Source organism: Clavelina lepadiformis, chromosome 1, assembly GCF_947623445.1.
Source record: "Clavelina lepadiformis chromosome 1, kaClaLepa1.1, whole genome shotgun sequence".
In the NCBI taxonomy this organism is placed as follows: Eukaryota; Metazoa; Chordata; class Ascidiacea; order Aplousobranchia; family Clavelinidae; genus Clavelina; species Clavelina lepadiformis.
In genome coordinates, this window is record NC_135240.1 from 18,795,111 (window position 1) to 18,914,313 (window position 119,203).

At 35.8% G+C, this 119,203-nt stretch overlaps 7 protein-coding genes and 2 long non-coding RNA genes across 12 annotated transcripts; 6 read left to right on the forward strand and 3 right to left on the reverse strand.

The window, feature by feature from the left end:
• Positions 1-243: 243 nt before the first annotated feature.
• Positions 244-4,545, reverse strand: LOC143459992 (large ribosomal subunit protein uL30-like). 2 transcript variants are annotated; one of them, XM_076957333.1, is made up of 6 exons: positions 4,487-4,545; positions 4,128-4,227; positions 3,231-3,397; positions 1,627-1,764; positions 1,171-1,280; positions 244-472 (listed from the first exon to the last, which is right to left on the reverse strand). In XM_076957333.1, the coding sequence occupies exons 1-6, from the start codon at positions 4,495-4,497 to the stop codon at positions 264-266; spliced, it is 735 nt and encodes a 244-aa protein (XP_076813448.1). In that variant the 5' UTR covers positions 4,498-4,545; the 3' UTR covers positions 244-263. The 2 variants fall into 2 exon arrangements, with proteins under 2 accessions (XP_076813448.1, XP_076813457.1); XM_076957342.1 differs by lacking the exon at positions 4,487-4,545 and adding an exon at positions 4,351-4,376.
• A 4,560-nt stretch (positions 4,546-9,105) lies between these two features.
• LOC143444296 (protein phosphatase 1D-like) lies at positions 9,106-20,850 on the forward strand. The gene is made up of 7 exons (XM_076943485.1): positions 9,106-9,480; positions 14,278-14,509; positions 18,075-18,240; positions 18,562-18,711; positions 19,434-19,603; positions 19,723-19,778; positions 20,011-20,850. The coding sequence occupies exons 1-7, from the start codon at positions 9,174-9,176 to the stop codon at positions 20,358-20,360; spliced, it is 1,431 nt and encodes a 476-aa protein (XP_076799600.1). The 5' UTR covers positions 9,106-9,173; the 3' UTR covers positions 20,361-20,850.
• A 55-nt stretch (positions 20,851-20,905) lies between these two features.
• On the reverse strand, positions 20,906-29,909 carry LOC143444297 (tyrosine 3-monooxygenase-like). The gene is made up of 11 exons (XM_076943487.1): positions 29,761-29,909; positions 27,619-27,707; positions 25,735-25,804; positions 25,511-25,642; positions 25,290-25,452; positions 24,029-24,225; positions 23,801-23,936; positions 23,563-23,689; positions 22,869-22,964; positions 21,205-21,338; positions 20,906-21,044 (listed from the first exon to the last, which is right to left on the reverse strand). Exons 1-11 carry the CDS (start codon positions 29,810-29,812, stop codon positions 20,954-20,956), a joined length of 1,287 nt encoding a protein of 428 aa, XP_076799602.1. The 5' UTR covers positions 29,813-29,909; the 3' UTR covers positions 20,906-20,953.
• Positions 29,910-38,131: 8,222 nt separating this feature from the next.
• Positions 38,132-45,009, forward strand: LOC143444299 (uncharacterized). Of its 2 annotated transcripts, XR_013113706.1 has the most exons (3): positions 38,132-39,991; positions 40,313-40,536; positions 41,413-45,009. It is a non-coding gene; the product is annotated as an uncharacterized LOC143444299 (long non-coding RNA). The 2 variants fall into 2 exon arrangements; XR_013113705.1 differs by having other exon boundaries at positions 40,313-45,009.
• Positions 45,010-50,297: 5,288 nt separating this feature from the next.
• LOC143444298 (uncharacterized) lies at positions 50,298-51,335 on the forward strand. The gene has a single exon (XM_076943488.1). The coding sequence runs from the start codon at positions 50,973-50,975 to the stop codon at positions 51,324-51,326; it is 354 nt and encodes a 117-aa protein (XP_076799603.1). The 5' UTR covers positions 50,298-50,972; the 3' UTR covers positions 51,327-51,335.
• Positions 51,336-51,425: 90 nt separating this feature from the next.
• Positions 51,426-54,839, forward strand: LOC143444197 (uncharacterized). The gene is made up of 3 exons (XM_076943351.1): positions 51,426-51,665; positions 51,782-53,812; positions 53,855-54,839. Exons 1-3 carry the CDS (start codon positions 51,426-51,428, stop codon positions 54,206-54,208), a joined length of 2,625 nt encoding a protein of 874 aa, XP_076799466.1. The 3' UTR covers positions 54,209-54,839.
• An 8,038-nt stretch (positions 54,840-62,877) lies between these two features.
• Positions 62,878-64,600, forward strand: LOC143444301 (uncharacterized). The gene is made up of 2 exons (XR_013113707.1): positions 62,878-63,274; positions 63,483-64,600. It is a non-coding gene; the product is annotated as an uncharacterized LOC143444301 (long non-coding RNA).
• A 9,520-nt stretch (positions 64,601-74,120) lies between these two features.
• On the reverse strand, positions 74,121-95,762 carry LOC143444300 (uncharacterized). The gene is made up of 34 exons (XM_076943489.1): positions 95,508-95,762; positions 95,122-95,294; positions 94,802-94,946; positions 94,120-94,205; positions 93,683-93,810; positions 93,237-93,384; positions 92,570-92,632; positions 87,868-87,927; positions 87,553-87,615; positions 87,445-87,462; positions 87,208-87,243; positions 86,910-86,945; positions 85,622-85,702; positions 85,476-85,529; positions 85,361-85,396; positions 84,859-84,909; positions 84,666-84,737; positions 84,492-84,545; positions 84,349-84,393; positions 84,133-84,186; positions 83,662-83,742; positions 83,491-83,574; positions 83,232-83,303; positions 83,039-83,132; positions 82,558-82,563; positions 81,607-82,200; positions 81,174-81,200; positions 78,273-78,518; positions 76,528-76,753; positions 76,292-76,445; positions 74,978-75,050; positions 74,724-74,897; positions 74,593-74,640; positions 74,121-74,447 (listed from the first exon to the last, which is right to left on the reverse strand). The coding sequence occupies exons 1-34, from the start codon at positions 95,713-95,715 to the stop codon at positions 74,371-74,373; spliced, it is 3,567 nt and encodes a 1,188-aa protein (XP_076799604.1). The 5' UTR covers positions 95,716-95,762; the 3' UTR covers positions 74,121-74,370.
• Positions 95,763-102,828: 7,066 nt separating this feature from the next.
• Positions 102,829-115,203, forward strand: LOC143459166 (uncharacterized). 2 transcript variants are annotated; one of them, XM_076956192.1, is made up of 33 exons: positions 102,829-102,958; positions 103,063-103,177; positions 103,366-103,479; positions 103,739-103,888; positions 104,040-104,211; positions 104,325-104,457; positions 104,555-104,681; positions 104,828-104,934; positions 106,752-106,869; positions 107,498-107,632; positions 108,182-108,273; positions 108,484-108,632; positions 108,715-108,889; positions 109,374-109,510; positions 109,644-109,763; positions 109,873-110,053; positions 110,279-110,466; positions 110,623-110,741; positions 110,809-110,937; positions 111,021-111,222; positions 111,335-111,522; positions 111,623-111,698; positions 111,881-112,093; positions 112,323-112,446; positions 112,730-112,849; positions 112,932-113,105; positions 113,208-113,342; positions 113,469-113,609; positions 113,780-113,933; positions 114,041-114,173; positions 114,375-114,485; positions 114,574-114,753; positions 114,936-115,203. In XM_076956192.1, exons 1-33 carry the CDS (start codon positions 102,919-102,921, stop codon positions 115,107-115,109), a joined length of 4,626 nt encoding a protein of 1,541 aa, XP_076812307.1. In that variant the 5' UTR covers positions 102,829-102,918; the 3' UTR covers positions 115,110-115,203. The 2 variants fall into 2 exon arrangements, with proteins under 2 accessions (XP_076812307.1, XP_076812313.1); XM_076956198.1 differs by having other exon boundaries at positions 112,733-112,849.
• The last annotated feature ends 4,000 nt before the right edge of the window (positions 115,204-119,203 follow it).

The window sequence follows — 119,203 nt, forward strand, 5'->3', positions numbered from 1 at the left end:
GGTAACTATGACGGAAAGAAATTCACGCAATTGATTAAAAAAATTTGTTCTTTTGCAGTACTTACTGCTTTCCGGTCTACTTCGAAGTAGGGCAATGATCTTAACTCTTATTTATGATCGAGGTTATCACCATTTAAAAAACATGTAAACGTATTCCTCAACCTTTTCAATCCTCAATCCTACTCAAATTAAGCATTATCGCATTACAACTGGCTAGCTTACAAACTTGCATTACAAGCAATATTGGTGGAAAGTTGATCATTTTAATTCATCTGTCGCACTAATGCATTGATTTTGTCTTCCCGATTGCCATGATCTCCACCTTCAACAAAATGGTTGGTCACTTTCTGGAAACCACCTCTGGGTGAAGAAAGCTTGAATGGCCACAGAAATGCTGCAGCTTCCCTGAAGTTCGGACCAACAGTGAATATCTCATGGATTAAATCTTCCACGCAGATTATTCCAGATTTTCCTAAACAAGGAAAACATTGTTAATCATACAACAATCATGGGCACCAAATTTAGAATGGGCTACAACGTTTTCCCATATAGCACTTTCCACTATTCCGAAAGTGTGGTAACTAAACGAGAAAAAAAACAACACAAGAAAATCTGAATTAATAAAATCGTTTTTTTTTTGACAGCAAACCGGAAGATAGTAGTCCCGTGCACAATACTAAACACCTGTTACGTTTATTTTTAGTAGCTTGGGATTTTACTTATTTAAACTCGCTTAAGGTTTGTAAGTTTTTAGAATTTATTATAATCAGGATTCCGTTCAAATCAGGTTGAAATTAGCCGAAACGGAAGTGATATGTGGTTTTAGATGAGTTTCACAGTATATTAAAATAGAGTTCTTGTACTGAAAATGCCGTTTTGACAATCCGTGGTCTTTATTACCTATGTAAGTGCATAGGTAATAATGATACTGTCTACAATCTAAAACTTTCATTTTTTATTGAATGTTGGAGCAAATTGTTGATAAAAGTTTCAGGAAGTCACATTTTGAAAACTAAATTTCTGCAGAATAGCTGGTAACATATCTTAAATTATCATTACCGCTTATTGTAAGCATGTAACTGTGGTGTTGAATATTTATTACCAATGTTTAACTTTCCTTATACAAAATATACATCCTAACATACGTTAAAAAAATGAGTTACATTATACCTAGAGATTCTTCAATGATGTTGTTGTCGGTGATAGCAATACGGCGTTTGTTTACTCTGCCATGTCCCCTTTTGTAAATGAGATCTTTTACAGTCTTTAAATTGGGATACCTGAAATAGATAAAGCAAAACTTCTTTAAAAGGTTTTCATTACCTAGGTGATATGAGCATGATACAGCAAACTTGTTGCTGCTTAACACTGATTACGGACTGCGGTCCCCATACTGAATCTTTGGATCCACCAAGATAATAAAACACAGCTTTAAAGGTATTCGTACGAACTAGGCAGCACTGACTAAGTGTCATGATAGTTTAATAAAGAAACTTTGCTAGACTATGTTTAAAAAATAACAATAGAACTTTGTGTAATATCCTGTGTGTATGTATGTAAAAACACGGTTTCATTGGACTGATTCACATTCACAACAATAACACAGATGTGACAAGTGACACTTACCCCCATGCTATATATGGTTCAGCAATGCGAAGCATTTGTAAAGTTGCCTTGTTAAGCTTGATAAAAACACCATTGTGAATCTGTCTCAAGCGCAGGAGTTGCAACACTTTCTTCACTTTCGGGCTTACCTGGTTAATACTAAACAAACAAGATTTATAGTAATACTAAGAATAAGAGTGGAGTATGTGCTAACGTAACATTGACTAAATTTTACTACTAGAAATTACTGAAAAGTTAAGGGCCTGGCCAGTTGGCCACCATCTGGGAAGCAAATCAGCTTTTTACCCTAGATTATATCTCAATTTTGTGGCATTGCAAATAATTAAGTCTACAAATACTATGCAATACGGGTACAAATCTGATCTGTTTCTTTACCCTTTTCACTTAAAAACATTGTTAATGGCATTTATGATAGCAATAGCGTGTATACATCACGTTAGAAATTTTTAATAGCACAGACAAATATGAATATTCTGCATGTTGTTCATTATCATGCACATTGGCTGAAATGAAAAAAAAAAAGGTTAACCTAACCACATGTGTTGCCCACTTCAGTTTATTGCAATGGCGTAGGAATGGGTATTGGGAAAAAGGGTTCCCAATACCGATTGAAACATCAATGACTTTGTGCCTATATTTAACCAATGAAGACATAACGCACAGTTAGACGTTGTGCCAAATTAATTCAGTAATTGTCCAACAAAGCCATGCTCCCTGGAATTTAGTTTGTTGTAAGAAACTAGGCTAACAGTGTTGGAGTAAGTCTAATGCTGGAAGACAAAATGGCTACTTACTTAACCGGCAAGTATTAGCCTTTAACTCACTTTCCCAGCACAAAATCTAGTCGTGTCCGACAACCATAAAAGTTGAGAATTGCTATTAGACACATAGTTTTCTCTCAAACGCGATAACCGCTTTGCTTCATAGCAAATATGAAAACAACTTGCTCAGGACGTGTCTAACTGTTTAATATTAATTTTGTGTTGCTAGTATAGCCCAATAAACCACACAAACAAAGAGACGAGACATTTAAGTGGTAGTTCTTTAACATTAGCACTGGGCCAATCCTGCATATGTTTCGGTTGACAAAAACAAATATACTTTCTAATGAGTAATGTTATCCAAAATCTGTTAATCAAGTGTAGGCCACACTAAGCAGATCAACTAATTCGCGATGGCACACACAAAGTATCAATTAAAATGATATCCATCCAAATTCTGTAATCGTGTGGCAAAACTTGATGTCTGGCCTAAAAGTCCTCCCCTGTTTCCTAAGGCGGCTTATTCACAGTGTGATAAATCTTCTGACAAATCCCTGGTAAAACTTCCCTAAAATATTTCCCATGTCCCTCAACTGGTTATGGGTTCAATTTTGGTATCATATGAGGTATATATATATATAGCGATTTAAATATTAAACTATTATTCATTATACAGATTTCAAACTCATTAAATGCACATTCTTTGACCAATACTAGTATACATAATTAATTAAATATGTATAAAATAGTTCATTTATAATGAGCAGAATTCAGAAACAGCAAATAGGATTCATAATATGACTAGGCAGTTATGGATTAGACCAATGAAGCATTGCTACCTACCCACGGATTCTAATTACAAAGGCAAGCTTTGGTTCTTCAGGAACATAGTAGTTATCATGCTTCCGTGCCTGTCTTGCAAGCCTTATTCCATCCCGCTCCTTTTGCCGGTACTCACGTATATACTGTTCAGCTCTCTTGAAAATTAATTTTCGTTTCTCTGTGTTCCTCTAAACAAAATAAACAGTTTTAAACATATAACTACACACTTGAAAGCCTGACTAAGTATAATAATTTTAAACAATAAATAAAGCGGGCAAAGAAAAATATTTTGAGGGGATGGGATGCATTGAAACCTTAATTGTTTACTTATTATAAGTTGGTGTTCAAGCAGCCAATTTTTTCTCCATTTGTATACCAGCCTAAACATAAGTTTGGCGTGCATATGAATGAGTCTTGTGATGAATGCAGCACATTTTAATTCATTCATTTATTTTTTTTCACCCTCAATGCAGGGAATGAAACATTGTGCTGACGCAGATAGTTGTAAACATATTAGCAGCTATGATAATAAATTCCATAAATTATACCCGTGGGCAAAAATGTGCATTAAGGACTAATATGGGAATGTGAAAAAGTCACGATCAGCACTTGACAACAGTAGGCTACAACCTATGTAGGCACACAATATTTTTTAAAAGCCAGCATTCTATGTACTTAGAAAAGCTAGTCCATAATCAATCTGTCTATTTTAGTGCAGGTAGTCGATGATTTATTGAAATGCAGAGCAGACAATCCAAACTGGGGTCTAGTACAGAAGTCCACAACCAAGCGACCTCAAAATTTGGCCAACAGCACCTGGGTCTTGCGTACACATGCATCACGCGGTTGTACACTTCGGCATTACACCCCAAAACTGGCTTTGAAAACCACATATCATACAAAAAACCATCAACTTGCTTTTTTGTTAAGGAGTGCCGCTTTAGCTTGGTTTGCTTTCAAAGCTTGATACTCCTTACGTCTCTTCAGAAGGGACTCAGGAACTCGAGGTAGTGATTTGCTGTGAAGAAATATATAGTTAGGAAATGGTATAGTCACGATTTATCATAAAGGCAAATGTTTTCATTAGAACATTGACAATGTCAGCAAATAAGGCTTATGCATTCTATTTCCCTTCACTTACGGCTTATCCATATTAGATTATAAAAAATATCAGGAAAAACCATAAACTGTTAACTTAATATTATGGAAAATAAAAAAATCGTAAACAGCAACTCCTTAAGTTAAACGATGAAAGAAGATTATAAACTCAAACTAACCCCGCCACCATCTCTAGGCTCAGATAGAAAAGGATGTATCACGGTTTACAATGCTTTTCTACACATTGCCACGTTGAGGCGCTCTTCCCAAAGATAATACAGAACTTTCAAGGGGGTTTATATTAACTTTGGCTTTACCCTAAAACAAGTGCGGAAAATTAGAAACTTAAAATAAATCTTAATTGCACTTAATTCAGTAAACTTTGATAAAACAAAACGAAAGGATTGCAATAACAAAATGTACAGAGATCGTTATTCTACCTGATATGGTTTTGGTATATCCAGGTTTATATACTGCATTTATGGTATGATAATTTTTATCCTCGGACTAAGGAAAGTCTTCGCATGACTTAAACCCGGGGATGATTCTTCACGCTCGGACCCCGGTTAGCGAAATAGCTTTTGTGTAAGTACCGATTGTCACATACTCGTTTTAGTTGTTTGTTTTTTAGGTTTAGTGTATTACACTACAAAATAAAATAAAACGTCTATCTTCGTCAATTCATTTTTGTGAGGACGTGAAGTGTGATTATGTGCAGTGGTGGTCAGTGACGAATAAGTTTTACTTAAGTAGTCTACATAAGTAGATTTCTTCTATCTTGGCATTTTACTTAAAGTGAGGGGCTAGTCCACGAACAAGTTGATCTTATATTAAAGAACACTACTCACTGAATATTCTAGTAAAATAGTTTTGGAAAGTAATAGACTCTTTCCGAATTACTGTATTGCTGACAAAATTTTTTCGATCGCCTATATTTAACAATGGAAAATGACGACCCACTTTGATTCTTTTTAAATTACAAACTTCTGGCCATTGGATTGTAAAGACTTCGCTCAGGTAAGTTGCATATGAATTCTTTTACGCGGAAAAAAGAAACTTTGAAAATATGCTGGTTAGTTCTTACTAGACAGTGTTAGAATCCTACACACTTGACTAGTTCGATACGAAGTCACGTTACGTGGTCAGCGTAACAAGCGATGTAAAATGCGTAAGAGTTTGCGTGGTATCTGCGGCGCGTTTGAATTTAATAATTCCGTTTGTATATACTGTACTTCTAGTTGATTATTTTGAACTTTACTTGACATGCCAAACAAAATTAGCCGGAGTAATGCGCCACAAATTTCACGTAAACTCTTACGCATTTTAGGTCACATTCTTCGCTAACCACGTATCTAGACATCATATCGGACAAGTCCAGTGCGTAGGATTTAAACCATTGTAAAATAAGAACTAGGCAACATATTTTCAAACTTTCTTTTTATCGCGTAAGGGAATTCATACGCCACTCACCTGAGCGAAATCTTTACAATCCAATGCCCAGGACGCTTGCATTTTAAAAAATAATTTAACCAATCAACTGACAATAATTTAACCGTCAAATTTTCTTGCGTGTTTTAAGCTTTATCATTATTTCCCCCGCACTGCATGCTATAAAGTATAAACAACCGTTGTTACATAGTAGTGATTCTAAATAACTTAACTTAATAATAATGATAATAACAACGCATATAACCAATCAACATGTTTGGGCAAACCAGCCCCCAGAGAAGCTTTGTTTCATGATACATTCTTACGAGAACATTCTTTTTGAGAACAACATACAGATTTGTGCAAAATAAAAAATAATTTGTTATTTTTGTTTTGGTGTAAGCAGCCCGCAGTGTCCATTGCAGTTGCACCGGCCTATAGCCGCCCTGACTAGCAGTAAGCGTGCAAATTTTTACTTTAATGAGTAGGACACTGTTTTTGTTTGCTATTGAATTAACATCATTGCAAACATTGTGATGATATGATAAGATTACCTGCAAATCGAATGCCGCATAGAATACTTGTTTACGGAAATCGGCAAAGTAAAGCATTGGGTTACGTAATCGATTACTCTCTGCTTATCGTATTAAGTCGTGACAAAAATGTCGTGCATGCCTGCATTGCATGTGTTGTTATTCATAGTTGTTCAATGCGTTACAGTCTACTAAGTTAACCCTAGAAAGTGGTCGACTTTATTATGTAGCTGTCCCAATGTTTTAACTTGATGTATTCGTTCAATGAAGCTTCAAATATAATCAGAACATACAGTTGTCATTGTTGTGTAACCTTTGTAGTGAAGTGGGTAAACCTTACAGGTTAAGGTACCATATACCACTTTTCATTACAACATAATAACTTTGAACAAATTGCTGCCTTACCAACCACTAGCCTCAGCGCACGTCATTGAAAACAAAGCAGGCATTAGCAGTAAGCAGGCTACTGCATAGAGAAGAAGAAACATTAAGTAGCTTTGTAAGTTATATCTCGCTGAATAGCGAATATAATCTTTACGTTTGTGGTGCATGTTAGAGTTGTAGCAGCAATTAGCGAGTCGCTACAGTAGTCTATACTCTATAACTTATAGCAATCCCACCTCTTAAATTAATCTATTTTGCAAATTGAAGTGAGTCATATTTAGCAGTAACTTTGCTAAATAAGGAAATTACAGGTCCTGCTTCATATTAACGAAAACACTTGTAACAAATTAGCTGGTAGGATACACTGCTAAGATATTCGTAGAATTTACTGAAAATTTGTGGGTAAAACTTTTATGAACAAATATGTAACTAAAAAATACAATCAGATGCCCTTAATAAACCTTTGCACTCTAAAATCGTTTGAATTAAGATGTTGATCACGTGACACTTTTTAATGACAATCGACTGTTTCGGCTAGTTTTTACAATGCAGACTTATTTTTTGTTGGCGTTTTCTACGTTAAGGAAGAGTAAACTTTTTAAGTTTGTTTATGTTTTGGATATATATATCATGTTCATACAATTTCTCCACAAGAATTCTAACTTAAAGAAACACTCGCATAGTGTATCACTGTGTACTGGTAAAACTCCTTCTACCGAACCTTACCATTTTGAGTTAATTTCAAGCCAAAAATAGACCTACTTGAATTAAACTTCCTTTTAGAAGTTTAACCAGGTTATTCTCGTTCAGCACCTTTTAACTTCGTCTCATAATATACGAAAAAATAATCACATGGTTCATTTGTTTGTTGTACGCCTATTCCTCCAGTAATCGTTATGGTTAACCACACAAGACTTGTTCATTCAACGTCACTTGCTTTAGCTCACAGATCTTGCAACTAGAAACTTCTCGCGTATGTTTAGACTAAAAAAAATTTGAACCTGACAGCATTCGCAAAAAATATTTCATTGGAGCATTCCGCCAAGTTACTCTATGCGTTTTACGTCATGATGAAAATTTGTGCTGACGCAGGTAGTCGCAAACATATTAGCAGTTGTGATAGTAATTTCCACTAATTAGACAAATGTGGCAAGGCCTCGAGGGCGAAAATATGCATTACGGATTAATATGGGAATGTAAAACAGTTACTAACGTTAGCACGGCCAGCAAGCCCAAATAACAAAAAAAACATAATTTAAACAGATTTATAGAAAGCAAAAGTTAAGCTGATATTTTGACAGGATATAAGCGTTGTGTCCAATGTTCCCTCTAAGCTGCGCGCGTGCGCAAATGCGCACTGTTGACACGGTCTTCGCGCACAGAAAATCTGTGCTGCGCACAAGAAAAAATTCCAACATGAATTGAAAATAAAATAAACGCATAATAATGGCCACAGTGCGCACGTCTGATGTTGCTCACATTGGTCCAAGGGACCGCTCAGGGAGTTAGTGTGTTTGCTCAGACTCGTGAAAAATTAGAGGGAACATTGGTTGTGTCATCGTTAAGATGGAACCGACCTATGTGTCTGGATGAAAGAAGAAAATCTCCCTAAAATGAGCTCCATCCAAAGGACCGCAGTCCCGGTCCAGGTGGCCTGTGTAGAGTACACCGTGAGAATCTTTTACACAGCTCGGTTTGGAAGGGAAGTAGAAGATGGCCAACTACGTCCCACTGTGCATTTATTTTAAAAACAAAATCTTACTTCCTTCAAAAAGATTTTTAATAGTTAAAACAAAAATTTTTGGAGACCTGACCTACATTGTACGAACAACGCCACTGATTTCGTTTGTAGGTAAAATGATAAAATTTATACAGCAAGATTTATCGTTTTTCATAACTTTTCGTTTTTGAAGAGGGTCCGTTTCGTAGCGTCCTCTTGTGGTTAGCGAACTTCAAAATTCATAAACTCTTTCTTCTTACCTGTTCAGTTGCTCTGTACACTTGGCGGTGGAACTCCTTTTCACCATCAAGCAGTAGCCTAGCTTAAATTAGCCTAGCCTAGCTGTGGCCCGGTCTTGGGCTATTAGATTACTCAGAAATTGACGGATTCGATCTATTTGTGAACTAAATATTGAGTGCGCAGTTCTAACTGAATTCTGTTCCAGTCATGAAGTGCAAAAACACGCACCTAAAATGCCTGCACTGCAGAGTATGGTAAGCCTAGGCTAGTTTTCACCGAGATCTCGGGTAATTTATTGTTATTGATGAAATCCAAAATCAAACCTTGCAAATCAGTCTTAATGCAAATTGAAAACAGGACTGGATGGGTAATATCATGCAAGTCAATAGGCTATAATACATATACACAATAGATTTAATCAGGAAATATTATATAAATAACATATATAGTATATGTGTATATATATACTGTATTTGTGAAATTTAACAGGTTTAGATTTTAAAATGCATTAATTTGGTATACATTATTTCAATATGGTTAATTAAGACATAAGTGGACAATATGTCACCAACAAATTGCTGGAATTTACGGGTCACTGCAGAAGTTAATCAAGGTGGCCGGAAGTACATGGAAGATGTAACTTCTGTGCAGTTTGAGCGTGTCAAATCTGGCAAAGTGGTTGTTGAGTATGCTGCCTTTGCCATATTTGATGGCCATGGTGGAAAAGATGCTGCCTATTTTGCAAGAGATCATCTGTTAGAAAATATTAAAATGCAGAAAGGTTTTTTTTCAAATGATGTTGAAGTGGTTAAGAAAGCTATTTCTGATGCGTTTGTGTCTACTCATTTGTCAATGTGGAACAAACTTCGTAAGTTTTGGTTTGAATGTTTTTTTGTTTTATTTTTATGTCATTTATTTTTTTGTTATATAATTAAAAGTTAATACCTCCTATGTGGCAGGATTATTCTGGTATAAATGTATGTCTGGTTTCCCTAGTTTGGAGTAGCCAAGATATTTATTGCTACTAAGTCTATCGAAGACCATAGATTTTTGCTGTACACCTGAAGAAACAAGCTTATTTATGGTTGTGAAAGCCCATGTAGAAAAACATAAAGTTAACCTTCAGAATGCCAAACTATATCCTTTTTTTATTTTACTTTACAGTCCATAGAGTAAGCTGTCCTTCTTTATTGCTTATACAGTCGAAATCGGTTAATCGCATAGTCAATTTGCCAAGCTTTTTTATGCGATTAACCAATGTATGCGTTTCCTACATTTTCTCCGCTATTCTCTTTTTTAAACACCGGCGCACGCATTCTTGCTCCTCCGCCGATTTTTGGAATGACACAATGCATTATGACGCAACAAGTGAGCTTCCTTCTTTTCGATTTCGACACGTGGTTTGCGCTTTGCGACGTAACAATCCTTAAATAAAAATTAGTCTTGTTGTTCTATTGTGATGCAACGATCCGTAACAATCCTTAAATGAAACGTAGTTTTGTGGTTCATAATCACTGTAGAGAAGGCCTTTTTTCGTGAAGTTTTACTTTATTGTTCAAATCATTTACGTGCTACTGTCTCTATAGCCTTCAGCCTTGCGGTGAATTTAATCACAGCTGTCTTTAATTCACAACTGCTGTCTTCAGTGTCTTGCCGTGTATTTAATCGCTGCGGGTTATGGGAGATCATGCGATGATTTTTGTTTATTGGTGAAGATAATCTTCAGCAACTTAACACTTCATCAAAGGAAATATGCGTTTAAGTGATACAAGTCTACAAATCAATCAAGAATTCCTATTCGATTAACCGATTTATACGATTAACCCTTATGCGATTAACCGTTGAATTTTCTTCGCAAGTGAATGGGAATGGTTTGGGATTATGCAATGCTATGCGATTAACCGATGTATGCGATTAACCGATATGCGATTAACCGATTTCGACTGTATTAGATAAGCTACTTGTATTATTCTAGTCTTAAAAGTCTCAAGTCGCTGTTGCCCACAGTATGCTTTGCCTGGTACTTTGACAACATTTAGGTGTCATGTGTCGACATGTGAAAATGCCCAACTATTGACCTCGCTTTGCTAACTATGTCTTGCACCATGCACTGACCACCCTTAACGACTGCTCGACAACCAAGTTTAGTGTGTGAGCGAAGCATGGAATATGCAGATAATTTGATACCTCCTGCTCCTTCACGATGTTGCTTGCATTGTCTGGCACTATGACAAACAACTTTAAATTCCACACGCTGTCTTGCTCGCAAATTTTTTCCAAAATATTTTGAGCGGTATGAGCTTCCTTCAGATGAGAACACGCTAAAACTGTAGAAAATTGTTGCAAGTCACTGTTGTTCTGACATATTGTGGTGCAAGTTCCTCCATCAAGCGCCGAAACCCTATGTTGTCCATGATTGATAAGTGTTGATAGTCCAGCACAATCATTTCTGCAATTGTTTTTGTTATTCTTTGAGCAACTGGATACGAGAGATCGTAGCAAGTCCTCTTCTCCATTACTTGGAACAACGTAGACTGTTTTGATTTGCTCGATATTGCTGGATGTCTTTTGCTCTGTTGTCCTTCTTTGATGTCGATTTCATGTTGTGCCAAAGGATGTTTTAGCATAGAGGAGGTCATAAATAACCTTGGATTATCAGGTTTTCCTCTGTTTAATTCAGTGTTGCAGATGTTGCAAAAGCAACACTTGCATCGCAATTTCTTATTTCTTACTTCTCACACTCTTGATTTTTTGTAACTGCTTCATTCTGCAATTGCTTCGCTTTACAAGAATAACGAAAATCAACCACAACTATGTTCATCTGGAATACTAAACTACTGCATACTTGCCATATATGGATTATGCTTTGCAGTTTAAAATTATTCCATAATTTCCAATGGGGTCTGCGACGTAATAATGATGCCGAAAGACTACATAACCGCTAGTAATCTTGAACGAGTGTGGTGCAATCCTTAGCTATCCTGTCATCATTTCATTGGCAAATCTGTTTCTTTAAAGCTGTTATAACGGTTGCCGGTTTTAACTTCTAATCTAAATCTAACTTTATTTAACTTCAATCTTTTGGGGTGTTATAAGTTATACTATGTATTTGACATTTTAGTACTTTGATAGTATGTTTCAAGATGTGTTTCATACCATATAGCCTATGTAACTTTGCCAACTATGAGGCCAATTTCCTCAGCCTCGGCAAGATAAAAAGTAGGCCAACATCCGGCCGAATCCTTGTCCTTGGATTCAACTTGTCCCATCCTTAGTCAATTTAAAATATAGTTTGCCCTTACGCAAAACCAGTTCTGTTGACATAAGTAGTTACATTACCTGCATATTTTGGCCCAATACCATTACCATACAACGCAAAAATGCCGTAGAAGACAGTGTGAACTGTGAATAGTGGTCAAATACGCAGACCTCAGTTGGGTTATGTCATTTTAATTCAGACGATTTTTGAAAATCTTGTCAAAACTCCCAAATTTGAGGATTAAATTTTTAGCAGCCACCAATCTTGAAAATTCTATAATAAACTAGAAATTTCTGACTGAATATTTTTCATTGACTTTTGTTTTTTACTTTTTGTTTTATTTTTGTTTTGTTTTACACATGAACATTATCTTGTCATCATGTGAAACAGTGTGAAAAACATTTTTGTTCAAGTAGCTTACTTGGGATTGTTATCTTGCTGGATGATGGAATTAACAGAATAAATGTGATTAAGACAGTACTATCGTGCTCCACTAATAATATTCAATTGTGATTTCCTGCATAAGTTACAACACTTGAGACGTTAGTTCCAGTTCGGCTTTTAGGCTAGTCCTGGTGGTAGTTGTAGGCTAGATAACCACCAAAGAAGATCTCATTTTCTTGAACTTCAATATATATTTGATTGAAACTTGTTGTTGTTGATTGAGAATATGTTTGAAGCAAAAGCCAACTGTTGTGTATGCTTAGCTTTTCCAACCCGGGTTTTTGCAAATCCGAAACCACAGCCAAGATTCGTGTAAAAACACCGCATAAGCCAATTGCACGATTTGTGAAGCAATTGTTGGCCCCCTTCCAAACTATCCAAAACTTTATTGCTCCATGTAAAAATTTTTTAACATAAATTTTTGTCTAAAAGTCATCATTTCTTTGTCTTGCAGGTCTGTCTATTTACTTCAATAGCTTGATTCTTTCAAATTTTACTTGCCGTTTTTACTGTATCGTAAGCTGCTGCTAATGAAGTAGTCTTTAAATATCAAATTGAAATATCATCTAAAGTTTAGTGATATTGTCGTGTTATAGAGAGTACTATATATTGCAGAAGCTAACTGTTCCTGATGTAACCTGATTATGATATTATCATAGAGATTGGAAAGTGATTTGCAGAGATTTACATGTGTTTCAGTGCAGCTTCCTATATCATTAAATGCGGCTTAAAATTAATTTTTTCCCTGTCGCATGTGGCTTTCAATTGACGGTAGTTTACAATCAAGTAATGCAGTCTACAAGTACAGCCAATGACACGAATGTTAGTGAAATGGAAATCATATTTAATAAAACATGACTTTATCCAAAAAAGGATCTCTACGAAACAGCAAACAGTGACATTTGATAATCGAAATGTTTAATCAAAATCGATAATTTTTTGTACGATTATATATAATGAATTTGTTCCTCGGATTATGTACCAGGCTGTTGCATGTATAGATAGGAGATAGTCACACCAAAAAGCAAAACTGTATTTGCACAAATAAGTTGAGCACTTGCATGTTGTGCTTTCAAAATTGCAGAGAAAAGTGAAGCTTTGAGCTGAAGTCAACAAATCAATTTGAAATGAACAATAACAAATTTTCATGCAGACACAAACTTAAACTTACTGGTACTATTTGTAACATGATTTGTCACCATATTTATATAGGCAACAACATTTATACATATGTTTACTTAAAACAAAGTTATTAAAATATAGCTGTGATAATCATGGTTGAAAATAAAGGTTTTATGGTGTACAAATGGATATTTTATTGAATTTGTGATGAAATTGGATTTGAATGTTTGAAATGTTTTATTACTTTTGTCAATCTTGTAATTGTGCTGTACGGTAGTGCATCACCTTTGGCTGTGCAATGAATATCAGTAGCATAAACGATAAATCACTTTTTCACATGACAGTAGTTTTCATCATAGTGCAGTGTAGCTGTAAAGTTCTGCTGGACCTTATCCTTATTAAATTATTTGTCAATTATTTTTTTGTCATTTTATTTTGCATATAAAATAATTTGGCTTATTATTTAACATAATTCAGAGACATTTGTCTCTTTCATACAGTCAGTTCCATAAAGTTCATAAAGAAGTTCTCCATAACAATACTAGGCTGACTAGTAGAATTTTGGCAAAATTTGTATGTCACTTGAAAGATTTCGTTATTCTGTCACCCTACTGACAAAAAACATTACCTACCATATTCATTTGTACCAAAAAGCCTGGTGTGAGACTTAGACATGAGCGTATGGGTTGTGCGACAAGTTCAAAGCTACTACACATCACATTTGATGCTTTTATAATTATGGTCGAAAAAGTTCGTACCATTTGTTGAGACAAAGTTTTAAAATGTGCAACTTATACATAACTTAATAAATAATATTAAGTATAATCATACGTTTTGCAGATGAATGGCCTAAAACTTCCTTGGGTCATCCAAGTACTGCAGGAACAACAGCTAGCCTTGTTATCATTCGAGGAAATCGAATGTATGTTGCAAATGTTGGCGATTCAATGATTGTTATGGGAAGCAGAGATGAGAATGATACTTCACAGTTATTTGCAGCCACCGATCTCACTATTGATCATAAACCTGAACTACTAAAAGAAAGAAAAAGAATTGAACAATGTGGAGGATGGTATGTCATCGGTAGTTATAATACCACTGGAGGTTCTGCCGTTTTGTGGTGGGCAGAACCTCTAGTTGTCTCTGTTAATCTATTGATTTGTTCACTTAGTAATTTGAAATTGGTTGGATGTCTTCAGGCCTAGGAAATTGTCTCATTTCTCTGGTAAACTTTGACATTATAATTTCAAACTTGGTAACATCCTCATCAAAAATATGTCAAAGTTTTGATTATCTTTGAAGAAAATTTTTTAATTTATTGGACAAAAGTTGATGTAGAATAGATGATCAAACAATATCTCATATTGAACAACCTAACACAGCTCTCCTTTCTCAAAAGCTTTAGCTCAAAAAATGTAAAAGTGTTCACAGTAACGATTGTTTTGTCACAATTTGATTGTTACAACTAAATGCTCAAATAGTGTGACTTGTGATAATGTTTGCTCTGGTGCAGGGCTTAAACTTTTTGTTGTGCAAGCCCTTTTTAGAAAAGAAATTTCTATGCGACCCCTTGATGGGTAACCTACTCATTGATGGTATTAAGACAATAAACGTCCTATCACAAATCTCAAGTGATATTTTTGTCTGTGGCGAAATTACACAAGTGCACACAATCCACGAAAGTAACTGTACAGTAATAAAAGAATGTGTAATGAAAACAGTAAAGCAAATAAAAATTACAATAAAGCAGTTAATAAACGTTAATAAAAGTTGAATTTGTTTCATAAATTTGGGATTGCGACCCATAGTTTGAGAAGCCCTGCTCTAGTGCAATACATTTGGTTGGATTTCTATTTGTAAAAATTAGACTTACAGTATAGGGGCGGATTTAGAAAATTTTTGAAGGGGTGTTGCGTTCATCGCAAGTTTTGAAAATTCGGATTCCCAAAGAAAGGGGTCTTTGCCAAATTTATTTTGCACTAGTTTATTGTTTATCTCCATCCATAGTGTATTGGTTAGTGAGCTAAAACATTTGCACTTTTTTTGAAAAGACCTAAATCGAAAAGACAACCTTACTCCACTGTTTGCTTTCCTTGTTAACTTATAATTAGGCCGATTATTTTTTGACCTAAAAATTGAAACTTTTGACAACTTTTAACATTAAAAAACTTTTTTTTGACAAATTTTGACGTATGAAGAACTCAAGTAGTTAAATTACGCATTATTGTACAAAAAGTTAAAATTTATTGTAGTAAAGAAGGGCAAAAATCTGAACACAGACCTAGCCTATTCTGAAAAGGGAAACGAGCTAATTACAGATCACTGCCAAAAAACTGCAGCTAAGACACAACAAAAACTGTTCAATACATTTGTCTAAAGTAAAGATACATGAAGTATCTTAAGCAAAACCGAAGCAAGATCTGCACCTAACCTACAGCTGCCGCAAAATGACTTTGCACCAAAAATTTTACACGTTTTTAGGTGTGTTGAGCATCACCTAATTATTCCACTTAATGGTTTATGATTCACAATAAGTAGACAATGGGCCATTTACAACAGTATAAAGTAGGCTACATGATGTAAAATGAAAAGTTCACTGACAGTGCAACCTCTACGACACCATGACAATGCTGTTTGTAAACAATTTTGACAATTTTTGACCTAACGCTGTAAATTTGACCAATTTTTGACTTTTTTTGACAAGTCAAAAAATAATCGCCCTACTTATAATTAAGTAATTGAATAAATATTCAAAGTATTCAAACACTACATGCAAATCTGTAAGGGTTGTTGGTTACCGGGGGTAAGTTCGGCCATTAATACTTCTGGAAAAAATGAAATGGGTTCGTTAGCAATGCCTGGAAAATGTTATTTGAAAAGTCACAACTCACACAATGCTCTAGTGCACACGGACACATGCAAGTGCAAGGTTATATTTGTATTGCATCATGGCATTCGATACGAAGATTTCCCTTTTTTGCTAATGGTTAATAAACACAAAAAGATAGAAACTTTTGGTACCATCAAGCAAGGTTTTCATTAGAGAAAAACAATGAACTTTTGAGCAAGTGTGCATCCCCACCATCTGTCAATCAATTGTGAGCAGCGGGCCAGATATGCAAGTTAAGCAAATTACTCGGGCACATGTAGCATCAAAATTAAAATGACAACACCAAAATGATGTAATTGTAATCACGAGTGCAGCAATGGATGTAGGTATTAATTGATAATCTGAATGGGATGAGATAACCACGATGATTACTACTAACCAGATAATCAAACGGCAAAATAGGACCTATGGACTGTCGTATTTGATTCTATTTCGTTTGTTTTCCTTCCCTCTTAATGGCGTGGTAATTTAGCGCAGATGCAGACCTTCATGTAACACAGTGTTGTTGCCCAAGTCTGACAGATGTCCATGTTACAAATGTGTGGAGCCTTCCATTACCGCTATGTATTCATTGCATTGTGTTCAGTGCAGTGCATTGTGTTTATCGTTTTTCCGGAAAAATATTTCCGAAGCAAAGCGAAATGATGATGCAACATCTAGAAGCCTACCAGAGCCACTTACACGTTATGTGCGGGAAAATTTTAATTGCATTTCCTCCAAGGCATTGTTGATAGTAGCAATGTTGTTTCAATTTCTGCTGCACCGTGTTCAAACCAGATGCGAGTTTTTAAAAGAGTAAGTAGTAAGTGAAAAAATTGGGCAATGGGAAGAGAGAAAGGCGAGAAACGGGGTAGAGGAGAAAAAATTGCATGCCTCATGTCATGAAAGCATTTTAGAAAATGCGTTTTGTTGCATGTTTGCCTTGAAATCAAGTAGTGGTTATTTTTAACCAGCACAATAAACTGTAAGTGGTACGCGCTAAAATTATTGCGCGAAGTGCTGAGGGTGCTGTCGCAACATCTCAACACCCCCCTGTTGAAGCTCACCCGCATGGTTTTGCGAAACGCTGATTCATTAAAGAATTCAATCACCAGTTGTGCATCTTTTGTTTTTGCAGAAAGTTGCATATGTTGTGTTTCATCATAAGAGTACAAAATTGTTTTTTCAGGTAGAAAGATGAATGTTTTACCATGTTAAAACTGTAATCAATAACCACTAGATGCTTATACAATTCTGTATCGCCTACTCGCCTCATTTGTAGTTCAGAATTTTAAGTGTTTATTTTATTTAAATTGCAAAATTTTCCAAAATATTCTTTGCAACCATCCAATATTGTGCAGAAGCTGGTGAAAATGTGCTTATAGCCGCACTGGACTTCTATGTCATTGTCATTATTGAACAACGATCTAAGTTAGGGCTTTAAATATTTTTTTGGGATCACAAGCTGCATTTACAGTTGCCAGGTCAAAATAATTGACCAATAAAGAAGCTCTTTATATACCAATTTGCTAATTCTATTTAGTTATTTAGGCACTTTACTCAAAAAATATTCAATGGCTTTAAGGAGTAAAATGATTAACGAACAAAACAAAAAAATGATAGTAGGTAATTATTCTAACATTTTTTTACTGCTGTGCGATCGACTCGAAGTATTTTTGTGATCAATCATCGGTCATATTAAGCACTCCCTATCTAAATGTTATTGATTATTATTAATATCATATGTTAACTTGTGTAATTCTTGCAGTGTTATGAACAAGTCAGGAGTGAACAGAGTAGTTTGGTCTAGACCTAAGCTTAATCACTCTGGGCCTATACGACGAAGCACAAAACTGGACAAGATTCCATTTCTTGCTGTTGCACGGTCATTAGGAGATTTGTGGAGTTATAACTCTGAATTAGACAAGTTTGTGGTAAGTATTTTTTTCGCTCAGCTGTGTCTCGTGGTGTATCGCAGCATTTTTTTAGGTTCCTTATCCCAGCATTCCATATGGATGAAGGATCTCATACAACGCTAGATTACCCTGGGTCATGGCCCTTGGTACTTAAAGCATTTAGGGTTGTTTTTATATCGTTGCTCGTAAACAATTTTGCAAGGTATTGGAATAAACTTCATAAGTGGAGTCTTAGCCCAACTTAAACTTGGCAATTAACCTCAGTTGATTAATTAATTATTATTGATTTGCACAGTTTTTGCAGTAATTACAATGGTTGTTTGTGTTATCGATGTTCAGGTCTCTCCAGTACCAGATGTATATGTGTATGACTTACATAAGCATAAAGAACAATTTGTTGTACTTGCAAGCGACGGCTTATGGAACATGATTCGACCTCAAGAAGCAGTGTCTATTGTTGCTGCAGTAGAAGGGAAACAAAGCAGAGGAGTATGTTTTGTGTGTGCTTGTTTATTTCCATACAACAGCTGGCTACATATTGATATTTACAATTGATCAAACGTGTTTCTTGAAGTCCTCTACCTTGGTACATGCCTATTTCTTGAATAAGGCATGGTCCTATCCCAGGGGTTTCTAAAGATTTTACGTTTATTTTTGTTGTGTTTGGCAAGGTATCGGAGTCTTTTTCCATGGATTGCGCAAAGTCTTTGCTTGACTTTTACTCAGCAATGATTTCTCACTGCTCAAGCCCCGACTACCGAGCTTGTCCATGTGCAATTTCTATTTGTTGTATTTTTGTTTGGCATATTTAACTGTTTGTATTTCTGGCCTTAATTTGGAATTGTTTATCATGACCACTGAACAGGAGTAAGCGTCACGAATGCTTTGGCTAGGGGCATTACAGCAGTATCGTCGTCGGGTATCGGACAGAACAAGGCCAAGTCTAATCGAAGGCCCGCTGCGTATTTGCAGTATGATTAAATAATGTCACAAATTGTACTTGGTATTCGGCCAAGTCACAATTTAAATCACTCGGACACGTCTTGCTGCCTCGCTAGTTCACAAGTTAGGTTTAGTTTTAAACACCTTTTCTTTTTGTGCGTTAATTGATGATTACATGGATTCAAAGACGTTTTTGCCGTAATGTTTACTTAAAAAATATTTTAAACTGTACTCGTTTTTATGGCATTATATTCTTAATCTTCTTTTAGGAAACAACAAATAGTCCTGCGCACGAGTTGGTAAAAGTTGCACTTGATCGTTGGTGCATTAGAATGATGCGTGCAGACAATACCAGTGTTATTGTTGTAATCATTGAACGACGAAAGATTGAAACTTCTAAAAGAAAGGATACTTATTTTGAAAGCTGGACAAGTGCCAGGTTTTATACTGCCTTCAATAATTTTATTCTTTATATGAAATCTGGTAAGATTTTTAAATACATATAATATATTTATGGACCGAATCAAATGCCATCCTTGATTGTTTATTATGTTGCAGAGATGATAATTCCCCTACAAGATTTCGCGATTCTGAGAAAATGAACAACGAAACAGGTGAATGCCTTGCTGTGTTTACAAAAAGAGTAACAGAAAGGGTACTAAACAATAAACATAGTACCATATAAAGTTTATGTGTAAGGTGGTTCTGAATTTTCTCCAACTGACAATCTTGCAAGAACTGAAAAAATAACTGCTTGTCATGGTAATGGAAGTTCTTTACTATGTTTCTTTGTTTAATAATTTTGTATTAGCTTTTACACACAACATAAGGTTGTTTGAACTTCAGGTCCAACTTCTTCTTGTTCATTTGAACCACTGCAAGACTCAAGCATTTCATCATCAAGTGGCGATGGTGTAGATGAAGCAGCCTCGGATTTGTCAAAAGAAAGTAAGACTGCATTTGAGAACCAGCCACCTAGCAGCAGTGGTACTCTTGAAAAGAAGGTAACCAGATCCCACTCTGGCGAAATGAACAGGCGAAGAAAATCTGAAAGCACCCCGCCTGCAAATTCTATAAAAACCAGAAGGGTATCATGTGTAAAATCAGCAACAAGATCCAGATCTGAAGGACAAACAATGAAATTAAGATCAATCATACGTCCAAGAAGGTCTAGAAGAATAAAAAAAAGTTTATAACACTATTTATGTTGTATACGATCATGTGTTGCAAGAATTTGCCTGAATAATCCAAGAATAGAGTAATGCAATGCTCTCATCTGTGTGCTTATGTGAGGATACAGTGTTGAGCATCGCTTGATATGATGCACAACTTTGTTCTTGTTCATTCAGTGGTTTTAATGCAAAGGTTAAGGCAATTTTTAAAGCTTTTTTAAATGCTTTTAACTTTCTATTCCTCCCAAGAGTTTTCTTCCCCAAAGAAATGAAATATTTTCAATCATATGTTTAATATTTTCTGTATGGTGGTTTTAATCTTTTCCATACACTGTACACATGGTATTCAGCAATGCTATTGTCTAAGTATGTTTGATACTATATATTGAGAGTTTTTGTGATAGATTTTACCGGAATTTTAGCTACTGTTGGCTGTATATTTGTTCTATTGCCCTGTACTCATTGCCGCTATCTAGTTTACTGTGTGAGTATAACAAATAAATGCAAAACAGTACATTTTGGATGCAGTATTCGCATTTATTGTAATATTATACAGCATGTTAATAATACAGGCTTTATGGAAAGGGATGTCAGTTTGACGTTTTTTTAGCTTTGAATCACCAAAGCTCTGGTGTTGTTACCACACGTTGCCCGTGTTCATCATAACGCACATGAAAACTTCTTTGGATATGTTCCTTGTAAAATTTTCTACAAAAAATATTGTATGTCAACAAAAAGTTTTAATTTCTATGTGCACTGTTAATTGTTACCGTTCTGCATCGAAACTGCTAAATAGAAATATAGGTGCACGCATTTAACCCTGCAAAATGCTTCTGAGAACTACATTTTGTTGTTTTAAACCACTTACCGAAATTGAAGCAAAGCATTCTCAAAATTTTCTGCCACGAAGTAGACAGGTTGGTAATCTGAATCCTGGTAGGTTTGAACAGCTACTTGCTCTGCTACTAAAGGTAAATGTTCAGGGATATCGGACATAGCGTGCTGAAACAACAGTAAGACCAATGTAAAACAAGCTAGCATGCACCTTTTAAACTAACAATTGCATACTGCCTCAACAACGTAGACAAAATTCACCAATTCAAACGAAGGTAAAAAATTGCTCTCGAATTTTTTGTCCAGCATAATTTGCATTATTTTTTAATTAATATAACCTACTGCACATGATTGGTCAGGGTTAAAGTTCTTCATGAACTGCACGTAGAGTGTTTTGAAAACGTCATAAACTCGGTGTTGAAAGCAAACAAATAAGCATAGCCTATGCCAGTAGTGTGCAAACTGCGGCTCGCCGGCATGTTTTTTGTGGCTCCTCTAGTCGAATCGTGAAATTCCAAAAAAATTGTAAAGGCTACCAAGAGTACCGTTTATGAACGTTTCTCTCATTTTCTTTTCTTTATTAAGGCCAGCATTTCGTTTATGACGTGACACTAGACATAGAATCCGAAGAGTTAGTTAACAGCTTTAACAACATATCGTCCAAATTTTGAGATTAGCAAATCAAACAAAAGACTGATATTGATAAATATTGTGCGTGTTATTTTGTTATTACCGTTATTATTATTGTGTTAGTTATTACCGTTTTGTTATATTACAATTCTGTTATTATTGCTGAACTTGCATCATCGTATTTTCTTGAATAGAAACCGCGACTACTATTTTTTATTTTTGAACGTTTTGTGTGGCTTCTATTCGAAGGCGGCTTCTATTTTTATTACATGAAGTACCGGTAGTGTTGATTAGGTGACAATAAAATTCTGCGCTCTCTTTCGACAAAAAGGTTTTATTCTATTACTGTCCGATCACTACTGTAATGTGACAACTGCTGTTTTTCGCATGTGCAAGCTCTCAATGACAGCCTTTATATTACACCGAAGCGATTTCAGCATTGTCTTCTGCTGCTTCTATTCGAGGGCGGCTTCTATTGTTTATTTTTAATCAAATCGTGCGGTTTCTATTCAAGAAAATACGGTATTTACTGTTTTTGTATTGAAATAATTTTGAGGCTCTCTGGTACTTGTATTTTCTGCAAATGGCTCTTCAATTGAATACATTTGCTCACCCCTGGCCTATGCCTTGGCGTCATGGAGTAAAACTTTGGGCATCGAAGCTTCTTTGGTGAAAATTGTAGAAGCCAACATTAAAATTATTGTTATGGTATGGTGTCATATATAATTTCACCGACCAAGCCGCTGTAAGAGTTTAGATTGATACGCACATTTTTTTATTTGAATTTTATATAGCATTGCCCAAGTTTGGAGCTGTTCATCCAGACCTCTGTACAGGAGCAAGTGTCGTAAATACTTCGCTCAAAGACACTACAACGGTAGCGTCACTGAGTAAAATACCACCGAATTTTTAGGGGAATTTTTGGACTGTTGCCCCTATTAAAGGGTATTGCAAGCGTCCAAGACCGAGATAAAAAATTTGTATTTTCTTTGATGTGAGTAAAACGGCGTGATTTGTTTATTTGTACTCTAATTGCTTAGACTTTAGTATTCTAAACTAAAGGTCTACCTTTAATTCTCCAGATGCCGATAGTAGTCCAGCGCCGTAAGCCTTCAGATTTCCATTTTCTTTGCATAGACCGAATTCCACCGTAAACCAATATAGCTATAAATTATTTTTTATAAGAAAAGATTAGTGAAAATTAAGCGATTGGTTAACTGTACAGAAAACCACATAAATATTTATGGAGCAACTAGTAGGCTAGTAGCAGTTTCATTTGTTTGTGTGATATACGTTATTTTCGAAGGCATGTCACAATTTTTATGTTTGTGTACAAATACACTTATTTTATGAGAAACTTTGGTTTGGAACTTTTAGTAATTTGGTTTTTAATTTCCAAAGTGTGAACACACAGTTTAGGTCTCTGAATTTACCAAAACATGAACTTACAAAAGCACACGGGGTAAACGCCATTTGGCTATTTTCAGTTAAGAAAACCACAGAAGTGGTGTTAGGCTAATGCCCAATTTTAAACATAATGTTCATACAGATTTTTACATGCCGCATTTTTGACAAACACAACAAGCATTCGATAGTGCAAACTACAAATGAAAAGATTTTTAAACTTTGAGTTGGCTTTGTGCTTGGTCAAGTAGGCCTACCACAGTTTTTAGCTTTTCGGAAACATCTGACCTCTACAATTTCTTCTTAAAAGTTTCCTATACGAATTGAGTCTATGTATCTGTGTTGCTAGGCAGCATACCGTTGAAAGCTTTTCGATGTCATCATCACTTGCACCAAGAGAAGCAAGACCCACTTCCTGAGAAAATTTGGCAAAGTCAGGATCGCATAGCATGGGCACGTGACCAATCAGCTCGTGACAACAATCACTGAGAAAACGTTCCAAGAAAAAAAAGTTGTTGGGAGTTTATTTCGATTAAATTTCAATCCACTAGCACTAGCATAAATAGAGTATTAAAGTATCATATAACAAAACTTACGGTTCGGGTGTATGCAAGGGTGAAGATTCGTGCCGCACATACTGCGTGCATTGAAAAACCTTAAACGCCAAACTAGCTAGAAAATCTCGAGCCGACAGTAAGCCTCCTATTGGGCGTAATTGAAAGCCTGTTTGTTCTAAAATTAAACGGTTTTGAAATTATAGTTTTTATTTAATGACTTTTGTGTATATGTTTTGATTTTAATACAAAATACTCTAACTATCTTACCAAAAAGAAACTCGGAAACCTTCTGCAATTGTGGTATTTCTGATTGGGAATATCCGCACTGATTTTGCAAGAGTTCCATGCCCTTTAGGAACTTTGCGCAGGCAAATTTCTCCTGATCTTTCTTAAGAGAAGTATATACAGTCTTCCATGTTTTCAACTCGCTTTCCGTATACTTAACTTCCTCTATTTTTTGTCCACTTAAAAGCAATAATATTAGTTATTTACTTATTTAGGGATATTTTACAAAGGATATCCTCATATACGTTGTTATAAATTACACTATAATAAAAGTAAACCATACCTACAAACAAAAAATAAGCATATAAGCTATATACTAAAGAGTTATCACGTTTATCACTGCTCAAAAATAGATAAAATACGAGAGATAAAGTTTAGTAACATGGCGGCTATGCTTATTTCCCGTCGCATAAAACTCGTTTTCACCCCATTTAATAACTTAGTTGAAAGTTAGAACTGTAAATCAACTGACGTAGTGGCAACCTTCCGATTCTGGAAGTTGATGAGATAGCAACATGTTTAAAATGCGATGGATATAGTATGAAAGTCATATTGTCTTATTTATAGAAAGTATTATACGAGGAGGTGACTAAGGATGTACAATACAGAATAATTGACTATACTAGAATAATCTAGAATAGTTAATTCCCGGTGTACAGACACATAATCACTTGGACAGTTAATCACGCGACATTTAATCACACATTTACAGTATCGAAAACTGCAAGTCTACACAGTCTAGACCACCACCCGACATTGTGGACTGACCACCACATAACGGACGGTTTAATTAATGACTATTAATGCACCCATTGCACAGTATTGGAATGTGAAATATCAAAAGACAACAACATCTCCAGTACGTGCCAATGAAAACCTTCAATCATAAAATAAAGACCGGTCCCTAAGATTCACAAAAATACGAAAATTGGGTTCGTTATTCTAGAATGTGCATCCCTAGACGTGACACACTATTAGGCGTCAGCTAATATTCTTAAAATATTATTTGGACAAAGATAAGTATGACGTGTTGCCTTATGACAGATCATTTTACAATTTTTATAGATCTGATCGAACGCGTTGAAATTAGTTTGAGTATGATAAGTTTAACCTGTTTAACTATTTTGAGATCTTTATGGGACGTGTCGATATCTAGTTTGGTATTACGGGGTCGTAATGAATTAAGGGTCAAATCAATATCTTAATTACTTGTACTCTATCCAGCAAAGCTGTTTCAACTTACTGTCTATAGGCTAGAGCCAGTTTGCATATTTCTGTTCTTCTGCGTCTATAACTTTCGTCGCTATAGCCTGGATGAGATGCATCTTTGTTTGGATCAAAATTAAATTGCAAAGATTGACATTTGTCAAGGTCAGATATGTGCCTTGGAAACCAAACTTTTTTACCTAAAAATAATTGCTTCTTAAATCATTCATTTTTGTTTTAAGCTTTTCATTAACTTACCAGATGCCGGAGACGAAATTTCTTCAATGTCATAGTTTTTAAAACGAATTTTGCTTAATGCACTCTCCAAATTGTCCCTATCACTTCTACAACGTATGTAAAGATCGACGCTGTGTTGGGGTGATACATTTTCTACAACAAATTGCACAGTTTTTGGTAAAGTTAACTTGATACAAATGAAATAAGTTTGTGTCCAGTTTACAAAAACTAAATACAGATATTACCATCTGAAACACTAAGAAATCCTTTTTTTGCCTGGCGACTTTCCCACAGCAAAACGTCAACATTATCAGCCTGTAATATGTAGAACGGTAAGTTAATATCCTACGCAGAATACGAATATAGGGCAAACAAGTATTAAAAAACACATCACTAAATTTTGGAATAAAGCTATATACACCTAAGAACTTAAATTTAATAAGTTTTGAAAGTCTTCTGAGTTCAGAAATATTCAATTTCCCAACGGTACGTAATGAATCAAGTTGGAAAAATGCCTATCGTATAATTTCGTTTATTATTTTTTCTTTGAGTGTGGTTAGCAAAAAAAATAGTACCAACCTTGTTACAGCATATATCGTAAAACGAAAACAAGTTCACAAACATTCAATAAAGTAAAATGTGTGCCTAAGTCACGAAAGTTAAAACGTGCAAAACGTTTCTGTGGTGCGGAATGGTTAGCACGACCATCAAATCCGTTCCGAAGAAAAAATTGCAAAACCAGGATACTCAAAACACGAAAAATGTAAACTAACAAACGATAAAAAACATTGGTTATTTTCAAATTGGCTATATACGAAACAATAAAACAGAACTATTCCAATCAGAAAAATACAGGCGCTAAAAATTTAATACGGAAAATACTAAAACGGAGTTAACCGAAATGGCAACAATGGCAGTTAACCGAAAAAATAAACAACTAAAATTAACAACATACAATAGGCTAGAACTCGCCCATATATAGTGACACCTGAATTAAGAGACTTTTGAAACAGTGTCACGGTATGGGAACGTAGATCAAGTATGAAGTGTGGAACGGATAACACAAAACATTCTTATCAAATTTCACCACATTGTTAATCGAACTTTTAGAATATTTTTTTTTTGTTGGAGTGTGCTTGATTGAGATAATATTGGCGGGCTCAATTTTTATTTTAAACATTTAATTAAAAAAACGATTAAAGAATTTAATTTGTTGTCTCTTTGCTCTCTCACCTCCAGGACGTTTGAAACTATTTGACAGTGACCTATGAAAGTTATCGAAAAACTGCAGATTGTCATGATCGTAAAGCATAATTTAAAGTTCAAAAATGCGTGAGTGCAAGTGAACTTTTAGCAAATATCAATTAAAAAAATAATTCAAAAATTAGGTATAGGTTCACTGCAAAGGTTATAGCACTGAACTCAGCCTTTTTGTCTGCGCCGTGGGTTTTGGCGATGGCAGTATTCGTACGATTTCTCTTTCTGATACAGAAGCGGTATCTTTCACGTTAGGGAAGATGAATCTATTTGCAACGATTATTTTAGTTTTAATTTTCTACGAATTGTGTTAAGAACAACCATGTGATAGCACCAAAGAGAGAGTGCTGTCTCATTGGTCTCAAGCATAGGGCCTAAGCCTCCATTTTAAACAAACGACTAATAACTTTTGTTAAAGTTTAAATTAAGCTGGTATTGAGAGCTGAATATATTGGTCTGTGCTTACGTTTCTAAATGTAAATTACCACTACCTAAACATTAACCAATCTCAAAAAATATTAGTCTAGTTAAATTCACGTAAAATGTTTTACTTTAATAGGTTAAAATAATATTTTGTTGCATTTTTAAAACATTATTCAACTGCTCAACAAATCTGCATAGAAAAATTTAGTCATGGTGTTTCGGTACACATTTTCGCCTGGAAGCAGTACATTTATTTTTACAGTGTTAAAAGTTACGTTTACAGTATGTCTTTTCGGTTCCAGACTTACCCTACTTAACTTGAACCTATAATTATAAATTTTCAACATCAAAGACTTGATTTAGGCTAGCCTATTTTTTCTTGCTGATCCAAAGTTCAAACTCAAGTTTTTGTACTGTTTACATAATCGCGTTAACAACAAAGGTCTTACCTTCAATGAATCCACAAGTGTTGCTGGGCTGGTCACAGAAGAACCAGAGATAAGTATATCATGCACCGACTTGTTGCTGGAGTTCGCCTCTAAATAATGGTACCCGTGTTTACTTCATCAACCTCAATAGGAATCATAAGCTAATTTTACTAACCCACATAGTTTCCTGCCTCAGGGGGAGTATGCAGAAAGTCGTATTAACATAATACCGCATAAGGAGACCAACGTCAAAATTATATCACGTAAGTTGCTGCCGTCTAGTATAGTAGTTGGTCTACAGCAGAGTCTATTTTTTGGTTCTGCGACCCCATTTTAGAAGAGAAATTTTTATGCGACCCCTTGAGGGGAAGCCTACACGTTAATGACGTTAAAACAATAAATGTCCAATTGCAAATCTCAAGTGGTATTTTTGTCTCTGGAAAAAATCATACAAGTGCACACAATCCACCGAAGTACTGTAGCTGTAGCCAATAGTAATAAAAGAATCAAACCGCATAATGGAAACAGTAAAGCGAATAAAAAATTAACAAAAAACAATTCAATTTATAAACATTAAATTTGTTTCACGACACCAAAATTACATTTTGCGACCCCAAACGAGGTCATGACGCACAGTTTGAGAAGCCCTGGTCTACAGAACCATATAGGTAGCCTGCTGCTTGTATTTGTACACCGCCATTTAAGGTTAGGCAAGCGATGTACAGTATGAAGGCTGCAAGCCTTAAGTTATAAAAAAGCTCACTAAACTAAAAGGCTTTGAAATCATCTGCACCGATGAAACAACCTATCGGTAACGTGCGGGACTGTATACAGCACAGCAGTTTACAGTAGGATCTGGACACCAAAAATTCGTACGACCAAGCTCAATTTGGGATTAGGTTAATCCGCCTTCCTGCGTACCATCTCAGACCTACGTTTTCAAATAATTAAGGAACGCAAAAAGGTCATTTTATGATATCGGTATAGTTGTCTTCGAACTGAGTCTTTGCGAGCATTCGCGTACGCAAAAATTTTCATCTTTTCATTTTTTCATGGATGCACTCTTACACAAACTGTAGTTTTTAGGATCAGCTTGTTTTAGAATCTCTCCCTCGCTTTTAAACTGTCCCCCAATCCCGTCTCGTTGCAAGTTTACAACTCGTCCCACATTCAAATACAACGTTTAGCAAGTCCCTGACTACAGATTTCAATATCTATACAGAAATCCCATTGTTCCTGCACTGTAGTACAAACTCATCTCGTTTTAGCGCGGTGTCATTTCATCTAATCGCGAGGCGGGATTGTGATCCGACAGTTCTGTAGCAACCATCTCGTCCCTAAAGTTCCTACACAAATCGTAGAGAGTTGCTGGTAGCTTTAGACAAGGTTGTCATACAGTCCTTATTTCGAAGATTTGTCTTTATTTTGAGGATCTGTTTCTTAGAAAATACTTTTGTCCTTATTTTGACTGGCGTCCTTATATTTGTCTTACATTTAAGGCCTTGCTTGCCATATTAGGCATTTCGATATACCTTAGAGCGTTATTTAGAAACAAAGATAGGACAGTCAAGTCTATCCAGCAAAAAAAGTAGCCTACACTTAGACAACACGAAAAACTGCAAGGTTCCACGATATCGATTTACTTTTTAAAAAGTTTTGTTATAATTAGTTACAAACAGTGCAAGAAAAGCAACAAAACTATGCACTTTTTACACTCATCCTCTTTCCAACAAACTTAGACCGCGTGTCTGTCTGCAGTAGTTAAGCTGAAAATTATTGATTCTCGAGTTAGGGCAAAGTAGTTGCAATAGGCTATACTAAATTTTTTCCCATAAACGTCAAATTGATTTAATTACGGTTAAACATTAATTTACTGAAAAACGTCTCGAATTAGCCGTTGTCATTTGGGTGAATGACCAAAATTTAACTGAGTAGTCTTATGTAGGCTAAAAATACCATCATGTTGTGCCTGTCGCGTTTAAAAGCAGAACATTAGAAAACAGATCAGAAGTAGGCTATCAATGGAGAAATATTTCCTAAGCTTTACTTAACGCAATGATCATACTAAAATGTCTTAGTTTTCCACTATGGCGTTCGTAAACAAAAATAAGTGCACTATGTGCTATATCGTTGTTGCAGTTACTCTTGCTTACTAATTCTTACCGTTTTTTATAATGGGGTCTCTTGCATCGTCGATAAGACTTCGCCTCCTCATTTTCGTTTAGAAATGATTATAATCAACTCAGAATATCATTCAGATTTCAAAGTGTTTTTACTGACTACTACCAGAACAAAGCTTTTTATACCAAAAATAATAATCAATCCTAATGAAATACCTGGGAATGTATCGTAGATGCGGGATCTAAATTACTCACGAGCGCAGCTGCGATCGATAAACACGCTTGACGTCATTTGTAAATGTAAAGACGCCCATGTTTTTAGGTAAAGCTTGCATATACATAAAGCTAATCCAATATCTATGTTGCCCACAGATAGCAATTTTTCCTGTGTGTTTTCCAATATTTTAAGTAGCCTTATGTTTGGGGGCCCGTGGCGAGGTATGGCACAACTTAAGCTTGAGGCCCCCAAGATAACGGGATACGTAGAAATCTATCCTAGGGGGTTCAGGGGTATGCTCCCCGAAACATTTTGCATTTACATCGTCTAAAATGCATAAAGGTTTGCTTTTGTTTCAAAAAACAAATTGCTTGAACTTTGTTTGTGCATTTGTTTTCAGTTTAAGGCTCCCTAATTTTTGCTCTATGACCCCCAAGGTCTCACAGTCACAATCTTCATTTCTTTGTTGCAACCGAGCGATTAGTACCTTAGAGGCTTGTGAGCAGAGAACACAACCTTTTCTTCGTCTCGGCAAGATGTCTTAAATCTTTAGGGTGACCACCTCGCTCTCCTCACTCTAAAGCCACTACTAATCTTAACTCCACGGGAAAACGTCCATCGAAAAGTGAAGCTACTCCAGAATGATCAATGAAAAACGTGCTCCAGGAACACTGAGGATGATATGTACATGGAACAACATGTATCCAAAAATACGAACAGATCTGTTACGGATCGAACTGGCTCGTAAATCCAATCAACGTACAATTTGGAATTCAATTTTCAAAAGACACAGTAGATGCTTGAAACTAGGCCTGATTATAAGTAATCGAACCGGAGAAATAGATAACCCTTAATCAAACTTTGACTCTTAAGGCTTGGAAAGATGATTTAATCAAAGCCTGTTTTTAACAGGCTGTTAATAACAGCCTAGCTGTAGCAAATAGTAGTATATTATGCAATCTGCAAATTTGTACATGCTGATCACCTAAGAGATGTTCTTCAGTCCAACAAGGCCCGAAGGCCCTTCAACCTTAGCCCGGATACTAGAAATGCACACGATTTCTTTAAAATCTTATATTGAACGGTTTGAAAGTGATCAACGGATCACTGAAACAGAACAGCTACAAATGACAATAATGGACGTAGGTCGACTTCGTATGTGCATGCACAGTACGTGTGTTACGTCACGTGTGATTTCTATCGGTACAGAACCCAGGGTAATATTACTTATAATCTGAAAACACAAACCAGGACTAAGTAAGGGAAATGTTACTACCCTGTGAAGCAGCAAGCGATAGCAATAAATAATCGGCAATACCGGTAAACTAGGTCTCAAATACGTGACTAATAAATATAGACATTAAAACAAATTTACTGGCAACTAACCTATCACACTGCAGACAAACAATCAATTAAACAAGTCAGGCTAACAACCACAATACCTATATTAAATTGGCTGGGATTAAAGTTATTGTGCGACTAGATATAACACAAAAAAACTGGGCATTAACAAGCACACGGTAGCAAAGCAGTTCACAGCCAGATCTAAACAAACGGGAACATAAGTTTCTCACGTTTTTGTGCTTGTGCTTGCTGTGCAATACTAGCGGTGCGAAGGTTACTCCACACGCAGTAGTGAAATAAAAAGTGTTTTGCAATCAACAATCTACATTTTTTATTGATGAGCTGGGACCACGGATTTTGAGGGTCACTGTAAAGGGGCCACTAACCATGAAATGTTGAGAACCACTGCTTCATGTTATCAAAATATATTGCACAAAAACATCACACCATTCCTTGGGAAACCTGGCCACGGCTCCATTTTCCTTGCTGACATTTACAATAGCCTAATAATTTCATTTTCTTGAAAAATACGCATCATTCATAACACAAAAAACGTCATTTGACGTAAAACGTGCTCTGTAAACGTTGTTTAACGTTATTACTTCGCTTGACGCACGGGTGTCACACTATTACGTCGATAATATTTTTAGTAACTTACTTAGGGAATTTATCTAGCATATTGACAGCAAACGTTGACTCTATTGATGACGATACGAACGTTAAGGAAGTAAGACGCAGTAGAGGCTATGTACTAGTATACGTATAGCTTGCGCTTGTTAGCCTAAAAGGCGTTTATTTAAACATAATCGAATAAAGTAGCCTAACGCGGATCCTAGAATTTTCTCGTATTTAGTAATGGTCGGAGTTGCTCACAAAGAAAGAACTTAAGGATTAGTTTGATACGGATTCTTAAAAATTACTAAAAAAACTCATTTTTTACACAGAAACCATAATCCGACAAGTAAAGGACAAAAGTGTAATTCCACGGGTCGCAAGTGGAACACACATTTTAAAAACAATATGGCGCGGTCAAAAGTAGAGTTTTTGATCTGGAGTGGTTTATCTGCGCCTAATCACGAATCCAATACTATTTGAAAGATTTGACCTTCTAATGGTAGTAAAATCCGTCGATGGGAATACCGGAATATAGCTTTGAATGTGCGTTTGTCATTATTGCAGATGAATTTCTAAAACGTGAAATATTTAGATGTTTACAAGAATATTATATCTAAGGAGCTAATGGAGTTATAAACAAACGATATGGCTTCTGTAAAAAATATAAGTTTGGTAAAAGTATTTTAAAGGAAATCTTAAGTTTTATTATGTGTAAAGTTCCTGTGTTAGCTGATAAAGCTAACAAAGCAATAGATGTAGTGAAGCAAGATGCAAATCACACCTGCAAGAAGCTAGCAGAAGTTTCGGTTTCGGCTAAAGAAGTTTTAAAATTAATCGAAATTCAAAAAATAGTCTATAAAAGATACATAAGACTGATTTAACACCACCTCATCATTAACCTATTCAATCAAGTAGCCTAGTCTTTTACAAGTTTCGGGACGTTCAAATTCAATTGCTATTGAAGATCTTGTATGAAAAATAAATGGATCATGTATAAAAGTTTAAACAGTTATGGTGAAAAGAGAATAGAAATCAATACATAAAATGAATTTGGCGTTCTAATGAAAGTTATTTTTTTTAAATGAGAACTAACAAAACAAGACGACATTTATTATTATGCTGCTGATATTGTTTTACTTGCTAATAATAGTTTAATCTAACTTTTTAGTAGTATCCCTTATCGATAATTATCTAGACAAGAATCTGAATCTGTGTTTTGTCCAGGTCAAGCAACCACAATGTTAGGTCTTTTGAAATAACCTAATGGCTTTTTAAAATCACATAGTTTAAATCAAATATGGTCAAACGAAACATCTACAACTGTGGTCTTAAACAATATCTTTGACTTAAAGATTCGTCAACATCACATGATTCAAAAACCAACTGCGACTGCTGATAAGGGAGCATTCAGTTTTAGAGTTCATTTGAAACATATTTTCGAATCTTGTGACGACTACGATAAAATTGTCTATGGAGTGAAACATGAATTGACATTTGTAAGAAAATCAGTGTTGGTGCAATTCATATAGCAAACGAGGTCGATGCTAGTAACGTTGTAATAACTAAACTAGCTTAGTTTATGGCTCATTTACTTCGTAATGATTTGTTTGAATGTAAACTGAAGAACCAGTAACTTACAAAATGAGGCAATGCGATGCAAATACGATACTCCAGAAAAATACTTTTACTTGGCGTTTATCTCTTAAATTTTCTCCAGAAAATCCGAGATTGGTAATAATTGGTTTCCAAACGAACAAATATACCGTGACCAAGAAGAAAATTCAGCACTTTTTGATCACGTGAGTTTAAAAAATGGTTATATTGTGCTTAACTCTAGAAGATATCCTTTTGTTGACTATAATGTTGATTTTGCTCAAAGTCAATTTGCCCGAGTTTATGATGACGTTGCAGAATTTAGAAGGAAAGTTCATAAAATGAATAAACTTATAAAGCAATCCAAATATTAGCTTACACCAGCCGATTACCGTCGACCCATACATGAGGGGCAAGTCCAAAAACAAGTTGATCTTTTATGAAACAACACTAATCACTCATAAAATAGTTTTGAAAAATAATTCTTGGTTAGGTAATTATAAGCACAAGAAAATCGTAGAATTTCCTTAATTGTGACGTACATGAAGGCTCTTGTGATGCCATAGATAATCGCAGACAACATTCACAAATTCATAAATTTAGCAGTACCTACTGTATATCACGTATGTATCTGTGACAACTGTATAGATTGCTCTAACTTCCTATAGCTTGATAGGTGACAGCATATAGCCTAACCACGGCAACCACTACGTTACCAGTTAAATGGATAGCCTCTGCGGTACAAAGGATACTGTAATTTCACGGATGCAAATGATTGGGCTACCGGATTTTTGTTGTTGAAAACAATCGTAATTTATTCAATTACAATCAAGTTGATCATTTTTTCACATGACGCCTAATTGGACACCGGCTAAATTCTTATGACCCACATCTCTGACAACAGTTGACTACCGCGCAAGAAAGGCAACGGCAGCAGCATGTGGTCGAGCAACTTGACTAATACATAACAAGAGACCTGAACTACGCCATAACGAAGGCCAAAAACTGAGAATTTTTGCGATTTTCTTTGTCGATAACTATCTAACCACGAATTATTTTTCAAAAATATTTTACCAGAATGTTCAGTTAATAGTGTTATTTTATATGAAGTCAACTTGTTCTTGGACTTGCCTTTCACTTTAAAGCGGCTTTGAAATATCATAACATCAATGGATATTGACATTGGTCAATACCACAACATCAAAAACTGGTTGACATACTCGAAGAGAGAAGTGTGATAAAAAACAAGTAATCCTGAATATGGTTATTTCGACAGTAATTATAAATTTTTGAAAAAGTAGACCACCCAAAACATTAGGGAAAACAGTTTCGATTATATTGACTTAGATATATTTAAAAGATAAAAACGGAAAAATAATATTTAAATCTTTACATGAAGCTAGTAAATATTTTTACAAACCTGGAACTTTTATAAAGTATTTATACAGTGTAAAACCTTACAAAGATGATAATAAAAGATATGATACTGTAAGAAAAGACGAGCTAGAATTTATTACAATAACTTAGTAGAAAATAATTCAACAGACCAAGAAATTAAAATTTTTCTTTCATTGAAATATTTCGCTTAACTAATTTTATGTAATTAAGTTATATCAAAGCCTAAAAAAATGGAATCTCCAAAAAAATAACATAACATTAAAAGAACTTAGAAAAAATGCTTAGCAACTGATTGTAAAAAAGTATTGACATAAAAGTGAAGTGATGTTCAAAACCTTTTAAAGTTTCAGAAGCAAACTAAAATTAAAATAAAAATGAAATTAAGCTGTTTTATGATAAAGACTGATGTAACAACCGGGGAAGAAACATCTCAAATGGTAGGTGCTTAACTCGCGTGTTGAAGTGAAAGGTACTGGTTTAAACGTTTAAAAGTTGAAGGTACTATTTTAAACGAAATGTATAAAAAAATGATTGATAAAATCTTTGAACACGTGCCAAAGCTATCAGATAGATGGTAGTAGTTGGCGTTTTGGTAAAATCATTAACCTCCAAACGAATACTGTTGAATACAAACCAATATCTGGTTCATCACATATTAAACTTTAAAAGAATTAAAATCTATAAAAGCAATTATGAACATACAAATTAATGAAAATGTGGAATGTTTTAAGTGGTCTGTGACGAGAGCAAGAAATCTGGCTGATGCAAATTGTTGTCGTTTTACTAAATTATTAAAAGAGCTTTAGAAAAAATTACATTGGTTTGGTATACAATTTCTTGTTAAACTAATATAGGCATTACGTAAGAAACAAACTAATATTAGTGTAAACGTTTTCGGTGTTGGAAAAAGTTTTTGCATAACCTTCACGTATTTCAATTCAACAGCTGGAAACGCATGTTTAGTTGTTATTAAACAGTAAGTAAATAAAAAATCATTCTATTTAATTAGAAAAATGAGTCGACTTGCTGGAAACCAAGTTAATAAAAGCGATAAAAACACTTCTGCTTTAATTTTTTAAATCACTTTTATTCTGATCCTACGCGTAAACGCTTTATGATTTGGATTTTGATGCGGTAAAATATAGGGTAAAAAGAGATAGGGAGGAGAAAAGAGAACAGTAATCAGTTTCGATGCTTGACGAAGTCGCCTTCGAAATACAATAACATCCCGGTTATGTTGGCAACTTAAATCTAAGCAATTTGTGCGAACTAAGCAATTATGGCGAGAGCTTTCGGTTCAGTAAAGTCCTCGAGACTAGAGAGGCGTATAGTTGCCTATCGTATAACAAAGTTATTATAAAAGACTCTTAGTAAAACGGCTTTGATTTTCAAATGGCGCAAAAACTACAGATTTATACTTGCGTGCTAGTGTGCGTACCGCCACACGGTGGGTAAAAATGAAGTTAATAGAAAACATTAGTTGTGTGTACATTGTCTTTTCTATTAACTTAAGGTAAAAGGCTCTAGCTCAGTGTTTTTCAAGCTGTAAGACTGTACGCACTAGTGCGTATAAAAAAAAATATGGTGCGGATGACGAACGCGTTGCGGATGAAATTCGTCTCTCTGATTTTCGGTTATTCTTAATCAACGCTGATTGGTTGCAAGTTTTCACGCTTACCCTCAAGTCGGGCAATGGTCGAGGCAAGCTCATCCGTAATGTAAATTGCGCAGTTATCACAAAGCAAATCCATTGTTTTCAATGTACAGTACCGCCATGTAATGTACCAATGTACAAATAAGACCGCCATTAAAAAGAGCGTGACAGAATGTTGATGTGGCAAGAAAAAACAACTGCAAAGTAACGGAGCATGTTGGTAGCACATCATAAGAAGGCGATGGCTTATCTCATTTGCTTTATATTTAGTTGAAAAGCAGTCGGGTGCTGTTATGGACACAAGAATGTGTGCTTTTCTTGTATTGACATAGAATTGGAAATTATGAGTGAGTGAATTAAAATTAATGAGTGAAATCAAATTTGTTACAACATTTTTTCATTGGTTTTGCGCGATCCGACCATTAACTTTGTATAGGCTTGAAAACGATTTGTTTTAAGACGGTAGTATATTTATTATATATATATTTAATTTAACTTTACTGCCAACTGCCAACTTCCAGCTCTCGATGTTTCTTTTTTATGCACACATCGCTAAGGATATCTTAGAGACCGTTGTTACTGGTGCGATCGTTCGACCTGAAGTATCCTGTAGGGCAGGCTATACATTCGCGTACTCACACTGTTGTGAGGTGGATAATATATAAAAAAAATATGTATGCTAATATTTGTAATTGTATTGGCTGTATAGCCTAAGATTTTATTCGCTTGTTTATGGAGCATTGCACAAAACGCATAAAAGCGGCAAGGAAGCCTTTAACTAAGCAAGGCCTAACGTTGCCCGACCAAATAGTGTGGTATGGTCTCACAAACTTTATTCTCCGACTGAGGAAAGTCTTTGCAAAACTTAAACTCGGCGATGTTTCCTCACTGCTTGAGCCTCGGCTACCGATCTTGTCGTAGTGCAGTGCAAGTTGCGACAGATACATACAATTTTATATTTTATTTTTTGTATCACCTAAATTTGGAACTGTTCATCAAGACCATTGAATAAAAGTAAGCATAGTTCACACCTTGTTCAATGAAATTACAATGGAGGCGCAACTGGAAATCAATCCGGTTGTCGTTGTCGAATTCGAAGCGAATCCATTTAGCTTTTGGTAGTTTTAACCTGTGTGCTAAGGAAAGGAAAGGTAATATGTGCTAAGGAAAGTAAAACTCTCACGTAATTATTCAAGACTATGTTAATTGTGTTGTAACTTGTTTCCGTTCGGGTTGGATTGGGATTACAAATGCTGACACGTATACGGATTGTTTTATAAAATGTTTGGTTTCAATAAGTATAACTAAGAAAAAGTGAACGAATGACGAAATCGCCAGCCTGCAAAACGTTTTACAACTTGGATTGAATTGTAACGTAACTTTTCTCGTTCGTGAAGCCAGGCTCAACTTCACGTTTACGGTGAACCGCAATACCCTTAACTGCGAGTAACTATGTACTGTGTAGCGCTATCACGCTAATTAAACAAACCGATGGACTTTGAAAAGCCACATTTAATCGGTCACAGCCAGACACCGACTATACAAACCTCCTCCAAAAAGCGCACAACCTTTATATTTAAGGAGGGTGCCAAATCATGTGAATAAAATAGTTAAAAACAACACGCAAAAGGTGCCAAACACGATGATAAGCAACTACACAATACGTGAGGAACAAAGTTCGTAACAGATTCACATGCGGATGAGATTTTCGTGACACTAAAAAGTGCGAACCGTTATCAAAAAGGTGGAAAAGCAAGCTCTCCCTCTACCAGTCTACCTCATTTCAGCATGGAAACCCAATAGGTACTTTCCCGCTTGATTGGCGCAATCAGCAGCCCAGTTTTAACTTTTAACCACTTCAGCAAAGGCAAGGGCGGTAAGTAAGTATCAACTTCATTAACTTTTCCGAGAAACAAAGGTATCCTAACTGCAAGCAGATGGCGCAGATTACTTTTCGTGTCAAGTGCAGAAGTGCACAACCAAATGCCGTCACAATTTGAGTTGCTGAGGTATAGTATACAAATGGCAGCCTGGTTGTGCACTTCTGCAATACACTTGAACCTTTTTTCCCATCAACTGCATCAGAAACGGCAAAAGAGTCATTTGAAAACTAAGCTGTGGTATGAGAGGCCCAAATTTCTTTAACTTTGTTTCCTGTCAAGCGTTGTAGGCTAGTGCTTTTTAACACCTTTGGTTAAATAGGGCCAATCAGCAGGAACTTTTAAGGCAGGGTCTATTTAACTTATAGTGGCGGTTACTACTTGTTGACAGTAACTACCAAATTATACAAAATTAGTATACTGCAATCTGACTCTTATGACGATTAGAAAGTTGCGAATTCTGTCTAGAAACTCCTAAACTTCAGTTGAATAGTTTATATAAATTTTAAACACTGAGAATCTGATTAATATTGATTTTAATATTCTTCATTATTACTTCAAACAAAACTAAAAAATTACAATAATGTTATTATTATATAAGAAGAATTTTAAGAATTAATTAGCAATCAAAGCTCAACAGTCTACATTTCAGATTGATTAAGATAATGTTTACTGAGTCATTACGATCGATATCTATATTTCATTGAACTTTAAAAACTCTAAGCTGAATACTGAAGAACTATTACTAAACAAAACAAAACCAATCTAATCTAATCATAGCATGCAACGATACATTTATACCCTGAAGGAGATAATAAAGAAACAGAAATTGAACTTGAGGCGCAATGCGTTTATCAATAACAGGAAATGATTTGGACTTTAGACTTGATGTATTACAGGCAGGGTTGCCATCAGTCTCAACTCAAAAATAAGGACGACTAGAAAATGAATGAGGAGAAAGCAACCAATGTTCCTAAAAAAAAAAAAAAAAAAAAAAAAAGACACTATTTGCATGTTCATAATTTTGGTATCTCTTTGGTACAAAATGGTATCGTAAAGGTGACAAAATGCCCAAAATAAGGACAAAAGTGCCCGCCTCCGCCCTAAAAATAAGGACGAAAGTGAAAATAAGGACATTTCTTAGAAAAAAGGACAAACATATTTTCTAAGACACGGACCTTTAAAATAAGGACAAATCTTAGAAATAAGGACGGCATGGCAACCCTGATTACAGGTCAGGTGACAATTTCGATTACTAGTTTTCAATAAAGGAAACAATATGTCAATCAGCATTGTCTATTTTTATCTTAACAAAGCTGTTAATTACAAGGTCAATCGTGCAGATAAACATGTTTACCAATTAAGTTGTCAATCACATAGGTGTTATTTCGAAATCGGCAAGCTCATAATGCAATGTAATCAACATGTTTACATAATAGGATGACAAGATGGGGTTAGCAAAGGACAATAAGTTCAAAGGTGCAAGGCAGAAGACATGTTTACAGAACTGATTGTCAACCAACTATACTTTGATGAGTCTGCAATTATACCGTGAACTGAGATTGAACTTATGGTAAGTATGACGTTATGTAATAGCGCGGTAAATTGCAGAGTAAGCTACTTTGATAAATACTAGCCGGTTACGTAATAGAATTTTTTTACTTTCGTAAGCGACGACCGGTGAAGTAAACACTTATTTTACCAGCGTCGTTCAGCAAAGTAGGAAAATACGAATATGCTAAACAGCAATTCCGTTAGTCAATGAACTAATAGGTCCAAAGTGTAAATTGACCTAAACCTAATCCCCTCTTACCCAAACTCTCACTTCTCTTGAGTAAATAACTAAGCTGGCTTGCAAATTGAAATTAACGCTGTTTTTCAAAAAACATTGTAGTGTTCGTCGCGTCGCAGCAAGAATTGCACACAACAAGCTTTATTAATGCTCAAGGACTCCCTGCCCTTTCAACACGTGAGTAGTATACCTACTGTGAGTAGGTATACTACTCACTAGTACTAGTGCTCCGTCGGAGCGGACTCCTGAGGCGGCAGGACTATACTGACGGGTGAAGATAGAGTTCAGATGATTGATCACGTTTTCGGAGGTGCTGTTGAGTCCCAGTAAGGCTAATTCGATATACTGTATCCGGAAAAGTAATCTGTTATTAGCAAGTATTTACGGTAATCGAATTGAAATATATCACTTGCAACTTTTTTGCCAAGGGTATTTATAGGAAGTTCCGTACTAATCATCGGTTCTGTATCGGAACAACAATGTTTTGTGCAAACAGGGCAGTTTTTTACGAAAGCTTCCACTTCTTCATTTAGTCTAGGCCACAGTACATTGGATCTTGCAAGAGCCCGACATTTAATAAAGCCTTGATGAATCTTGGGAGAGTATCTCGTTGCGACAAACTGGCGTAATGTAAAGGCGATTGTCTCGTAATAGCAGTCCTTGTTCAATAGACAGCTCGCTCGAGATACGTTTAAACCGAACCAATTTATTGCAAACCTTCGGTGGCCATTCGGCTTTGCAAAACTTCATTGCTTGCTGAGGTATACCATCGGATTAAATTGCCTTTCGAATTGGCTCCAGTCGTTTGGCTGACGATGGTAGGGACTTGATTACAAAATTTACATGCAAGTCAATTTCTTGTGAAAGTCGTTGGTCTTCTGCCGTAGTTTCGAGAAGAGGGCTTCGGAATAATGTGTCAGGTATCACCAGATTCTTCCCTGCGACATGAATAACGTCATAATCATGCCACGCATACGAAACCTCTGAATCCTTAAAACCATTCATACAGGTTTTTGCTTCCCAGAAGACTAAGCAGTGGTTTGTGATCCGTCTTTAGCGAGAATGGTATGACAATAAGATAGTCACGAAATCTTGCACAGGCCCATGTTAATACTAGGGCTTCCTTCTCGATCTGAGCATAACGGTTCTCAGTGGCTAACATTTATGCAACTGGTAAAAGATTGTTCCTCATCTTTTGATAGAGAACAGCTCCTAGCCCCCAGGAAGAAGCGTTTGCTGAAACAACAATTTTCCGGTGCGGATCATAATGAATTAAGACTGGTACGTAATCCTTTTATTAACCCAAAGGCGTGGCCGTGTTCATTAGATCATTGCCATGACTGATCTGATCTGATCTGACAAAGAAGTAATGAATTTTTCAACTGCTTCGTGGGAAAGCTGTATTCGTCTATTAAAGATTCATCTGCATGTTCAAAGTTACGACGCAGATTAAACTTTTGATTGAAACGCTTTTTTACGACGTTGTATGAAACCAGGTCCTCTTTAGATAAGTAAAGCGAAGATAAAATATCGTCACCCTTGCTTCCCAGAAGTTTTTGCAAAAGGTTCACCTGTTTCTCTTCTGACTATTCGCAAAGCTTTGATGCTTGCCAGTACTTTTCGAATAGAAGAATCCACTTGTTCCATACGTCTGGTGCACTGAAATCGAAACCTTCAAGTGGTGAAATTTGTTTCTGAGCGGCGGAGTCCTACTTCTGACACCATGTAGTGTTTTTCGCATCGCACACATACGATGTTGTTGTTAGATTGCACCAATTGTGCAAAAATGTTTTTGACGTCATAAATCGTTTCCCTCTTGGGGGAAACCTGGAAGCAAAGGGGTTTGACAGAAGACAAAGTTTTGTGACCAGCCTATCTTTGGACGCAGGTGGTGTTAATATCGCTACTCTTGTGATATTATGGATTGATCTAAGTCGATATGACGTTCGGCAGAATCTCTTGTATTTTAGACAGCCATGAACATGAACGTAATACAGTACTCCACAATGGAATCACAATGCACAACCAAGAAAGCACGGGGCGGTAGCATGGTCAACATAGAGATCTTAACAAGTACTGTACTTAATATCTACCAACAGGCGGAAAGTTACCCTGTACCGTCAGTGCGAAATACTTTGCGATCAGGCAAAAGCGTAGGTTTGTAGCGGCCGTTGGATGTTTTGTTTGTTTTGTCACTAGTTGGCGCCCTCGCGATGCTCCGAGCACGTGTTGGTTTCAGCAATCAGCACTGCTCGTTCGTTTCACCACTCACCAGCCATTCCGTTTTGCACCGCTTGTGTACAGGACACAAGATTGAGTAAAGGTTGAACTCAGAACCCTATGTTAATTTATTTTAATATATGAGCGAAGGAGACAGTGAACAGAAATAGCAACCTTCTGAGTCAGGAGTCAACAACGCAGCAACGTACCAGCACGCAACAACAACACGACCTTCGCCATAGGTTTACGAAGAATAGAGTGTTTCTTTAGAAGTTATTTCACCACTAAACGAGTTAGGTTATGTTCTGATTGAAATATGACTATTAAGCAGAGCCAGATAGGGTACCGGTATGGATGTTAATGATTTGATTCCGGTACTGCAGCCTACGTTAGCCTAGCCTGCACTGACGGTACAGGATAACTTTCCGCCCGCCTCCAAAAATAGGCTAGTCACAAAAATTTGTCTTCTGTCAAATTGCTTTGCATCTAGGTTTCCGCCAGGAGAGAAACGATTTATGACGTCAAAAACATTTTTGCACACTTGGCGCACTCTAACAACGAACCGTGTACATTTGCTCAATCATGTACTTTTGGCAAATCATGTGTACAGTTGCCAAATCATGTACATTCGTTAAGTCATGTTATCGATTCATGTACATTTTTCAAATCATGCTTACATTCACCGAATCATGTACATTGACGCAAATCACGCATGCCTTTATCGAATCATGTACATTTAGCGTATGACAAAAAAATAGTTCGTTTGTGCACTACTCGTGTGAAATATTACACAACGAACTTGTCTGTCATAAAGATCGCGTATGCTGGCGGTTATTGTTAGAATATGAGCGAGGACGATTGATGATTGATAACTTGTTTTACTTCTGCTTCGATGGATGAGTTCTCATTTCTCAAATTTGCGTGACTATGCTGTTAGTTGCTTGATTCTGTCTATACAAATTACTAAATTATAAAGTTCCCATTATATTTATTATAACACAAAGGTTTTCACCTTCGGGCAAAGCTTACTGAATGTTACATAGCGCTGTAGTAACCAGTGAAATCGATCACACGAAAAAGGAAAGATTGAAAACATTACATCAGTATTTATATGTGACACACCAGTTCAAGCGAGGAAATTATCTGACGTCATTAAGGAAAACTCAAGTCTGGTAAACAACTAAATTACAAAATCCCAAATTAAATTCCAAACATCTCGTGAGTCGTGACGTAATTGTCACAAAGCCTTCCTTCTCAGAGTAAAGCTTGCCTGAAATGAAATTGAAGGCAACCTTTACTCGACAAAATTATGTCTTTGATTAAAATATTTATCACGGTCATTAAAACAAGAATTTAGTACAGTACAATGACAGAGCTCGGTAAATATAACAATATCGATACACCGTTTCACTTGAAATACAAAACATGAGACATAAGCTGACAGAAGTGTCGCATTCCCTTGCGTGTCGAAGGTTAAAAAAAATGAGCGATCACGTCTGCGTGTGTCGTTCTGCGGCTGTAGCAAGCCTTGTTCGCGGTAGAGAGATGCAGTTTGTTACGATGTCCAGTGGACTTTGTCTTGATGCGTAAAAAATATATACAATAGTTTGCTCATGCTCTTGGAGATGTATAACACGTTAGTTAGGCGATCAAAACTTCATCACATCAACCAGGCATCAATGTCATTAGTGCTGTTGTTTCCGAATTAGTCTGGTTGCTTTTATTGGAGATAGAATTTCTTGAAAACTTCCTCGTTGACTAGCGTTCGTAGTTGGCTGATCTTGCTGTTGAAACTTGATCATCAAAACTTCATAAATAGCTGGTAACAGTCTTTCTCGCTCAATGTGCAACTAACTCAGCAATTTCGAACTTATCAAGGCACCAATTTATGACAAAAAAAGGACGTTGATGGTTGAATTGATATCTTGTTTTTCTGCTCACTCGATGAGATGGTTGTCATTTCTCGAACGGTTTGCTTCTGCTGTTTGTTTAATTTCTGTCTATATATATTACTAACTGATAATGTTGCTATTTTATTTATTATAGGACACAAAGGCTTTTGCCTTTGGGCAAAGCTTACTGAATGTTACATAGCGCTGTAGTAACCAGTGGAATCGATCACACGAAAAAGGAAAGATTGAAAACATTACATCAGTATTTATATGTGATACACCAGTTCAAGCGAGGAAATTATCTGACGTCATTAAGGAAAACTCAAGTCTGGTCAACAACTGAATTACGAAATCCCAAATTAAATTCCAAACATCTCGTGAGTCGTGACGTAATCGTCACAAGCGAATCATGCACTTTTGACAAATCATCTATACATTTGACGATCCATGTATACTTGGCAATTGATAAAGACATTATGCGATTCATGCGTACTTTTGTAGAATCATTTAGTGTTTTAGGAATGATGTTGATTCAGCAATTTGTGTATGTTTATCTAATCACGCATGTATTTTGCAAACTAGTTTGCCCATTTTTAATTTACGAAGAATAATTTCCAATCATTTAGCCATTTTATAATTCATGGTATAAGTTACATAATTTAATAAACGGGAATTTAATTAACAAAACTTCAACCCGAATAAAGAAAACACCATTTGCCATTAGGCATTGTAACTAGGGTTAGTTCGGATATCAATAATTTTTACTATCCGGATAACGGATATATCCGTATATTTGGAATTTATCTAACCGGTTAACCGGATAATAACTACTAAGTGAGACAATCGATTTCACGAGGTTTGCATGAAAAATCGATTGTAAAATCGTTACACAGTTTTATTGTAGATCTACGTACACGCGCAGTACGAGCAAATACGAGAAAAATCACGCAAATTTAATGTTCACTGCTTCTGCAACGCCCTCCTTATAAAACACAATGCGTTTAAATTCCATCTCTTAAATTAGTCACTTCAAACTAGGTTGTAGTCAAAGCTTTTCAACTGACACTGCACAGACTTTACCTTGCCATGAGAATGCAGTCTTCTATTAAAAGAATCATTCATTATGCTTTCTTTGTGACGTGATAGTAAATTTCACTCGTGCATTTTACGAGTACCGTAGTTGAAAGTATAAGACAATAGAAGTGTGAACAAAGGTTTAATTGCGCTCAGCGGGAGTCAGCCTCTATGTAACAAAGAATGTTCAAACTTACTAAAAAGTGTAAAACGCATTGGCAACGATACTCTTTTAGCCGGTTAACCGGCAGAATTATATCCGGATATCAGATAGAAAAAAAAACTGCGGTTAATTGGTTAACCGTTATCCGGATACTCCAACCCTAATTGTAACTTGCCAACAACCAATTTGCATTGCAATTGTTATATCTGTCTTAAAATGTCATGGTTTGATCTAAAAATATCAAGTTTATTAAACTGTGGTGTAATTGTAAATGTTGCAAAACCATTTCAAAAATTGGCATATGAATCGTGCAACGGCAATCACAGAAAAGCTCGTTTAAATGCCGGTTTTAATGTTTGGCTTGTTGTTCCATGATTGGAATCTATCAAATTACGTTTGATAACCCTCCAATCAAAGTATGAAAACAAAACATAATTTGCAAAGTTGCGATACAATTTCACATTGCTATTTTTGCGGCGTTGGCGTTCCATAAGGAATGACTAAAATGTCTTGAATAAAGTATTTTGATGCATTTCAAATCATATTTATGCATTAGAAAGGGCTGTTTTAAAAGTTTAAGGTCAAAATTTAACATCGAAGTTTTCTTAGGGGCACCTGATGAGGGGCAAGTCCAAAAACAACTTGGTATTGAATCAAAAAGTAGTTGCCAGTAAGTATACTAGAGAAAGGATTTTTGTGATGTCACGATTTATACACAGACTGGGCGTAGTTGGATTGGTTGCCTGATGGCTTGAGACATACATCTGAACAGTCTGGTGTATTCCTGCAGTCAAGTCTATTGTTTGCGTTATATCACATTAACTTTTTTGTGTAGAAGTAAACATTCACTCATCGAGGTATTATACTGACTGTATAATTAACAATCAGCAAGACCAAGAATTTTTCAAATTTGTTTTGATTTTGGACAAAATAGTCTGATAAAAGGTTAAGGTACCATACAGCAGTAGATTTTGACTGAAAAGAGGGTATACAGTCGAAATCGGTTAATCGCATATCGGTTAATCACATAGCATTGCATAATCCCAAACCATTCCCATTCACTTGTGAAGAAAATTCAACGATTAATCGCATATGGGTTAATCGTATAAATAGGTTAATCGAATAGGAATTCTTGATTGATTCGTAGACTTGTATCACTTAACCGCATATTTTCTTTGATGAAGTGTTAAGTTGCTGAAGATTATCTTCACCAATAAACAAAAATTATCGCAAGATCTCCCATAACCCGCAGCGATTAAATACACGAGAAGATACTGAAGACAACAGTTGTGAATTAAAGACAGCTGTGATTAAATTCACCGCAAGGCTGAAGGCTATAGAGACAGTAGCACGTAAATGATTTGAACAATAAACAAATAAATAAAATAAAATAAACAATAATAAAAACTTCACGAAAAAAGGCCTTCTCTACAGTGATTATGAACCACAAAACTACGTTTCATTTAAGGATGGTTACGGATCGTTGCATCACAATAGAACAACAAGACTAATTTTTATTTAACGATTGTTACGTTGCAAAGCGCAAACCACGTGTCGAAATCGAAAAGAACAAGCTCACTTGTTGCGTCATAATGCATTGTGTCATTCCAAAAATCGGCGGAGGAGCAAGAATGCGTGCGCCGGTGTTTAAAAAAGAGAATAGCGAAGAAAATGTAGGAAACGCATACATCGGTTAATCGCATAAAAAAGCTTGGCAAATTGACTATGCGATTAACCGATTTCATCTGTATTAGCATACATTTATGTTTATGTAAAAATTTGTTTTGTTTTTTGTGACTTAGACATACTTATCTGTTGAAGTAGGAAAACTGCGGTAACTATTTGAATTTTAACATGGAAGAATTTAAATTGGCTATTGGAATGCGCGGCCATAAAAAATATCTTAATCATCTGGAGGGAATTTGTAACAAATATAAATCGTTGACAACTGATGGTATTTTAGCAACGGCTGATGGCACATTGAGTTTTGTTGGAGAAGTAGATGATTTTTTATCTTCACAAGGAGACCACGATTGTAATCAACTTAATGATAATATTTTAGATAAATCAGTTCCATCTTTTTCTAATCCAAGAAGGAAGTATGATATTGATAACAACAATAAAACAAACTGTTTTGATAAATATTTCTCATCTTTTTGTCATTCACTAAGTGAATCGTCATCTCCAATTGGCAAGCAGAAGAAAATTTGCGACGACCATCTAAATACACCACTTTCGCCTATTGACAGTGACGATAGCTTTTCTGGTTCCACTAAAAGCATTGTTTCAATTGCACGCAATATTGGAAATGGAGTATCGCCGAAATGTTCTACCAATGTTGAATTTGAAACTACTGTTGACCTGACATCTTCAAAGTCATTAAAACATGTAGATGAAGAATTTTGGAATAAACCAAACTCTGACGATGCTTTTTCTTTTAAATATCTCACACAGCACTATGAAGAAGAATATGATCCAATAGCTGAAGAGAGGTTTACTAGTTACAGTACAGTAACTTCCGATTCTTATTTCTCAAATGAAAGCCTATTTCCAGGTTCTAAGGTTTTGCCATCAAAACATAAGAACAATTCACCAACAAAGAAAGTGGCTTTGAAATCAAATTGCTCTGTTTCAGCTATTAAAATTTTACCGGCTAAGAAATCAAATTCCAGCAAAATGGGAACAGCAACAAACTTTGTGACATCAGTGTCTACTGCATTGTTACATAATGACAAAAATCAACAATTCAGTGCTACACCTTGGAACATGGACTGTCTTAAAATAGGTATTAAGCCTGTGAACGTTACTGAAAACCTTGGATGTAAAAAGACTCATAAGAACCTACCAAGCAGCCCAAATGGAACAGCTTCATTACCATTTCATTTACCAGAAAAAGCATTTCAGTCATCAAAAATCACTAAAAATAATGCAAAGCTCGAAGGTCATTTGCAGAAAGGTACTAAAAATACCAGATGGCCACTGAATGCATCAACACAATTTACAGATGTGAAGAAAACCAGATCGTACAAGCGATCTAGAGTTTCAAAATGTAGTAGCAAAGGCTCTGATTGTTGTAAAGCAAATGGACCACTGCTAAATTCTTTGGTGAAAGAGAACGATTATTATTTAAGAACAAAGAGACCAGATTTTCCAACTACAATTGTAAATGCTAAACGGATGTCCACAAAGAATAAAAGATGTGATATCACATACAAAACAAGAAAGCAGAACATCCTTACTAATAGTTCCAATATCAAACATAAAGAACCAATCACTTTGGTAGAAAGAGTTAAATTAGGTAATTGCTTCATTGACACTGACATCTTATTTTGTGATCACGCTTTGGATGTAACTGAAAAAAAACCTGATTTGACAAAAGTTAGTGGGGACAAAAATCTTGCATCGAGCATAGTACGAAAAAGTAGAGGTAAACAGAAAAGCAAGACATCTAAAGTTTTTGCAAAGCGTGTAAAAGCTTGCGCTCAACCAAAAAAGAGACATAATTTAATGGAATCATTATCAAGCAGTAACGAACCTGAACTGATTGCCATAAAGAATTCGCCCAGTTTTTCAAAAACTTCCATCAAACGTAGAACGTGCCACAGGTCACAGAGTAATTCAAATTATAAAAGTTGCTTGATGGTACTCAGATCCAGTCACATGACTCTTCGAAGTGGACCAGTAGTGAAAAGGCTTTAAAAGTGAGATGTCATTTTTGTGTGATATGATATGCACATTGTTAACTGTAAATGACAAGTAAGATATTTTGACATTCCTTTGTGTATCTGGAGTTTAATGTTTGTTTTGTTTTAAGTATACATGTTTTTAGACTTTTCTTATAAATATTAGCTATATTTCATTAGACTTTGGCTTCCATAATTTTGGATTAGTCTGTTGCTGCAAGTCAGATTGCATCATTCATACGAACCTAAAAGACAGTATATATATCCAAAATATAGTCTTAGGCTACCATGACCTAAAACTATTATTATTACTATATATATAAATATATTACATTAAATGATGTATGTGTAGTGTTCATTTACGACTTGCATGTTGTTTAAACTTTGTTTCAGTGTTTATTTGATTTATACATTGTTATTAGTTACAAAAAAGGTTAACAAGCGAGCATTTAGCGCACATGCATGAAACACTCAAATGTAAAAGAAAAGTATGCCATTGGATTCTTAACATAATAATGATGCGTGAATGCTAAGGTTGTTACGATATCAATTGTAACGTCCAAATTAGCAGTATTGTATGTTCAAATTATATGATTTGTGATAATGATTTATATGAACCAATGGCGTGTCTAGCCTCGTGTTTCTTTGCCTAGCCTCGTGTTTCTTTGTCTTGAATTCGTTTCATTAGAGCCGATGAGCTGTGACATATTTAGGATGTAGTGTATTGCAGTTGTTAGCCTAACTTGTTTAAGTGATTGTTGCATGCAGTACTATGAGTTAGTTGTCAGTAAACCTGTGTAATGCGTATATATTGTTAACCATGTGATTGAGATCTAATTTACCAATATTTCCGATTATTGCTATTGTGTACAGACTCACAGGATAGTGATCATTTCCTTGACTTGCTTGTACTTTCAGATGATAAGTAATATTACCCTGGGTTCTGTACTTATAGAAAGCACACACCACACACACCATGTACCGCACGTTGTTCATTAGCTGTTCTGTTCGTCTGTTCGAGTGATCATATCTTTCTACCCGTTCAATATAAGACTTTCAAGAAATCAGTGTGCATTTCTAATATCCAGGGTAGGGTTGAATTCAGGCCTTGCTGGCCAGAAGGATACCCCTTAGGTAATCGACATTTACAAATTTGCCGGTTACATAATTTCTATAATTTAAGAGCCCTTGCTGGTTTTACGTCATTTCTATCGAGAACTTTATGGGTAGAAGATCAGTTTGTGAAAGAACCCTTGCGGGTACCAAGTTAAGGAATTCTCCTGTTGATCGATCACTTGTGAAGCGTTGCTACCTTTGATGTTTGAAGCCGAAAGAACTTTCTGACTTTTCCAACTGCTTGTCTATATTGTGGATTTCTTTGTCAACTCTCTGTAGATGTGGTGAAACTCATCCGTTCTTTAATCTTGCCTGTTATCAGTTGTGCGTGTTCGCATACCCTGGATTGGAATCTTTACTGGCTTTGGTATTGTGTCCTCTTGTGCCGTGCACCTGTTGAGGTTACGTGTGACAATGAGCAATATCACGGAAGTGGAAGATGGCCAAGTGCCAGCGGTAGTGTATGAGCAGCAAGCTGATGATCCTGAAGGCTACCTCAGTGAGCAGCTAAATGTCACTGAAGCAAAGGAGGAGCGGACTGATTGGTGCAGTCACCAAATTACAGAACAAACTTAAAGCACTGATTAATTACCAGCAGTGCAACAACACATCCAATGGTTGCTGAAGCAAAGTATAATTTTGATGAGAAGTTGGCAAGCTGTCAACAAGCTTGCCAGGAATACTTCCAGAGAATCCCACAAGACACTGAGCATGATAAGCAGCGGACAGAAGCAATCGAGAAACTCCAGGAAATGAAAGAAAGGCAGCGGGAAGCTGACGAGCAGTATACTGTATACACCCAGCAATGCAACATGGATGCTTCAACTCAACGTTCTTATGTGTCAGCTCGGTCTTCCAAGGTTAGCACTTGCTCAAGCGGTAGAAGGAAGAGACTGCGACAAGCTCAAATCGACGCAGAACAAGCAAAATTGGAAGCAAAGCTGATTTTTGAGCAGGATATGATATAAGCAAAGGCTGAAGAAGAAAGACTTAAGGCTGAAGCTAAAAAACTTGAGGCTGAAGCTAAACAAAGGATCCAGAGGAAGGAACTCAACTTTAGACTTGCAATGTCTCGTGCTGAGGCAAGTGTACAAAGGGCAGCCCTGGAAGTTGAATCTGACGATGACCTGCTAGATACCTCAAGTATGGGAAGTGCCAAACCCATTACTGGAGCCAGGAAGTTTGCAAATGTTCCAGCAAGATTGGCGAAGCCTGGCACGACCTATGGAAACCCATATCAAGTTACTTCTAACAAACCGGCGACACATCAAGTCCTCCATGCAGAAGAAACACCGAGATCAGATGAAGTAAGTAGGATCTCAACTTTAAGACCAACTGCCAGCGACTTTACTACAACAAGATACAATGAATCAGATAAGAGAAATACCTCTGATATGCAAGACATACCTGGGCCCCAACAAAGATAGCCTCAGGCCAAAACGAACCGCAGGCTCGATCCAGATCACTTGAAGTGTTCAAGAGGACTATATCTCAGTCCGTACCATCTGACTATCAACGTGATATGATGATGTTAGTCGGCATGATCGAAGAAAATAGATTGAAGACGCAAAGATCTACCTTGCTGAGGAGGGAATTGGAGAAGTTCGATGGCAACCCCTTGCAATACTTCGTGTTCATGAAAGGTTTCAAGGAAACAATTCAAAGCCAAATTGCTGATCCTGCCCAACAGTTACGGTATCTTATTGACATGTGCGTCGGAGAGGCACATGAAACCATTAAGGGTTGCATTTGGGTTGACCCGCCTGAAGAAGGTTTGCGTCAGGCCTTTACAGTATTAGGAAACCAGTTTGGTAGACGGGAAGATGTTGTTGCGGCGCATCTCCAGTCATTGTTTCAAGGACCTCAGCTGAAGGGAAATGCGAAAGATCTTCGCAAACTGTTTAATGATATGTCCAATTGCAGAAGAGTGCTTGAAGCATGGGATCATGCTGCTGAACTTGATAGCCACTCCACATTGAAACAGATCTTCAAGCGGCTACCATATAGAATGCAGGGAAGCATCACCCATGATACAAACAAGCAAATAGAGATGGGTAAAAGACCAACCTTTGATCATTTGCTTGGACTCATTGAACAGGAAATACTCTCCTACAACAACATATACGGACAAACCATGTCCAGAGCCAAAGAGGAGGAAAAAACCGACCGTGTGCCCAAGACACGGAATTTGAAGACATCTAGGTCTTATACCTCTCAAGCAACTGTTGAGAGAAGTGAGAAGAGGATGGAGAACCTAGAAATCTCCACCAGAAGGTCAAACAAGGCTTGCATTGTTTGCCAGGGAGGACATTCCATTTGGAGGTGTGACCAGTTCCAGAAGAAGTCTGTTCAAGACAGACGTCGTTTTGTTAGAAATGGTGGACTCTGCTTCAACTGTCTTGGAGCAGGGCATCGCAGCACTGATTGTAAAATAGCGAAGAGATGCAAGACATGCAATAAGTTGCACCATTCATTACTGCATGTGGATATGCAGTCAACATCTGTAGAGGAGAAACCTAAAGAAGAAAAGGATTCAACTGATCCAGTTAAGTCAGCGGAATCCTTTGGAATCGACACCAACCATCATGGTGCAAACAACGTGAGGCTGAAAGTGGTCCCTGTCAGAGCATGGGGCCACAACATGCGTAAGCCTGTTGAGTGCTATGCATTCCTGGATGAAGGATCAGACACTTCATTCTGCAGCGATCGTCTTTTCAAGCAACTTGGGTTACAAGGACCCAAGGTTCAGTTGCATATCTCATGCATAAAAGGTGAGGAGTCACAACAAAGTAAGATGGTTTCACTTAGCATTCAGGGTCTGAGTGAAACGGCTGTCATTGATTTAGAAGAAGTCATGACACTTTCATGCTTGTCCAAACTAAAGGGAAGCATATCTACCAACAAGGACGTGACACGATATCCTTATCTTGAAGGCCTGCAATTTCCTGTCATACCTGCTGGTGGAGTGGAGTTGCTCATTGGGGCCGGTGTAAGGAAAGCACATGTCATTCATGCAGTCAGGGAAGGAGGTGCCAATCAGCCAACAGCAGTCAGAACTGGGTTGGGATGGACACTGGTTGGACCAGAACCTCCAACCGAAGACAGAGCCGTTTGCCAGGTCAACTACGCTCGTTGCGACAATCGCATCTTGCACGAACAAATGCAAAGGATGTTTGATCATGACTTTGTGGAGGATGAAGACTCAGAAGATCTTGCTTACTCCGTCAACGATATTCGCGCCATGCATAAACTGAAGTCATCAGTTCAGAAGAAAGATGGACGATACCAGTTGGGACTTCTATGGAAAACCGACAATGTCACCCTGCCATACAATCGTTTTCTGGCTGTGAAGCGATTGTCATATTTGAAACGCAAGCTTGAGAAGGACATGAGCTTGTTTGATCAGTACAAAAAGAAGATCAATGAACTGCTGCAATCTGGCTATGCCAAGAAAGTTCCAGAAGGACAGTCTTGCCATGCAAAGAGAACATGGTAGGCCTACATCCCTCATCACTGTTGCACTGGAGGGAAATTCAGAGTTGTTTACGATTGTGCTGCAAAGTACAAGGGCACATCACTCAACGAGAACCTGCTGCAAGGTCCAGATCAAACCAACAGCCTTGTAGGAGTATTGTTACGATTCCGCCAAGGAAAAATTGCATTCACTGCGGACATCAAGGGCATGTTCCATCAGGTGTTGATGGATCTTGAAGACCGCGATGCCCTGAGGTTCCTGTGGTGGCCAGATGATGACATGACAAAGCCACCCGCGGACTATCAGATGCTTGTTCACCCATTTGGAGTATGTACAAATGGCCTGATCTATTTTAATTCCATTGAGTCTTGTTAAAATTAGATTTTTGGTAAAATTAGGCAAACATGTACTTTGGGGTTGGATAGATCAGATGATTCAATCATATTTGAATCCTCTAATACAGTGGTTCTTAAACTGGGGGGCGTGTAACATTCATAAGGGGGGGTGCGAGAGATGACAAACTGTCTATTATTATATGAGCTATGTCTAAACATGCTTTCTTGACTTTCGCTATAGGTACATTTTTACTAAAATTTTAAAGTGTGTCACGATGGCAATTGTATTTCTGAAATTTGATTCTGAAATACGTCAATTGTTACGTCATAATATTTGGTGTCTCTCCGCGTTGAAGCGTATTGTTTTCCTTTACTCGTTCATGCAATCCTAGCTCGACTAACTGTTCTCTTTTAGCGCGACCTGTTTTTCTAACAACGGGGGCGGTGTAACAAGTAAAACTTTTACAAATGTATCACTTGTAGAAATATTTAATTTACACTAAATGCATTTTCTTTAGTTTTACAATAATGATGTATACAGGAAACCAGATGTTTTTGCTACTAACCTGTAAATATCCGATCAGTTTACGACGTATAATTTTCGAGTCATTAACGATTGAAAACTTGTGTGCAGTGTCGGCCACACATAATAAAAATAGTAATGTCGCGCACCCGGTTTAAATACGGTAAAACCGACGTCAGCCAATATTAAAACCGTAAAATGAAGTAAAACTTAAATTTAGTATTGATTTAATAACCAGATATTTTAGTAATTAAACTAATTGTATTGAGTGGAAAAAAGAGAAAGTATGACCAAAATTATCTGATGTATGGCTGTATAGATACCATAGTGAACGAAAAAGTCGTTCCGCAATGCGTGATATGCTTAGAAAAGCTAAGCAACGACGTTTTGAGACCAAATCGTTTGCAGCGTCATCTTCATGAATATAAAGAGAAAACCTAGGAACAAACTTGACTGTGCTGCCGACCAAAAATGTGCATTATCTTCTACAAAGCCTCGAATTAAACGTTTGGTTTCCCAAAAACAACTACATGCTTCTCATTAATGAAAGTTAATTGAAAATAAATTGCTGTTTTGTTTAATACTTTTTTATTTTGCAATGAGGGGGGCGCGAAATTTTTAGGTACCGTCAAGAGGGGCGTGCGCCAAAAAGTTTAAGAACCCCTGCTCTAATAATTGCTAGCTATGTGGGAAATATTTTCTAAACAGTGAAGGGCATGGTACTAAATTTTAACGTGTGGACTCACGAATTATGTACAAATCATGAGAAATTTGTTTCCACTTACTGTAACCAGGATAAAAAAGTTTTGTGGTATGTTTAACTGTCTGAGGCGTGTCTTGTCTGTATAAGCCAAGGTCACCAAACTATGGCCCGCAAGATTAATTTGTCCGGCCCACCTCACTGAATCACAAATGAGTTCATTGTATGTTAGCATATTGAACAAAGTGGGAATTTGGCCCGCGATGGTCAGTTTTCATGATTATCTGGCGCTTTGTGAAAAAAGTTTGGTGACGCCTGGTATAATCTATTCAAATTTTGTATGAAATAAAACATTACTTTCGCAATCTGTGTACATAGTCATTCAAAACAAACCCTGTAATAGAACTATTTTTATAGGAAGAATGTTTCCGATAATAAAGCTGATTCAACCAAGTCGGTGGTTAACAGAAATAAGCTTGTTAGAAAATACATGTACTATAATTCTTTTAATATAATACAGTACTGCTAAGAAGTTGCTTTTTACGGTTACCTACAGAGGTTTAGTCACCATTTGCCAAATTTTTACCGAAAGTGGTCAACCATTGTGGTCGCAAAAGAAAATATCGTTCAAAATATGTATGTAGGCCTACTTACGTATGTACAATCCTTCTGCTGCCGAACAAATCTTGCCGAGCAATTCCTCGCGGATTTGGGTTATGGAAGCATTGTTGTTTACGGAAAGAATGTATCTATCCGTTGGCTGGGATGCTATTTCCCTTAATTCTACATATTCTGCTTCACCAACTCCAACCGCGAAAAGAGATACACCTATAAATGTTGGTGAACAGTTTGGTGATAAAAGTTCTGAATTCTTCATTGTAACAAACTTTGTTCTTTTCTCAACTCACCGTCTTCTCTTAACTGTTCTGACGGACCGGTAACATCATCTTGGCTACTTCCATCCGTAATAACCACTCCGACCTAAACACAATAATACACACGAAATTGTTTAACCAGTTTTATTGAGGTTATAACTCGCGTGTTGAAATGAAAGGTACTGGTTTAAACGTTTAAAAGTTGAAGTTACTAGTTTTAACGAAATGTATAAAAAAATGATTGATAAAATCTTTGAACACGTGCCAAAGCTCTAAGATAAATGGTAGTGGTTGGCGTTTTGGAAAATCATTAACCTCCAAACGAATAACTGTTGAATACAAACCAATATTTGGTTCATCATACATTAAACTTTAAAAGAATTAAAATCTATAAAAGCAATTATGAACATACAAAATACTGAAAATGTGGAATGTTTTAAGTGGTCTGTGACGAGAGCAAGAAATCCGGCTGATACAAATTGTTGTCGTTTTACTAAATTATTAAAAGAGCTTTAGAAAAAATTACATTGGTTTGGTATACAATTTCTTGTTAAATTAATAGGCATTACGTAAGAAACAACATAATATTAGTGTAAAGGTTTTCGGTGTTGGAAAAAGTTTTTGCATAACCTTCACGTATTTCAAATCAACAGCTGGAAACGCATGTTTAGTTATTATTAAACAGCAAGTAAATAAAAAATCATTCTATTCAATTAGAAAAATGAGTCGACTTACATTACCAAGTTAATAAAAGGATAAACCAAGTTAATAAAAGCGATAAAAAAACAGTTCTGCTTTAATTTTTTAAATCACTTTCATTCTGATCCTACGCGTAAAAGCTTTATGATCTGTATTTTGATGCAGTAAAATATAGGATAAAAAAGAGATAGCGAGGGGAAAAGAGAACAGTAATCACTAGGGCAACCAAAAGTCAATATGGTCAATTTTTTTAACCTGCTCAGAATGCTATCAAACAAGCACAAAACAAATTTCAGCTTTGTACGATGTGTGGTATAGAAGTTATCAGGTCAAATCAAGTCAAAATGTTACGTTAGGTCAAAATACGGTCAAATTGTTTCTTTAGGTCTTCTTTTTAGGTCAAAATCTATTAAACTTGTAATTTTGTAACTATTTTGTAATATTATTCTTCCGTTTTTTCCTTTTCTTGTACCGCAAACAATTCCAGTGCCCCAAAATATACTTGGAACCAAAGCCACAAAGAGAGGGAAGGCTTTTCAGCGCGTTTGGTGACGTCACGATGTGAAGGCATTGCATTTGAAACTGCAAGTTGTCAATCTTATTACGCAGAAACGAAAAAAGTCAACACTACAGTAGAAAAGCGTTTTGTCAATTTTAAATGCAGCTTTAGATTAGAAATTTGCTGTAGACAGTGTAGAGACTATCAGTATAGCGTTTTTCAAAATAGGTCAAAATTTAAACTTTTTAGGTCAAAATAAGGTCAAAATTTAAATTTTTTAGGTAAAAAAACTGGTTGCCCTAGTAATCACTAATCATCTTCGATGCTTGACGAAGTCGCCTTCGAAATACAATAACATCCCGGTTATGTTGGCAACTTAAATCTAAGCAATTTGTGCGAACTAAGCAATTATGGCGAGAGCTTTCGGTGCAATAAAGTCCTCGAGACTATATAGAGAGGCGTATAGTTGCCTATCGTATAACAAAGTTGTTATAAAAGACTCTTAGTAAAACGGCTTTGATTTTCAAAGGGCGCAAAAACTACAGATTTATACTTGCGTGCCAGTGTGCGTATCGCCACACGGTGGGTAAAATGAAGTTAATAGAAAACATTAGTTGTGTGTACATTGTCTTTTCTATTAACTTAAGGTAAAAGGTTCAAGCTCAGTGTTTTTAAAGCTGTAAGACTGTACGCACTAGTGCTTATAGAAAACAATCTGGTGCGGATGAAGAACGCGTTGCGGATGAAATTCGTCTCTCTGATTTTCAGTTATTATTCTTAATCAACGCTGTTTGGTAGCAAGTTTTCATGCTTACCCTCAAGTCGGGCAATGGTCGAGGCAAGCTCATCCGTAATGTAAATGTCGCAGTTATCACAAAGAAAATCCATTTTTTTCAATGTACTGCCATGTAATGTACCAATGTACAAATAAGACCGTTAGTAAAAAGAGCGTGACAGAATGTTGATGTGGCAAGAAAAACAACTGCTAAGTAACGGAGCATGTTGGTAGCACATCATAAGAAGGCGATGGCGCATCCCATTTGCTTTATATTTAGTTGAAAAGCAGTAGGGTGCTGTTATGGACACAAGAATGTGTGCTTTTCTTGTATTGACGTAGAATTGGAAATTATGAGTGAGTGAATTAAAATTAATGAGTGAAATCAAATTTGTTATAACATTTTTTCATTGGTTTTGCGCGATCCGACCATTAACTTTGTATAGGCTTGAAAACGATTTGTTTTAAGACGGTAATATATTTATTATATATATATTTAATTTAACTTTACTGCCAACTGCCAACTTCCAGCTCTCGATGTTTCTTTTTTATGCACACATCGCTAAAGATATTTTAGAGACCATTGTTACTGGTGCGATCGTTCGAACTGAAGTATCCTGTAGGGCAGGCTATACATTCGCGTACTCACACTGTTGTGAGGTGGATAATATATAAAAAAAATATGTATGCTAATATTTGTAAATGTATTGGCTGTATAAGATTTTATTCTCTTGTTTATGGAGCATTGCACAAAACGCATAAAAGCGGCAAGGAAGCCTTTAACTAAGCAAGGCCTAACGTTGCCCGACCAAATAGTGTGGTATGGTCTCACAAACTTTATTCTCCGACTGAGGAAAGTCTTTGCAAAACTTAAACTCGGCGATGTTTCCTCATTGCTTGAGCCTCGGCTACCGATCTTGTCATAGTGCAGTGCAAGTTGCGACAGATACATACAATTTTATTTTTTTGTATCACCTAAATTTGGAACTGTTCATCAAGACCATTGAATAAAAGTAAGCATAATTCACACCTTGTTCGATGAAATTACAACTGAGGCGCAACTGGAAATCAATCCGGTTGTCGTTGTCGAATTCGAATCGAATCCATTTGGCTTTTGGTAGTTTAAACCTGTTGTAATATGTGCTAAGGAAAGTAAAACTCTCACGTAATTTTTGAAGACTATGTTAACCGTGTTGTAACTTGTTGCCGTTCGGGTTGGATTGGGATTACAAATGCTGACACGTATACGGATTGTTTTATAAAATGTTTGGTTTCAATAAGTATAACTAAGAAAAAGTGAACGAATGACGAAATCGCCAGCCTGCCAAACGTTTTACAACTTGGATTGAATTGTAACGTAACTTTTCTCGTCCAAATCATGTGATTAAAATAGTTAAGAACAACACGCAAAAGATGCTAGTTGGTAAAAACGCTTCAAACGAAAACACGATGATAAGCAACTACACAATACGTGAGGAACAAAGTTCGTAACAGATTCACATGCGGATGACATTTTCGTGTCACAAAAAAGTGCGAGCCGTTATCAAAAAGGTGGAAAAGCAAGCTCTCCCTCTACCAGTCTACCTCATTTCAGCATGGAAACCCAATAGGTACTTTCCCGCTTGATTGGCGCAATCAGCAGCCCAGCTTTAACCATTTCAGCAAAGGCAAGGGCGGTAAATAAGTATCAACTTCATTAACTTTTCCGAGAAACAAAGGTATCCTAACTGCAAGCAGATGGCGCAGATTACTTTTCGTGTCAAGTGCAGAAGTGCACAACCAAATGCCGTCACAATTTGAGTTGCTGAGGTATAGTATACAAATGGCAGCCTGGTTGTGCACTTCTGCAATACACTTTACCCCTTTTTTCCCATCAACTGCATCAGAAACGACAAAAGAGTCATTTGAAAACTAAACTGTGGTATGAGAGGCCCAAATTTCTTTAACTTTGTTTCCTGTCAAGCGTTGTAGGCTAGTGCTTTTTAACACCTTTGGTTAAATAGGGCCAATCAGCAGGAACTTTTAAGGCAGGGTCTATTTAACTGGTAGTGGCGGTTACTACTTGTTGACAGTAACTACCAAATTATACAAAATTAGTATACTGCAATCTGACTCTTATGACGATTAGAAAGTTGCGAATTCTGTCTAGAAACTCCTAAACTTCAGCTGAATAGTTTATATAAATTTTAAACACTGAGAATCTGATTAAAATTGATTTTAATATTCTTCATTATTACTTCAAACAAAACTAAAAAATTACAATAATGTTATTATTATATAAGAAGAATTTTAAGAATTAATTAGCAATCAAAGCTCAACAGTCTACATTTCAGATTGATTAAGATAATGTTTACTGAGTCATTACGATCGATATCTATATTTCATTGAACTTTAAAAACTCTAAGCTGAATACTGAAGAACTATTACTAAACAAAACAAAACCAATCTAATCTAATCATAGCATGCAACGATACATTTATACCCTGAAGGAGATAATAAAGAAACAGAAATTCAACTTGAGGCGCAATGCGTTTATCAATAACAGGATATGATTTGGACTTTAGACTTGATGTATTACAGGTCAGGTGACAATTTCGATTACTAATTTTCAATAAAGGAAACAATATGTCAATCAGCATTGTCTATTTTTATCTTAACAAAGCTGTTAATTACAAGGTCAATCGTGCAGATAAACATTTTTACCAATTAAGTTGTCAATCACATAGGTGTTATTTCGAAATCGGCAAGCTCATAATGCAATGTAATCAACATGTTTACATAATAGGATGACAAGATGGGGTTAGCAAAGGACAATAAGTTCAAAGGTGCAAGGCAGAAGACATGTTTACAGAACTGATTGTCAACCAACTATACTTTGATGAGTCTGCAATTATACCGTGAACTGAGATTGAACTTATGGTAAGTATGACGTTATGTAATAGCGCGGTAAATTGCAGAGTAAGCTACTTTGATAAATACTAGCCGGTTACGTAATAGAATTTTTTTACTTTCGTAAGCGACGACCGGTGAAGTAAACACTTATTTTACCAGCGTCGTTCAGCAAAGTAGGAAAATACGAATATGCTAAACAGCAATTCCGTTAGTCAATGAACTAATAGGTCCAAAGTGTAAATTGACCTAAACCTAATCCCCTCTTACCCAAACTCTCACTTCTCTTGAGTAAATAACTAAGCTGGCTTGCAAATTGAAATTAACGCTGTTTTTCAAAAAACATTGTAGTGTTCGTCGCGTCGCAACAACAATTGCACACAACAAGCTTTATTAGTGCTCAAGGACTCCCTGCCCTTCAAACACGTGTATCGTATATATATAAACATATACTGTAGGTGAAGCCTGTACCCAGAGAAATCAATCACAAAACTCCATAGACATATAATACTATATCCCCCCTTTTCAAGTAATAGAACAAGATAATGGAGGGAAAATACGTCACCACAGCACTTTAAATTTAAACGATCAAGAGCAATGATTTTGCGACCTGATCGAGTGCGGTAAACTTCGTCATCAGTTACGTTGTTACTTGGAGATGACGGTTTTGGCTGCAAATGTTTACGATTACGTCGCATAGAATGATTATCGCTTTTTACATTATAGGAATGTGGCGCATTAGAACATAAGACTTTACTCGGCCTAAAAACAATACCATTCTTAACTGTGACCCATGCATATGTTCCCGGTGACAGAAACGGTAAATTACGCGCACGTTGACGCTTGTCAAAGTGTCTTTTTTGTTGATCCTTGATGGAGTGATCTATGAGAACAAACTCGTTGAGATATGTCCGGTCTGGAATAAGTGTGGCTGGTGAAACAGGTACAGTGGTCCCCAGTCTTCTTCCCATCAACAACTCCGCAGGACTCCATCCACACTGCAGTGGAGTGGATCGATATGACAGCAGTGCCAGATATATAAATCTTTCGATTGTTTGAACGCCGCGTTCAGCCTCTCCATTGCTCTGGGGATAGTGAGAACGATGGAAGTCATACGTTTTTGCAAACTCACGAAACTTGAACGACGAATACTGTGGCCCGTTGTCGGAGAACAGCTCTTCTGGTATCCCGTTACGGGTGAAGATAGAGTTCAGATGATTGATCACGTTTTCGGAGGTGGTGTTGAGTCCCAGTAAGGCTAATTCGATATATCTGGAAAAGTAATCTGTTATTAGCAAGTATTTACGGTAATCGAATTGAAATATATCACTTGCAACTTTTTTGCCAAGGGTATTTAGGAAGTTCCGAACTAATCATCAGTTCTGTATGGGAGCAACAATGTTTTGTGCAAACAGGGCAGTTTTTTACGAAAGCTTCCACTTCTTCATTTAGCGTAGGCCACCATACATTGGATCTTGCAAAAGCCCGACATTTATGATTACAAAATTTACATGCAAGTCAATTTCTTGTGAAAGTCGTTGGTCTTCTGCCATAGTTTCGAGAAGAGGGCTTCGGAATAATGTGTCAGGTATCACCAGATTCTTCCCTGCGACATGAATAACGTCATAATCATGCCACATCAAACGCATACGAAACCTCTGAATCATTGAGACCGTTCATCCAGGTTTTTGCTTCCCAGAAGACTAAGGAGTGGTTTGTGATCCGTCTTTAGCGAGAAGGATATGCCGATAAGGTAGTCACGAAATCTTTCACAGGCCCATGTTAATACTAGGGCTTCCTTCTCGATCTGAGCATAACGTTTCTCAGTGGCTGACATTGCTCTAGAAGCATATGCAACTGGTAAAAAATTGTCCCTCATCTTTTGATAGAGAACAGCTCCTAGCCCCCAGGAAGAAGCGTTTGCTGAAACAACAATTTTCCGGTGCGGATCATAATGAATTAAGACTGGTAGGTAATCCTTTTATTAACCCAAAGGCGTGGCCGTGTTCATTAGATCATTGCCATGACTGATCTTTGTATAGGAGTCTCCAAAAAAAAGAGGTCAGTCCTGCAAGCTTTGTAATGAACTTTTGCAGCTGGCTGGTCATGCCCGAAAATCTACGAACCACTGTGACGTCCTCCGGAGGTAACAGCTTTTGAATGGCTGAAATCTTTTTGGGTCCGCCCGAACACCCTGACCACCAATAAAATGTCCTAACAATTTTACAGTAGACCTAGAAAACTCACATTTCTCCGGATTTTTTGAGTTGACTAGATTCTGTATTACAGTAAGCAAGCGATTGTCATGCTCGTTTAGAGTAGCTCCAAAAACTAAAATATTGTCCATCTTGCAGAGAAATCCTGGAATTCCTTCTCCGGAGCAGATGATATTCCGAAAGGAAGACTGTTAAAACAAAATTGTGCATAGAGCATTATAAATTTTCCAGTATTTTGGAGTTTTCCACAAGAGGTATCTTCCAAAACCCTGAATTTGCGTCAAGCTTCTTGAAGACTTTGCTTCAGCGAGTTTCTCAAGAGTTTCATTGACAGTAGGTAGGCAGCGTCGCTCGCGACAGATACCTTTGTTTAAGTGCGTAAAGTCAACATATATTCTGACATTACCGTTCTTTTTTGGTACCACTATACCATCGGTGAACACCATTCTGTTGATTTACTCACTTTCGTGATAACACCCTGACGTTCCATCTTTTGGAGTTCCTCTTTCACCGCATGTTGTAAGGGGATTGGCACTCGGCGAGGTGTAAACAGGCAGAACGGTTTTGCTTGAGGTTTAAGCTGTATTCGCTACTCTTCGCCTAATTTTTCCAGACCTCCCAAAAGAAATGGAAAATTTTAGGTAGCCTATAGCTTTTTATGTGGATGACAGTGTTAACGTGGTAGATTGCATGCAAGGTTTTGATGACAGTGTGGCGTTCGTGATAATAATTGCAATAATTTATACAAATTGGCATTTTGCATGAGTTTTTGTATTTTCTCCAGTTTAGATAATGTAATGTTTGCAAAGCTGCGTAGTTCGTGCTAAGCTCTTATTCAAACAAGGAATTCTAAACCGACATATTTGACGCAGATATAAGTATTTCAAGTACCTTGTATTTACGGCGTAAAGTTGAAGTGTACTTGATGAAATGTTTGGATGACGTAGAATAATAGATATTACACATATATACGTAGCAATGAAAATATAACATGGCGTTAGCTGATTGGTTGAGAGGTATGATATAAAAGGTTAAGCTTGGTTCAAATGGTTCTGCTCTGGCTGGCTGGCGAGTCTCTGCAAGGGCTTGTCTCTTCAGGACTTGCTAGTACTTATCTCGGTTTTTAGTTTTGAATCTGTTTTACGTTTTGGCTTATTCAGAATTGAATTCAAGTGATAGTTCTATTCAAATGTGGAATGGTGATTAATTGGTTTCGATGTGACAACTTGTTCGGACAATATAACAATTAGACTTTATGAAGTTGGTGTTGATTTGAAGAAACATTATAGAGACAGTAAACGCAACGGAGTCAAATACAATTATCTCGGAGTCAAACAGTAAGACTATTAGTCTTGGCTTTAGGCCAACCTCAAAACAAGCCACACCATCATCCCCATAACAGGCCACCCTAGGAGAGGTTGGTCGAGATTTTTGATGATGTAGACGTCTTGCTCAACGGAAGCATTTTTTAACAGTAGCTTCGCATGGAACTTCCCTTTGGCCTTGAGCTTGATGTTGCTTAGGCCTACCACATTTTCATCGCCATAAAGAGGACAATTTTGCCAGCAAGTACAATGCAAATAAAGTTTTACGTTTATAGAATTTATCACATGTTTGTTGATTTATTAATTATACGCATATGCATAAGTAATGCATCCAGCTTCAAAGTCATTACGTCTTTTTCTGAAACAAAGATACTTTTGACGCTGTTCATCAGAAAACACTGTGTTCCTTTTTGGCATTATTGCTTAGCTTTATTCAGATTTTATGTTTGTCTAAATTAAAACAATGACAAGAAAAATGATTAGACCTCATGCTGTCGCTGAAAAGTCATTTGACTTGAGTTAGGCCTCATGCCGAAAAATCGGAGTCAAACGGAGTCAAATACAATTATCTCGGAGTCAAACAGTAAGACTATTAGTCTTGGCTTTAGGCCAACCTCAAAACAAGCCACACCATCATCCCCATAACAGGCCACCCTAGGAGAGGTTGGTCGAGATTTTTGATGATGTAGACGTCTTGCTCAACGGAAGCATTTTTTAACAGTAGCTTCGCATGGAACTTCCCTTTGGCCTTGAGCTTGATGTTGCTTAGGCCTACCACATTTTCATCGCCATAAAGAGGACAATTTTGCCAGCAAGTACAATGCAAATAAAGTTTTACGTTTATAGAATTTATCACATGTTTGTTGATTTATTAATTATACGCATATGCATAAGTAATGCATTCAGCTTCAAAGTCATTACGTCTTTTTCTGAAACAAAGATACTTTTGACGCTGTTCATCAGAAAACACTGTGTTCCTTTTTGGCATTATTGCTTAGCTTTATTCAGATTTTATGTTTGTCTAAATTAAAACAATGACAAGAAAAATGATTAGACCTCATGCTGTCGCTGAAAAGTCATTTGACTTGAGTTAGGCCTCATGCCGAAAAATCACATAAACATATAATTCTATCGAAAATATAAGAAAGAAAGCGCAAAATGCAAAAAGGAGGATATTTGGGCAATTTTTCAGTGTCCTCGGAGGACAATTTATTTTTCTTTAGAAAAGAGGACAAATTCTCCTAAAGGAGGACATAGGCTATGGTAGCCCTAATGTTGCTTGGCCCTACCAGATTCTGTTCCATCTGATTCATGACCACATCAGGATTGGACTCAAATTCGTTTTCCCCAATCGCTGTAACATCGGAACCTGTACCGATACGAAACTGAAAAGAAACATCCTTATTGGAAACATCTGCGTTCGGGGCATCCTCTTTGATAGCATTGACATGCATTCTCCCTATAAATAAGGTTTTCATGTCTATATTCATCAGCTTCACCATATCGATGTTTCGTTTCTTTGCCATACACACTTGCCGGAAGTAACCTATTTTTCCACAGGTAAAGCACATTGCACTTTTCGCCGGGTAGTTCTTTCGTTCATGTTTTGCCTTACTACCACAATACAGGCAACCGGAGGCGTTGTTTTTAACCATTGTTCTCCTCTTGGTGTGAGATACATGGATTGTTGTTTCAGTTGTTTGTGTCTTTCACGAATATTATCGACCTCTAAGGTTCTTTCCGGCATGCGAACATACTTTTGCTGATACCGGATAGACTTGGTGTTGCGAACAATCTTAATTGCATTTTCTAACGTCATATCTGATTGCATTTGTAAGCGTTCAGATGGACTTTAGTCTAAAATGCTTACTAAGATCCTATCACTAATTATCTCGTCACGAAGGGCTCCATAACTACAACTTTTTGCAAGAGTGTGCGAAGAAGTTGTAATAAAATGGTTGTTTATCGTTCCTTAACCTGTAAGGGCGACCACTTCACTATAAAGTTTGTCTGTTGAATTGTTTATTGCTCTCGATGTTATATGAGTCTTCGAAGGTCGTTGTTCTGCTTTTCTTAATCTTAGATTTAATTGTTCACCTTGACAACTGTATATTCTGATTATATTGAAGCTTCTTTGATTACACGATTACATGATTACACGATTACATGATTACACGATTACATTTAAATAAAACATTGACACAGCAGCTACAGCACAAGGCTGCTGTAGCTGCAAATATGTTTCAGTTATTAACTTAACACACGAATTGATTGAATGACTCACGTAATATAGGCATGCACAATTGTTATGTCACGTTTCATGAAAGCGTTTTCCGTAAACAACACAGTATAATAACTTCTTATCGTCACAAAGTAATGAATTTTTCCACTGCTTCGTAGGAAAGCTGTATTCGTCTATTAAAGATTCATCTGCACGTTCATAGATAATGTTACGACCCAGATTAAACTTTTGATTGAAACGCTCTTTTACGACGTTGCATGAAACCAGGTCCTCTTTAGATAAGTGAAGCGAAGATAAAATATCGTCACCCTTGCTTCCCAGAAGATTTTGCAAAAGGTTCACCTGTTTCTCTTCTGACTATTCGCAAAGCTTTGATGCTTGCCAGTACTTTTCGAATAGAAGAATCCACTTGTTCCATACGTCTGGTGCACTGCAATCAAAGCATTCAAGTGGAGAAATTTCAAAAGAAATTTGTGTCTCAGCGGCTGAGTCCTATTTCTGACACCATGCAGTGTTTTTCGCATCGCACACAAACGATGTTGTTGTTAGAGTGCACCAAGTGTGCAAAAATGTTTTTGACGTCATGAATCGTATCTCTCTTGGGGGAAACCTAGAAGCAAAGGGGTTTGACAGAAGACAAAGTTTTGGGACCAGCCTATCTTTGGTGGCAGGTGGTGTTAATATCGCTACTCTTGTGATATTATGGATTGATCTAAGTCGATAAGACGTTCGGCAGAATCTCTTGTATTTTAGACAGCCATGAACATGAACGTAATACAGTACTCCACAATGGAATCACAATGCACAACCAAGAAAGCACAGGGCGGTAGCATGGTCAACATAGAAATCTTAACAAGTACTTTACTTTATATCTACCAACAGGCGGAAAGTTATCCTGTACCGTCAGACGTCAGTGCGAAATAGTTTGCGATCAAGCAAAAGCGTAGGTTTACGAAGAATAGAGTGTTTCTTTAGAAGTTATTTCAACACTGAACGAGTTAGGTTATGTTCTGATTGAAATATGACTATTAAGCAGAGCCAGGTAGGGTACCGGTATGAATGTTAATGATTTGATACCGGTACTGCAGCCTACGTTAGCCTAGCCTGCACTGACGGTACAGGATAACTTTCCGCCTGCCTCTAAAATTGGTTAGTCACAAAACTTTGTCTTATGTCAAATCCCTTTGCATCTTGGTTTCCGCCAAAAGAGAAACGATTTATGACGTCAAAAACATTTTTGTCCACTTGGCGCACTCTAATAAAGAACCATGTACATTTGATCAATCATGTACTTTTGGCAGATCATGTGTACAGTTACCGAATCATGTACATTCGGTAAGTCACGTTATCGATTCATGTACATTTTTCAAATCATGCTTACATTCATCCTATCATGTACATTGACGCAAATCACGCATGCCTTTACCGAATCATGTACACTTAGTGAATCATGCACTTTTGGCAAATCATCTATACCAGACACGGGCAAACTGCGGCTCTCCGGCATGTTTTTTGTGGCTCTTCTAGTCGAATCGTAAAATTCCAAAAAATGTAAAGGCTACCAAGAGTACCGTTTATGAAAGTTTCTGTGTAGTTTTTCTTTATTTAGGCCAGGATTTCGTTTATGACGTAACACTAGACATCGATTCCGACATTGTTTTCAGGTATAGATTCTATACTCTATGGCAAAGGTTTTCAAAATGCACCTCACCAACATGTTTTTATGGGTCTTTTAGTTGAAAAGTAATATCCCAAAATGACTACTAATAGTATAATAACCAAATTGACAATCATTACTGATTTTGCGGCTCGCTGGTGTTTATATTTTTCCGCAAGTGACTCTTTCATTGAACAAATTTACCCACCCCTGATCTATACATTTGACGATCCATGTATACTTGGCAATTGATGAAGACATTATGCGATTCATGCATGCTTTTTTAGAATCATTTAGTGTTTTAGGAATGATGTTGGTTCAGCAATTTGTGTGTGTTTGTCTAATCACTCTCGTATTTTGCAAACTAGTTTGCCCATTTTTAATTTACGAAGAATAATTTCCAATCATTTGGCCATTTTATAATTCATGGTATAAGTAACCCGAATAAAAAAAACACCATTTGCCATTAGGCATTGTAATTTGCCAACAGCCAGTTTGCTTTGCAATTGTTATATCTGTCTTAAAATGTCATGGTTTGATTTAAAAATATCAAGTTTATAAAACTGTGGTGTAATTGTAAGTGTTGCAAAACCATTTTAAAAATTGGCATATGAATCGTGCAACGGCAATCACAGAAAAGCTCGTTTAAATGCCGGTTTTGATGTTTGGCTTGTTGTTCCATGATTGGAATCTATCAAATTACGTTTGATAACCCTCCAATCAAAGTATGAAAACAAAACATAATTTGCAAAGTTGCGATACAATTTAACACTGCTATTTTTGCGGCATTGGCTTTCCATAAGGAATGACTAAAATTTCTTGAATTAAGTATTTTGATACATTTCAAATCATATTTATGCATTAGAAAGGGCTTTTGTTTTAAACGTTTAAGGTCAAAATTTAACATCGAAGTTTTCTTAGGGGCACCTGATGAGGGGCAAGTCCAAAAACAACTTGGTATTAAATCAAAAAGTAGTTGCCAGTAAGTATACTAGAGAAAGGATTCTTGTGAAGTCACGATTTATACACAGACTGGGCGTAGTTGGATAGGTTGCCTGATGGCTTGAGACATACATCTGAACAGTCTGGTGCATTCCTGCAGTCAAGTCTATTGTTTGCGTTATATCACATTAACTTTTTTCTGTAGAAGTAAACATTCACTCATCGAGGCATTATACTGACTGCATAATTAACAACCAGCAAGACCAAGAATTTTTCAAATTTGTTTTGATTTTGGAGAAGATTGTCTGATAAAAGGTTAAGGTACCAAACAGCAGCAGATTTTGACTGAAAAGGTGGTATATCAGCATACAATTATGTTTATGTAAAAATTTGTTTTGTTTTACGTGACTTAGACGTACTTATCTGTTGAAGTAGTAAAACTGCAATAACTTTTTGGATTTTAACATGGAAGAATTTAAATTGGCTATTAGAATGCGCAGCCAAAAAAAGTATCTAAATGATCTGGAGGGAATTTGTAACAAATATAAATCGTTGACAACTGATGGTATTTTAGCAACGGCTGATGGCACCTTGAGTTATGTTGGAGAAGTAGATGATTTTTTATCTTCACAAGGAGACGACGATTGTAATCAACTTAATGATAATATTTTAGATAAATCAGTTCCATCTTTTTCTAATCCAAGAAGGAAGTATGATATTGATAACAACAATAAAACAAACTGTTTTGATAATTATTTCTCATCTTTTTGTCATTCACTAAGTGAATCGTCATCTCCAATTGGCAAGCAGAAGAAAATTTGCGAAGACCATCTATACACACCACTTACGCCGATTGACAGTGATGATAGCTTTTCTGGTTCCACTAAAAGCTATGTTTCAATTGCACGCAATATTGGAAATGGAGTATCACCGAAATGTTCTACCAATGTTGAATTTGAAACTACTGTTGACCTGACATCTTCAAAGTCATTAAAACATGTAGATGAAGAATTTTGGAATAAACCAAACTCTGACGATGCTTTTTCTTTTAAATATCTCACACAGCACTATGAAGAAGATTATGATCCAATAGCTGAAGAGAGGTTTACTAGTTACAGTACAGTAACTTCAGGTTCTTATTTCTCAAATGAAAGCCTATTTCCAGGTTCTAAGGTTTTGCCATCAAAACATAAGAACAATTCACCAACAAAGAAAGTGGCTTTGAAATCGAATAGCTCTGTTTCAGCTATTAAAATTTCACCGGCCAAGAAATCAAATTCCAGCAAAATGGGAACAGAAACAAACTTTGTGACAGCAGTGTCCACTGCATTGTTACCTACTGACAAAAACCAACAATTCAGTGCTACATCTTGGAACATGGACTATCCTAAAATATGTCTTACGCCTGTGAACGTTACTGAAAACTTTGGATGTAAAAAGACTCATAAGCTACCAAGCAGCCCAAATGGAACAGCTTCATTACCATTTCATTCATCAAAAATCACTAAAAATATTGCAAAGCTCGAAGGTCATTTGCAGAAAGGTACTAAAAATACCAGACGGCCACTGAATGCATCAACACAATTTACAGATGTGAAGAAAACCAGATCGTACAAGCGATCTAGAGTTTCAAAATGTAGTAGCAAAGGCTCTGATTGTTGTAAAGCAAATGGACCACTGCTAAATTCTTTGGTGAAAGAGAACGATTATTATTTAAGATCAAAGAGACCAGATTTTCCAACTACAATTGTAAATGCTAAACGGATGTCCACAAAGAATAAAAGATGTGATATCACATACAAAACAAGAAAGCAGAACATCCTTACTAATAGTTCCAATATCAAACACAAAGAACCAATTACTTTGGTAGAAAGAGTTAAATTAGGTAATTGCTTCATTGACACTGACATCTTATTTTGTGATCACGCTTTGGATGTAACTGAAAAAAAACCTGATTTGAGAAAAGTTAGTGAGCACAAAAATCTTGCATCAAGCATAGTACGAAAAAGTAGAGGTAAACAGAAAAGCAAGACATCTAAAGTTTTTGCAAAGCGTGTAAAAGCTTGCGCTCAACCAAAAAAGAGACATAATTTAATGGAATCATTATCAAGCAGTAACGAACCTGAACTGATTGCCATAAAGAATTCGCCCAGTTTTTCAAAAACTTCCATCAAACGTAGAACGTGCCACAGGTCACAGAGTAATTCAAATTATAAAAGTTGCTTGATGGTACTCAGATCCAGTCACATGGCTCTTCGAAGTGGACTAGTAGTGAAAAGGCTTTGAAAGTGAGATGTCATTTTTTGTGATATGATATGCACATTGTTAACTGTAAATGACAAGTGAGATATTTTGACATTCCTTTGTGTATCTGGAGTTTAATTTTTGTTTCGTTTTAAGTATACATGTTTTTAGACTTTTCTTATAAATATTAGCTATATTTCATTAGACCTTGGCTTCCATAATTTTGGATTAGTCTGTTGCTGCAAGTCAGATTGCATCATTCATACGAACCTAAAAGACAGTATATATATCCAAAATATAGTCTTAGGCTACCATGACCTAAAACTATTATTATTACTATATATATATATATTACATTAAATGATGTATGTTTAGGGTTCATTTACGACTTGCATGTTGTTTAAACTTTGTTTCAGTGTTTATTTGATTTATACATTGTTATTAGTTACAAAAAAGGTTAACAAGCGAGCATTTAGCGCACATGCATGAAACACTCAAATGTAAAAGAAAATATGCTATTGGATTCTTAACATAATAATGATGCGTGAATGCTAAGGTTGTTACGATATCAATTATACTGCAAGATAGGGGTGGGCATTCACTCGGTACTATTTGCTGTACTGCGGTACTTTATTGCCGGTACCGTCGGCACTTTTTTCTGAAAGTACCCATTAGCTAATTAGTTTTTTCAAGAAATATAAGTCGGTCTCGGTACTTTTAAATTGATTCTTTCATGGTTTTGAAAACTATGTTTTTAAAACTTCATTTTAATTAAAACTTAATGCCAATTTTGTGCTTTTGTTCTTTTTTAATCTTCAAATGTCTAATAAAATTGCGAGGTCACATATTTTTTAACCTGAGTAACCTTTAGTGGGGTCATAACATCGGTAAAAATACACTTGCAACAGAATCAGATGTACAAAAAATACCGGTACCGGCAAAATACCAAACTACTTTGTCGAAATAATACCGAATACTGGTACTATCGGTACATTTTTTGCCAAGTACCGGGACTATTGCTGGCGGTACTTTCAAAGTACCGACTGCCCAACTCTGCTTAGACAGTATAGAATAATACAAATTTTGTGATGTTTCATTGCAAGAAGTTTCATTCAATTTCTTGGAGTTTAGTTCATTCATGATAAGTTCACAATTCCTCCGTTTCTGTTATAATTGTTGTTTCCGAAAATTGAAACTTTGTCCGCCAAAGTTAAACATTAAATTTTTTGCTAACAGCAAGAAAGCTGTAGGAGAGAATGGAGTTGGTTGACGATATTTTCTTTTTGCGACCACAACGGTTGACCACTTTCAGTAAAAATTTGGCAAATGGTGACTAAACCTCTGTAGGTAACCGTAAAAAGCAACTTTTTAGCAGTACTGTATTATATTAAAAGTAAGAATTATAGTACATGTATTTTCTAACAAGCTTATTTCTGTTAACCACCGACTTGGTTGAATCAGCTTTATTATCGGAAACATTCTTCCTATAAAAATAGTTCTATTACAGGGTTTGTTTTGAATGACTATGTACACAGATTGTGAAAGTAATGTTTTATTTCATACAAAATTTGAATAGATTATACCAGGCGTCACCAAACTTTTTTCACAAAGCGCCAGATAATCATGAAAACTGACCATCGCGGGCCAAATTCCCACTTTGTTCAATATGCTAACATACAATGAACTCATTTGTGATTCAGTGAGGTGGGCCGGACAAATTAATCTTGCGGGCCATAGTTTGGTGACCCTGGCTTATACAGACAAGACACGCCTCAGACAGTTAAACATACCACAAAACTTTTTTATCCTGGTTACAGTAAGTGGAAACAAATTTCTCATGATTTGTACATAATTCGTGAGTCCACACGTTAAAATTTAGTACCATGCCCTTCACTGTTTAGAAAATATTTCCCACATAGCTAGCAATTATTAGAGGATTCAAATATGATTGAATCATCTGATCTATCCAACCCCAAAGTACATGTTTGCCTAATTTTACCAAAAATCTAATTTTAACAAGACTCAATGGAATTAAAATAGATCAGGCCATTTAACCCGCTTTTTAAACTATAACAAAAATGTGCAACTGCAAAATTTTTCTTAGGTTGTCTACCCAAAAAGTAACAAAATTCGCCAAAAGTTACTTACAGAACGATATTTGGTATGCTTTCTGAAACGTGTTCTTAAACTTAACGGATCGAGCTCTTTTTATCATGCAGCCAGAAGGTTAGACAAGATGACGAGCCACTGATTCAACCAACCCCGCTCACCCCGAGCTCTTATTAAACCTGTGGGACTACTAGAACAGTGCAAGTCGTATGTGATGCTCTCCACCTATCATCGTGAGCCTTGCTTTCATAACCAAATTTCTATTCCTTTTTTGTTAGATTTATTTGAAGGAACAATTACATCGCCAATTACATACTAACAGCAACTTTATATAGTGTTGCATTAATACAAATCCCAAATTATACTAACACAAAAGCATAAGATGTCATGCAACATTGCAAGTTTAAAAAATATGCTGATACATTTTTGGTACATGATGAAACAAAAAAATAACTGAAGACTTTTTATCTAATACTCTTCTGCAACTGAAAACTTCCACACCCATTTCTAAAGAGTAAACTCCATTTCTCCGGAGGTCTCGTCTACTTCTCTGCTAAAAGCTGGCGTTGTTAGGAGTTTCCTGTCTAAAGTAATGTTAATATTTATATGCATTTGTAGTTGTGTACAAATACTTAACTATTTTCTTTGATATCGTAATATGAATTATCTTGCATGATGTAAGTAAAATATTAGCCTAATTTAGAACGGTAGCCTTGTAGGTATCACTACCTGGGATCAGCAAGTCGTCTTCAATGCCAGCCTCGCTTTCCTCTGCCGCTAAAGTGTTAGAGTTACCATTAAATATGCTTTACGCCGTTGTAATGTGAAAATGACAATATTAAATGAAAGCAAATAGTTACATATGTACAATCCTTCTGCTGCCGAACAAATCTTGCTGAGCAATTCCTCGCGGATTTGGGTTATGGAAGCATAGTTGTTTACGGAAAGAATGTATCTATCCGTTGGCTGGGATGCTATTTCCCTTAATTCTACATATTCTGCTTCACCAACTCCAACCGCGAAAAGAGATACACCTATAGATTTTGGTGAACAGCTTGGTGATAAAAGTTCTGAATTCTTCATTGTAACAAACTTTGTTCTTTTCTCAACTCACCGTCTTCTCTTAACTGTTCTGACGGACCGGTAACATCATCTTGGCTCCTTCCATCCGTAATAACCACTCCGACCTAAACACAATAATACACACGAAATTGTTCAACCAGTTTTATTGTGATCTGAAATCACTGTATGTATAATTTAACACCTTTTTAATTCTATCAGGATAGATACTGTTGTCAAATTAATATTAAAAATGCACTATTTCATTGACTCTAACTACTCTATTGCCCAGTTGCCCCAGTGGGTAGTAGTACGGTTCTTACTTTTTTGGACCGATCAAATATCAAACGTTAATGGCCCGGGCTAATATACGCGACCCACAGAACCATACCACGTTTCAAACAATTGCTCATGATATTTACACTGAAGTAGGCCTAATGCATGCAATTGTTATGGTTTAAAGTAAACCAAATAACAAGTAAACATCTGACGTCAAAGTTTAAACCAACCAAAAAGTGCTCGTAATCAAACAAGCCATGTATAATAAAAAAAAATTAAAACTTATTAGGGCAGCTTCACACGCATTTTGGCATGCGTAATCAACGTTCTACGATTTTGAGGCGTCGTAAACACCAGTTTTAAAACAAATAACCCCAGTAATACCCGTTGTGTTTACTTGCTTGGTTTGAGGTGACGATAACTTCTGTGTCTGCAGTGTTGGCTCGTAAAACACTTTATTAGTAGAACGCATCGCAGTTTTTTGTTGGCAGCTAAATAGTTTTGTCTATTACAGATTTCGCTATAATGAGTCAAGTTTTCTGATTCCGTAAACAAAGCTTGTACTGTATTATGATTATGTAATTTTATTTCGTTATGCTGTAAACGTCTATATAATTAGCCTACCCTGGTTCTTACCATAATACGAGACGGCCCGCTATCACTTACGTAACACAATGAAAGATATTAATTTATCGTTGTGACACTATTTTAGCTTAAATATTTCTTTGCGCGGTTCAAGCTATTTTACTGTAGATTGGTAAATTTCTTACTTATGATTTATGTTCAGCTAATTTTTTTGACGAGTGTCGGCGACACACTGATAAAAACTGCCAACCCAAAACTGGGTGGCGACCCGCAGAACAGAACCACCGGTTTTGCCCCATGCACCTAACCGATACGTGTTTTTAAGTTCAAATATTAAAACTCGCTACACAGTGGGAACTGCTTTTCTCACTGCGCGTTTTACAGGCCCTGTCTGGTGGCGGTATTGAATATGAGGTCTTCTATCAAATGCTTTTTGTTTACAGCCTACCCGCCCCACGTTATGTTCCTATAATAGTTTTTGGTTTTTCCCATGTTCTTCTCTTACTTTTTTGCGGTCTGGTCGAGCAGCTTCAACAAACAGTCCACTTAAAGTTTCCAAAGCAGCCCCAGTTCTTGTATTTCCATCAAGGTATTCTATAAACGTAATCGCATCAAGCAGGTCATTCTTGTTGCTGTAGTCCTCAAAGTTGATCTCGACCCTTTAAGTATGGGAGAATTGGCGCATATGGTTAACACACAACTAAACAACTTTTTTACTTTTAATTAAATTCAGAGTTATACCTTGGTTGGTTGTTGTATTGAATTATGGCAACTTGTACTCCGTCATTGCCAATGTTCGGTATTTCTTTTATCAATTCTAACAGAAATCGTTGAAGTTCGGCAAAACCCGTTTCACCAACAGACGCGCTTCCGTCCAAGACAAAGGCGAGGTCTCCAAACGCCTTGTAACAACCTGGCGCAAGTGTGGTGCTAGATGATGGGGCTGCTGACGTTGTCGTAGGAGCCGCTAGAATTTGAAAATAAAGTTATAACCTTGTAATCAGATGATTAGTAATGGTAACCACATTATTGGAAGCAACGTCCTTCATAAGAAGAAATACGCGGGATCTCGTTCTAACCGTTTTGTCGCATATAACAGAGGTTTTCGAAATATAACGAAACGAAATCACACCAAACGAAGCATATGATACTGTAGGCTATGTAACAAGCTGGCTCGTGCAAACCGAAGGTAATCCAGCATTAACAGTGTAATAACTAATAAGACTCTTCCAGAATTCCCATCAAGCACATAACCTACTTTCCACCGTTTCCACAAAATAACGGGTGTTTGGGTATGCGATTGTGGCAATTCCCTTACGAGCGAATTTGAGTCCTGTATTTAGAAGAGAATTTAGCTTTACCTGTGTTGGGTGTAAGCAGCACAAGTAGCCCAGTGGACATGACAGTTTAATTAATAAAATCGGTGCGGCACTTAATCAAACTCACGCTGGTTTATAGAGAATTGTTTTAGCTAAAAAGTGTGTTTTCCTAGTTAGTGGGGCTCAGCACTTAATGTCTGATATATGCTTCGATTTTTTTCTTTCATTGACATGCTTCAAGTTTAAAACATTCGTGATTTCCTACTAAAGTTTTTTTGTTTTATATATTAAATAAATAATCAAACAAAGAAAGGTTTTGGAGAAATCGATGTTCAACATCGTGCACAACCTGCGGCATGAGATAGCGCATATATACAAGCGTTTTACAGTAAGTCAAACGTGCTCACTATATGCGTGGAACAAAAGCGTTTATTAGCTGAAGTTGTTTCTGCACTTTATGGTCATACAACCGAGCTGAACGCCATTCACTTGTTTATATTTATCACTCCAGATTAAGCAAGGGTTAATTTAGTGGTTTCGGAAAATTTGCTCCCAAAAATCCTTTGTCGGATTAAGCTTTTTCGAATAAAGGCCTGGAGATGAAATGTATGAATACAGAAAAGGGAAAATTCGTTTCTTGAAAATTGGTACGGATAATAATGGCAGTTTCGTTGTGATCTCCGAAAAATCGAAATTCCCCTGTATTTCATCTAATATTATCGTAAAAACTAAATCTTTTTACTTACCATTCGTTATGTGAAATGCAAATTAAATTATTAGAAATTACGTAGCTTATACTATTAAAAACAAACACCTGTTAAATTTGATCAAATTGATCAAAGTTCTATCGCTCAGGATACGTGCACGAGTCACACGATGGCAGTTAACAGGATGAGGTGACACAAGTCATGATTCATGAAATATTGCGATGTATGAAAGAGCAAACAAGCACCGTAATGCACAATATATGACATATTTACGCTACATTATACACGACTTGGACTGGATCATGCACTTTTTTGAGATTTTCTGATGTGTTCTTAACTATTGCAGACGATACTGCAAAAGCAGGCAAGAATGATATTTTCATGATGAATGAATGAATGTTTGATTGACATTTCTCAATATAGGCATCCAACATTTGTAAAAATTAGATGTTTTACTTACAAGGGCGGTGACATCTTTCTTTGCATTGGTATTCGGTATCAAATATGTTCCCACCGCCGCAATTTTGATAATAAAATAGAACGCAGCGTTTAATTACAGCGTTCCAGTAGTACTTCCCTATTTTTATATCTTCACCGGGTTTATTGCAATTCCCAAATGGAGGTGACTCGCTGCATATATCATCTTCATCGTTGCTATAAACTGTGATGGTGGTTGCCACACTTGTAGTGGCGAATATGTTGCCGCCTAAACGCGGGGCAAAATAGCGGTTTAAAGAGCGATGATTTTTTTCACTTATACTTTGTGTTAGCCATATCCTACTATAAAACTATATACTTTTATAGTTGCTTTAATCAAGTGTAATACGTTATTCAATTTGCGGCCCGCATTTAACAAGTGACAGTATATTTGGCCTGTAGCGGGTACGCTTCACATGGCTTTAGTATTTTCTGTGTGATGTTTGTTATTATTTGTCACTACAGCGATTTCAGTGTTTTGTGTTGCGAATGCGTTTTCTGATAGCGGTAATTCATTTGGTCGCAGGTTTTCGTGACAAGCACACGTGCTGCTTTCAGTTTAGTTTTATGTTGATTACTGCCTAAGTTAAACTTGAGTCACCACGACTTTCCTTTTAAAGGCGTTTGGTATGAAATAAAAATAAACCTTTATATGTTAAACCGACTTTGTTGCTGGTGAACAGACCCTTCTGAGCAGTCAAATAACACGGAGTTTTACAGCTCAACCAAGCTCCATCAGTGGCAGCAACAACGTGAGATTCGCCATAGGCCCATTAGAGTGTTTCGGTTGGAAATGCAGCTGCTGCGGTCCATTCAAATTTCACATCGAAGAAATATTTTATCACGTTAAAGGTATAGGCTCGGTCAACTAATCGTTTTCATGATCTGTTTATAAGATCAAGTAAAAGTAGCACAAAAACGGGACATTGAAGCATATAAGTTTATAGTGACATAATACGATCGATCAATCGATTGCCTATAAGCCCTATATACTGTAAACTGTAAAGGAGTCATAGAATACATCTTTCTGAGAAATAAAGTCTGTGAAGTTTAGATTCTTTCGCAATAACTTATTCATCGACGTTTGTCAAAGACAATATTTCGCAACATATGTAAAAACAAATATGCTGAGTGCATATTAACAACAAGCTACATGGCCTACTTTCAGTGAAATAGTCACTCTCTTTAATTAAATCACTTCGAGCAAATATACTCGGGAGAAACCGAACTAGATTCAAAACTCAATAGACCTATAGGTTAAATCTAAACCGGACATACACGTACCTTTTTAAATGAGCATTTACACCGTACCAAATAGATTTAGCAAGACAACAAGAATTTTGCAAGCGTATATTGCCGAAGTACGTAGTTTTGTGTTCAGTACATCGATTTGTAATGCAATCATACAATTGATTTCATTAATTTATTTAAATTTAGTTACGCCTTTTTCTTGTTTCTCATAACGCATTCGTGGTACCGGACCTCTCTTTTCATGAAGAACACTTTTCCGAGTTATACATAATCCCGAAAAATATTAACCTTATCAACTTCAAACCTGTTTGAACGAAATCCTGACTAGCCTATATATCAAATGCTGAAAATTTCATAGGTCTATGCAGTGTTTTTTTTAAGGTGTTTTGGGGGACCGAAACGGTCCCCCAAATTTCTCCAGCGGTTTCCCAAAATTTGGACTTGCAACTACAGGCTATTTTTTGGTATTTAAATGAAACACTTGCGGTCTCTTAAAAGTACTTAGCGGTCACCCAAACCAAACCTTAAAAAAAACCCTGGGTCTATGTATTGTTTTGGCCCACATTCGGGTTTGTTTCTGATTGGCTATTACAATTTCGGGTTAATGTCAATTGTCAACCAGGGAAGTGACCATTATGGAAAGTGCTATACGGGAAAGCGTTGAAGACACAGAGGTACGACAAGCAGCAGAACAAGATTGAGAGTTTCACTTTCATTATCCACGTTACGTTATGGCCTACGTGACACGTAGTACAACATGACACTAGCATAACAAACAACTTTCACGCTTTAGCATGCGCTTTCAGAGTAAACTTTGGACATAAAGTTATTTTGCTTTCTTAAGTTTTCTTGCTAAACATCTTTCATACAGCGCAGCCTGTTCGTTATGTAACATCACCATAGCACAGTATAAGGATGAGTTGCGTAACATACTCTTGTGCTAGCCTATACACGGAAATCAACAGGGCAGTGAACTAAAACTTTTTGTAAGTGAGTTCTCAAGATGTTTTTGTTTAACTTTAGGTGGTGGAAAATATAATTAGTAAAACCTCACTTGCTTTTCTAAGATAAAAGTGAAGTGCTGAGAAAACTTTTGTCTTGTACCGTTGTCCATTGCAGTTCACAAACAAAAAGTATATGACAAAATCTCATGACAAATTGAGTTTATGAGACAGACAATATCAAGCATTGTTAACGAGTAAAAATTCTATCTTACTGCAACAGATTCGACAAATCTAATGTGGTTCACATCTGATTAACTTTCAAACTCAAGAAAATTACCAGCTTATATCATTTACCAATCTTACTATCGATAAATAAGCCTATTGTTCACAGAAATCTTCAAAAGCACGATTGCACAAAAATCAGTGGCCAAGAAGGCAGTAAGAAACAGTCGACAGTTTATGATTTTTTCCCTTTAAGAGCTTTAAGTTATCTGTTAAAAGGATTTTTCCTAACACACATTAAATTTACTCTTTTGAGGAAATTGTTTAAATTGACTGGCATTATTGATAACATTCTTGAGAAGTCGTTAGGGAGCCCAGAGTAATGCAACAGGTGCACACGTTTCTGAACGTTCTTAGCCCTACTGATAAGCAACATGAACTTTAAATAATGTTTAAGTTTTGCTTACCTGTGGTATCCCCAGGTTCTTCCATCCCTGTAAAGTTAAAAAGGATAAGAACCGATTTGGTATTTATACATAGGTATATAGCCAATTATACAGCAATAATAACTTTTATTTGAAATTACTTGAATTAACTGCCAAGTTTAATGTTACCAGGCTAGATAAGATACAGAATTAATATTCTTCACATGTCAGACGAAACAAAGTACAAGATCTTTCCTTCAAAGTACAGATTAGCATGCCACATTCTAGCCAAGATATTCAAAGCATGCAAATCAAATCAGCCCCATGCAACTTTCGTCTACAATTGTTAATGTATAGTAATAGCAACGCTCTGCGTTTAATTCAAAAAAATGTTTGTTATGCTGGGTTCATTTGTAAGTGTGTTACCATAACGCCAAATTTTTTTTGCTCCTTGCTGTTTCTCTATTATTTATACCTGATAAAATGGCATCAATACCGGAACATGTGTTTTCCACTATAGAGGAAATAGTACTCTTCAATTCAACAAAATTATTGACATTGATTATGTAATCTTGAGAGGAACTAAAATCTTGTAGTGTATCGTTATTAACTTTTTCGCCAACGCCAGCGGCAATCATCATGTTGAAGTTGCTTCGAGCTTGCTGAATCGCCTCAATATCTTTGTCTTCACTAGCGTCGCCGTCGGTCATAGTTATCAGAATTTTGAACGAATTCTCTCTCAAATCAGGATACAGATTGTTATTAACAAATCTTAAAGCGCTGTAAGATTTTGTTCCAGATCGCATTTGATGTATACTGTGAACTACATCAGCTATTTCATCAGAGCTATGTTCAACCATTTGTTGCACCTCTTTTTGGCTTTGCTCAGAAAACTGCACAACGTTTACATGTAGTGGAATCCTCCTTGCCGAAGGATTGAATGCATCCACGGTAGACAAAATCCACGACTCTACTTGTTCGAAATCGCTTCGATCAATAGAATCGCTTCCATCAACAAGAAAAGCAAGATCAATGGCGTATTCGTTGCAAACGTTGGGTTTGTTAGCCACTGGGTGTTTGAAGTATACATTGTTATAAATAATAAGTCCTTAATTTGTAAAATTATTGCATGTAACATGTTATTCACACACAGAAAAAGCGCTGGTCAATAGCCATGCATTCACGCTTTGTAATTTGCTTGTGTGTCAATATCGTCAGTGGCTAGCTTAAAACTCAGTAACATACCATGTTTTTTAACTGACACATTTGAAAAGATATATTGCCAATGATTTCAATGAAGTTTCATAATAATACTAGAAGTATATTATAAAACTAAGTGATTGTTAACATGATACATATGAGATACAGCATGCAGAAGCCTACATAATACTCTTTTCGAAGGTGAACAGATAAGTAGAGATCTTACCGCATTCTGCAAAAAAAGAGAATAGTTGTAAAATTTACCATTAGCTACCACATTACATCCTAGAAAAAACATCCTATACGTAATATAACTCTAATGGCCGCATTACACTTCTTTTCCGTTTCTCATCATGTATGTATTTACAACAGTTATAACAAAGATTAGGTCTTCACTTACAGAAGAAGATATATATTTAAAAAGCTGCACGTCGTGAAAGGTTAATAGAACATACCAGTTACGCCCTACAGTGTATTATCAAAAGCCGAATTGCAAATAAGTCAAACTCCGAAATATAAAAAATTTAAATGAAAATACAGAAATGAATTATTATAGTTGTCGGTCCTACTACACGGATATTGCCTTACGTCTGGAAGTACTATTTTTGTTTTAAGTCTAGCATAACTATTTTGCACTGGTTCTAGCCTATTGAGCAATTTAGGGTATTGTTACGCATTTATGGAGTTAAAAACATCCCGATGTTTACCTCCAGGTAGTAGTTCTCGTATAATATCGACAATAATTGGTCTTAGTTCTTCCAAATTATAAACGGCCGGTGGGCCCGGGGGGCCAGGTGGACCCTACAATAAAAATATTCAATATTACGTAATGAATAATTTGTTTTGTCAGTAACTTTAATATCTTTACGTTACACGCTTATACAAGAAGTTTCGTTTTACCGTTGGACCTTGTCTACCAGATGGACCTTCTCTCCCATCCAGTCCGTCAGCTCCTTCTACTCCAGGCTCGCCCTAAATGCAAGTAAAAGGATATCTCATAGAAAAAAGAGGATCAAAGAAAGGAAAGCAAATTTTACATTATACTACACGGCAAGAAGTTTTAGGTCTTTTTTAATTGTTATTATTATTTTTAATTGTCTTTTTTAATTGAAACACTTGATGGAAATTCAAAAAATCACTCCGTTTCACAAGATCTTACTTTTTGTCCAGAAGGCCCTGAAAAACCTTGTGGACCGATCTCTCTTGATGGTTCTCCTTTCTCACCTTTAAGGCCATCAGCACCCTTCATTAATTGTATTTGGTGTTAAAACCGATATTTTTTTATAATAAAGATGCGCAGATCGTCAAAAAAGAAAAACTATGTCAATACTTGTGGTCCAGGACGACCTCTTTCGCCAGGAAATCCTCTTGGTCCTTCTTCTCCAGTTGTACCTGGCTCACCAGGTTTACCCTGTTAAATGTACAAATATTTCTGTTTATCCACCAATGCACTTGTTTACTACGTAAGTCTTCGACGTTCTCTTGACAAAAATGGTAAATGCGTTCTGATAAGTGTAATGTGCGTAATTTACACATAGGCTATATACGTAATATGACGTTTTCTCTCGATCTGAAATGAAGTGTAAAGTAATTAACAAGGGCGCTTGATGAAGGTTGCATGGTTATAACTGTGGTACAGTGAGTGCTAACTTAAATTCAAATAATGTATAAAAATTTAGAAACCAGCAGTAAACGATTCAAAGCTGATGGGATTACACTCTAGCTAGAATTAAGACTTTAGTATTAGGATAGCGCAAATAGAACAGTACAAAAAGAAGAAAATCAACATCAATTCACAAACCTTGTCTCCATGTAAGCCAACTTGCCCTCTTGGGCCCTGTGTTCCTTGAGGCCCCTGCGTGTAAGTATAGCAGATTTTATTAATAAGTACTGCTCTATTAAAAACATGGTTGTGCATCAACATTACTTAGTTCCAGCCAAAAGTTTAACTCAAATGTAATCTGGGTAAGTAAAGCTTGAAAAAACAAAGCATTCATTATTTTAAAGGTTCTTTTACCGCCGGACCATCTATGCCGTCGACTCCAGGTACTCCTTCGATACCCTGTTAAACATGTAGGATTAGCTATTTCTTTCATCATAGTAATTTGTAATAAAATATATCATCATTGTAATAAAATATAGCAAACTTATGACACTTACTCGTTTGCCAGCTGGTCCGGGTTTTCCACATAAGCCCCGTTTTCCTTCATCACCCTAATATGCAAACAATACGTATAATCCAAACAATCCAAAACAGAAACCATTTTTAATTAATTTTTTTGGAATAAAATAATTTTCTCATATGGCAGAAAATATGAAATAAGCTGTATATACCTTTGGACCGTGATCACCCTTTCGTCCATCTGGTCCTTCGGGGCCAACCGGGCCAGGTTGTCCTTTTCTTCCCTATAATTTCAGTAAAACTTCGTGTTAAAAAGGTTTAATCAAAAGAAAATTTATATTTGAATCGAAAAAAGGTTTAAATAAAATTAATTTAATGAATAAATTTGATAGCATGGCGCTGCACCTTTTCTCCGACACCTTTTGATCCTTTGCTTCCTGAATCTCCTTTGGTACCCTAAAAATAGCGTCCCGGTAGTAAGTTATTAGAAAAAGTTCTCATTTACTGTCAAGCTGAAACAGAAAGTGCGCCATATGTTTTATCCGTTTAGAGAGGATTATTTATATGAAATCACTTAACTTTACATAATTAGAGCTCATAACTTACTTACACTCTTCGCTCATGACCCCTCTGATGGGGGATGAGCAAAACATGACAAACTCAAGTATCTTTTAAGAACGTGCGTTTAGTTTTACTGTTTGAGAACGTGGTTTTGCTAATAATAAGTTTTCATTTTCAATTAACTATTGAGTTATTTTGGGTTATATTAGTTATTTTTATTAGTTATTCATTTTTAATTGTTAGTTACTGGTATGTATTATTTAGAAATAGAGGTTGCTACAACCGTATTACTCATACAGTAGTTGTAGCCTTATTCAGTATTTGTAACTAAATAGTATTATATTACCTTTTCACCTTCTTCACCTTTGTTGCCAACTTTGCCCTAAAAAGGCTTTGTGAAAACGTGATACCAATGTGAATTTAATCATAACTCAACTATTGCCGTTTTTTCTACGTCTTACTTGTTCTCCGACTTCACCCTTTTCACCTTCATCACCTTTCGGACCTTCAGGTCCCTAAAATAAATGGTTTTAAACTTAGTTGAAAGACGACTTTAAAAACACTTATATTGTGGAAATGAAATTTATTTATATTGAATGCAACATACAATTTTTCCAATAGCTCCTTTAGGTCCAATATCACCGACTTCACCCTTTTGGCCAACCTTACCCATAGGACCAATGTCTCCCTATATAAAAACAATACCATATACATAAAGATAAGCTCTTTAATCCAATATGTTTAATCAGCATAGTTGTACTGATTCGTACTCAATTAACTCAACTCAATTATTAAGTCAAATGGAACAATCTTTCCGATTTACTGCTATTAATACAATAAGCCAACGGTTTTTAAATATTTTGAGCTGCGCCGCGCGCCCCTTGTCAAAATCGACAAATCCAAGAAAGAGCTTAAAGAGATTACATTTGACTTCAAATTTCTTCTCAACAATGTGAAAGAATAGTATTCGTAAACCAGTATCAAGCAAGAGAATTCCATCTAAGTTTCTAACTATAGACCTAAATTAAAGATCAGTGATACCATATGGTAATTTATGTCACAGAAATTTTAGTGTACTGTTATTTGTTTCGTAGCCTATATTTTTTATACGTTTATATTCAGCATAAGTGGACTCTACAATTACTTTATCATTTTCATCACAAATTGTACCAATACTCACAATGTTTTGCTTTAAAAATACGTTTTAATTGTGTGCCTGCTTTGGATATAGTATTTTGTGTCCCCCAACGCTCTAATTCCACACTAGCGCTTGACTTGCGTTGATTGTCATCAATCAGTTATTACTGATGTAGGTTTGCGCTGGGGAAGTGGTACCGAGGAGCACACGCTGGACAGAGACGGTATGATGGTGCGAAGGCTAGTCGTGCTCTGATCTATATAGGCTGTGATGTGAAACTTCGTCTTACTCTTTTATAACTATTTTTAGTATCCTCTTGTCGTTTGAGTACCAGTTCACGTCATTTACAGAAACCTGTAGAGTCATCTATCTGGCTGCAGAGTCATGAACGGACCGACCAGTTTTCGTTACACTTAAATGTGCAAACTGCGTTGTTGGGTTTTCGATAGCGGTCGGCTTGTACCCGAGATTGCACTTATTTTTCGAAGGAATCCCTCTGCCTAAACCTCGAACACGCGTATTCATAATTCCAGGTTTTGGCCGCTTTTTATCTGACCTTTCACACTTTCCATCTTTTGCGGTATATATTCTTTTGGAAACAATTTTTTCTCTAGCTTAGGTAGCAAGGACATCAAGACATTCATTTATCATGTATAGAGCAGACCACAAATATTGGTTGAAGCAATCATCAAACGCCTTTGAAGAATTGCTCTTAAGATTAATTTTGTGGCAAAACACAATAGTTTTTAATTCTTACCGTGTCTCCCTTTTCTCCGACGTTGCCGGGCTCACCCTATAAAGTTAGACATTTGGCATTAGGTATTAGGTTAAATTCAATACAATATTTACGATATAGTCAGACATGTAGTTAAGCGCAATGCTACGTAAGTTTAATACACAATCAATTTGTTTATAAATGGAAAAAATATGTAGATTTATCGAGCTATAAACTTTGAGTTTATGAGGAGAATGTTTACTGTTGACCGATGTGGTTTAACTAAGGTCATGCTTACGCATTATGGTAGAGAAATCATTTCTGGAAAATCAAATCATACCTTATCACCGACTATGCCTTTTTCACCGACTGACCCCTATTTTAAAATAGTAATGCTCAATATAATACACGACAAAGTCCAGTTCTTCTTAAAATCATCACAAACAGATAAGCCCGGAACTTAAAAATTGATTAAAAAAATAAATGAAACTGTAAGAGTTCAAAGAAAAACGTCTGTTTAACTACTTTTCTGCAGCAAACCTCTTTAGTTGGTTAATAAATATCAAGTTTGGTATACCTTTTCTCCAACAGGACCCTGAAAATTAAAACAGCGATGATTTTAAAGTTTATTTGTATAGCTTATGATTATATTTTCGTAAAAATTACTCTTAGCTTTAGCGCTTACTCTATCCCCCTTTTCTCCAACTTCACCTTTGGAGCCCGTTTCACCATCTATACCCGGTTCTCCCTGTATTTATATAAAAGCATAATAGTAATTTTGAAAAGTATATGTTATTGGTACATTTAGGCAATGCTGTGAGCCAAAACCGTCGCAGGTATTTAATTACGGTATGTCTATTGAATGAAGATTTTTGAACATAGGTAACTTTATCATGACTATTAAGCGTCGACTTTTATTATACTGAAGATATATTAAATACTCACGACTGTCAGAACGGCTGTGTAATTACAACGTTTTCAAAAATTGCACAGCTTGTACCTGTACGAAGTCTCCTTTTGCGCCTCTAGGTCCTTCGGGACCACGCGGACCAACCGGAAGCTATTAAGATAAAAGAATTCCTCTTAACATAATAACTTTGTAAACAGCGTCATCTTAACTCGTTTGCGTCAAACACACTCATATTGGAAAAATAATATAAGTATTGGAAATGGTAAGTCGATGTAACGTATAGCTGCTGATACAAAAAGAACCAAATAATTGGATTTCTCAAGAAACGTTTATTTAATTACAGTAATTACATCAGGGTCGGATTTATTTAGGCTATTATATTGCTATAATCACCACTGCAATATTGTACTCTATATTAAGTACAATGCTATGGCATGAAAGCTTCAAATCGCATTGTGAAAAAACAATGACCAAATTGTGAACATATAATTGGCTGATCTTGAAACATGACAGGTTGCTTGTCGTTCTGGTTATCAAGAATCGAGAGAAAGTTTCTAAAGAGCCTACTTCCAACAACGCAAATTGAGCACTGTTGGAAATATAACTATAAGTGGTCAAGAAATCATTAAAACTTCGTTGATATCACCAATCGTGGTGTAGCCTACAATTGACTTGTATAGGTCTTTTCTAAATATTTCTGGAACAAAGCTACTTCAGCAAGTTGGTGTAAAAATGCCATTCAGAAAAATGTCAAAATCTTGAAACATCTTTAGAAAGTCTGTCATTTACCCTCCTAAATACTATTTTATGCTAACACTACCGTATTTACGAAGGGGTCATTGGGCCATACCCGTACCCCTTCACCAACCTAACGATTTTAAACCATGGGCCTTTTTACGTTTGCAGTCTTTTTCGTTTATTGAATTTCTTTGTTTGCGACTACATGTCAATTACGGAGAAAAATACAAGATTAATGGACGGGCTTACGGCGTTTAAAAATCGATGTATGTGGCGTTATAAGTTGTACACGGCGTCTACAAAGTGAACACTATAATTTGGCTGCTGTATTGTCTACATAGGCCTAGATATGAAAATATATTTCGTTTAAGGCATTTTAAAGCGGCATTTGAGGCGCCAAAGCACAAAATTTTTGCGTTTTGCGCATTTTGGGCGCAGTGGACAAACTCGGGAATTTTGAAACCAATTTTTAAAGCTTTTTGGTTCCCCTCAACGCAACCCTAAATACGTCACTGCATGCTACCTATAAACAGTTTTACTTGTTAACGCCATATTTCAGTGATGGTTATTGGTATTTTAGTATTTTCACGCTGGCTCTGTTATTTTAAGTATAGGCTTGTTGCGCAGTTCTTTATCGATTAAAGAATGATAGCAGCTGGCTTGTCTAATTAGACCAGGAGTGTCAAACTCAATCGCACCAGGGGCCAAAACTCAAAACTTATTTAACGCTGCGGGCCGTAAGGATAAAACTTGATTGAACGTTTCGTGACACGAGTACATAAATTGGAATAGGTAGCGAAACAACACCAAGTTTTTGATGTTTTTCACGATTTTTGACTGGGCTATTTTTGATTATTCTTTTATTACATCATTATGTTTCATTCATCCCCTTTGCGAAAGCATTAAAGAATTAAAAAACAATAAAGAAAAAAGCAGCCCAGATTGCAAGCGTTAGAATAAATCGATTTATTCTATCGTATGATGAGGCAACATGCTGTGTTGCTGTACAGTATTGTGCGATTTGTTATAATCTTGTTTCTTGCTTGAAGAAAAATAAGTTATACTGTACAATGATCTCGCGGGCCAGAAATAGTTCAATGCATAAAATAGCATTGCGGGCCAAGATTTATTGTAAAGCGGGCCGGATGTGGCCCGCGGGCCGGGAGTTTGACACATATGAATTAGACCAACAAAAAGGTGTTGGACTTCATAAAGCTAAACTTGGCACATAACTCTTAAAGTATAATTTTAGTAATGAAAGGGCCCCACCAATGCTAGGCCCCAGGGCATTCCACCATGTAAATCCGGCGCTCAGTTACATTGTGCGATGACAAATCAATGTGGCAGCAGTCAGTGGCGCCGGAAACTATCGAACAGGGTGTGGGCAGATTTTTACAAAAGGCATTTTTGGTGCTGGGCGTAGTTTAAAAACTATGTATCTGCAAAATACAGTTACGCACCAATTTTTATCGTTACGTAATCACGTATGAATATAGGTCTACTGCTAACAAATCAACTCATCTGTGGATCGCGATAGTGTTGTTTAATAACGTACGTGCTTTGAAAACAACGTTGACTAACGTTGGGTTGTCCTACATTGCGATTGTAACGACTGTTAACTTAGCAACGGTTGAACTCATTATAACCTAAGGCAAAGCACCTACAGTAAAGCAGCCCGCATGCAAGAAATGCTGTTGGTGGGCTAACCAGTTTTGGAAAAAAATGGAATTTGTTTCGAATCAAATTGAACTAAATTCAGGAAAAGATTGAAATTAGCTTAAAACAATGATATAGGTTAAATTATTGTATACCATGTGATAAACTTTAAACTACTTTTTATATGAGATCAGAGTAATCATTATTTGCGAACGCACAATTATCCCCGGCGAGAAATAATCATAACCTGAAACAAATGCAAGGCAATGGTAAAACCCATGCTTCTAATGCAAAAAGAAGCGTCCTTGAAAGGATAATGAAATTGCAATTGCGTTAGCGGCAATATCTAACCGAAAACTGAAGTGCTGTATTATATTTACGCTCCCACGAAAACGGTTTTCATAGCTCATGATAGAATAATAATTATACTAAACATTTTTCGCATTGTAGTAACGTAACATGAATTCTTCCTATGCCCAGGTCTAGGTGTTTCGTATCATTCGCTTTCAAGATTCATCTTTTCGAAAAAACACTCGACAAATCAAGGGTGAATTTTTTAATACTAGCCAATACCGCAAGCGTTTTGAATGTAAATGAAATAATCCTGAGATTTTTACAAATGCAATATTTGTAGGTCATGACACCAAAATGATGAATTTGACAACAGGTTTTTGGTCCAAATCATAATTTGTTTTACACAAACTATAACCTTTATAAAACAAAGAAACATGAAAAATAAGTTTTTACTGAAAAATATTTCATATCTCTTGCTAACTGCTGAAAAAGATTATTTCTTCGTACTCAGCACTTTAGGTACTGTTTAGAAACTGGACAGTGGAAAGCAGGCGTGTCCTAAACGCTGGCTCCAGAAATAAGGTATCCATAGATGGCAGTCAAAATAAATTAGAAACGATACTTGTGAAAATTAAATCAACCATTGAAAAAAACTTCTTGGAAGCGATAACATGCTAAATTTTGTGATAAAGCAAAACCACCATAAAATTGGCATAAGACAAAGTATGATAAACACAAAACCTCATTTTAATCTTATAAGATTATAGGGCAGGTAACTCCCTCCGTGCTTTCGGCGCCCCTGGGAGCAGCAAGCAAGGTACTACAAGTTTGTTGCATTACGACTCAATAATTGTTGTTTTACACCACAAGGATTCATTGCTTTGTTCGCTTCATAGCTTTAGCACACTTCGCATCACAATTTGCCCTGGCATGCAGCCCTGACCATTGTAATTGTTGTATATGAGGGTTCATTTAGTTTTGTTAGTTTTTTTACTTTATAACAATCGACTGTTATCGGTCTGAAAAGCATTTATTTGACGTTTGACGGTTCGTAAGTATGGACAGGTTACAAACCTTATTTTGTAACCCTATTTGGGCCTGGCTCTTCACTTCTATAGCGTAGATGACGACACGGGTGTGCAAAATTGGCAGATTAAATTTAATTGCTAATTAAACTAAAACTATACCGTGGAGAATAACTGAACTTTCACAAGTTAACAGGGTAATTCGTTTAGCGTTGTTTATTTAGCACGTACGTTATTAAGTTTAAAATTGGTGAAACGAATACTCTGTAAAAAGAACCAGTATATTTATAGGGTGAAATATATGGTATTTTTTCGAGTTGGCGTTATTTCACTCTGGGCGAGGTTCTTTCCCATTTCTGTGGAAAAATTGATGGTACCAGATACGGCGAGTGCTCTATTTGTCTTAAGCAGACTTGGCAGCAGAGAAATATAATTCATAAAAATTGCATAAATGTAATAAAAACTTGATTAACTGCTGATGACCAAATCTTACAAAACAAATTAAGTGATCAGCTCGTAACTTTACCTATGACTACTCTCTATGGAAAGTCAAAAAATTTCACGTAAGTACGTTTAGAAAAGCTTCAGTAAATCAGTTTTGTAAAAACAGCATATCGAAGATATATACCTTGACTGGAGTAGGGTTGACTCAACACGCTGTGCGTCTTATTCCAACCGCTATATTGATCTAATTCTCATTATGACCTACCCCTTTTATGCAATTAATATGGCCTTTGTACGTCAGTGACCTTTGTACGTCAGTGGTGAAAAGCTACGATATATCACCAGCGTATACTATATCGTATAAGTGCTAAGCACAACGTACCAAGTACGGCATATCCATGATACATGCGCATAATATTTTGGTAGAATTATATTCGAGTCATTTTGAACTTGATGCGGTAACAATACTTACACTATAATAAGCGGTGTTTATGCTATAATTACTTACACTAATGCGATGATAATACTTTTGATAACAATCGTCCTAATTAACATCTCGGATTAAAGGCAATTACGCAGCATCTTTCTCGCCAATGCAAGTAACAACAAAACTTATAAAAGTTGAAAGAGCTTACCTCGCAGGAACAAGTGCAGTTGTTGCAAGGTGCTGCAGTCAAGCTGCTAGCTTGCGGGTGACACTACAAAAAGAGAATTATATTCCACTTTAAACTTCAAAAACATAAGCTTTTGTGACATAAACCTTCCCTTTTACGAAAAGTTTTTCTAGTTTATTCTTTGAGGTTTCAGAGAAAAGTTAGTATATATAAATTTCAGCTTTAATATAGTAATGAAAGCGTTTTTCAAAGCTTTTCTCGTTGATTGGCATGAAAGGGACAGAAATTGGTAGAATTTTTCAGTAATCACCTTCTGCAAAAAAAACATACAACAAAATAAAAACATTTATTCCCTTTCCCGTGATATGATTCTTTATATTTTCAAAGTGATTTTTTAGATTAGATTGCTAAGAGGCTTGATGAAGAGAAACCCAGTAATGATAGAATGAAGGGATATAAACGTAAATGTTAAATCTACATAACCAATGACAGTTTCTGTTTAAAATTAAACTTATAGGATCAGGTTATAGGCCTACTCTTATATTTTTTTCATAAAATTGAAATGAGTATAGCAATACAAGAGCAAACTGCATACTTAAACGGTCAAGATAGAATAGCAACAGTATTTTGTTTCAAGAGGAAACTTATTTACAGAGATATGCTTTTGGGTAACCTTTAAGCAAGTTACCTCAAGAATGTTTAAGATGTCGGGAATCGTGTCCTGCGACGTCATCTCCATAAACGAGGAAGATTCCTCTCTACCAACTTTGGCTAATTTGCCCAAAACAACAGTGTCCGGGCACAACCCTTCGTTCCATTGGTCCGACTGGAATCCACTTAAAACCCCGATAACATTCATTAGAGGTACTGCTACATATTATTACTGTACTGGTGCCTTAAAGAGAAGCTTTTAGCAATAATAAAACTAATTTACTAACATTAATTTAATTTATTAATAGTATAAATTTATAAATAATAATCATTGTTGAGCAACGTACAAAAACTTATTTTTTTGCAAATTAAAACACTAAATAGTGAATTAAAAGTATAAAATCTATTTATAGATGGCAATGGATAATTTTTTCGAAGGTTACATCCGGCAAACAAAAAATAGCGGTGAGAAAGAGTACTTACTGGCATTCTCTTGTAACTGAAACAGGAATGACAGTGATTCCTTCATTCTCCATTGCTGCGATCGAGGTTTCTATGTTGTTCATAGTTACACTCGGATGACTTTTGCCATTTGTCATAATAATTACAACCTTGACAAAATTAAAAAATATACATGTATTCGTATAACTATAACACATCATAATCTTAAATGGGCGGATTCTTCTAAACCGATTCTATATTTCTTTGTCTGAAAACGGTATCTATCAACGATAAACTATCATTGGAACGCCGTGTTTTTGACGTTTCCAATGGTGACAAAAGGTCAAAACTATAAAGTTTATGCTCCGTTCATGGCTCCGTTTGACATAGACACACAGAATTTTGGTGAATCTGTTGCTAATCCTGTGGGAGAGCGTGACACGTAGACACGTAGACACGTGACATTAATAGTACATTACCTTGCGTGGAACTACCGGAGAAATTTGATCCAGTAAATTCTGTGGCCTTGGTTGAGATTGAATATGGGAAACAGTGGCATTAAGGGCTAAAATATAAAATGTAAGAAACAACCATTGCATTTCCAAAGAAACCAGATACAGTGAGACCTCGTTAATCCGAACCCGGGACAACCGGAATCCCCATTATCCGACACAAAACTGCCGGGAACGGATTTCTTCCTATGCCTTTTACCCCTTTTAATCCGGAAACCCCGCTGTCCGACTCCGACACAAAAGTTTTCGAACAAATGTACTAAATAATTAGTAAAAAAATCCGATAAACCGGATTATTAAGAGTGAAGAGAAAATGGTACACGATTGTCCTAGATACAGAAATAGTTGACGAACACGATAGCCGATTATCTAGGCATAATAACTTAGGTAATGTCATAATAAACTTGGTATTTTGAATTGGAGTAAGGTGCATACTGCATTTTGAACACGGTGCTGCATTTGCAAGATTGATTGATTTTTCGCTTTCCGATAATCCGGATACTCCGCTAAACCGACATTTTTTGACGAAACAAAGTGGTCGGGATTAACGACATCTGACTGTATACAGTATTTCTGTACCAATTGTTAAACAAACAATATACGTGTTCATGACAAAAGCGTGTAGGCTTATAACTGTTATATACTGTACCTTTATTGAGAAACGATCCTTCTCCCAGGAACTGCAAATTGTCCAGCTGATCATTTATACCCTCTAAAATTCCTTTTTTCGTTGATGGGTTGGTGTAATGCTCAAACGAAGACAATTCCAACGGAAACACAATGTCACTGCTGAACTAAATTAAACATTTCACGAGTATTAAACAAATTGCTAAAAAACATTTCCGTGAAATATATCCTAAATTACACGATAAATAAGCTTATGCTCAAAGTATAACGTTGTTCATGTAAAGGTGCATATGGGTACAGCATTAAGTATGTATATCCGTAGTTTTGACTAAGAAAGCTAACCTGCATCAAAGCAAGACGAGTTTCGTCCCCGCCGTACTGAATATTAGGAGTGCGCCCAATTCGTCTAACGAGTTTTCTCAAAAATCTCATCATTCTACTGTAATAATCCCGGAAACAAGCACTGCTGTCGACAGCCATAACCACATCATTGGCGCACAGTGGACTAGTCAGAGCTAAAAGAACAGGTACAATAAACTTAATCAACTATATAGACCACTGCTGTATGGCTATAGTGTAAATGATTTGTTCGAAAGTTGAAAAACAAAACCCGTTTTGCACTTTGATAATGCGTTTGCTCGAAGATGGCAGTTCCATTCAGCATAATATTATAGCCAGTAAACAAACTCTAGCGCAAGTTTAAAAAGTTGCAAGCAGTTTTAACTTACGGGCAGGAGTCTGTTCGCAACATCTACATGTGCATTCACTCATTACAACGTCTGGGGGGAGAGGTTCCACTTCTAGTAGAGCATCAGCCATCACATTTCGTCGATTTGTAGATAATAAACGCTTTGTTTTCATATGTTTTTTGCCAAACGTAGTACTTTGCAAGAGCATAAACAGACCAAGCGTTGCTACAGCAATCTTCATTTTCATCCCAATGTTTTTGTCATTACTCGTGACACCCTCTATTAGCAAATACAACTTCTAGACATAAAAACAACAAAAATAACATTTTAATGGCATGAATTCTTTATTATGCACTGTATGTGTAACATACATGGTAATAGACCAACGCCTGTTATATAATGTACGTATCTTTAATAACCAAAATACAGTAGGCCTAATGGTTAACAAAAATTTCTGCAAAGATTACGGTTAAATTTAGGTTATTTTCATTTTGGTGTTGTTTGGCAAGACTTGAAAAATTAATGGTATTTTAGCAGAACAAAATTCCTTTTAATGTGATTTTTTTGGCTAACGTAGTCTACAGTGATAACCAATACCGTATATAATTGAAAGAAAACTACGTATCGTCTATTAAATAGTTTCGAATTAAGAGCTTTCCAGCTTTATTCTGGTTCTAAACTGGTTTGCGACACGCCTACAAATCATCAATTCCTCATTCTTCTGTTGAAACAATTTTAGAAGCTTATACGTACTCATATTAATGCATTGCTGTATATTGTAACAACATATTAAACTCAGCTTTTAGAAATGAATTACTGTATTACAAATTTATATCTGCTCAAACACCTTCTTACTCCTTGGAAAGCAATATCCTGACACGACTTGAATGAAAATTACCAGTGCGTATTGACAGCTGACAAATTATGTATACATACTACACCCACTTATCAGGGCACACCATAAAGTAAACCATTCAACGTGAAGTATAACAATGAAACCTCAGCAAACAACATTGATAAAGAGAGCAGCTTTTAACTGGAGTGTAAAGTAGCTTAGGCTGTAATCGTTTTGTCCAACTCCCTGAGCGTTAACTGCTACACAGTACACAGTTTGCAGATAACACCAAATGTAAGTTGGGAATTGCTAAGCGCATGAACAAACACGTGACCGTAAGAGCACGTTTGAAACTTGGCAATACATATTGAAACATCCTGCGGCAACATAACTGAATGTTGCAAGATTAGATTGCTACTGGACAACAAATAAGTGCAGTTGCTACTTTCCATATAACTTACAGTAAATCTATGTTACGTGTTTGATTTTTTTGCGTACTCAACTTCATTTGTAAGCTTAATTATTGCAAGCTTAATTATTTTAAAATATCCTGGCGTTTCTGTGGAGCGGTTTACATTCGTCAAGGTACATCAGTCAAAATTACCTTTGCTTGAGTATTTTTTCACAGCAATTTCTGGCTTAATGATGCTTCTAACATTACGGCGATTAAATTGCAGCGTTATAAAATTAACATCGATTAGGAAAACCAATTTTCGGATAGGCTGATATGGTAACAATTTTCTGAACTTGTTTTCCAAACCTTTTGACAGGCAAGTAAAGTTTAATTGATCTTTAAATCTATCAGTTTTTGGTAGAGCAAAACCTTGCCTTGCATAGATAGCATGTCTTTTTCATTTTACATAAATTTTGTTAAGACAACTGCAATGACAATGCTCTGATAACACATGAATTACATAAGTGTGCCTGGTATAACTTTCAATCAATCATTTTATTTTTTGTCAAAAGAATCTTTCAAATTGAATTTGCCGCTGTTACGTATACTCAGCTCATAAACTGAAATGATTGCACTGCGGTACAATTTACAACACTCACTCAACAAACTTACAGGTTTTCAGTTTTTTGAAAGCAAAGATACTCCTCCAAAAGTAAACGAAATTTTGCTCAGTCTCACTTTGCACAATAATATGTACATAAATCTAGGCGTAAAATCTTTTCAATTGCAGAACACACAAAAATTTTCCGATCGCATGAAACTGGAACTAGGAAAACATAAAACTTGCGGTAGAAGAGTTTGCAAACACTCCCATAATTCATTTTACGTTTTTTATTTGCACTGTCAACCACACAAGCGACTTTGTCACTCGCAAAAGATGCCTGTACCTCTATTTATCTCTGGGTCTTATCAACCTTATCAGTAATTTTTCAATACGACAAGAAAATGAGATGTCCTGGTCTTTATTCGTGTCTTTCTTGGTCTTGAATTCGAGATTGACGTATCAGTTTTTTCCCCTAAAACACTGTACTATTACGTAATTACTGATATTGCAAAAATTTAATGTTAATGAGAGTGGTATGAATATAAAAGTTTATGTGCAAATTTATGCGCTTACGGTTTATGACTGCAGCTACTCTAACTGATCCGATGGCATTGTGGCACAAACCAAAAACATAAGCGTGTATCATCTGAGCCGGTAATAGTTATATGATGCAATTAACGAAATCAGACCTTCAAGCCTAGTTACTTAAAAATAGGAAAATAAGCAGGAGGTATGACTTCACCGGAAACCAAGTGATGGCCAAACGGCCATCGTCTGAAATCTTGTTCTAAAGTAACCACATGGCCTGTTCGCATTGAGATAATAAACATTAAAGCATGTTTGCGTTTAGTTCAAACAGCTCGTAACGTTATGCTGACTGTTCAAGGATTAAATTTCCTCGGAGAAGAAGGTCAAATGCTATTTGCTGAAAGAGACATAACCAAGGATCAAAACGAAACAATAGAAGAACTAGTCCCAGAGGGTCATCTATTCAGGGACGTTACGAAACAAGTTTTTTAATGTAACGTATTTGTGAAACACATTAGGCCTACCTCACAAAGGAATGGAATAGTGATTTTTGAGAAATAAAAAACAATGATGGAAATATATGTCTCGAGTTTAACCCTGATGAAAAATAGTCTATTGGGATTTGGGATGTCATTACAATTTTTAAGAATTTGACTCCATTTATTGAATTAGCTTCTGGTAGGAAACCGATTTTTTCGACGCAGCACTTGTAAAGTTTGTACCTCTCCCACTTGTTAAACATTGCTGTTTATCTACGTGATTGCCGCCAAGCAAGTTTATAAGCGGTTGTCAGCAAACGTTGTAAATGTGCTTTCGGTGTATTCAACATTTAGTTTACTCGGCGGTGGCTAAAACCAATAGATTCCAGTTTAAATATCATCGACCTTAAAATTTATAAAAGAACAAAGCATTGAAGATTAATTTATTAAGCAATTGTTGGTGGTAGGTCTGGTATTAAACTGAGAATCCGCAAATGCCATCCGAGTGTAAATTTCACCACCTCCGCCTTAATGCCCAATAAATTACATTTTTCCTTACTTTTCTGTGTTTGCTTAAATAAAATTCGAATTCATCTCATAAACTTATATCTAGGTAAATGTTAAAGTGACAATGCAAACATTTCATTCCACTTTGATAGAATGGAAATGTACACAATTGCTTTTTTTGCAGCCATACTTAGTCTACTGAAGTACGATTCCAAACGGGCTTCGTACTTGATGCTACATAGTTTAGTATCCTACGTATTGCCAAGCAAGGAGAAACACCAAAAATCACCAAAGTTTCTGCAATAAAGTCAACGTATAGAATGAAATGTTGTACATGGAACGCATCAAATCTTTTGATACTTATTGAACTTGTTTCAGTAAAACATGCGCCTAATTTTTTGGCAATACTCGTATCCATTCGCTGGTCTTCAGGATGTCTCCAAGAACAACATGCAGTGTTTCTGTTATGGAGCGCCCCCCAGCGACAGAAATATCAGTGTCTTCCCGGGCTAAAATATTTGCACAGACCACGGTATAAAAACCTGAAATCATTTCGTTAGAATTTAGGTATTCTTCATTAGGGCTACAAAGACAAGCTCAACCTGCGAGTCACGAAATCCTCTTTTACATTATAGTTTTTAAAGCAATCAAAATACACTGAAAGATTGTTAGCTCGAGTTGGCTTAATTTGACACTTTTCTTTACTCGTTTATCTGTGGTCCCCAGGCCATAGCAGTCGTTATTTCGCAATTAGTCGAAAACGCACTCATTTTTAGACTACATTAACGTCATCACGAAACACTTTATCGATGAGGTGTGATAGATTGGAAATGTCAAACTTTAATTTTATGCTTTATACGGACTGTCTCTCCGTCTTAGAACTCTCACGTGAATCCCAGTTATGTCATTTAAGGACCCGAGTTGAGACTGTTCAAAGTTTAGGCCGTATAGAACAAGAAATGAAGAGAATGAAAATAAACATATTAGGTCTATGTGAAACATGTTGGACTTGATCGGGCACAAACAAGTCGGATGACTACACTGACGTATTCAAGACTAGGAGATAAAAAGCACAACAAAGACGCATGACAAGCATGACAAGGACGTGTTATCACTATCAGTAGTGTCATGCCGTATGCTTCTGAGGTGAATTTTTGGCGAAGTCCACGACGTATTCATTGGTGGTGGCTGCTTCACGGAGTTGACGTCGCAATGAAATCGAATGCGAGGAATGGAGTCGGCTTAAGATGACGCTCGTTATGCATCCGAGTAATGGTCGGGTTTATGGCATGACGGAATGCATATCATCTTATTACCTTTTATATGTGCATCCAAGTGTACATACATCCAGGAAGTATCCGTTAGAGGGGGTAATGGGGTAAAGTGGAACCATAGGTTGTAATGCGCGAGTTACATTACGAGGTAGCTTATATTTCAAAATGAATCTAATTGGAATGAATTATGTAAGACTGATTCAACTGTAGGCTATGCTTATGAGTGCTACAGTGTTAGTACCTGTTGAATGCATCACAATACATTTAAATATACTCTAATTGGAATAAAATAACTTTATACAAACGTAAGCATATAACTATACAGGCTACTGTAATTATGCACCGAAACTGCGGTTTCTAGTTTAATAGCAATAGTAACGTAATTCTACTCTGTATTTTACTCCAATACAAGTGAATCCATTATTTATAGCCCTTGTGTACCAAAATATCAATAAGTCGGTTATTATGCGTTATAACTACATTTTATTACTTTCTGATATGACGTGCTGCATTCGGATTGCAAAGCGGTTGTAAACTTCAATGGCTGATGTAAGTTTCTATTGCAGTTTCTATTTCTGCAAAAATAATAGTTTTTTTGTGTTATAACTCCAAATAAATATAACTGAGTCCATTGTTCCTTGTGCTTACAGACTGTGCCTGAATGAAAAGCAGACCAGCATTGAACACATGCATAGCCATGTCTTGAGTTTTGTTCTCAAACGCTAGATACTATATGCACGGCCTAGGTTTATTGTATATTCTATTCTGGAAGTAATTACTCCATTACTCACTTACTCTATGAAATGCTTCAAGATTACGTTTGTTTGACAACCAGTTCCAACTATATAATGTAGTGTAAGTTATGTTTTGATGCAGAACAATCAATTAATTAAACTAGCTCAACAATGCCACTGGTTGTAACCTGAGTTGTTCTAGCCTATTTCTGAAACGAGTATCGTTTGGCTTCATAATTAATACCATTTGGATACGACAACAAGCTCTAACCTGAGCAAAGTTATAGGTATAGGAGTCTGACTACTGATTCGTCATTAGGCGGAACACTTGCACAGCGATGGAGACAATTGACTAATCAAGTAATCAGTACAGCGCACCCACAAGTCAGAACAGCGTAATATTTCATTTTCATTTCAGATTTCTTCGTTTACAAAGTCTCTGGAAGATATTCGTTCATTGAGAACTTGGGAAGTAAATATTCTTTCAAACAAGCTTTTTGTTACTCTGAGTCTAAGTAAATAGCATGTTTCGCAATGTACCATAGGACCTGCTAAAATTCTTTGTTTTGAACACGATCAATTATTCTTAAGTTATAATTTGTAAAAATGTAATACTGACACTATCAAAATAAAATACAATATATCATCAAAGATCTACATCTTAAGCATTTTCGCAATGACAAATACAGAAAGCAAGCTTTGGTGACAGATACCGGAACAAAAATGCAGGAAATTGCATAAAGTAAACTTCGATTTTAACTTGCGCAAAGATCTTCCTCTTACAAATATTTCCAGATCATAGCAGACTCTAATTAATTATAACGCTAACTAACTAACTAACCAACTAAATAATCGAATTTGAATAGCTAATTAAACTAATTTGGCTAATATAACTCTTGGAGCTGATCATAAGTGCATATTTTTTGTGACTCATATTTACGTTCAGGTTGCATATCATTAGCTACATTAGTTAGGCCTATAATAGTTACGTTTAATAATTTAATTAGTTGCTACATTAGTTTGTTCTAGCTTAATTATTTAGCAAAATTTTATAATTATACAAAATGGTTCAATACACGCTATACCAGTGGTTCCCAAACTTTTTCAGCTTGTGGCACACTAGAAAAATTATAAAACGCTCGCGGCACACTTACAAGAGAAGAAAAGCTGCTCTAAAAAATTTATTTTCACGTGTTATTGCGATGGATGTGCTTATTGGATGGACATGTTCTTATTTATCAGCTATTGAAGCAGTTAAAGCGTTTTTAAATTGTATATGCTGGACTGCATACCTTATTTTAAATATTTATACAGTTCTTTTCCAAAATTCGAAACAGATTCGTGGCACACCTGAGAATCTGTGGCGGCACACAGTTTGGGAATTACTGCGCTATACAAATGTAATGAGATTACAATTATGAATATTATCCTCGTGTTAACGGAATATCAGTTTTGAAACGCACTATATTTATTTCAGTACAGCACAATGAATTAGGCGCATTTAACGTCTTTTATAGAAGACTATTTGAAGCAGGACTTAATGTTTTTCTATTACGTAAAATTTGCTTGCATAGTTTTCGACCTTCTATCATCAATACAAATTACACCGTTTCGTTAAATGAAATTTTATTTTATTGCGGAAACAAAAAGAATTTCATAAAAAACTGGGTGTTACATTGAAATCAGCTTTTTATCAGTTACAAAATCTATGTTTGTAATTACACTGAGGTGTGTGTAATTGCTAGGAGCAATCTGTCTTCAATAAAAGCTGATGAAATATTCATTCGTTTTGTCAACAGAATTGTCACTGCAGTACCTATGTACCCGTTATCAAGATGTTCCATTGCGCACAAACAAGATGGTTATATTGCTGCAAAAAAAGTAATACCGGATGAGTGCAAATGAATAAAACATATATAGGTTGCCATTGGCTTACTTTTTACGTAATTACTCTAACTTCATAATCTTCATGCACTTTCTTATTACACCATAACGTTCTTTCCGCTATAGCATACCCGTTGGTATTTGTCACTTGTTTATCATTTGGTGTTGCTAATCGTTGCTTTTACTACTGTCGGAAGCTTGAGTAAAGACAATGACCGGAATAGAAAACTGCAAAGTTAGGCAACGTTTTGGTATGTTTTAGGTACATGATATAAAATTCTTTTTAGCAAGCATTTATTTATTGGACTTTTATTGCTTTCAGTGACAGCTTACAGCGTATTATTTTCTTATGCAGATGCTTTTGTTTTTCTGCTGATTGTTTGCATTCTGGTTGATGTGAATCATTCGTTCGCACAAGGTGTAAACTTCTGTCAGCATAACGACACAACACTTCAACTGATTAATAACGGGTATTACGTATTACAAAACACTGGTTTTAACTTAAACTTATGTCATATATGTTATATCATAATTTATAGATAAATATAATTTATCTATAAAAACTATAGATCAACATAGCATCTTATTAAGTTATGCTGCAAAATGACAATTTTTTGCTTGCGACTAACCAGCTTACAGTAAAATGGTCTTTGATCAGGTATGAAACGTTGATTGTTTGGATTGGTCAAGCTGTTAAAGAAGATTTTCAACTCGTTCGACAAATACAAGAATTAATTCAGAAGCTTTCGCTTAAACTATTTGCATTAACAAAGTGAAACTACGTTATACTTAGTGTGAAATATACTGCCTATATACAAATGTGTTTTGTTAATTATACTGCATTGTATGCTATCACCGACATTTTATTTCATAGATTTTATTGGTTATACGTATAAACAGTTATCATTTATATTATTTCTGACAAATTTTCCCACAGGTTAATTAAAACAAAGAATAAGAATTGGCAAAAACAAACTATATCTTTGAAAATAAACTTTGTCACAAACTACCGATATTTTCTGTTTATCCAGGAGACGAGCTTACATTGGAAAAGTTCAGATAATTATTCCGTCCACATGGGGCACGTCCCCCGACTGGTTTCCTGGAAATATCGCAAACAGCGGTAATCTTGCTGAATTTCAATCTCAGGCCCAAATTTGGATAAGAAATTCTTCACCCAGGTTTTCAAGTTGATCATAAATTTTTTTTAAACACATACATAAAAATTTGACTTTATTATTACGACTGGAGCTTTATTGCGGTCTTCATTAAAAATTTAGTTTTCTATCAAAGTGGTGAGTTTTCAAAATCTCCTCCCTACTGTTTCTGCAGAAGTGGTATAAAAAAAACTTTGTGGAGCTTCGGTGACCCATTTGCGTACATTGCCCAGCCGTATGTCATTAAAACAACGCCCTGTGGTTTCCCGGGATCTTACCTGCGAATATCTCCTGAATTTATACGCTTTGGTGAAGCGGTACAGGAACACTTTGGACCACAAGACAAAGTAACTTAAAACTATACAACAATAAACATACATTTTTGTATTAAACAAAGATAAAGTGTAGTTTTAAAATTAATCTTGCATTTTTATCCGATTTGATCACGCAATTTACATAGATTCTTGCAAGGGAATGGGCAAAGTTGCGATGGGGCCTATATGACGAAACTGCGGTACATGCGGAAGCATCACGGTTTTACCTACATTCAGATCTTTCTATTCGGCCAACAATTTGCTCATCCACTATACCTGGTATGTTTTGCTGAAAACAATGTATAAGACGTGTACGACCTATGTAAGAAATTAGCTTAGTATATTCATTCAAAATGGTATATTGGTAAATCTACAGGTAAAAATGCGAACATAAGCTCGCAAACTGATTCCTGTGACTTGGAAAAAATCTTTCAAGATGCTACTTGTCGTTTCAAACCATCGAAAGGAAGCCTTAACCAAACTTATGCATCTCTGCTGTATAGGTTAGATATACCGTAAAAAGAGATTTATGAAGGCATCATAAGCTTCATTTTTAATGAGTTGGATAATACTGTCACTAAAAAATAGGTTGTCGAGACAAAGGGTCCAAATAATGGTATTTTTAAATAAACTTTTAAATTTTTGTTAGAACTGATTTACAATATGTTGACGAATTCTGTGATGATCACGAGTCTGTTTCCAATAATTTTGCACACGATAATGAAGCGCCAACTAAACACAACTTACACTGTAGAGGTACTAGTATATAACATAACGTGCATGTGTGTTTGACACTCGCTCTGCATGAAGTTGATTACCGTTTCCTGATTACTTTCAAAGTTACTTTACTTATTTAAAATATGAAATTATAGTTAGCTGTTCCCTGATTACTTATCTGCAATTTAGGTGAAATTCTTTTTAAATCACTTGTTACCTGTTGTAAAACCCATGATTTAAAATAAATTTATGCTAACTCTTGTAAATATGAAAAAAATTAACGAAAAACTGAAATAGTCGCATGAATTTGTACGTAAAGTTAAATAAATTTATACAAAAATCGATTATTTTAACAAGTCTAAATAAATTCTTATAAACTAAAATAGATCCAAATTAAATAAAACAAAACAAAACAAAACTGTTCTTATAAAAATGATACCACATTTATAAAAAAAGTGTAATAAATCTGTACAAAATCGAACAAGTTTATATAAATTCAAGTTAATTTGAATAAAAGCCTGCAAATTAAAATCAGTGTTCATAAATTCAAGAAAATTCATTTTAATAAAAAACAAAAAATACACAACTTCAAGTAAATTTGACTAAATTCATACAAACGGAAATAATAATAATTTATATACGCCTAAATTCAAGTAGATATACAAAAATCAATACAAATTGAGATAAATTAAAAAAAATATTAACTAAATAGAAATGAAATTGAAATGAATTTATGTAATAACTATACTGTAGAAAAGATTGACAGTTGACACCTGTACAACGAGAACTCTGGCGATAATTATACAACAAAAAAATTTCGGAAAAACAGAAAATTGTGATTTTCTGAAAGGCAATTATTTGCAAAGGTTCAAAAATGTAAATGCAAGTTATAAAAACTTTGTATTAGAACAAACAGATCATTGCGCAAAATCTCCAAAGAAAGTAGTTGCGTCATTATCACAGATTGAATGCTGCCTACATTAATCTTTCGGTATACAGTAGTAAAAAAAGTGTTTTTACTATTTCATTCCTTTTGATACTAAAACTTTCGATTCAATTTGTTAAAATTTTTGTTGGAAAATTATGCAATTTTTGATTTGTTTTTTTTTTGATTTATTTTATTTTAAATGAATTTAATTAAATTTACAAAACTGTATTTAAGCTTACATGAAGTTAGTGGATTGTTTTTAAAATTTAATTCGCTTTGTATAAAATTATTTAAATCTATATGAAATTGTTAAGATTTTTATAAATCTATTTTATTTCTCACAAAACTTATTTGTTTTTATATAAATTAATTTAAATTTTCTAAAAATTATTTCTTGATGTTTGAATTTTATATGACTTTATAAGAATTTATTTGAGTTCATCTAAAATAAGTTATTTATTTTAGTTTATATGAATTTGTCTTTAATGTGAATGTAGTTTACATAACTTCATATAAACTTATTCTAAGATTTGACATTTCCTACAGGTGATAAGTGATTTAACAATTAACCCATTTAAACGGTAAATAGGTACTGTAATTCAATAAGTATCCAGGACACCGCTAACTATAAGTTCATTCACGTTTTGGATAAGTAACAAGGGAACCGGTGGCCAACCTCCCGTCGATGTTTTTGCCTTAATGGTTATTTCATTCTCTTTCTAACATTTTAAAATCGTGTTAATTAAATAACCCGAATGAGTTACATACATAAATCAAAACATTCAAGTTAAATTCAGCACAACTTAACAGCTTAATAGCAAAATTACTAACTGATTTTGATTACCAGCAGTGAAGGCTTCTTTACTAAACAATGATGATTTGTTAACTGTAATTAATATAGTCATGTCAACAGCTTGTGCTTGTAAAGGTCGCAGCGCATGGAGTGTCATTCGTAATCACCCAGATTTTGCAGATGGGAACAATCCTCCTATGTTAGATTCGCAGCCTCCTACGACCACTTTTACTATTGTACAAGACCTAGACAGGTTTGTTTCTCTTATTTAAATGTAATAACATGCGATATACAGATCTGTACGTTAGTCAATTCCTGCTGTCTGCCTGTTTGTAAAAATTTGCAAGAGGATCTTATTTTCTATTACAAAATGCTAGTAACGCTACTGGTGGCTACGGCAATGCACCCACGCGAGACTGCACCTAAAGACTTACACACAAGGTATTATACCTTACACACAATTGCAAGCACACGAAATTGCTTTCATAAATAATTTGCGTACATATAAGGAATTGCACCTAAAAAGAAGTAGGCACAAATGATCAGACATAATTCTCACGTTTCAATTATTTTTCATAACATTTTAAAGCTTTTTTCCCCAGTGAATGCAGTCTGTACATATACACACCCACACCTTTAACCTATTTGATCGTACAAGAAAAGTATGTTGATAGTTTAGATAGGTAAATTGTAAAGTGAGAAATAACCTGTAGTATAATAGCCTGGATTCAATATCTTACAACAGGGTGCAATTGCTTGTGGGTGAATATCCTAGGTGGGTTTATGCGTGGGTGCGTTTATACTATATGAAACCAACCCTTTTCAACCATGTCATATTTTAGCAAGGCGTTTTGGTTATATATTTCAACTTTATTATTTAGAAGAGTTGTTTTAGTATTGGATGTGTCATCAAGTATGTCACTGAACGGTCGACTTGAATTAATGCAACAAGCTGTAAGCCATTACATAGACACCGTTTCACTCAACACTTGGGTCGGAATAGTATGCTTTGGCTGGTAAGCGAATAATCAAACTAACTAAAATTGTGAAAACTTTCGAAGAATGCATGACTCACAGACTTTCATGTCTATGACGCATTGAAGTATTTTCTCATCAGTTTGAACTAATATCAAGTAGAATGCAATTGCAATAATGCTTTTTTAATTTGCCTCCTAAAAGAGAACGCATCAATATATTAATACCAAGATAATAATTCTATTACAGAACAAAAACAGCCCAAAACTAAATGTTTCAATAATTTTTGTATTTTAAGTTGAGTTTAAGAGTTTGGGTTAGTCTCAGTCATAATATTGAGCAAAACAATATCGAAACGCTTTGATTAGGATTCTAAATCTGCAGTTTGAATTATTCCGGTCAAGTATGATTTAGAGATCTTAAATTTTAAAACATGGTTACAATTATGTAATTTCTACAATTGTAGAGTAAGTGAATTGAATTTCCCTTGCTATGTTGTATTCGAATGTTGGAAATAAGATATAACTGACTACATCAGTACTACACAAATAATGCAAATATATAGTCATATCCAATATATTTTGTTTAAGGTACGCTCAAATTAAGTCCAACCTAATGGAAGTTAAAAATGATGATGTTCGCCACTTGCTTAAAAGCAGACTTATGTTTCCAACAGTTAAGGGTATATATATTTCAATTTTTGTTGAAAAAATGTATCTATTTTAAGTTTCTATTGTACACTAAAGTTAATTTTCTTTTATAGTTAATTGTGAAAGTTTCAGTGCAATGGTAGTTGTTAAATTTCTATACATATTATAGCCATTGTGAGACAATTTTCGTTTATTGGGATGCATCGGCTAGGCCGAATGAGATAACATGGTTTTTTACTTAGGCACTAGTATTGGAAGTGGTATATTAAAGGCCCTAGACGTTCTTTCCCAGTCTGGACCTAAGCGTTTGAGAGGATTCGGAGGAAATATCATTATTCTTACCGATGGACTTGAGCACAATCAACCAAAGATTAACGACACTCTTTCTGATGTCAGTGAATTTTCTTTGAACTCTGCACGTCCATGTAAAAATTTCAACTTTCATTATGTGCTTGTTATGTTTACAATTTTAGGTTAAAGCCAGTGGTGTTACAGTTAATACAATTGCCTTCGGATCGGTTGTTTCCAAAGATTTAGAAATACTAGCAAGAATTAGTAAAGGAAAGATTCATGCTGCTAGCTCGGGAGAATTTGCTATAACTGGTGAATTGCAGGAGGCCTTTTTATCTCATCAAGAAAACGAAAATGGTACCAAATTTACCCCTATACATATTTCACTATACGTGTTTGTTTTTCGGTGAATATTCAAGCAACAAATAGTTACAGGGAATAGTATATCCTCCGAGGTTCCAGGTCGATTTAACTTACAGACTATTAAACCCATAACGACTAAACCAACGTCTATGAGTTTTATAGTCTTTGGGTTAAAATGTCCTGCATGCGTTGAATCGTCTGTCGGTTGAATCGACCTTTAAATGGTTGAATTGACCGACCATGCACCATACTCCTATATGTGATGGGGTATAGTATAAGGCTTAGTCCGAAGTGCTCTTACCTAATCCACCGTCGATGAACTAAACTTAGTTTTCGTTTTCTGTAGTACTTGAAAACTGTTCTAACTTAAAAGATGTTTCTAATAAGGTAATTAGATAGCCATATACGGTTTGGAATGAAATGTTTAGCAAAATTAGTGATTAGTAATCATTGACTGTGAAATGCATCATTTTTTCAGACGGAGCTATACCCCTACTTAGTGAAGAACAAAGCATACCAAAAAATTCGACCATAGCACAAGAATTTTTAATAGATGATTCTGTAGGCAAAAACACCAAAGTTAGCGTGTTTTACGATGGGTTGCTGCCTCCTTTGGTAAGTTTTCAATTACTTGCATTAACTGCTGTCATGTAAATTAAAATGTGGTGTATGACTTGAAATAGGAGATAGACCTAAATAACTGCTCAGGCTCATCAGCTGCATTAACATAATCTGTACTTCGTCAAAGATTTCGTTGGAATCACCAAGCGGGAAACTGTTCGTCGAAGATAAGCAAACTAAAGACTTCTCATTTACACAAAACGAGAAATTTAAAACCATAAATATAGCCATAGTTGCTGATGCTGAGGTCAGTTAACGGTATTAGAGTGAATGTTTCGAATAAAGCTTGTCCGGCCCTGCCCGATACTCAAGTTATGAGTGTAATTACTGATTGTAGTGATGGTATTTGACAACAGGTAGGAAGATGGAAACTTGTCCTGACCAATCCAAGCCTTAGTAAACGCAGCAAGGTACGAGTCAGTGTTATATCTTTTCAAAAAGATGAAGAACCGCTGGTCGTATCTCCAGCTCTTCTCTGTCGCCGTATAACCTTTTCGGGATCTGAAGCTGTAGTGATATATGCTTATCTTAGCAAAGGTAAAAATGAAATCAAAAATAAGACAAATATTAAAACTGAAGTGTGAATGAAAGTTATGTACAACATAAAACTGAGGAAGGCGTAACCAATCCCTGCGTGTAACGCGTTAGTCATTTGAACTGATGCAAATTGAATACATATGACGTTTACCCTATATAAGGTCGCATTAGTAATAATTATAGAAAACTGATAAAAAATTTGCTTTATTTAACTTTATTTTCCAGGGGAATTGGCTGTTTTGTCGGCTCAAGTTGTTGCTGAAGTAACACGGCCATTAGCTCTATCAGGAATTGTTGATAGAACGTTTGTTAAATTACTTGACGAAGGATTGGATCCAGATATAACTGCAGATGACGGAGTCTATTCAGCGTACTTCACAGCTTTCACCTTGACGGGACGATATAATGTGAAGGTAATTATTCATAGGTATATAGAGAATTTCCGGTGAAAGAAATAAGACCGTCGCTGTTAACAGTGACGCTGATTAATATTATCGATAAAAATTATTGTTGTAAAATTGAAGACGTCCAAACTGATATTTTCTTCATCAAGCTGTCCATTGCAACAGGTATTTGTCACTGATAACAATGGAAAGGCGTTTATAACTACGGACAATGTTTTGGGTATCGGACGCGTACAGAGTCCTATCATTGCACATGATACAAGGCAATTGCTGAAAAATTCTAGGTGAATGCAGTTGCTTATTAATAAGAACTGATATGAATCAACGTTACATACAAACTTTGTCGTATAGTTCTTCTTCATTTATGAGGGCAAGGAAACGTCGTTCCACAAACTTTCTTCCAGCTTTCGAACGTGTAAGTTCAGCAGCTGGCGCTTTTATTGTAGAAGAATGGAACGCTGAAAATTTATGCGGTGATGGGTAAGATAATTTCAGTCTACAGCTCATATACCACTCCCAATCAATTTCTTGCAGAGCAAATATTGTAGCAATACTATTTGCAGCTATCACCCATTTCAAGACTCTTGTTACAAATTCTACAACACTTTGCAATTATCAGCGGGCGCCAGCAGAGCTGTTTGTGAAAATGATGGCGGATATTTGACCGCAATAAACAGTCGTCAAGAATTGGCATGGTTATCGTTACGAATTATGGTCCCTAATGAGCCTGCAAGCGAAAATGTATGGTTTGGGGGAATAGATAAGGTAAACCGTAAGCCCAAATTTTCTTAGAGCAGTAAGGAAATAAAAGTTGTTTCACTTCCAGCTCTGTTGCATATAGCTTTCTGCTGTCACTAAACAACTTTTTTGCTCTTAGTCACTGAAAGAATATGAGACCCTAGACATAAAAAAAATTTCCTTCCGGCAAAGGCGGGATATGGAGGACTTCGATCTGACAACACTAGCAAGAATTTTTACTAATACGAATAATTCCGAGGATATGGTTTCGGCTTTATTTTCGTTCGATCCGGACATTAGTCATTTGCCGACTTCGGAAATACGTCGGTGAGTATACACGTACGATACTATATCGTTTGGAAAAGACGTAGAGCCTGCCAGAAACAAAGGCAATGAATGATCTTCACAAACTCTGCTTTATGTCCAGGTTGGTTCAGTCGCTTGGCATGGAATCAATGAGTGAATTGTCGGAACTGCCGTTAACAGTTAGCAAAATGGCCGACGTGCGTGCAGTAATGTAGTAATAATAATAATTAATAATTAAATAATGTGCTATGTGTTTTCCTTCTGCATGTAAAAAATGAATATTGGGCGACTGTATATGTTGATTAATATGAAAAAGTACAAATAAAATTTCAACTACTTTTAAACTTTTGAAACATAGGAAACTAATTTTTTTAACTAGCAAAATCTCAATGCACGAAATAAACGACAAATAACTGCTTTCTCAAACGAAGATCTGCTCTCCTTTCAAGTTGCCCCTGCTCTTTCCAGTGAGATAACTGCTTCGTACAAATTTCACACTGGACTTGACACAACCGTTGTTACTTTTGCTAATTATGGAAATACCACTGGTATTTCTGATGTTACACTTTATCCGGCAAAAAGCGAACCCAAGGTGTAATATTTGATAAAATTATATACCACGATTAATGTTGTATGTCTACACATTATTTCTTTATGGGTTATCTATTTCTTTTTATTCTTTACTTCTTTTTATTATCTATTTCTTTATTTGTTTCATACTACATTAAATTTGAACATGGCCTGTTCGATATTACTACTATTTTATTAGCTTCGTGAAGAGTAGACTTATATTAAATACGACTTGTGCATTTCCATTCAAGGTACCAGACCCCTTAAGCAGTGGAGCTGACATCCCAACTTGCTTTTGGCTTCAAAACGGAAATATCATTGAATCAACTGGAGATGTTTGTCAGAGTTTTAAAAAATTTGTTTGTGAAAAATCACGTAGGTTAATTTAACGAGGGGACAAATAGGCCTACGTTATTGTATATTTAGTAGCCTATACCATGTATAGGTTTAACATTTGACAACATTTTGTCTCAGCTATCATAAAAGTTTTTCCTGCATTAAACGTAATATGTAAAGTAATATCGAAAGGAGATCTAAAATTCCACAATTCTGTTTAAGTTGGCCATACCTCAATATATACTAGCTAGACCTATCGCACAGTTTATCATTTAAATCTATAAGCTTTGAGCTCTTCTGACATTCACACCTTCCGTTAAAGCAGAAAAGGACAGATTACCTCCTTCAAGGATTGTGGACTTGGATGGAACTTTTGACCGAAAAAGTAAAACGTTAACGTTGACATGGTCTGCACCAGGAGATGATTTAAATCTTGGCACAGGTTCGTGCTATAGATATTGGCGACTGAAATTTGTTTCAAACACAGAACTTATAAGCTTAATAACTTTTCAAATTTTTGACAGCCACTGACTACGAAATTCGTACTTTGAGCTCGCGTCGAGCGGTACAAACTCTCACTGCTAACTTTGAAAGCGGACATAGGATTGAAAAACACAACATATTTAATAAGTCTGAAAACAGTCCCCAAATGGCTGGAAAAAAAGAATTAGTGATGATCAATCTTGAAGAAAATTTAGGTAAATATCATATGAAAGACGATTGAGCGGTTTGAGTTGAATTAACATGTTCGTAATATTAAATAGTATTGTATATTATTTTCTTCAATTTAAAAATTGTAGCGTGTCCTTCACATGCGGTTCTGGATATAATTTTGGCGCTTTCGCCAATGGTGACATCTTCTGCAAGAGAAGATCAAGCGACAAGACGTTTCCTACTGGAGTTTATTGAAAATATTATCTCTAACTTTAATATTGGTGAGCAAAACTCGTTAAAGCATTTTTTGGATTCACATATGGGTATAAATTTTATCACTTCGTTGATAAATTGTCTAAACACTACTTTGTTTAAGGCAGTTCAAATAAACATTTATTTCCATTTAGGCGTTAACGAAATTCAAATTGCAGCTTTAACACTATCGCCGCGCAATGAACAGATATTTGGATTCAATGAAAGTCTAAATAAAATTGAAATCTTAAAGAGACTTGAAAGATTTACTCCGAAACAATCGAAGAATCGTTCCGGTATTAAAAAGAAAGCTATCATTTTATTCATTCAAACAACAAATTGTGAATATCTGCAGAATTTCGAATAGCGAATCTTACACTATACATACTACGTTAAACTTTAAAGATAAAACTAGTTAGCATGCTATATGACCAAAGCGTCTCAGTTTAATTACTATGTTTATTAGTACCGGATGCCATAACTTCGATAAAAAGCAGTGGCGGCAGAGATGACGCTCCAAAGGTTCTCTTGGTTATCACCGATACACCGGTGAAATTTTTTGATGGTTTACGACAAATCTTGACAGTTTTAATGGTTTCTTTTTCAAATCCATTAGAGAAGTAAGAAAAGAATTCAAGTATAATAATCAAAATTAGGTTAATTCTTTGAGCATAAGTTATAAAGTACTGTACGTAGTGAAATAAATTAAATTATTTTATTTTTATAGGTTATTGCTATGGAATATAACTTCTCCGCCGGTTTGCAAAAATTCGTTTGTGGTAGAAGACATCAACAACATTCTCAGTATTTCTGATGATATAGTGCATCGTGTATGCCAAGCAAGGGATTCTGAGTTTCAGGTTATATTTCAATATTGTGGACATAACTTATTACAGCTTCTATTTTTTTCAATAAACCGAACGTCTATATAAAATAAAGTCTTTGAAACTTCATATCTCCCCAATGCCATACCTATACAAAGCGATACACGTCAGGATTCAACGATATAGGCCTAGCCTACATCTTATATTTTTATGAAATCTTACATTTTATAAATTTAGGCTGTAGGAGTTATCGCTGTCGACGACGCAGGACTAAAAGGAGAACCATCCAACTTTATTCGGTTTCAAGTTGAAAACACTCCGGAAGTAGAGATTTGTGCGAATATCGAGGTTTGAGCGATAAAACTACAGTTATTCCTGTTTATATTTCGAGCTGTCAAATTACAGATATTTCTTTTATAATTTTTTTATACTGTAGCCCCTTTCTAATCCTGCTCTAATTGCTGCTGGTAACACGGCTACAATTATTGGCGTATCAGTCGGCATTCCATTAACCTTGATACTTCTCGCTGTTGGTTCAGTCATGTTATTCGGACAAATTAAGAAGTACCGTAAAAACCATAGAGAAAAAAATGAAAAGTTAAAGCAAGACCAAAAGGTTGTATGATTTCAAAGTTACAGTATACAAAATTACATATCTAATGAGCTAACATGCAAAACTGCCTAAAAATATATATTTGTAAATACGTAAGTACTTATACATACTTATAGTATGTAAACGCATGCCGGGTACGTTAGTGCAATACAGTATTTCAAATGACACTACTCTTTCACTTACAGAAGGAAGAAATACAAACAGCTCAACAAGCTGCATTAGCTAGAAATAAAGATGCCTCTACCAGTGTAAGAAAACCGTCCGATCTTTCTAAGAAAAATAGTAATAATAACTGTTTAAAAAAATTCAAACTATTTTGTAAAAACGACGTTGAACCAATTCATAGTATGCCTGTTTAATAAAACATAGCATAATAGCATTATTGGACTACACAACTTTTTGATATGTTATATTGTATCAACATGCATTCACGAGGTGAATAAACATAAGGCCTATTTTCTGTGGCTGCGTGATATGGATTTGTTATAGGCTACGTCAATTCTGTTTTAAGACGAAAGAAAATAATTGTGCTAGAGGAGTTTTGAGCCTATAAGCCGCCAAGCTTGGTGAAGACTTTTACCCGCCATTCTGAAGTGTGGTTAAAAGTCGGTATCACTTAAAACGCGATAAAAAAATGCAGTACCAAAGATAAGGTAATGATCGAAGCCCTTTTTAACACGGGAGATTGTGGAAGGGAAGTAGCACGATACTATACGTTCAATGCAGGCCTACATCCGAAGAGTTTGATCAGCTTAATTCTAGTTTAAGACATCGAATGTAATGGCGACTATAAGAAGAGTTTGAACGTATTGATGTTCGGTTAGATCTTGGGGCAAGTGTTCTTGACGGCCCATTTCTCATGTTTGGATTTGAATAAATTCTGCCATTTTCTTTATTCTGTATTCGAACCTTTTCATCTGCTCTATAAAGTTTCTCTTCACACTAGCAGTGACAGTGAGCACTGAAAGGCAGAATAAAAGTATTGAACTCAGTTTTAACATAAATGCGTTTTGGGTTTCGTGGCCATGCTATGCTTCCATCGTTGTAACACCATTTTAATTTACCCTTTGCACGTTCTGGGCCCTCAGGGTTTTGCCGTTTGCAATTAATTGTTAGAACATATCAATCTTTATCAGAACACAGGAATAATATCCACTTGCCCGGTATGTGATCTTTTACCTGAAGCCCACGGCACTTGACATATACGGGTGAACCAGAGGACTCCTTCTCGGTCCCTGGCTTTCAGCATTTCCGATTGAATTTCATCAAAACCAGCCGACTTCCTGGCCTACCAGCTTACAGAGATGTTGCAGCCTGGGTAACTTCAGCCCAATTGAGATTGCGTTTTATCGCATAGGCATTGGCTTAGTGTTAGGTGATGTTTTTTGAAACTGATAGAGTTTAAGAGATTGTTAAAGTATTCTCTTAAATGCGATTATTTCACTTAAATGCTCTTGGCACTATGGATTCTGAGTGAAGACAACTCAAGCAAGCATCACAGGAAAGCTGCAAGCATAGCCAGAAACTAAGATTGAAGATAAATTATGAAGAAGAACGAAGCCATCAATCTCTGTGGACACCTTTACATCGTTTTGGATCTGTTCCCGACTAGTTCTTAGCCGATGAAGTGCATTACTCATTTCTGTAGCTTAGCTTATTTCTATAGGTGTTAACATATTGTAGAGCAGGGCTTCTCAAACTTTTTGGGTCTGCAACCCCATTTTAGAAAAGAAATTTCTATGCTACCCATTGAGAGGTAGCCTACACGTTAATGATGTTAAAACAATAAACGTCCAATTACAAATCTCAATTGGTATTTTTGTCTCTGGAAAAATCATATAAGTGCACACAATCCACCGAAGTACAGTAACTGTAGCTTGCAGTAATAAAAGAATCAAACCGCATAATCGAAACAGCAAAGCGAATAAAAAATAATCAAAAAACAATTCAATTTGTAAAAATTAAACTTGTTTCGCGACCCCAAAATTACATTTTGCGACCCACAGTTTGAGAAGCCCTGTTGTAGAGCACATATTTCATGATAATAATGGCAAAAATATTTAATGCGTTTCCAAAGCTGATGTTACCTTACTGATTGTATTTCATAGGACAAGGCGCGTAAATCCATACTATATTTCCACCTTGTATTCGTTCTTCTTAACCCACGCATCATATAACCATAAACCAGAACTTTAATATGAACAAAAGTTAATGCATTATTCACCCCCTATCGACTTCTGTCTTTACGTATTTTTTCAATGTGTTTTGAGGTAGATGGTTTTTCATTTTATTTAATGGACACTAGCTAAATAGGCCCCTACTTTATCACACCGAATCAATTACTCCCCTTTATTTACCTACAAAGCATTCTTTTAGTCTTTTCTTATGCTAAGCAACTTTAGCTTATGCTTTATATTAACCCACCACTCTTGCTTTCATTAATGACATACATAAAGCACAAGCGTTATCACTTATCACACGCCGTACGATTACTATTTGCCTTGTTTGTCATAATATACCAGTTTGCAAGCTGCCATCCTGTATAAGTCAGAATCTGTTACTTTGTGGCTGTCACGATAGCCTCAATTTACAACATGGGCCCGCTGAACTTGCATGTACAGCACATGCAAGGAGAAAATATATGGAGGCAAATCGCCACTTAAACTCATTACTCAGTCTGATTGAATTTTTTTTATATTTTCTTGCATTTCGAATCCTCTTACCCTAACTAGGCCTAACCCTTATACTTACATTAACTAGCATTAAAAATTCGGCAAACCCTACCCGTTGTCCGATATCATTTTGTACCAAAATATTGAATTTCTTTTTGTTATACCGGCAATATTTTCATTCAATCTCTTTGTGTACGTTTTGTGTGCATTTTCTGGTATAAGGTACTGGTTTATTTTACTTTGGTTGTGGTATTATAAAACATATAAAAATATTAAGATATTAAAAATCAGTTTGCTACAACATACTGTAGTTTAGTGAACAATTTTTACTGCCATAGGTTTTCTTTTTCATGTATCAAATCGTGTGATTTTTCGAGAAATGCGGAAGCTTAGCTGGTGAGAACACAATGTTGCATTCTTTTGACTTACAAGCTGCCAACGCCAACAAATTCATTACCTCAAAGCTTAAATAGGCCTAAGCGTCGGGTACTTTTTGGCCATTAGTGAATTATAATAATTTATAAATTGGCGTATTAGTTTAGCAATTTGTATGGTTCTCTGGCTAGGAAATGTGTCATTTAAAATATTAAAAATGGTTTTTGGTAGCTATAATGGTTTGATGATTAATGTGGTACTTGAAATGTTAACAATAACTTTGCTGGGTTTTAAGTATGACGCAGTAGTAAGTACTATTAAGTGGTTTAGCATTAGAATGACATGCACAGCTTACAAAAATATTGATTTCTGGATCATGCTTGGTTGGCAGATATATTCTATGATGAAGAATTTGTGTGGTTTTGTCTGATTGGTTAAAGCGATGAAAACAAATGTTTACGTTGAATCGCTCTCTTCTGTAATAATTTCTACTACAGCATAATTCAAGCATGGTTACATTTCAAATATAAACATTTAGACGTTTATAAATATTGTACTGGATAGAAGAAACCAATAAGCGATAGAAGAAATAACGCAGTTAAAAATAGAACAGACAAATGGAGTTCCAAATGACAATTAAAGCTTTGGCTTTAGGTGATTCCAATACAGTACATTAATATAGCATTATAGCCCCATCATTTGCTATAACATATTCATTCTACGGAACGAAGCAAAATTAATAGCTCTTTGGCAGGATCATTAACGAAACACTTTTTATAATTAATAGGTAATTTGCGGAGGTTATAGGCTACTTGAAGTGAAAAAAATAGCCTACCAAAGGCCTATGCCATGCAAAATTTAAGAAGGCTTTCTTATCATAATTTGCCAAAAAAACAAACTACATTTTATGCTTAACAACCAAGAAAGCAGAAAAAAATAGCGGTATAAATTTTTAGATGATCGTTATTCGTTGTCTGTTCGGTCAATCAATTTCTTTGTCCGATTCATATTTAAACTTTGCAAAAATTGGTTCAAATTTGGTTTTAAGTTAAGAAATCTTGTTTTAAAAGTGAGTTTTAAAAGTGTTTTAAAAGCTACTGCTTAAAAGCAAGGTTTTACTGATAAGGATACAGGCTATAGCCTAATTATAAGCTTACTGCTCCCCCAGATTTATCATGGTAATCCAAGATGGGACAAAGAATTCGTTTTGATTTTGTAAATCGCTCAATAAATAACAAGAAAATTTGTTAAAATTCGTGCGCTTAATCTCGATTAATGACGTATTTAACATAAACCATAAAAAATTAGACTAAGAATATTGCGTTTTTGCGTAAGAGCGAGCTCAAGTGCCTCATCATGATTGATTTTGCCTGCTTCATCATGGATCTCTATAAACACGTGTTTAC

Excerpts from the sequence above, each read along its gene's own strand:
- LOC143444297 (XM_076943487.1), bottom strand. The coding sequence starts at position 29,812 with ATGAGGAGGCGAAGTCTTATCGACGATGCAAGAGACCCCATTATAAAA. Across the intron at positions 27,708-29,760 it reads AGACCCCATTATAAAAAACG|AGGCGAACTCCAGCAACAAG; the intron begins GTAAGAATTAGT and ends ACCATTATTTAG. Across the intron at positions 25,453-25,510 it reads AATTTCGTCTCCGGCATCTG|GTAAAAAAGTTTGGTTTCCA; the intron begins GTAAGTTAATGA and ends AATTATTTTTAG.
- LOC143459166 (XM_076956192.1), top strand. The coding sequence starts at position 102,919 with ATGACCGGAATAGAAAACTGCAAAGTTAGGCAACGTTTTG. Across the intron at positions 103,480-103,738 it reads AAACTATTTGCATTAACAAA|GAGACGAGCTTACATTGGAA; the intron begins GTGAAACTACGT and ends CTGTTTATCCAG. Across the intron at positions 108,633-108,714 it reads TTAACGACACTCTTTCTGAT|GTTAAAGCCAGTGGTGTTAC; the intron begins GTCAGTGAATTT and ends TTACAATTTTAG.
- LOC143444296 (XM_076943485.1), top strand. The coding sequence starts at position 9,174 with ATGTCACCAACAAATTGCTGGAATTTACGGGTCACTGCAGAAGTTAAT. Across the intron at positions 18,241-18,561 it reads CTGAATTAGACAAGTTTGTG|GTCTCTCCAGTACCAGATGT; the intron begins GTAAGTATTTTT and ends ATCGATGTTCAG. Across the intron at positions 19,604-19,722 it reads GAAAGCTGGACAAGTGCCAG|AGATGATAATTCCCCTACAA; the intron begins GTTTTATACTGC and ends ATTATGTTGCAG.
- LOC143444300 (XM_076943489.1), bottom strand. The coding sequence starts at position 95,715 with ATGAAAATGAAGATTGCTGTAGCAACGCTTGGTCTGTTTATGCTCTTG. Across the intron at positions 93,811-94,119 it reads CTCCGGTAGTTCCACGCAAG|GTTGTAATTATTATGACAAA; the intron begins GTAATGTACTAT and ends AATTTTGTCAAG. Across the intron at positions 87,616-87,867 it reads CAAAAGGAGACTTCGTACAG|GGAGAACCGGGTATAGATGG; the intron begins GTACAAGCTGTG and ends ATATAAATACAG.
- LOC143444298 (XM_076943488.1), top strand. The coding sequence starts at position 50,973 with ATGGTTGCTGAAGCAAAGTATAATTTTGATGAGAAGTTGGCAAGCTGT.
- LOC143459992 (XM_076957333.1), bottom strand. Across the intron at positions 3,398-4,127 it reads CGGCACTCCTTAACAAAAAA|AGGAACACAGAGAAACGAAA; the intron begins GCAAGTTGATGG and ends TATTTTGTTTAG. Across the intron at positions 1,765-3,230 it reads TTTGTAATTAGAATCCGTGG|TATTAACCAGGTAAGCCCGA; the intron begins GTAGGTAGCAAT and ends TTGTTTGTTTAG.
- LOC143444197 (XM_076943351.1), top strand. The coding sequence starts at position 51,426 with ATGTCTCGTGCTGAGGCAAGTGTACAAAGGGCAGCCCTGGAAGTTGAA. Across the intron at positions 51,666-51,781 it reads AAACACCGAGATCAGATGAA|ATAGCCTCAGGCCAAAACGA; the intron begins GTAAGTAGGATC and ends GCCCCAACAAAG. Across the intron at positions 53,813-53,854 it reads AATCTGGCTATGCCAAGAAA|GCCTACATCCCTCATCACTG; the intron begins GTTCCAGAAGGA and ends AGAACATGGTAG.